The 123,614-nt window shown below is 43.7% G+C and overlaps 1 protein-coding gene across 1 annotated transcript; it reads right to left on the minus strand.

Moving 5' to 3' along the window:
• Positions 1-771: 771 nt before the first annotated feature.
• On the minus strand, positions 772-50,793 carry LOC144594396 (B-cadherin-like). Its single transcript, XM_078400830.1, has 16 exons — positions 50,586-50,793; positions 50,093-50,192; positions 30,790-30,986; positions 30,399-30,557; positions 28,830-28,976; positions 26,763-26,907; positions 24,889-25,061; positions 23,661-23,789; positions 21,269-21,451; positions 14,826-15,070; positions 12,939-13,081; positions 8,363-8,587; positions 5,949-6,170; positions 4,742-4,872; positions 3,457-3,597; positions 772-2,420 (listed from the first exon to the last, which is right to left on the minus strand). The coding sequence occupies exons 1-16, from the start codon at positions 50,634-50,636 to the stop codon at positions 2,211-2,213; spliced, it is 2,601 nt and encodes an 866-aa protein (XP_078256956.1). The 5' UTR covers positions 50,637-50,793; the 3' UTR covers positions 772-2,210.
• Between the last annotated feature and the right edge of the window lie 72,821 nt (positions 50,794-123,614).

Raw genomic sequence — 123,614 nt, forward strand, 5'->3', positions numbered from 1 at the left:
CCCCTCCTCTGCCAGGCATTTCTGCCCACAATTGCCTCAAATCACATGAGAACTGGAGTGGAAACATGTCGTCCTTATTACAAAGGGAATGCTAATAAGAATTGAATTATTAACCTGGCTACATGCTCAAGAAACAGTAATGGTTTTGATCCCACAATTGTTTGGTTGTTTTCTCCCACTGCACCAAGGATAAGCTCTGACTCACAACAGCCCATTTAGCGATCGGTTCCAATTTATTTGTGTTAAGTAGGCCGAGGCAGCTTTTTCCTCAAAGCCACTGACTGATGTTAAACGGTGGTTCCATTATTATTAAGTGCACTCAAGCATGGGCTTCTCACTGAAGATGGCAATTCTTTGGCATTCTCAGAGTGAGGTATTTAAAAGGAGGTAAGCATTTTAGAATTGCATGTTTTTGGAGCTGGTAGAGCAAGGAATGAGGACTGGGCAAATCACATTGTATTGAATGGCAGGGCAGGCTTGAGGCAGCTAATCCTGCTCCTACATTTTAGTATTGAGTCATGCTGCTGTTACTGTATGTCCTGTCCTGACATGTGCACAGAAGGGATAATGGATCACACGATCTACAATTAGGAAGATGTTGAAAGGGCAAATCATTCATTTTGTTCAAGACCAATGTGAAAATAGCTCAAAGTCTTCAAAGCACGTTATAACAACAATCCATGCAAGATCAGAGGCAGACATGATTTGCAACAAACATTTATTTAAAATACATACACTTAAAACATCAAAAACAGAAAAAATAAAATTGCAACAGCGAAATAAACTAATATTTTAAAAAACATTTAAGGAGACAAATTTTCATCAATTTTTAATGCATAAAAATAATAGACACTACCTTTGGTTTTTAAAATGACAGAAAAACTCAACCCTATCACCAGAGAAGTGCAACATTAGCCACCACATTATCTACATTGCAGTTTTATATCACAAATCATGCTCTACTTTAGTTAGCAAATATGAAATGGTGTTATAGTAGGAAAAACTATAAATCTGTGCTGGAAGGCACTTATAGCCTGCAGTGTCCACAAAATGCTTAACTGCAAGTGCAGGTGTGAGCGTATATCCAAGTTGCCCAGTCACTCAAGTTGAAGAGAAAAACATTTGCACTGCTGTTATGATGCAAATTAGGTGTCATCTTATTGACAAGTTGTTTCTTTTCAATGCGTGCAAGGAGTTTTGACTGGTTTCAGGTATAAATGAATGGGATTTTGGGAAGGGACAACAGGACAAGGAAAGGGTTGTGAAAGTTGATGCACATGATCTACGACGCCTGGAATTGATTTATAGTTTTACAGGGCCGTTTGCATTAAAAAATCTCCAGTGCAGAGGACTTTGTTAGAGAATCTAACATTGGATGAATAAATTCTGCTCCCTCTTTGTTCCACATATATAATGGCGGAGGCAAAGATGGTGGGGTAGGGGAAACTTTTAGATAATATCATTTAAAAAAATTAGGAGCATGGTGCAAATAAACCACATCCAATGCAAAGGTTTACAATCCATTTATTATGAATGTCTGACAGTAGATTCTTGCTTTGAAATTCTACCTACCAATCATAAAACCAGGTTTCAAACATTTAATTTTAAAAAATCATTTATTTTCAACTCAATCAGTAGTACATACAGGAAGGTAATCCTATTTTTGTTTTAAAAAGTAGACTTTCCTTAAAAGCTCCTAAATGAGCATTTCCTGAGAATGCATATGCTGTTTATGCAAAGCAACCTTTGGCTAGTAGCTTGTAATTTGATTCCACGGTGCTTTTAAACACATTAAACTCTGCATAAGGATTTGTAAATTATTCAAAGGCACTCCTATCTTTATATTACATTATTGCATACCTAAAACTATTACCATTCTCAATTGCATTCAAAAAGCTGCAGAGAGATTATTCGAGCAGTGGGTCACTGCTGCAAGAGCAGAGTAGGGTAATATAAAATAGAATAAACTTTGGCTCATTTATATTTTGGGAAAATTAAAGAGTCATGGACTAATGAAAATAAAGCTCCGAGCAATAACTCATTGCGATTAGCTCAGGAAAAGCTCGTTTTTCATCATAACAATTGAGTAATTCCTTGCCAAGTTTCAATGCAGGATCAAAACTGGAAAGTATTATCGATTCCACCTGCTACTAAATTGTGGCATGCACTCTGTACCCAAGTCTGTAAAATGTTTGCTCGTTGCCACCTCCTCATTCCTCCCCCTGGCCGTACATTTCAGCAAGCTTGCGGAAGCGCGGGCCCCACTCGTTCAGGTGGTCGTATTCCTGGTCTACATCAGAGTTGTTGGACGAGTTCACTGTACTTAAAGATTCCGCCTCTGAACCGCCGCCTTCATAATCAAACACCAGGAGGGAGTCGTACGGAGGGGCAGTCGGATCATTGTCGGCAGTCTTCAGGTTCTGCGGAGACAAAACCAAGCAATAGTTAGTACTACACCAAGTTGGGCCCAAACCTCTCCTGCATTGATTTAAAAAAAAAGATTTAGAGATACAGCATGGAAACAGGCCCTTCGGCCCACCGGGTCTGCGCTGCCCAGCGATCCCCACACATTAACTCTATCCTACACACTAGGGACAATTTTTTTTTTTAACATTTGCCCAGCCAATTAACCTACATACCTGTACGTCTTTGGAGTGTGGGAGGAAACCAAAGATCTCGGAGAAAACCCACGCAGGTCACGGGGAGAACGTACAAACTCCTTACAGACGACTCCCGTAGTCAGGATCGGACCCGAGTCTCCAGCGCTGCATTCGCTGTAAGGCAGCAACTCTACCGCTGCAGTACCGTGCCACAGATTGGTGCAGCACCCTCTCCTCCCTCCCCACTCCATCCCACTCAACCCCCCTTATCCTTCCTCCTCCCCCCCATCCCTCCCTAGGAGATAGATTTAAACTTTAAAATGTGAATAACTTTAAAAATATAACACCGATTTCAATGAAACTTCTTCCATTAGCATCAAAGGAAACGACGGTGAGTAAGGTGGGCCTAAAATTGTTGCGCTATCATGTACCATTTTGGCTGTAGTTCAGGAACAAACAAACAAGAGTTTTAGTGTATAGAATAAAGCAGGGAACTTCTGCTGATACATATGACCAGCAACAGCCCTGCTCAAATGATTTTCTGCCAAGATAACATGATATCTTGTAATATTAATGAAATAATCCAAATTTCTACTTCTTGCATGCGTTGGGCTATGACAGTAATACAAAATCAAACATGACATCATTCTAATTGCAGACTTTTACTCCCACACATTTCCCCCCCCAGTGCAAGGTTATTTTAATAATGTGCAGGAAGGAACTGCAGATGCTGGTTTACACTGAAGATAGACACTAAAATGCTGGAGTAACTCAGCGGGACAGGCAGCATCTCTGGAGAGAAGGAATGGGTGACATTTCGGGTCGAGACCCTTCTTCAGACTGGTTGCTAGCCTACCTCATCAATGAAGGTGCCGATCTCGTCTGGGTTAGCAGGGCGTGCCCGATACTGCGGTGCCATGAGGACTGGAGCCACATCATTACGAACAAATTCCGGTTTGGCATCCAGGCCCCGGTGTAGTTGGCTGAGATCATAATCCTGATAAACGACACAGTCATATCACAACATTGCATGGAGATATTTTGATACACAGTTAAATAATAAAGATATTATATGCCAACAAATGGCAACTGCCCAGACCACTCAGTGGGACTCGAGCAACCTACAATGAACATTTTAATAACAAGATGATATTTATTCACAAAATGCTGGAGTAACTCAGCAGGTCAGGCAGCATCTCAGGAGAGAAGGAATGGGCGACGTTTCGGGTCGAGACCCTTCTTCAGACTGATGGAGTCTGAGACAAGATGATATGCTTCCAGTTTGTTATAAAATGGACAGGGCACAGTTACTGACTGCGAGTGGAAGCAGGTAAAAAAAAAAACAAGTGGCCAGACAAGGTGGGAGTGAGTTGTGGGTGGCAAGGCTTTATATGCATGACCTGCTTGGAGCAGAGTATTTGCAGCTGAAACAGCAGCATTAAGCCACGTGTCCCTAGTGCAGACGACACAAGCTTTTGAATCCATTGCAGTGTCGAGTTAGCGGTCAGTTGTTTGATAATAATCAGAGACGGCACAGACTTTACCTGTTAGTTTATTAGAGATCTCGTAGACAGGTTTCTAAAAGCACACCAGCCCCTAGAATTAAGCCCCCTTTATTCCCCAAAACCGCAGAATTCACAGTTATTTACAAGTATCACAACCAATCAATATTGGAATTAAGTCAGCTTTCCCTTATACGGCCGAGTGTTGGAACAAAGTCAGTTTTCCCTTATAAGGTCCTAACATGCTATTGTTCAAGGTTTAGTCGCCGTCTGTTTACTGTTTGTGTTCTTTATACATTGTGTTTTTCTCCTCTGAAGACGAGCTGGAACATTCTGCGGTTTGGGCTACTGATTACTACTAGTTTTAGCAAGTTCAGCATTTTTGTGATTATGTAGCCTCAAGCAGGTGAGAGAGAGAGAGAGAGCCTCAAGCATGTGCTTTAACCTAGCACACAAGGTTGCAAAGCCCATGCAAAGTCCAGTGGCCCAAAGAAACAAATAAGATAGATCTGGCTCTGCGTTCCTCATCTCCACAGCAGGACCTGGACACAACTGTGGCCAAATCATCATAATGGAGTCTAACTATTTGTAATCATCTGCACCCCGACTCCCTTAAAAACAATCCCATTCATCACCAACCTGGTCTTCTTCGCCACCACCCTCTTCATCGTAATGGTAAACATTATCCCGAATGTCCTCTTCAGGCAATAAGGGCTCCTTTTTCACGCTTCGCCTCTTTTTTATAAAAAGCAGGAGCAGGAGCACCAAAACTAAAAGACACATTTTAAAAAAATTACTATAATTTACAGAACAAAAATAAATATATTTAATATCTTCAATTAGAAATATGATTTTTATAAAAGTTTATACATTAAACTTACAAACGACTACACATTGCATATGGGTGCAACTAATAGCAAAATGCCCAGCCTGGAATGGAGAGCTTTAAAGGAAAGGAATTGAGCTCTGAAGGCGCAGTGCTCAGGGGCTGCGACCAGATAATAAATATCCTAAATTTAAACAACTCATCCTGCACATATGAAAAGTAGGATGGGGAATAAATGGAACTAAAACCCATCTATGAAACCCACAATCGCTTTCCTTCAAAAGGGACATAATTAGCATTCAAAATCATAAACGTTAATAGAGCACACGAGGGCAAGGTATTGGCAAGAAGAGAATGTTGTAATTGGTTAAAGAGGATTGTCAAACAAAAAATACACAGCGTGACATTTTTACTTCTCCATGTTTGAATAAAAGAGGTTGAAATAGAATTAGCAACTGTAAAAAACAGTATTGATTATAAATAAACATGGGAAAAAATTGAGGGAAATGCAAAAACAAATCCAGTTAGAAACTAACTGCATCTTCAGAGTTCAATTCTTTTCTTTAAAACATTCCAGTTAGAAACTAACTGGATAATTCTTTGAAACAGCCATTGCAAAAATTGTGGGCCAAATATAGAAAATAGGTGCAGGAGGAGGCCATTTGGCCCTTCAAGCCAGCACCGCATTCATTGTGATCATGGCTGATCGTCCACAATCAATAACCCGTGCCTGCCTTCTCCCCATATCCCTTGATTCCACTAGCCCCTAGAGCTCTATCTAACTCGCTCTTAAATCCATCCAGTGAATTGACTTGCTTCAATCGTTTTCCAAATCACGTGGCATTACTAACCAGCAATTTACTTGCACTTCCTTTACAGACCGCCTCTAGATTGCAGGGGGAGAATATCCTCTTTGGCTCAGAATGGAACAGAAGACATATGCACAAAACTTCAGCTTTGTTGAAAATTTGGAAAGAAGATTAAGCCCAACTCACTTTGAAATATACACATGATACTTACTCAACAATGCCAAGATCGCGCCCAGAATAGCCAGAATGCCAGGGATACCAAAAGCAGCGGCAACGATCCTCTGTTTACATGCTCCGTGATCACAGTCACACACTTCCACTCGCAGTCCAGTGACCTGAGACATCTGTGGTGTCCCTCCGTCTGTTATTCTCAGAGAAACTTCATAGATGTTGGGATCAATTTCTCTTTTCAGCCGTAACAGCTTCACATCATCTGAACAAAAGATGACAGATTGTTATGCAACCTCTACACAATAACAGACTGCTTAACTCAAAACACGTTACGAGTGTCAGTTTGCAAGTAATGGAGCAATGGCCCCTTGCGTTTGTTCTCATCTGATGTTCTCATCAGATTATTAGCCTCGCCACTTTGATTTGGCACATGTCTTCATTCCCTCCATCCAATTCTACCTGCTTTTATGCACCCAGCTTAGTGATCTACTGACATTTGCTCAGGGGCTGTGACCAGATAAGTGTCCTAAATTTAAACAACTCCTGCTCAACATATGAGAAATAGGATGAAATATAAATGGAAGTAAAACCCATCTGTGGAATCAAAGATCATTTTCCTTCAAGAGACCATGATTGGCATTCAAAATCATAAAGGTTAATGCAGCACATAAGGGCAAGGGACTGGCAAGAATAGACTGTTGTATGTAATTAGTAAAAGAGGATTTTGACCAGTGTGGAATAGGATATCATTGCACCTAACAGTATTAGGAGAGCTGTAGGAGGAGACCTTTCAACCAATGCAGATGTTCTACCAATCTGTGGTAGCCAGTGCCATCTTCTTCGCTGTCATGTGCTGGGGCAGCAGGGCGAAGGCCGCGGACGCCAACAGGTTAACAGACGAAGGCTGGCTCCATCCTGGGGGCGGAGATGGATTCATGGGAGGTGGTCTTGGTGGGGAGGATGCTCCTCAAACTGCAGAGCATCTTGGACAATACAGCTTACCCCCTCCATGACACACTGGTCAACCTGAGGAGCACCTTCAGCAACAGACGGGTTCCACCAAGATGCAGCACAGAACGCCACAGGAGATCCTTCTTCCCTGTGGCTATCAAACTGCACAACTGCTCCCCTTCAGTCATAGGGTAGACTGACTCCCCCCCCCCCCCAAAAAAAATCTTTGCACATCCCCAATCCTTTCCACTAGTCACTTTAATTTGATGCATTTTGTGTTTTATGACTGTTGGCAGATCAATTTCCCTCCTGGGATAAATAAAGTTCTATCGTATCGTAACCAAATCATCACCCGAAATACATCCTCTGGAGTAATGACTCCACTGCATCCAAACCTTCACTATGAACACATCACCCTCATCATCACAATACCAAATTGTACCATCACTCCCTCTTGGTGCGGATATACAGCTCCATCTCTTATCGTTAGACTTTGTCTCCTAATCCTTCCCAGTTTCCTACATTGGTGTAGGTTCCTTCAAAATATTGCAATATTTCATAACAAAGGCATGTTGCAAGATAATTGGGGGCATAATGAGAATGTGCGAGGGGAGAGTGGTGTGGGGAAAAGAGGCAGAGTTAGAGTTCCCACATCTCAACACTCAGCTTTCTACTAATGCGTGTAAGTAGCAAGTAGCAAGGCAGCTGACAATGAGACTAGTAGTTGAGGAGAAAAACCAGTGGAGATTACGACCCACTCTACATCAATGGGGTCTGTGTGGAAAGGGTACCAGCTTTCAGGTTCCTGGGTACGCACATCGCAGAGGATCTTACCTGGTCTACCAACACCATCACCACAGTAAAGAAGGCACAGCAGAGACTCCACTTCCTGAGGATCCTCAGGAAAACCAACCTGCAGGAGAAGCTCATGTTGTCCTTCTATCGCTGCTCCATCGAGAGTGTGCTGGCATACTGTATAACCACATGGTATGCCAGCTGCTCAGAAAAGGACAGGAAGGCCCTTCAGAGGGTCATCACGACGGCCCAGAAGATCATCGGCTGCTCACTGCCCTCCCTGGAGCACCTGTTCAGACTACGCTGCCTCAGTAGAGCAGGCAAAATAATAAAAGATCCATCCCACCCCGGCCACCGTCTGTTTGTTCATCTGCCCTCTGGTCGACGTTTCAGGTCGATCAAATCCCGAACAAACAGACTTAAGACTTAAGAACAGTTTTTACCCCAGGGCCATACGAGAACTGAACACTACCTTTGCACTAGGCAACACCGTTAAAAAATCTTGTACTTAATATAATTGTATTTAATTGTATTTATGTATTTATTTGTTTTTGCATTTATTGCATATATGTTTGTACGCACCGTCAGGATTGGCTATTTTTTAATTTCGTTGTACTCGTTGCAATGACAATAAATGAATATTATTATTATTATTATTATTAAAATGCCTTTTAGTTAATAATTCTGTTTTAAATGTAATCAACCTACCCCTGTCTGTTGATTCGACAGTCCAGTTTTTCTCAGCTCCATGAACCAGCAATACTGCGTAAGGGGAAGTGTTGGGTGGAATGTCTTTGTCTAGAATGGTCACATTCACAGGGAGACCATCCTGGTTGCATACCCGGTTGAGAAGTGAAGTAGCGATGGGTGGATTATCATTGATATCTTCAAGATCCACAAGAATAGTCCCAGTGCCAGTGGCAGGTGGATTCCCTGCAGACAAAAAAAAATATTCTGAAACCAATTGCAAACTTCAGAAAAAGTTCATGAGTTATCTGGACGAGTAAATTGCCTTGTCACATAATGACCGAGGCTTCTTTTCATCTGTTATCAAGCTTTCGAATGATCCTTCCACAAGCCAGGGTACTATCCCATTCACCTCTATGTCATTGTAGAGATTGAACTTTTAGCTATAGAACTGATGCACCACAATGCCTACACCCCACTGGTCCTTGGTAACAATAATAAACCTAAACTTGAAGGATGAAGAATTGACCACTTTAATTAATTTCTCCAGAAGAACCTGTCTTGTCATTAAAGCATTTAACTTAATATCTATTTATGAAGGAAAAATTCTCTCGTTTTTTATTGACTTGAATCTCTATTCCTTGACCTATTCTCATAATGAAAATATTCCAGATTTACCTATTAAATTTGACATATTTTCACATCATTTATCAGACGGTTCAAAGCTGTGACTTTTTTCGGATTGGTGAACCTCAAAGTTTTTCCTATCCTGTAAAAATCTGTTGGATTTAAGTATGTTAGTGGTTTCTCCCATCACAAGTTTATAATTTAGAGAGACATTACATCAAGGACTAACCAATTTCAATTTGGCCATTACCCCATTATGTTAGTGATCTATAGCATCTAATTTGAGAAGAAACACTGATGTGGACTCGAGGTCTTATTATTGGCAGCATGTACAGTACAGGTACCTTGCATTTTATGAAGAGGTTACATGCTTGAAAAGCAACTGAATTCAAAAACGTACAAGTTAAACATAAATACAACTATGCAATCAGCAGTAAATTTGACCACGTTATTCGCAAACACCAGCCCGTAAATGGAACAAGTGCATTATATCTATAAATGTATATATAATAAATATATATAAATATAAATAAACATATATAAACAATATATATATATATAAACATATGGATAAACAAGGCCTGATTAGGAACAGTCAACATGGATTTGTGCCTGGAAGGTCATGTTTGACTAATCTTCTTGAATTTTTTGAAGAGGTTACCAGGGAAATTGATGAGGGCAAGGCTGTGGATGTTGTCTATATGGACTTCAGTAAGGCATTTGACAAAGTTCCACATGGAAGGTTGATTAAGAAGGTTAAATCGTTGGGTATTAAAAGTTGCAAGATGGATTCAACAATGGCTGAATGGGAGATACCAGAGGGTAATGGTTGACAACTGCATGTCAGGTTGGAGGCCAGTGTCTAGTGGAGTACCCCAAGGATCTGTGTTGGGTCCGCTGTTGTTTGTCATTTACATCAATGATCTGGATGATGGTGTGGCAAATTGGATTTGTAAGTATGCAGATGATACTAAGATAGGTGGTGTAGTTAATAATGAAGTAGATTTTCAAAGTCTACAGAGAGACTTGGGCCTTTTGGAAGGGTGGGCTGAAAGATGGCAGATGGAGTTTAATGCTGATAAGTGTGAGGTGCTGCATTTTGGTAGGACAAATCAAAATAGGACGTACAGGGTAAATGGTAGGGAATTGAGGAATGCAGTGGAACAGAGGGATCTGGGAATAACTGTGCATTGTTCCCTGAAGGTGGAATCTCATGTGGATAGGGTGGTGAAGAAGGCATTTGGTATGCTTGCCTTTATAAATCAGAGCATCGAATATAGAAGTTGGGACGTAATGTTAAAATTGTACAAGGCATTGGTGAGGCCGAATCTGGAATATGGTGTGCAGTTCTGGTCGCCAAATTATAGGAAGGATGTCAACAAAATAGAGAGAGTACAGAGGAGATTTACTAGAATGTTGCCTGGGTTTCAGCACTTAAGCTACAGAGAGAGATTGAACAGGTTGGGTCTTTATTCTTTGGAGCGCAGAAGGTTAAGGGGGGACTTGATAGGTTTTTAAAATTTTAAGAGGGACGGACAGAGTTGACGTGGGTAAGCTTTTCCCTTTGAGAGTGGGGAAGATTCAAACAAGGGGACATAACTTCAGAATTAAGGGACAAAAGTTTAGGGGTAACATGAGGGGTAACTTTTTTACTCAGAGGGTGGTGGCTGTATGGAATGAGCTTCCGGTGGAAGTGGTGGAGGCAGGATCGATTTTATTTATTTAAGAGTAAATTAGATAGGTATATGGATGGGAAGGGATTAGAGGGTTATGGTCTGAGAGCAGGTAGATGGGACTAGGTCGGAGAAAGTGTTCGGCATGGACTAGAAGGGCCGAACTGGCCTGTTTCCGTGCTGTAATTGTTATATGGTTATATGGTTATATCAAAAACACAAATCAAACATGTAAAATGTGAGGCTCTTGCATTAACATATTATTCCTGGTTACAAACCATGTTGTTCTTTACCAACTGCTACAAGCTACTTGGAAACGGGCCCTTCCGCCCACTGAATCCATGCCTGACCATCGATTACCCAGACACGGTAGTTCTATGTTATCCCATTTTCTCATCTACTCCTTACTCCCGAGGGCAACTTGGAGGTCAGTGAACCTACAAACCTGTGGTCTTTTGGATGTTGGAGGAGACCAGCAGTCACAGCGAGAATGAGCAAACTCCACAGTCAGAGGCCAGGATCAAATCTAGGGTTAGGGTGGCAACAGCTCTATCAGCTGTGCCACTCCATTGGTTTTACAGCTAAGTGATGTGGAAACACTTGAGATGTCTCCCCAAAGTATTCCTGGGGAGTGGGGAACATCCCCAAATACCAATAATAATAATAATAATGCATTACATTTGTATAGCGCTTTTCTAAACACTCAAAGACGCGTTACAGGGTTTACTAAAACGTAGAAAATAAATAAATAAATGAGCAGAAAGGGAAAAATAAGGCGAGGTGACGGTCAGTGGTTGAAGGCAGTGCTGAACAGGTGAGACTTCAGTGATGTTTTAAATGTGGTGAGGGAGGAGTCTCTGATGGTCTGAGGTAGTGAGTTCCAGAGGGTGGGAGCAGCGATGGAGAAAGCCCTGTCCCCCCCAGGATCTGAGTTTGGTCCGGATGGGGGGGGGACAGGAGGTTGGCAGCAGCAGAGCGGAGGGTGCAGGTGGGAGTGTGTCTGTGGAGGAGGTCAGTCAGGTAGGATGGGGCCAGGTTATGGAGGGCTTTGTAGGTCATGAGGAGGATTTTGTACTGGATTCTCTGGGGGATGGGGAGCCAGTGGAGCTTGTAAAGGACGGGGGTGATATGGTCACGGATCGGGGAGTGGGTGAGTAGACGGGCAGCGGAGTTCTGGATGTATTGGAGTTTATTGATGATTTTTGAGGGTGAACCATAGAGGTTCACCAATCCGAAAAAAGCCACAGATGTGAAACATGACCAAAGTTTCCAGGCCAATTATCCTGGAAGAAGTGGGTGTTTGAAAATTGAATTAAATAATGTATACTTTTTTTTAAGCGTTAGTATCAGCATCCGGTTCATCTTAGTTGGTATTTTGGACAATGGACAATGTTAACAACATGTTCACACCCCTCCCATAACTCTGAGGAAAGTATTGCTGGGCAAGGCCAGGGTGTCACTCTGCTGGTGGCTTCCTACAACTACCCCAGTATTAGTTTAATTTTTGACTGCTGCACTTGGAAAATTACACGGATGGACCTTTTTGCTAGAAATTATGGTGGCCAATTCACCACTGGAGCTTTGGTAGGATCAGCAGAAATGGAACAGGCAGTGTAAGTAAGGTGGCCTTTCAAAGCGAGGATGACTGATCTTAAAGGCAAAATAATCCTGCTCATAACAGCAAATGCTAATGCAGTCAATGGGAAAACACTGCTCAATGCAGCAGCTGCTGAGAAACTTCACTTAAAAACACAAGTTATCTTGTTTTAATATCGTTCCTTTATAGTTAAATTTTAAGGACCAAAACCTTCATTGCTTGCCATAAAACAGCTTCATTGGGAAATTTCCCATATTCCCATAGTGAATATGAAATCTTGTCATATATAAACAGTTCATTGCATAATTTTTCTGAGGCACTAAAGATGCCTTTTTGATTTGGTCCAAATGGACAATTTAAACAGTACTGATGAACTACATCACAGATCAAAAGAAAAACACAAACATTGTAAAACTGCAGAACCAAAAATAACTTGTGTCATTTTGAAATTGGCTCCAATTTCTTCCATTTGCACTTCAGTTCACCCTTAGATTCTGAAAACTTTTAAAAGCTTCAATGCCCAACTACATAAAGGGACAAAAAAAGCTCTCAAAATACATTGCTACTTTCATACGAAGCATTAAATTAACCTCATTGTGTCCTATTACTAGTGGATTTAAAAAAAAAATGGAAGCATCAATGATCTCTGAAGGCAGTTAAACTATTTCAGCACGTGCCAGGTAGGTCTAGGGACACTCACCATTATCATAAGCAAGGACTGTGGCAGTATAAATGTTATTTTTAACAAATTCTGACTCCCTATCCATAGAGTGGATGAGTTTAACGATGCCAGTGTCTGCCTCAATTTCAAACCATTGTCCTGGGTCACTTCCCATCTGGTACCTGCAATATATGCAAAATAAATTAAGGCACTATCACAAATCCCAAAGTCAAAAGAAAATGACAAATGTCCCCCTCCATTTATCACTGAGTTTAGTCACCTCCATACATGCGTGGAGTTTTTAGGAAAAGATAATATAAGCATTATACTTAGTCATAGAGTGATACAGCGTGGAAATTAGGCCCTTCAGCCCAACTGGCCCAGACCGGCCAACGTGTCCCAGCTACACTGGTCCAACCTGCCCACATTTATCCCACATTCTTCCAAACCTGTCCTATCCATATACCTATCAAACTGTTTCTTAAAAGTTGGGATAGTCCCTGCCTCAACTACCTCCCCTGGCAGCTTGATCCATGCACCCACCACCCTTTGTGTGAAAAAGTTACCCCTCAGATTCCTATTAAATCTTGTCCCCTTCACCTAACACCCATGTCCTCTGGTCCTCAATTCACCGACTCTGGGCAAGAGACTCCGTGCATCTACCTGATCTATTCCTCTCATGATTTTATACTTTATTTTAAAACACCTAGCATATGTAAATTATTAAACTCACTAGTTTTATGCATAGCTGAATTAGTACAAGGGGCGAGATAAACTGATCTCACTTTGTGTCGCTTGTTACCTTGCCCGATTACAGCTGGACAGGCCGTATGCACAGGTGGATGCCTGTACAGCATTAAATATTCTTTCAATTGCATCCTTTTTTAAAAAAAAAAACAGACAATGGCAAAACAGACAACAGATACAGGGTTCCAATAACATTGACGACGCAACTAAATCATCTTGTTTCCCTTATCCCGAACCAGTCTGAAGAAGGGCCTCGACCCAAAACGTCACCCATTCCTTCTCTGCAAGAGATGCCGCCTGTCCCACCGAGTTACCCCAGCTTTCTGTGTCTATCTTCACATCAATAATGATACCCAGTTTGCACTTTAAAAAATCTAATGGTTTACAGGAGTGGCAAAAAAACACCTATAGCCAGAAAGGAAATGTTTGATATTGAAATTATAAGAAAGGAAAAGTTATGGCAGTGGGAGATAGGGCTAAAGAAACTGTGCGCCAAATATATTGATAGGTACAAGAGACTGCAGATGCTGGCGTCTGGAGCAAAAAGAAAGCTGCCGGAGGAATTAAGCTGGCCAGGCAGCATCTGGGACGATGCAGGAAGCTCGACTGTGGAGAGGATATGGTTTCAGAAACAGAATTTAAGTTAACTCTATCTCTGGGGATCACAAATCTGTGGAATCCCTCATCACAAAAAGCCAACTCATTTGAGTCCGAGGACAGATGAGGCACAGATTATAGGGAACAGGTCGGAAGGTGGAGCAGAGGCCAAAGATCTGAACAGCCAACATCTATTTGAATAATGGTGCAGGCTGTAAGGCTGCATAGCCACCTCCCATTCCAATGTAACCATCTAGCATCTAACTCAAGGTCACAGCATTCATAATTACAATGAGCATTCAACAGATATCGTCCTGAACTAAGATGACACAAAATTGCTGGAGAAGCCCAGTGGGACAGGCAGCATCTCCGGATAGAAGGAATGGGTGATGTCTTGGGTCGAGACCCTCCTTAAGACTATCTTCTGTATAAACCAGCATCTGCAGTTCCCTCCTGCGCACAGTCTTGAACTACCCAAATCTGGCCCCTTGTAGCTCTTAATTAATAATCCTGCTTAAAATAGCAACTCAGCACAGGAACCTATTGCTAATTTGAAGGTGTTTCCACATTTCTATTTCATACCCAACAAGTTGCTGCTGAGCAATGTCTGGGTCCTTTGCCTTGCATGTGATTACAGTACTCCCAACTGGTAGATTCTCAGGCTGCACGTTAGTCTTTGTTTCTGGAGTAAATATTGGCGCTTCGTTCACATCACGCACGTTGATGGTGACTGTCGCTGAAGAGAGGGGTGGGGTATTAGTGAAATCTATCTGATTCTTTACTTCAATCGTCACCACATGCTGTTGGTTCTTCTCAAAATCCAAGGGCTGCATTAAAAAACAAAAAATAAAACCAGTGATTTATTGATTGATCATTCCCTTCATGAAAAACGATGTTAACTAAAATATGAGAGATAAATGAAAGAGTCACGTTGATAAATACAATTACAATAGAATAAGCAAAAAGTACAGGGGAAATCCCAGCAAAATGCTTTTAGAAAGTACCATTAGATCACAGAGCCAAACATGCCTTGTTGCTTCACAATGGCAAGCAGGAAGATTTAACTAGACCAAACGGAGACTGGGAAATCGTTTCACTGAACATCTTCGCTCAGTGCCTAGCCAATGTCCCGGTTGCCAAACACTTTAATTCCCCTTCCCACACTGACCTTGGCCTCCTCCATTGTGTAAGTGAGGCCAAAGCAAATTGAAAGAACAACATCTCATATTTTGCGTGAGCAGCTTGCAACCCAACAGTATGAATATTGATTTCTTTAACTTCAAGTAACCCTTGCATTCCCCCTCTCTCCATCCCTCCCCCACCCAAGTCACACCAGCTTCATACTATATTTAGTTTCACTCCAGCCTTGGCCAATGGCTTGTTTCCATCATCCTTACTTTGCACATCTTTCATTTGTTCTCTATCTCTCATTTCCCTTTCCCCTGACTCTCAGTCTGAAGGGTCTCGACCCGAAACGTCACCTACCCCTTTTTTCCAAAGATGCTGCCTGACCCGCTGAATTACTCTAGTATTTTGTTTATCGACTTATCTACTTGTTGCACTATGGCTTTCTGCAACTCTGCAAACTTTTCTTCAGTTTGCAGCTTTTATGCAAATAAAATGGAATTACTGCAGCTAAACAGATTATATATTCATTCTATCCACTGATTTTTTAAAAATCTATTTTTAAATGAATGCTATAAGTGCCATTTTAGGAAAGAAATCTAAAAAAATATTGGTGTAAGAAAATAACTGCATATGCTGGTACAAATTGAAGGTATTTATTCACAAAATGCTGGAGTAACTCAGCAGGTCAGTCTGAAGAAGGGTCTCGACCCAAAACATCGCCCATTCCTTCTCTCCTGAGATGCTGCCTGCCCTGCTGAGTTACTCCAGCATTTTGTGAATAAAAAATTATTGGAGCAGTTTTGAATCAGTGGTGCAAGCTGATTAGTTAACCAAATGCCCATATTATACCTCAGCTTTAATTTTCATTGAGGGGCAAGGATGTGGAATGACCTATTGAGTCAGGTTTACATTATTACATAAGTTTCATCATTTTCAACCAAATTGTGCAACTAAGGAACACAGAAAGTCCAGCACATGAACTGGCCCTTCCACCTCAAATACCAGGAAGCAGTAAAGTCTGCTAGAGCACAATACTTCTCCGACCTTATTTCGAAAAACTCTCATAACTCCAAGGTCCTATTTAGAACAATTACCTCTGTCATATGTCCCGCCCCCAGTACCAGCTTAGTTGGGTCCCCTGCTAAGTGCGAAGAATTCGCTAAATTTTTCACCAACAAAGTTGAGAATATTAGAATGAACATTTCCCCTCCCACCCGTGACCTAGCTGTCTCACTAGTCTGTTCATCTAAATTGGACTGCTTCCAACCCGTCACTCTATCCTCCCTTGCAAAGCTTGTCTCCACTATGAAACCTGCAACCTGCCCCCTTGATCCTGCCCCCACTGCCCTTCTGAAGGATGTCATTGCAATAGCTGGTCCCAGCATCCTCTCTATTATCAACAGTTCTCTGGCCACTGGCACTGTTCCAACCAGTTTCAAGCACGCGGTGGTCCAGCCCCTACTGAAAAAACCTAACCTAGACCCCACCTTGCCTAGCAACTACAGACCCATTTCCAAACTGCCATTCCTGTCAAAAGTCCTTGAAAAGGCAATCCTTAACCAATTAGTGCCCTACCTGCACCAAAACACCATCCTGGAAAGTTTCCAGTCAGGTTTCAGAGCCCACCACAGCACAGAGTCTGCCTTGTTGAAGGTACACAACGACCTGCTTCTCGCCATCGACACCGGCGACTGTGCAATCCTGCTCCTTCTCGACCTCAGCGCAGCATTCGATACAGTGGACCACACCATCCTTATTGACCGTCTCCAGTACGCGGTTGGCATTGATGGCACTGCCCTGAGCTGGTTCGCTTCGTACCTCAAAGATAGGAGTTTCGCCATCAACATAGGCAGTTATTCCTCTGCTCCAGCTAGCCTCTCCTGCGGAGTTCCACAAGGCTCCATCCTAGGCCCCATTCTCTTCTCTCTATACATGCTCCCCCTTGGCCAAATCATTCAAAGGCACGGCATTTCTTTCCACTGCTATGCCGATGACACTCAGCTTTACCTCCCCTGAAACCCAACAACCAGTCAAATTTAAACAGCCTCTCACACTGCCTTGAGGACATAAAATGTTGGATGGCACAGAACTTCCTCCAATTAAATGAGAGCAAGTCTGAGGTCATCCTATTCGGCCCCCCCGACTCCATCAAATTGATAACAGGCAGTCTTGGAAGCCTATCCTGCCTAGTCAAACCGCATGTCAAAAACCTCGGCATGATATTTGACTCTGCATTAAAATTTGATAAGCAAGTCAACGCTGTGGTAAAAGCCAGCTTCTTCCAACTTCGAACCATAGCTAAAATCAAACCTTTCCTCAAATTCGACGACACAGAAAAAATCATTCACGCTTTCATTTCCTCCCGCCTAGACTACTGCAACTCCCTATACACTGGGATCAGCCAATCTTCCCTGTCCCGCCTGCAACTGGTCCAAAACGCCGCAGCGAGACTCCTGACGGGTACCCGTAAAAGGGACCACATCACCCCGATTCTGGCCTCTCTCCACTGGCTCCCTGTACGGTACAGAATCAACTTCAAGCTCCTCCTATTCACGTATAAAGCTCTAAATGGACACTCCCCCCCCTACATCAAAAATCTTCTAACCCCCCTCTCTAACTCCAGGTCCCTCAGATCGGCCGACTTGGGGCTATTCACTATCCCGCGGTCTAGGCTTAAACTCAGGGGTGACCGCGCTTTTGCGGTTGCAGCTCCTAGACTGTGGAACAGCATCCCTCTCCCGATCAGAACTGCCCCCTCCATCGACTCCTTTAAGTCCAGGCTCAAAACATATTTCTACTCCCTAGCGTTTGAGGCTCATTGAGGAGGCGCTGTGAACTGTTTGCGTGCTACTGTATGTTTTCATTTTTTTTCTATTGGAACCTAATCAAATGTACAGCACTTTGGTCAACGTGGGTTGTTTTTAAATGTGCTATACAAATAAAATTGACTTGACTTGACTTGACTTCCACCTGTGCTGAACAGGATGCCAAGCTGATCTCATCTCATCTGCCTGCTCCTGAACCAAGCCCTTGTGCCTATCGAAAAGCCTCCAAGTGCTATCATATCCACTTCCACGACTCCCTGGGCGAACCCTCAGCACTGAGACTGACAGGGTCTGGGCACTGCCCAGTCCACGGCGTTTCTCCAGCAGGGGTTGTGGAGAGAGTGAACATGTGTGCTGGCAGCTTGCTATGTTAATAAAGCCATCGCGACTGGACTAACCTGGCGTCTAGCCTTATTTCGGGCTGAGCCGATCGCTCCCACTACAAAGGCATCAAAGGTTACGGGAAGAAGGGTTAAGTGGGGGGAAAAAAACTTACATCAGCCAAGATGGAATGGTGGATTAGACTCATGGTCTAATTCTGCTCTTATGGTCTCCAGTCTTTGACATTTTCACTTTGGGATAAAGGTGCTGATCTATGTGCCTCCATTTTATATACTTCCATTGGGTCTCCCCTCAGCCTCAAATGTTTCAGAGAAAACAATCCAAGTTGGTCTCACCGCACCTTGTAGCCAAGACCCTCTAATCCAAGCAGCATGCTGGCAAATCTCTTCTGCACCCCTCGCCAAAGCACCCACATCCTTCTTGTAATAGACTGACCAATACTGTACCAAATGCAGCTTAACCAAATGCGCATCATATGTCAACCTACTCATTCCTGGGATCATTCTTGTAAACCTCCTCTGGACCCTCTCCAGAGCCAGCACACCCTGATTCAGATATGGTGCCCAAAATTGCTCATAATATTCCAAATGCGGCCTGACCAGCACCTCTTAGAGCTTCTGCATTATATCCCTGTTTTGGTGCAAAGTGCTGGAAAAACAATCGGGCAGCTTCTTTGGTGAACATGGATAGGTGACATTTTGGGTCAGGACCCCTCCAACTATTTGCAGTGGTTGTATGAAAGAAAGCTGAAAGACATGAAAGGTCACCTATCCATGACGCCCAGAGACGTTGCCTGACCCATTGAGTTATTCCAGCATTTTGTCATGTTTTGTAAGCTAGCATCTGCAGCTCCTTCTGTTTCTGTGTTTTGGTACATTCCCAGAATAGGTACCTGGTAAGATTTCCATTCATGGGAGAATTATCATATCCTCAGAATAGATATCTGGCCATTGTATCAACTGTTTGCAAGGATGACAAACAAGAACCCAACTCTCACATCTCACCAGCTTTTATTTTAATTTATTTACACAATGTAGTTATCATTGACAATGTCTTCTCCATCCCTGACTGCCCTAGAGAAGATGTTGATGGGCTGCTGTAGCCTTCTCAGTGAAGATATTCTCAGTGTTACTGTGCCAATTATTTCAATATTAGATTCAGGGAGTAATATAGGTGATGCATGTCTCCAAATGAAGATCAGGTTAATTTAATGTTATATACACCAGGATGTAATGAAATTTCTTGTTTGCATGAAGCTTAGAGTAAACAGTATACATAAAGATGCATACAATAAATACCAGAACAAATGCAAACAGTAAAATGGTATGAAGATTGTAGCACAATAACCGATAGAGGTAGAGTTAAGAGTGAGAGTACGTGGCAGCATCTCAGTGAAGGTGAAGTGAAAGAGGCAATTGGTCTCGAGTCGGACAACAATTGGTCTCGAGTCGGGAAGGAGCTGTTCTCAAGTCTGGTTGTCCGGGTTTCATACTCCTGCATCTTTACACAGAAGTTGCAAAAGAGAAAAGGGAATGGATAGGGTGGCAGGTGGCTTGAAAATATTTCCAACATTAATGACTCAACATTCTGAGTAGATGGACTGAATAGTGACAAGAGTTTGCTGCAAACACCATTATCTGCAGGTTCAGATGGTTAAGGGCAGAACAGTTGCCATACCAGGTTGAGATGCATCTAGTCAGAATACTCCCTACTGGTAATAATTTACCAATCTGGAAGACTATTCTGTTCAGTATGACTTTTTCCTGTTTTTTCCAAATTGCACGCATAAAAGTAAATGGAGGATCAAGCTCTCAACCAGTACTGAAATGTCAGAATCACAAGATCCCAGTCATTGACCAGTTGATCACACCACAGTATTCAAGACTGGCCTAGTTAAGTTCCTGGTATGCCACTCCCCCCCTCCCAAAGGATTTTTTTCACGAACTCTGTAGTAGTGTCAAGAAAATGCTCCAAAAGTCTCATCGCAAGATTGTTATTGCCCTACACATGTGACATGAATGTTATATGCACGTTTGCAACTCATATTCAATGGTGTCTAAATCTTGCCACAGACATGAACTGATGCACTTTCATTATGTATTGCAAAAAAAATTTGGACATTGTTTGGTGTGGAACCGGAAACAAGTGGATGGCCCGATATGTTGACTTATTATGGAAGCAGTACATAATTACAGAACACCAAGGGTCATCTGCAGCATGGTGGGTGGAAAGTGAAAGTTCAATTACAAGCCACAAAGATCTTCCATTATGTGAATGAGGTGTGATTTGGGGCAATAAGTGACATCCCCCCCCCCCCCCCCCCCCCCCCTCCCCCCTTACATCTCTGGGATTTAGCTCTTTTCAGATCTGGTGTCAAGTGACAAGTGTCAAGAAGGGGCGAGATCTGAAACGCCACCAACTCTTTCTCTCCAGAGATGCTGCCTGTCCCACTGAGTTACTCCATCATTTTGTGTCTATCTGCTGACAATTAAACCAAACTTCAATGAGCACATGGTAAGTTACCATGTGATCAGGCCCATTCTCCACTCTTTCTTGAAAGCAAACATACCATATTGTTAGCCTGACTGGATTTGTCCAATATTTCTGTTTTCATGGAGAAGACATTAAGGCAATTTTCCACATTATCAGGAGATGCCAATATTGCAGCTGTTCCAAATCACATCTCAACATACAAAAATGCGTAGTTACCAGCAGACTGGTGTGCCTTACCGTTATCAATTTAAGGACTCCATTATTATCTGAGTCGGTCTCCACATTGAAATGCTTTCTCTCATTCCCAAAGATTATACTGAAGTTTGCTTTCCAGGCTGGTGTATAAGCCTTATCGGCATCAGTTACAATGTGTCTTGACACATCATAATGTACTTCATTTTCTGGAACTTCAACAGTAACCTGCAATTAGAAAAATAGTCATTACAAGTTGTAGGAGCAGAATTAGGTCACTCTGCCAATTATGTCTACTCCCCCATTCAATCATGGCTGATCTATCTTTCCCTCTCATCTCTATTGGCCTGCCTTCTCCCTATAACCCTTGAGACCTGTACTAATCAGGAACTTATCAATCTCCACCTTAAAAATATCCATTGTCTTGGCCTCCACAGGCAAAGAATTCCAGATTCACCACCCTCATCTCCTTCCTATAGGAAGGTCCTTTTATTCTGAGAGTATGGCCTCTTGCCTTAGACTCCCCCACCAGTGGAAATATCCTCTCCACATCCACTCAATCCAGGCCTTTCACTATTGAGTAGGTTTCAATTAAGTCCCCTTCATCCTTCTAAACTACAGCGAGTACAGGTCCAGTGCCTTCAAACGTTTATCACCTTAACCCAATAATCCCTGGGATTATTCCCATAAACCTCCTCGGGACACTCTCAATGCCAGCACATCTGCATGGCAGATGCAGTATAATGTGGATAAATGTGAGGTTATCCACTTTGGTGGCAAGAACAGGAAAGCAGACTATTATCTGAATGGTGGCCAATTAGGAGAAGGGGAGATGCAGCGAGACCTGGGTGTCGTGGTGCACCAGTCATTGAAAGTAGGCATGCAGGTGCAGCAGGCAGTGAAGAAAGCGAATGGTATGTTGGCATTCATAGCGAGGGGATTTGAGTATAGGAGCAGGGAGGTTCTGCTGCAGTTGTACAGGGATTTGGTGAGACCACACCTGGAGTATTGCGTACAGTTTTGGTCTCCTAATCTGAGGAAAGACATTCTTGCCATAGAGGGAGTACAGAGAAGGTTCACCAGATTGATTCCTGGGATGGCAGGACTTTCATATGAAGAAAGATTGGATAGACTCGGCTTGTACTCGCTGGAATTTAGAAGATTGAGGGGGGATCTTATAGAAACTTACAAAATTCTTAAGGGGTTGGACAGGCTAGATGCAGGAAGATTGTTCCCGATGTTGGGGAAGTCCAGAACAAGGGGTCACAGTTTAAGGATAAGGGGAAAGTCTTTTAGGACCGAGATGAGAACATTTTTTTTCATACAGAGAGTGGTGAATCTGTGGAATTCTCTACCACAGAAGGTAGTTGAGGCCAGTTCATTTGCTATATTTAAGAGGGAGTTAGATGTGGCCCTTGTGGCTAAAGGGATCAGGGTGTATGGAGGGAAGGCAGGTACGGGATACTGAGTTGGATGATCAGCCATGATCATATTGAATATGGCTCGAAGGGCCGAATGGCCTACTCCTGCACCTATTTTCTATGTTTCTATCCTTCCTCAGATGGAGCCCAAAACTGCTCACAATACTCCAAACATGGTCCAACCAATGCCTAATAATGCTTCAGCATTACATCCTTGTTTTTGTATTCTAGCCCTCTTAAAATAAATGTTAGCATTGCATTCTCCTTTCTTACTATCGGTTCGACTTGCAAGTTAGATTTTTTGGGAATGCTGAACCAGCAATCCCAAGTAATTTGGCACCATTTCTGAATTCTCTCCCAGTTTAGAAAATAGTCTCCACCTTTATTCCTGCTACCAAAATGCATGACCACACACTGTTACGCTGAATTTCTCAGCCCACTCTTCCAACCTGTCCAAGTCCTTCCCTTCTCTACACTATTGCCCCTCCTCTTAACTTTGTATCATCGGAAACGTGGCCACAAAGCCTTCAATCCCCTAATTCAATAGGCTTTATGATTTGCAGACTGTCCCAGCTCAACACCCAAGATGCAACTTTGTTCTCTTCTTCCAGCCATCCAATCTCAAGAAAAAAAATATCTCCATTCTCCTGAAGCTACTAACAATTTACCACAGAACGGTTCCCAAAATACTTTGAATATTGCCCAAATGAGTTTTCATTTCGCAAGGGTATAGAGAGCCTTGCTCCAAATCAGTGCATTAGAGATTATCTGAGACTTTGCAATTCTGTCACCAAGGGTGCAAGGTGCAAGCACTTTCTTCACAAAGCCAAAAGGTCCTTTGTCTGGCGAACACAAGTGAAAGTAGGCAGAACATTATGCAATGCTTCAACATTCAATCTAAAACAATTAGAAACTTTAATTACATGTCAAGTTTAAGGATCAGTTTTTGTACTCAGAAGGAAATGTTTAAAAATGCAAAAGGGAAATGTTTAAATATGCAAAAAAGAAATCTTTACCGAAGTGGTCACAAATTGTGGGGCATTGTCATTTATGTCCACGATAGTAATGATTGCCGTGGCACTGGTCATCATTCCTTCACCTTCCAAATCAGCTGCTTGGACTACAAGTGTGTATTTATCGAATTTCTGAAATAAGATTTTTTTTAAATTAAAGAACACGTTTGAAGTATATTCTTCATCGTCAGATAATTACAACACATTCCATAACTACGCTGGTTAAAAAAAAATGAATTTACAACCACTTCAGTTCTCAATCCATGGTCTGTGGCACCATCTTCAATGGCTTATCTAAATATCCTTTAAATGTAATAAAGGTTTCTTTTTTCACCATGCCCCCAGTTCTTGGAGGAGAAAATCTTTTCTCCCAATTGGCCTCTAATCCTTCTGCTAATTAAATTAAAACCACAGATAAAGTATCTATAGTTAAACTGGCAACAAGCGCAGTCACATAGGACACATGCAGGTAAGAAAGTGTATTTTACAACAGAGTATAGTCAATGAAACAGATTTCTCTTTGTATGACGAGTACAAGATTTTGATTTCAATTTTACCCAACATAAATTCCCATTAAATGTTCCTGGGGCACCTTTCGTGGTACAAATCTTTCTCAGTAACTTTAGCTGTAATTTGGCTACGTTCGTACAGTTTTAAATGTTTACATTTTCCACATTAATTCTTTCCCTTCCAACAGAAATACATCTCCCAAGGATTAATGACCAACAAGTTCCTAATGTAGAGAATATTGCCCCTTTCCAAACATGCCACATCCATCAAGGGCCTGCAAGCCCATTGGTCTCCAATACTTCAGCATAACTGCGAATGGAGTTTATTTATTTAGCTTAGTTTGGAAATGCAGCTTGGAAACAGGCCCTTTGGCCCACCGAGTCCGCATAGACCAGCGATAACCTATATACTTTTTCTATACTGCACACTAGGGAGAATTTACAGAAGCCTATTAACCTACACATCTTTAGAATGCGAGAGGAAACCAGAGCACCTAGAGAAAGCCCTTGCGGGACAGGGAGAACGTACAAATCCCATACAGACAGCAACCAAGGTCAGGATTGAACCCAGGTCACTAGTGCTGCAAGGCTCCAAATCTACTGCTACCCAATATTTTAAATAGGCACACTCTTTATTCATTAAACCAAGGAAAAACAAAGATGCTTCAAATAAGAGTCAATATTTTCACCTACAAACTCTGCAGCTACATGTACCGACTCACCTCCCGATCCAGACCTGCTTGCAGCACAGTGATCAGTCCACTTTTTGAACTAATTGTAAACATACGTGTCATAGGTGATTTTGGTTCTTGATTCAGAATGGAGTATCCGATCATAGAATTCGCATTACCTTTCTCATCTGCGTCTGTGGCCGTCACATTCATGAATGCAGTACCTACCAACAAATGTACATTAAATTACACCAATATAGACTCAAACATTTTTTCCCCAAGCCCATGGAAAATATTAGGTTCCTCCCGATTGCATCTCGACTAGATAACCTCATACCTTGTCGTTGTTTAGTTTAGAGATGCAGTGTGGAAACAGGGCCTTCACCCCACCAAGTCCATGACGACCAACAATCACCCATACACTAGGGACAATTTACAGAAGCCAATTAACCTACAAACCTGCTTGTCTTTGGAAAGTGGGTGGAAACCCGAGTACCGGAGAAAATCCACGCAGTACAGACAGCAACAAGTGGTCAGGATCGAACCCGGGTCTCTGGTGTTGTAAGGCAGCAACGTTACCGCTGTGCCACCCTGTTTGACAATAGACAATAGGTGCAGGAGTAGGCCATTCAGCCCTTCGAGCCAGCACCGCCATTCAATGCGATCATGGCTGATCACTCTCAATCAGTACCCCGTTCCTGCCTTCTCCCCATACCCCCTCACTCCGCTATCCTTAAGAGCTCTATCCAGCTCTCTCTTGAAAGCATCCAACGAACTGGCCTCCACTGCCTTCTGAGGCAGAGAATTCCACACCTTCACCACTCTCTGACTGAAAAAGTTCTTCCTCATCTCCGTTCTAAATGGCCTACCCCTTATTCTTAAACTGTGGCCCCTTGTTCTGGACTCCCCCAACATTGGGAACATGTTTCCTGCCTCTAATGTGTCCAATCCCCTAATTATCTTATATGTTTCAATAAGATCCCCCCTCATCCTTCTAAATTCCAGTGTATACAAGCCTAATTGCTCCAGCCTTTCAACATACGACAGTCCCGCCATTCCGGGAATCAACCTAGTGAACCTACGCTGCACGCCCTCAAGAGCAAGAATATCCTTCCTGTTTGCCCCATTAAGAGGAAAGGCATCCATCCTGTTGAAGCCCTTCAGAATATTTCCTAGGTAAATATGTTATCACATGACTGGAGCATTCAGAGCAAAGCTACAATTCCCATGCGAGAGAAAACAGATAGCTAATTCTGCCAAAGCAAACTTCGAAAGCCAGAGTATGTCTGTGGCAATCTTGTCAGATTCAGTCACGTGCTAATTCCTTTGGAGCCAAATGTTACTAACCATTTTAAGTTATCTTAATTTCTTTAATCAGTTTACTGGGCCAATGTGCACTTATTCCTCTGATTGGATTGTACTCTGTAACTGATGTACAATGTAGTGGGAACTACATCACTAGATGTGGAACTTTCAAGTCTGCTTACCCAACTAAAGCATTACAAAAGCAAAATACCATGGCATTTTCTTGACAGTGCTTCTTAGAAGACGACAAAACCCTTCATTCATTTTATAAATACAGATATGCAATAGGTTTAGAGAAAACAAGTTAAAATTTGGCAGCAAGACAATAGAATTGTTACGTTTGGCCCAACTAGCCACACTTGTCCAATCAGGATATATTAACAGTAGAAATAACCTATTGAGAAAAAAATTCTGCAAAGTCTTTTTCTATAATTTCTCTCTCTCCGTTACCCATGCAGGACAAATTTCAACAGGTAAAAGGAGTAATTGAAGAGTGCCCCTTTACGCTGTAGATTTGGGATAACAATTCCAAACACCACAGAATTCTCATCCGATAAAGAATTAGTCATTTGATTGTTGGCTCAATCTCAATTCAGAAATTAGATGAAAAAGTGCCTTACCTGGTGTAGCTCCTTCCATTACTGTACCATAGAAAGTTGGTACGATAAACTGTGGCCTATTATCATTCATATCAATAACCATAATGAGAACATCCACTACATCTTCAACCTCCCGACCATATTGATCGTAGGCATAAGCCCGTAGCTATTTCAGAGAGATTAAAAATTGTGGTCATTAGAGCAGTTATCATTATTGCAATTAATAAAAACATTCTTTCAAAAATAAAGGACAGAGTGCTGGAGTAACTCAGTGGGTTGGGACCCAGAAAGTCACCCATCTATGCTCCCCAGAGATGCTGAGTTATTTCAACAGTGTCCCTTTGTGTAAGTCACCTCGTTCCTCGTTCCCACATATTCTTTCAACATTGAAGCGGTAAATCCAACCAGAAATCCAAGACTCTTATAAAAGCATTAGGTTAGTTAGTTGGTTCATAACAGACTGGGGGACAAGATTTATCAATAATGCTAATTCCTCGCTAAGTCTAGATTTTGTAGCCAGCAGCATTTCATATTTATTTCATATTTCAGATACAGCGCGGAAACAGGCCTTTTCGGCCCACCAAGTCCGCACCGCCCAGCGATCCCCGCACATTAACACTATCCTACACGCACTAGGGACACATTTACATTTACGTTTAACCTACATACCTGTACGTCTTTGGAGTGTGGGAGGAAACCGAAGATCTCGGAGAAAACCCACGCAGGTCACGGGGAGAACGTACAAACTCCTTACAGTACAGCACCCGTAGTCAGGATCGAACCTGAGTCTCCGGCGCTGCATTCGCTGTAAGGCAGCAACTCTACCGCTGCGCCACCGTGCCACCATTGTCTCTGCATTTTCACTCATTGGCGAAACATCACCAGAAAAAAAACGGGGAAAAAAACCCCAACTTAATTCTGAAGCATTGATTTAGATTTTTCATGATCAGGAAAAACTAAATCCAGGCGTCAAGAGTTTAGTTGTTCCTTTGAAAAATTGCATTGTAGGCTTCAAACCTACAGCAACCAGGAAGTTAGCTAAGCAGCCAATCATACATATTATTCTCACATGTGGCAAACTAGAAGGAAAAACATTCAATTTTAGCTGATATTTATTATACAGTGGGGCACAGTAAAATCGTAACATGCTACAACTGAAGTAGAAACAGAAATACAACGTTGCGAACAATATTTTTTTCAATTTTAAAACCAATACATTTGTGGCATTTATCAGAGGTGTGGTTGGGCTCAGAGTTTCCCAAGCAATTATGGGTTAGTACACCAATAACGAAAACTCACTTGCATCTTGCTCAATAACAATTTATTTGGAAATTCTACAATTCACACTCGTCTGAACGTTTCATTAATTCAATTCGCAGCCCATTTAATTTCATGTTTCACATATTTTGTTTTACAACTGTTGGCAGGCCAATTTCCCCCCCTGGGATAAAAAAAAGTTCTATCGTATGGTAACTGCTTTCCCTTGATTGTACTGGAGAAGGCTTCAAATAGCTGTCTGTGCAGAACCCCACAGAATTACTGACAGCCAAGTGGGATAAACTGTGTGTATATATACATGGAAACACTAAATATAATTTTCGGTGTGCAGCACCATGTTGCATTTCATTTGTTGCTGTTATTAGACCCATGAAATCTAGGCCAGCGATTTAATATTAAGGCTACTAAAGCCAGAGATGTTTTTAGTCATTAAGATCCGACATTATGAAATGCTCCTTTTAGTAAAAATTGGAGCGGACGTTTAAAAAAAAAGTGTTGGGATTAAATTGTTAAAGAAAATGTGTACAAACTACACATTTGTATTTTACTCCACAATCAGTATCAATGAAGCAGTGCTACTAAAGCATACATTTTTACCCAACAAGTAGCAATAAGTACTGAATTAGCATGGATCAGCATGGATCAGGGCTATCACAGCTTGTGATGGCCAATTACTCCCACTACTAAATCATGTGTAAAAAAAGTGTTATTCCCCAGATATTAAAGAGTTATTGGCACTGTGTGAATCAAGAAACAGTTAACTTTTACAATAAACCACAATGGTGCAAGAAGAATTATAATTATACTCACGCTGTATCTGTCTTTCTTTTCTCTGTCTAAAGGTTTATGCAGATAAATCTGACCATCAGCTGAATTTATGGTAAAAATCCCAATAGGTGGCTGATCTGCCCCAGGGCCCTTGATAACGTAAATTATACCTGGCTGGTTAGACTTGATCTGTTAAGAGGGAAAAATAAATCTAATGAGAACAGTTTTGCAAGCACATTATGGCAAGTCAGAAAAGCTATACCACCGATCAACAAAATCCACAAATGTGAAATAACCTAAAGACACCACATTAACATTGAACAATAGGGTGCAATTCATTCCACATTTTTAAAATTCATTCCACTTTTCTAAGCTAGCTGATGTCGGTGGAACCAGCCAGGTTGGAAATAAACATTCCTGGAACCCTGGTTAGAAATTGGAAATACAGGAAATCCAAGGACAGTGTGGGCATGAATCATTATATTTTAATGATTTAAAACAAAACGATTTATTGTATTTTTAAAAAATCTTTTAAATCTATTGGAATGCTCAAATATTATCATGGGCAAAAAGTGACTGCGATCACAAGTCCACACAGAGTTCCAGGGCATAGACACGGCTCACAAACCCATTCACTGATGATCGCCTGCACCGACTCCCTAGTCAATAGACAAAAGGTGCAGGAGGAGGCCATTCGGCCCTTCGAGCCAGCACCGCCATTCAATGTGATCATGGCTGATCATTCTCAATCAGTACCCCGTTCCTGCCTTCTCCCCATACACCCTGCCTCCGCTATCCTTAAGAGCTCTATCTAGCTCTCTCTTGAATGCATTCAGAGAATTGGCCTCCACTGCCTTCTGAGGCAGAGAATTGATAGGTGCAGGGCATCAGCCCTTTGGGTGTAGAAAAAGTGGGTCTGGATAGGTAGGAGCTGCAAGGGGTGTGTCCAAACACTGAGCCAAGTGTGGACAGGTACCCAGGTTCAGAATGGTTAAGCAATGTTTATATTTTAGCACACCATTTAAAAACGACATTACATCTCATTCACTAAAAGGTACATTTGTTTTTCTTTTGAAATGACAAGTTGTAATCACGTGAAAGCGTCAAGTCATTGAAACCAAAGGAAAAGTCAGCTGTATGGCAGTCTGTGGAGAGCCAATCACTGACATCACTTCTGCACGTCTACTCATGGCCATTCATCTGCTTTCTACTGCTATATATCTGTGCCTCTGCAGGTGTGGATCAATGTCTGTTTGTATGAGCACACCTGTGCGAGTTTGAACTCGGTGTTTCCTCCATAACAGCACAAAAAGCATCATTGCTTTCCTCATTACAAATTCTGGTTCATGAAGATAGAATTCTTATTTTGAAATTATTTGGAAAAAGTATGCAAGAAAAGATTCCACTGGTTTCAGTCCTATGCTTCAGTGAAGATCAGATAGCCTTTTTTTGTAAGTCGGTAATAATTTAGTTAGTGCTTTCTTGCTTGTGTTGTTTATACTACTTACTTCCAAACAGTTACTTGAACCAAAACTGACTCAGTTTGAAGTCAATTCCCACCACAATTCCCCAAAACAGCACTTCACTACAATTTGAATTATAAATACAAACCTGTACAACTTGCTTTGGGAAATCTCCCTTATCATTTTCTGGATGTCTGGTAACAGGAATCACCCACTCTCGCTTCCACCGTCTCAATCCAGAACCGTAAAACCGTGAAGGCCACATAATCACTGGCGTGTCAGGCGTGCTCCCTGTAGAATCTTTCACCTGTAACTCAAAAGGCAGTGGTTCTTTTACAATGACTTCACCTGTTGCAGGAAATAGCGTTTCTTCTCAAAAACCAAGAATCGTGCATAAATCTAAAACAGCCATTAAAGTTGGAATGCTCCTATTCATCCATTCCCAAACCTCAATTGTTCAAAAATGCTAGAATATTGCAAATCTTTGGTATTTATTGTGGTCAAACATTCATCTCAATTTTTAAAAAAAAGATAAATACCTTTTTGCCATTTATTAGGATGCTAACGATAGTCTTCCATGTATCTTTAGTCCCGTCAAATGCAGTGATCATAAAACTTGTTTGGTTTCTTGGTGAGACATCTCTTCCAACAAGAACCTTTCCATCAGATTGAATATGGAAATGTGGATCATCCGTATGGAATTCCAGACCCTTTTGATCACTGCAGTTGAAGTGAACTACAAAAATAAAAAGGCAAGAACAATTAAGCATTTCATCAGCGTGTACCTCATCCCCGTACTACTTGAACCTTCAGAGGGAACACCTTCATGTAAACTGCATTTATTAAATTATAATTTGCTGGACACACAAGCGATGACAGCATTCAGATCCAAAAATAAGTCACTCACATTTCAGTGGTCACAGGTTAATCACGCTACAAACTTTCAACGGATGTTTCACACAATTAGTTATGTTGGTTCCTTACTGGGTTAATGCTCTCACAGCCCAGGAAAGCCTGCAAACCCCAAGAGACTAAGGAACTACAGATGTTGGTTTACAAAAAAAAAAGTGCTGGAATAACTGAACAGGCCAGGACACAGATAAGTAGACCAGTCTAAAGATGGTTTCGGACCCGAATCATCACGTATCCATGTCCTCCACATATGCTGCTGGCCCCACCGAGTTACTGCAGCGCTTTGTATTTGTTAAGCCTATAAACCCTAATTAATAATATTAAATAAAACCAAAGATGTCTGCCCAGATTTGAAATCCAGGTATGGATGAACAGTAATGGAAACCATATCAATTTTTTTATAATTTTATTAAAAACAGGTTTTCTTTATTTTAGGAGTTATGGCCATAACAAAAACAACAAAAAAACACAAATCTGTGCAACACATTTCAAGATAATAGGAAAAGACGCACATGCATACAATTCGAGTCAGAAGAGCAGTACTTTGGAGCAAATCACAAGTACGGGCAGTCTGGGGAGAGGACACAAAAAGCTGGAGTGAGTCAGCATGACGGGCAGCATCCCTGGAGACAACAAAACAGGGATGTCTCAGGTGGATGTTCTCCAACTCCAAAAAAAGGGAGAGCTGGGAAGGGGGAAGGGGACAGAGGAACTATCTAAAGTTGGAGAAGTCAATGTTCATACCGTTTACACCATTGGGTGTAACTTGGGATATTAAACATTTTTAACTCCACATTCAGGAACCAATGGGCATTTCAATAACACCCCCTGCAAATCAGCACCTCTGCTTCCACGCTGGAAAACAATCTATTCGCTTGAGCAGCTACGAGGAAAGGGTGGGGAGGCAAAACCAGCTAGATGGAATAGTACTTGTTGAACAATGGCATAGCCAGATCTGGATTTGTTCTTTCAACAACACAACCGTATGTTAAGTGTCAACAGAATCAAACCCCTTGGGCCTGGTGCACCATTCAATAAAATCTAGGATTACCCCATATCTCTCAACATCCAAAAACTATTGATGTTTGTCACTCAGTGATGGGGACTTCAGCCCTCCTGTGCAAGTGAATCCCTCTGGGTAAATACGTTTTTTTTTTTACAATGACGATTGGCTGACCTCTTATTTCGAGATCGACACAAAAGGCTGGAGTAACTCAGCAGGACAGGCAGCATCTCTGGAGAGAAGAATGGGTGACGTTTTGGGTCGACACCCTTCTTCAGACTGGTTAGGGCTAAGGGAAACGAGAGATAAAGACGGTGACGTAGAGAGATAAAGAACAATGCTTGAAAGATATGGAAAAAAGTAACGATGATAAAGGAAACAGGCCATTGTAAGCTGTTTGTAGGGTGAAAATGAGAAGCTGGTGTGACTTGGGTGGGGGAGGGATAGAGAGAGAGAGGAAATGCCGTGGCTACCTGAAGTGAGAGAAATCAATATTCATACCACCGGGCAGAGCCGAGGTTACAATTAGATCACCCTTAATCTTATTGACTGATAGAGCAAGCTCAAGAAGCCAATTAGCCTGCTCCTAATTGGAACATGTGTGTTGGTATCAAGGAAACTGTTGACATAGCTTCCAGCTCCCATATCTTTTCCAAGGACTCAGTTATTCAGAGTTTGAGGGAAATTTTGACAAAGACCACTTGCCTTAAGGTGACACCCTCAAGTTCCTTACTTACTGAACACAACCAATGGTGCACAAACCTCTTCTGTCTAACAGGCAAACCCATCATGTGACACAGACATCTTTGCTGTCGGACCCGCTGACTTACTCCAGCTTTTTGTGTCTGCCTATCTTTGGTTTAAACCAGCACCTGCAGTTCATTCCAACATATCTGACCAACCAATGTCCATAATTACAGGGAGTTGCCCTCAGATCGGACTCTCTTCAGTGCAATCTGCTAAGCACTGGAGCTGGAGAACCACAGTAGTACGAACAGCGGAGAACATCAATGGGGCGGGCGGGGGGAGAAACTCCTTCTCAAAACCAGACCACATCATGTTCCACAATGCAGCTGCTTGTGCCCCTCACGTTCGATCATTTTATAAAGTTGGCTTGTTTTCACTCAGTGCTATTTGACAATTGCCAATGGTGGAGCGAAAGAAATCCTGAATTTGCAGATATGGATGTAATATGGCTGGTGGAGGTTTCAGACACTGGGAAATGCAGAGTGCTGTGAAGAAACCTTGCAAGGGGCCTGCGCTAAATATTTTTTTAAAAATTAAGTGTAGTTACATTAATTTCTAGTCAATCTAATTTGCAGGCCAATTATAAACATGAACAAAATAACACTTGGAAAATAGCTGAGTGGATGAAAGAACCCTTTAAGGTTCATTTGCCCAAAGACAGGACTTCACATTTACAGAATCCATTTTAATTGCTGCCGTCCTTAATCAGCTTGTGGCATATTGTTTGTGATCATTCCACTGTGATGCGCACTGGAATCACACTGGAGCCACATTAAAGAATATGCTAGTGAAGAAATACAAAATTGACTTGCCCAATAGAAATTATCCTCAGTCAATTTAGGAATCATTGTATTTTAAGTAACCGTCACTCGAGAGTGGTGGCCATTTCTAGACTGGGCTTTAAAACTTAAAGAATTTAAGAATTTATTCTCAATGAATGAATAATTAAGGCTTTTGTTAATTGTCAAAATCTCCAGAGTCCAATGCCCAGGGCAACTCAAATTTGAATCTGAACTTCCTCGAAAATCTTCCGACGTCAAACGTGTATATGATTTTTTTTTTTTTTAATTGCCAACCTTGCTCATGAAAATTCTAATGAAAACAAATAAGTTTGAACAACTCACTAAGTGGTCTTAAAAAGTTTCTGTGATCAACCGTGTAATTTATTCAAGATTAAAAAAATGTTTAGATTTAGAGAAACAGGCCCTTCGGCCCACCGAGTCCACGCCGCCCAGCGATTGCCGCACATTAACACTATCCTACACCCACTAGGGACAGTTTTTACATCTACCCAGTCAATTGACCTACAAACCTGTACATCTTTGGAGTGTGGGAGGAAACCGAAGATCTCGGAGAAAACCCACGCAGGTCACAGGGAGAACGTACAAACTCCGTACAGACGGCGCCCGTAGTCAGGTTCGAACCCGAGTCTCCGGCGCTGCATTTGCTGTAACTCTACCGCTGCGCCACCGTGCTGCAAAGCAAATTAAACCTTCAAACCAAATTAAACTTCTGACCACTTATAGAATTATTCGCAGGCCATTTACCCACCTTGGAACCTGGAGATGCTTGCTTCCCATTTACAGATTAAATTTAGCACGTAGCCATCCACATAGCCCAGGTAAATCCCATTCTTGCACGTATATTGGTTGCAATTACATCAATACTCACTCCCAGCACCCGAATGCCTTCTCACCATTTATATGGCACTTCTCACAAGGCCTATAATGCAATTATTGTTCACATCCCAACAACATTCAAGAAACTCAATGCCAATAAGGCAAAAGCAGTCGCATCCATCTCGTTGAACATGATTTATACCCTCCTACTCTGGGGCACACTGACTGCAGTGCATGCCATCTACAAAGTGCAGCACTGCAAGGTGCCCAGGGCTCACCATAAACCTGCCACCTCAGCCAATAACGGCAGCAAGTCCATGGGAACACCTACCCACATTCTCCAAATCTTATACGTCTGGGACATTGATGCCAAGTCTAAATCCTGGAACCGCCTGCCTAACAGAATTATGGGATGATCTCTGCTCGGCCCACTCGATCTTCTAGGAAACTGGACCTTCAGGAGCTTTTATCTGCATTTTGTTTTCTTGCCGTGACAATCTTCAGAAGCCATAAGAATAATTTGCTTAAGGAAGCAATGGTAAAGATTTGGTTAACTATATATATTTTTAATAGTGATTTCTGATTCTTGGAACAGCCCAAAACTAGGAATCTGGTCTGTTCAACTCACACTAGCAATAACGTTAGGCCTCAAAAGTTTTGAACGAGGGTTTTCTTCCAACTACAAGAACAAAGAATTCACTATATGTGGGGTTTATATAAACAGAGACACAAACACACTAGACCAAGACACTATGTCCTCCATATATTAACAGACACACATACACACTAGACACTGGAAAATACTGAATACGCCAGCCTTCAATGCCAGTAATTACACCACAATTACAGATGAATGAGATATCCACTCCTGCAACATTACAGGGCTACCTCTCCCCAATTAATTCATCTCCATTAGCACACCTCCCACCTCCCCAAACCAACAAAAAAAACAATTAATATTACTGAAAGAACAAAAAACTATGATGAAAGTCCCAACAAATCATGGTATTTTACAGAAAACCTCACCACACCCAACAAATAGGAGGAGCCACAGTAGCTGGACTGCCCAGATTTAGACAAATTAAAAGATGCCTTGGGTTCTCTAACAAATCACTAGGACTGGTCTAATCAGGAGTTCAGGTTTGAGAATGATCAGGAGATCCAGGACTAATTAGCATTTCTGGATTGGAAACTCCTACTGTGCTGCACAAAAAAGAAACCAACTCCACAGGCACCCGAAGGCCAAGGTCTATGGCAAACGATGACCTAAAGAACAAATGGTGGGTAGAAAGAGCTTCTGATGCCCGGCAACTAACCAAACCTAATACTTTGTGCAACCTTCATGGTTGTCAGTCATGTATAGCACAAACATGCAAGTGCCACTCTACTGAGAATTGGGTTCCGCGCCAAATTTAAAGACAGAGACATTCAGAGCCTTTTGGAAAAAAACATTGAAGAATTCTTCAACCACAACTCTGTTTGGTACAGATCCTCAAATCTACCAGCTGCCACCCCAATAGCCAAGGTTGAAAGGGCTACATGCAACCTGAAGAATAGATGGCTTCCCTACTGAAGATCTAAAACGTAACGGAAATTGACTTTAGTCACAAACTCACAACTTCTCCTACATCTGGTAGAGCAAGACATGCTTGAGATTCTCAGAGACAGTGGTATCACAACAATCTTCAAAGAAAATAATCTGATTGCAGTAACTTCAGAGAGCTCCCCCTGCTGACTGCCTCTTTCTCAGGGTGTTCTTTGGCCATGTTCTTCTTGGCTGAACAGCAGCTTCCCAAATTACCACTAAGACCCACTACTGTCACCACACAGCAAACAACCGGAACCACTAAATATGGCCATTTTTGATGATGCAAGACTCTTTGATGCCATCAAGTAGGATGGTTGAGCATCCTTTTCAGATCATAGGAAGTACAAACTAGAGAGACCCTTCAGCTTCTCATCGCTTCAGTGCCATTAAATACCATAGCTTGTTTCTTAGATGCCATTTTCCATACTAACCCTATACCCTTCGATTCTATGATTCAAAAGTCTATCATTCTCTTTATTCACTGACTGCACTTCCATGGCACTCGTGGGAAGAGAATTCCAAAAACTCACTTCCATTTGGCTCAAGACATTTCTTCTCATTTCAGTTGTGAATGGCCGTCTTTTTTTTTTGTTGAGGCTTTTACATTGAGGGGGGACCTCATTGAAACTCACCGAATAGTGAAAGGCCTGGATAGAGTGGATGCTTCAGCTAGTGGGAGAGTCTAGGACCAGAGGTCATAGCCTCAGTACTAAAGGACATTCCTTTAGGAAGGAGATGAGGAAGAATTTCTTTAGTCAGAGGGTGGTGAATCTGTGAAATTCATTGCCACAGAAGGCTGTGGAGGTTGTCAATGGATATTTTTAAGGCAGAGATTTATAAACTCTTGATTAGTACAGAAGGCAGGATAATGGGGTTAGATGGGAATGAGAGAGAGATCAACCATGATTGGATGGCAGAGTAAACGTGATGGGCTGAATGGATTAATTCTGCTCCTATCACATGAATATCCCTCAATCTTCCTTGTTGCAATGCTGCACCTCATCTCTTTAACAGGCATAAATCTCTCAGACCAGATCAAATACGTCCGAGGGCACTCTGGGAAGCTGGGGAAGATATTCTAGGAGCCCTGGTGGAGATATATGGATCAAGCAGGTGAGGTGCTAGAAGACTGGAAGGTGGCTAATGTTTTGCATCCATTTAAGAAGGGCAGCAAAGAAAAACCTGGGAACTATTGACCAGCAAGCCTGACAGCTGTGGTAGGAAGATGACTGGAGGATTGAGATGCATGCATTTGGGAAAAGTCAGCATGGTGATCAGGTCTCAAATTTGATTGTGCTTTTTTGATGCAGTGAAATCAAGGAGGTTGCTGAGGGCAGGGCCATTAACATGGTCCATATGGACTTCAGCAAGGTATTTGATAAGGTTCTGCATGTTAGGCTACTCAGGAAGGTTAGATTGAATGGGACTCGGGGAGAGCTATGGATACAGAATTAGCTTAATGGTGGGAAGCAGACGGTGTTGATGAAGGGTTGTTTTTTTAGACTAGAAGCCCATGACGTATAGTGTGCCTCAGAGATCAGTGCTGGGCCCATTGCTGTTTGTCATTTACATCAATGATTTGGATGAGAACATGCAAGGCACGATTAGTAAGTTTGCAGATAACACTAGAATAGGTGGTATCGTCAGTGAAGATGGGCATCAAGGACGACAGCAGGTTCATAACCAGTTGAGCAGGTGTGCTGAGGAATGGCTAATGGATCTGAATTCAGATAAGTGAGAGATGTTGATTTTGGGAAGTCAAACCAGGACAGTATCTTCACAGTGAACAACAGGGCCCTGGGGAGTGTTGTAGAACAGTGGGATCTACAAGTACAGGTACATGGCTGAATAGTTCTTAGAGCTATACAGAATCATAAGGGGAAAAGATAAGGTTAATGAACAGAGGCTTTTCCCACTGGGGATGGGGAAATAAAGAACCAGGGTGTAAGTTAAGAGGGGGAAGAATTTAATATGAACCTTAGGGGCAACTTTTTTTATCCCCCTACACAAGGTCATGGGTATATGGAACAAACTGCCAAAGGTAGTAGTTGAGGCAGGTACAAAAACATTTTCATTGACAGGAACAATTTAAGATAACGGCCAAGCACAGGCAAATTAGCTCAGATGGGCAGCACGAATGAGTTGGCTTCCTAGCCTGCTTCTGTGCTGCAAGAGTTTATGAGTACCCAAGAAGAATGATGACCTTGGCAGGTCGCCATTTGTTATAGATCAAAAAGCACCTGGCATGCAATCAAAAAGACCATTAAAGGGGATTTCCTTTGTTGTTGCATTCTGATCCTTCTACTTTGGTGTTTCTTGATCTGGTATCTGGGGCTTGGTATGCTATTATTCTAACCTCACCAGAAATGAAGCAAAATTGCCAAACAATAACTCAAGACATCCACTCTTTCACCACATCAAGGTGAATAGAAAATGGTAAATACCATGTGAACTCAATAGACATAATGTCAAGCTGCTTGCACAGTACATCAGAAAAACAAGTACAGTAACTCATGTACTGTTGGAATTACACATTGCATGTCATGCCCAAATGCTGAATCATTAAAGCTGCCATGTTAATTCAAAACCTCATCTGCTTAGGCAACCAATTCAGGTTTTGCAGCATTTTGACTGGTTAAAGAAGGAATGAAGGAAAGATTCACCAGAGTCCTGGGATGGCAAATTTGAAAAGGCCAAGACTATAATTCAGAGTTTAATAGAATGAACAGTACGTGACACATACAAAATCCCTAGGAGGGCTTAACAGAGGTACTGGGAAGATGCTCCTCTTTAACGAGAAGTCTAAAATTGAGGACCACTGTCTCAAACGGATTTGAAGTTAGAGGAATTGTTTCAGAGTAGAGGAGAAACTGCTTCACTCAAAAAAGAGTGAATGTTTAGAATGTTTTACCCAAGGGAATTGTGAAGGTTCACTCATTGATTGCATGTAATAGTAGGTACCACAAAATGCTGGAGTAACTCAGCGGTTCAGGCAGCATCTCTGGAGAGAAGGAATGGGTGACGTTTCGAGTCGATACCCTTCTTCAGACTGCATTTAATAGTGGTCAATAGAGGAATTGGAGGGGGATAGTGTAAGAAAATAGCGTTGAGTTAAGAGTTCAGCCAATACACGATTCAACAGCAGAGAAGCCGAGTGGTCGACCTCAACTGGTATATTCTTATGTTATGTCTCTCTATCTCAATTCTGCCTACCTAAAGAGTTCCATGTCCACACAACATGTGGAACAATAAGAGCCCAAAAATAATTTAGAAGAATGATTTTCCCCAAAGAATTTGAAGTACCGATTTCAAAACCAGCAACATTTTGTAACACCATCAGGCCTCTCGTCACCATCTATTTGCATCAGGTTCTTCTCAATCCAGACCAGCACCACCTTCTACTCCAAGCAATGCTTATACAAATTACTGCAACAGGGTCAAAACACCAGTATTTCTGTGAACTAATTTGCATAGCTACCGACAAGTTACATGACGTTGTCACGCCACCAGGTGCATAGAGAATGCTCGGCACTTCCACATTTGACTCACACAAAGGAACAACTGACCCTAGATTCCAGGTTTATTGCTGCTCTGTACAAAACACAGATTAATCATTACAGTACTGTTTGGAGCAAGATCACACAAGTCACTAAATTGGTTAAGGGAATAAAAAGGACATTGTACCGATAAGAGGTTGGTCAAGATTTACTCCCTGGCACAAATATGTAGAAATATGAGCAGCCAGCCACCCGAGAGCAGTAACTGTTAAAATGGACTCGCCCGTTTACACTCACGGCCATTGCAGGAACCCACTGAAAGATCCCTGGCACCCAATAAATGAATTAGAGGAATCTGGAAGCACAAGAAGCCCATAGGTTCTCTTTAGGGTTTAGGAGCTTTCCTGCTCTTCCAGAATGCTGGAAAACAATTAGTAAAAAACTTGATTTGAAATGAAAATAAATTGAGAGAGTGCTTCACAGTTGCAGTAAATAACATTGATGTACCACCTGCTGTTTATTCTCCACACAAAAAATCACTACCTCAAATTGTCAGAAACTATACACAAAGCAAATGTCTTCCCAAATACTGCTCGGTGTCATAGTTAACTATCAATGAAATGAATAAAGCCTAGTAGTTGTTTCCAGAGTCTCCCTGCATATTGAAAGAGCAGTCACACCCCATTACAACTCTGTCATTGCTCCTTACTAAAGTTGCCTCCAACAGGTGCAAAAATGGACAAAACTGCAGTTCCTCGTATCTAACTGCTGGAGGAAATCAGCAGGTCAGGCAACATCTGTGAAGGGAACTGGTCACATGGAGCTTTGGGTCGGGGCCCTTCTTCAAACTGCAGTTTTTGCTCTAAGATTCCAGCACCTGCCGTCTCTAGTCTCTTCCTCTTTGGGGTGATGGGAGGGAGAGGAATAGCAAGACTGCTTCAATAGTGAACAGACAAAAAGAGACAGGAAGCAAGGAATGCATTCCATGGGACTATCCAAGAACACACTATGCTGGGGCATCTATTCTAGGGATATCCCTGTATAACACAGGCAAGGATGTAGAAGGAAAACACACACACACTAAAAGACGTTTATCCAGAGCAGCGATAACCTTAAAGGCATGTCACCTGATAAAAAGATTATTTTATTGCCAAGGAATCAATAGAATATATTCTCTACACATTCACCATTATAACAATGTTCTTAAATTTAAATCCTTGCTACAGCCACGAGTGTGTTATTGAACTCACAGGCACAAAAAAGGTAGACTGTAATTATTTTGCCGCGCCCTGTTTTTACAACTGCCGATACTGGTTTTGCAGCCTAGGGTGTTCTGTTACTACAGCACCACATTCCAGCCCAAACACGCCGAGGATCAGAGGAATCTGCATCAGCCTGGCAGTATAATCAAGGCGCTCATATACAACCCTCAAAATCCAAAAGTAATTGAATTGGGTTAGTTATCTGGTCAGGAACTACTAGTGACATTCACTGACTAATAGGGGCCGAGTGAGTTTGGTCTATTCCAGTAATAAGTCACTATTTTCGAGAATAGGGAAGAGCTGGGTTGTAGTTCATGAATTGCCATGAACTACAACCCAATGAACTTAAACTGCCAATGTTTAACCAACAGAGGAACACAGGAAAATCAATAGCAAAGCAGTATAGATACTGACATTGCTGGAACTATAACTTACTCTCTTCTTTGTTACGCCTATTCACAGGTGAAGACCCAAAAGTCAACAGCAAGAGACTCAAAACACAGGGTGCACTCCTATTTTTTTTCTTGTTTATTTTGACACAAGCAGCTTATGTTATCCAACTTAGCATTTCCCACATGTAATGTTCTCCCTCTTTGAATTTGTTCCTGCCAAGAGAAATCAAGTGCTCTGGGGACTATATCACAAGTCAGCTTTCAAAGCAGTGGTTGGTCCCTTTGCTTAGACTGATAAACAACCAGGAATGAGGAGTGATCCACATTGGTCCGGACTACAGGCAGACTTCAATGGAGCTTCCCGAAATATGAAATCAGCTTTGCCTTTTCACACAGAAATTGTCATCTCCTCTTCCTGCAGTTTCACCCACACCTAGCCAGACAGGTGTGGTTTACAAACCTGCGGTTTGAATATTGATCTCTTGAATTTCAAGTAACCCTTGCTTTGCCTCTCTCACCATCGCTCCCTCACCATAGTTGTCCAGTAAGTTTCACCGTCCTTGATTCATTTCACTGATTGTTAGCCGAGGAAAGGTGACAAGGAGGCATACAATGAACCATTCCACATTTCCCCATCATGGTAAACTTTGAACTGTCATTTTCGCACATTACCCTTCCATATCTGTAGACCACCTCTCCCATGACTCAGTCTGAAGGATCTCCATCTGAAACGTCACCCATTCCATCTCTCCAGGGATGCTGCCTTACCCGCTGAATTGCTCCAGCATTTTGTGCCTATCTTTAGTCAGACAGGCAGATGCATTAGTTTGATTGTTTACACACCAAGATATTAACGCTTCTAGAGAAGTAGGCACATCAATCATTTTTAAATAACAAGTTAAACAAAAAATGCCCAGACTAAAGGTTTTGTTCATTATTATTCTTCTCCACAAGTCGTCAACTACGAAATGTCCTAGTCCTACAGATCTTTTTGTATTGCCTTCAAAGCCATCACAACAAGCACAGGAACGGGGCGGGCCCTTTGGCCCAAAGTGTCCATACCAAACACGACAGCAAGTTAAATTAATCTCCTCTGCCTGCAAATCATCCATATCTCTATCTAAAGGCCTCCTAAATGCCACTGTCATATTTGCCTCCACCACCACCCTTGACAGCATATTCCAGACATTAACCACTCTCCATGTGGGGGAAAAAACAAACTTGCACATATGCATTGGACCGACATTACATACAATAACTATTCAAACTTTTATTAGGTATTAGTACTGCATTACCCCAATAGGAATAACATATAGTAGGAAACTTTTCACTTTCACTATAATACAATTTAAGAAATTGAAACTTGGCCTCAGTGCAATGACAGATGTAGATGAGGAAAAGGATGATGAAAGGAGCTGTTTCGAGGTTGCAAATGGGAATGTTGTGGATTGTATTGATGGATTAGTCAACGTCCATTTCATTTGTTAGGGATATAGTTTTCTAGTTTAACAAAAGTGGCCACACCATTGCTACAACCCAAGATGCTCTTGCTTCTACTTTGGCACAGGGAGCTGGAGAGGAAATGAACTAAAACACGAATGGTACTCTTTAAAACAAGAGCAGAAGTGTTCTTTGAACTATAAATACATATAACAAAATTGTACAGGGCAGCCCAGTAGTGCTGCAGATAGTGCAACCGCCTTAGAGCTCCAGGGGCTCCATTTGATTATGATCTGCAGTACTATCTTTGTGGAGTTTGTATGCTCTCCCCAGGTGCTGCGGTTTTCTCCCACATTGATGTGCAGTTGGTTACATCAATTGGGTACTGTAAATTGCCCCTAATGTGGACAAATGGCGACTCATTGAGAGGGGTAGCAACTGGTTGTTAAGTAGGCATGTGCGAGGGGATACTTTGCAGGGAAATAACAGGACTGATCTGAGGTATTTATTCACAAAATGCTGGAGTAACTCAACATGTCAGGCAGCATCTCAGGAGAGAAGGAATGGGTGACGTTTCGGGTCGAGGCCCTTCTTCAGACTGATCCGGGAATGAGCAAAGATCTCTACATCACAAGGAACACCACACTGAGAAAAAGACTATCATCAATAAAAGTATTTCTGTAATCCAAAATGGATGCAAATTTACTGCAAACAATTTATTAGGAGCGAAGGAATGGAAGCAAATTTCCTAGACATAATTCACAAGAATCATACAATATGGAATCTCACAGCTATTACAATAATATCTTCCAGTTTTATGGTTTAGATGTTATTATTTTAAAGAAAACCTTTCTGAAAATGATAACCTTATCAAGCCATATCAACTGACTATGTCCAAAAAGCATCTTCTGGTTTATCTTGATTTAGCAGATATCAGCTTAAGAATCTGCAGGGTTCTTCTGTGAGCATCATGTCCCAGAGTCATGGGAGTGGAGCCTAAATGGGGCTCCCCTTTTCTGATCTCTATGCAAGCTTCTCATGTTTGCAGATGACACAACCTTGATTGGATTGATCCAGGATGGGGTGGAATCTGCCCTACAGACAGGATGTGACACAGCTGGCGTCCTGGTGCTCAATGCTCTCAAGACGGTGGAATTGATTGTAGACTCTAGGAGAGTTCCTGCTCCCCCCTCCCCTCACTCACCATCAACATCACCACAGTCAGATCTGTGGAGTCATTTAAGTTCCTTGGAACCATCATCTCCAGGGACCTTAAATGGGAGGCCACTCTACAGTCAAAAAGGCCCAACAGAGGATGTACTTCCTGCGGCAGCTGAGAAAACACAATCTGCCACAGGCAATGATGGTCCAGTTTTATACTGCCATCACAGTCTGTCCTCACCTTCTCCATCATGGTCTGCTTTGGTTCAGCCACCAAGCATGACATCCGGAGCCTGCAGCACGTCGTTCGATCAGCCGAGAAGGTTGTTGGCTGCAACCTTCCCCCCATTGACAAACTACACACTGCAAGGGCCAGGAAGCCAGTGGGTAAGATCATCTCTGACCCCTCCCCTCTCAGCCTGGCCACAAACTCTTTGAAGCACTTCCCTCTGGACTGTCAAAGCCGCCACAGCCAGACATAAAAACAGCTTTCCCCCCCCCCCACGAGCATTAGCTCTACTCAACAACCAAGTCTGTAGCCTCCTTTTGCTCTGGTATTTTATTTCATTCTTCACTTGTTTAAATTACAATGATATATTTTTAATTGTCTACTGTATATTGTGCTGTTACTTGTGAGCAAAGCACCAAGGCAAATTCCTTGTATGTATACATACTTGGCTATTAAAATGCATTCAATTCAATAAGACCCATTGGAAAAGAATGACTGGACTTGGATCAAAGATGGGAACAAACTTGATATCCTACAATGGATAACGCTCAATGATTGGGTGTGAAGAACTATAGTATAGTCTGATGGGACCCAACCCAAAACATCATCCATCCATGTTCTCCAGAGATGCTGCCTGACCCACTGAGATATTCCAACATCTGTGTCTTTTAAAAAAAACCTCACCTGGGCAATAAGATGCTGCACAGAGCACAACTCGGATCAGAAAGAAAGAGAACAGACGGGAGGGTATAAAGTAGTAATGTGACTGGTTATCCTCAAAAACCAAACCTGCTAACTTATATATAATTAAAGGATGGATTTATTTTGCATTGGATTTCAAGCATTTCTGAGTATCAGCAGTTTTCAACATTCCCGGTTCCAGTGGCACTAACCACATTGCTGGAATAAGAGACCAGGCCAGGTAAATTTCCTTTTAAAAATGCAACTTAGTCACCAGCAACTTGCACGTTCAATTACCAGCAGCCATAAAAGGGGACATTTGGAACAGGCCAAGGCAATTGCTGCAATACACGGAGACACAAGAGAATCTCCACTCCTCAAAGATTCTCCAAAATGTATTCTAATAACAAGTACTGATCTTGGTGGATCATCATGTCATGGTGGCTACTTGACAAAGCTGGGCCATGTTCTCGGCTCTTCTTAAAATAGATGCAAATCAGCAGCATCCCAAATGGGTGGCCACTGTGAGCAAGGACAGAAAGGGGGCTTAGGATTTAAACAAATTACAGGTTCCTTTATTCCCTGCGTAGAGGGGGATCTTCTCATTTGGGTTAAATCACAGTATTTTGTTCTCAATAGCCTGGGAGCATATTTTGTGCATGCCAGGGTGGGGAAGAAGAAGCAAGTAAGGGGAAATGACAAATTAGAGAATAGAAAGGATATAAACTGTTACCACGAGCAACCAACAATATAAAAGTTATTTTCCATGCAGTATCTTCAAACAAACAAAAAAATCGTCAATTTGGGAAGGAAGTATGCTGTATTAAATTAAAATAGAATCAGCATGGTTTGGTGCTTAAAATCAAAGAAGAAATTTCCGAATATTTTTGTCTTGACAAAAGTCCTTCAAATAAAATAGATAAACAATCCAAATGAAACAAAACATTAATGACATTGGTTCCGCTCTTTCAAATTGTAAATGTTTACTTTGTGTTGCAAATTGTGGGATGCAATAAACAAAAATAACTTGAAACCAATAGGATTTGTTCTATTTTCAGAAGTTTGGAGTACTCCAAGTGGGAACAGCATACAGATGGGCATGTATGGTCAGTGAGGCACAGGGATTATCGTGTGCGGGAAAGGAACAACTGTGACTTCTTGGAGTCAATAGACCGGGCAGCGTTCAAGGACTCTGCGCCAGACCTGAATGAATACACCACAGCTGTTACCAACCTCATCATGCAATGTGTGGAATAGTGTATTCCCAACAAACCCATTCAAGTGTTTCCCAATTGGAAGCCTTGGAGGGCCACAATCTACAGAGGGCCAGATCAAGTCTGGTGAGGCAGATTCAGATGTGAAATCCAAGTATGATCTCAATAAAGCCATCAAAAAAGCAAAAAGGTCACATTGGTTCCAAACTGAAGGACAAGAAAGATGCTCAAAAGTGTCTGCACGCTATCATTTTCATTAAGGCAAAACCAAGTGGCAGCTCAAGTGACAGCAAGGCATCGCTTCTGGATGAGCTCAATGCATTCTATGCTCGCCTCAAGAGGGAGAACACAATGTGCTTTCTCAGGCCCCCTGAGCTCCCAATCGCATTGCAATCTCAGTCAGAGGCAATTGCACCCTTCATGAGAGCAAAGCCTTGGAAACCATTTGGCCCTGATGATGTAACTAACCTTCCTTATCAGATGGAGGTGATTCTGTATGTCCACAATTAAAAACACAAAGGGCACAGAGAGTATATTGTCTGGTTGACCCGAACTCCCAGGATGAACGAGATTACAGAGAGTGATAGACTCTGCCTGGGCCATCACAAGTACTGACCTCCCCACCATCGAAGGGATCGATAGGAGGCAATATTGCAGCAAGCATCATCTAGGACCCACACCACCCTGGCTGTACTCACACTTCATTTCTGCCATCAGGAAGGTTGAATAGGGGTCTGAAAATGGATCATTCAGTTCAGGAATAGCTTCTTCTCAATAACCATCAGGTCTTGAACACGACACAGCATCGATCTCAACTATGAACTGTCTTTGGTTGCACTGAGGACTAGTCTTTTTTTATTGGGGTTTCCAATTTAATGATTTTTGTGTTATATATTATCTATCGTTTTTATAGGCTTTTTATGCAGCTGAAATTAAGAATTTCATTGTTGGTACTTATGACAATTAAATACCCTTGCCTGGACTCTTGTATTAAATAATTTAAGCATGTTAAAGTTATTGGTCGGTAAGATTTGCATTAAATAATGTTCAGTCAATTGATACTGGGACAATTAAGGAATAGGGCAGAAAATAAACAAGCAGATTTGCCAGTAATACTGAAGGCATAATAATGAATGTCATGATAATTTTGACCTGTTAAACTAATGTCACAATTCTTTACACAAACCAATGCTATACACTGTGTTTCACTTTCCCAAAGTTTAAATTGTGACTGTTTGTGCAGTAGATTCAAAATGTAGGTATTGTATCGTGTTACATTCATAGCAGAGTCATACACAAAGTGAACTTTGTTCTTTTCCACTCCTCCCCAATGATGAACAAACAAATTCTTGAATTAGCAAATGCTGTAAACATTTAATTGTTCATGTAGTATCTATAGAAGATGAAGCAGAGTTAACATTTCAGATCAAAGATTAATCAGAAGTAGAAATAAAAAACTGCAGATGCTGGTTAATGCACCAAAGGACACAAAGAGTGCTGGAGTTATTCAGCACATTAGGCAGCATCTCTGGATAACATGGATAGGTAATGACCTGAAATATCACTTATTCATGTTCTTCAGAGATGCTGTCTGACCTGCTGAGTTACTCCAGCACTTTGTGTCCTTTTATCAACCAGAAACACACCAATTGAATTTCTGCTTCACCTTCAATAGATACTACCTGACCAATTAAATGTTTACAGCGTTTGCAAATTCAGTAATTTGTTTGTCAGGAAGGGGTGGAAAAGAACAGAGTTAATTTTGTGTATAGTTCTGCTATGAATGTAACATGATACACTACCTACATTTTGAATTCTCTGCACGAAAGGTCAATTTTTTAACTTGAGGAAAGGCAAACACGTGTAAAACATTAATGTACAGCTCTCCAATTGAAAGTTTAACATTTAAAAATACTTTCTGGAAGTCAAAACGTTAACTCTGCTTCTCATTCAGTGCTAGCTGACCTACGGGGCATTTCCAGCAGCCTCTGATCTGAAACCAGCTGAAGTTAAGAGCCCAGCCAACATGTACAAACATGATAAATGAAACACTATTCAACATAACAAATCCATGGTTCCATCTTAGACATGGCTTTATTTACATTTCCTCACAGTTCCTTATGTATCCCCTCGTCCCCCATTCAAATTTAACCTTGAACATTGATCATGGCCGAGGTACATTTAACCCTGGAAGCAAATTCAAGTTACATCTTTCTTTTCTTCACTGGTCTTTTTTCATTCCTGAACCAAAAACTAAACAATCGAGTTCTATCAGCCTCCCATGCCTTACACAAGCCTTTGAGTAAATACAATTTTCCAGCATTCCAAGTATCTGCATTTTTTTTCCATACAAGATGACAACCTGGTGACTCTTCATTACACACACTTCTCCAAAAATATTTTATGATTTCATTTCAGCCAAGTTGTTTTTTTGCTTCGCAGTATCTACCACTTTGCCGTACAATCCATTTTCATGTGAGGTGCAGCCTTATAAAAAAAAGTTCCCTACTCAAAGTTCATTTGTTTTAAATCAATGTCAAAGACTTCAAAACAGAGGAGTTGGGGACTCTTCTGATCTCTTACTCAATAGATTGCAAAATAAATACGGATAAAGTAGAGATGAAAAATAAAACAAGCCCTAAACCAAAAGGCTACAGTTGCTGTTGATAATATGTCATTGTAACTGACCAACTGCAAGGGTTACAGAAAAGAACACCACATCAATGTTGTCCTTATTAGATAGGCATGTGTCACAAGAGTCACGTGAAACTTAATTACTGCCCTGGCAATTACTCATTCAATTCATAGGGTGATGAAACGAAACCACGACAAGATGTTTGTGTTGAGGTAGTCAATTTCAATACATCAACACATTCCATATCTGAGATTTATAGAAAAGTCACAGTACAGGTAGTGGCCATGAAGCTTAATGGGTCTGAGGCAATTCTTTGAAAAAAGAATACATTGTTCTCATGCTACAAGGAATGATTTTTTTTATGCTGTGTAGGAAAATAACTGCAGATGCTGGTACAAATCGAAGCTATCACAAAATGGACATTTAACCAGCATCTGCAGTTCCTTCCTACAAATGGAATCTGTTTATGAAATTTGATGGCATCCATTTTGTGCCAAGTTGATCCAAAATCAAACACAGAAAATAGTTAAAAACATAGGTAACAAAACTTTTTTTAAAAAAAAGTTTTAAATATAGTTGTTTGATGTAGTTTGTAGTTGTAGTTTAGAAAACACTTGTAGTTTAGAAAACACAAATTGTCTGAAAGGTTGCTGTCTACCCAAGATGATAATGTTATGTCGGTAAACTGCTGCACACCTGAACACAACTTCACTGAGGAACAGGTCAATAAACCACTCAAATATTTACCAACAGAGCAAGTGGTTTGGCTTTTGAACAGACGATACACAGTTGTAATTCGCAGATGGGCTTGACTTCGTGCAAAGCGCACCTGAGAAATACATACACACCGTCGTAATCGAACGTGCTGTTTCCGCCCACACGGTGCAGGTGGCCATAAGCTTTAGGTTTTCACTGTACGTTGTGGGGAAACCCCCACCATCGTTATTCCCGTCACCACCTCCCACCCTCTCCTCCCTCCCCCCCTCTCCTCCCTCCCCCCTCATCAAAACCTCGCTTTTAGTCCAGTTCAGAGACACAACATGGGGGGAAACAGGCCCTTCGGCCCACCCGGTCCACACCGACCATCGATAACACGCACACACCATTTCAACATTATCCCACTTCCCTACACACCGCGAGCAATTTACAGAGCGCCGTTTACGCCTTCGGGGACGTGGGCGGAATCTGGAGCACCCGGAGGAAACCCGCGCGGTCACGGGGGGAGAACATACGACAACTCCACACAGCACAGGGAGGGGGAGCGGAGGCCGGGATCGAACCTGGGTCTCTGGCGGTGAGGCAGCAACTCTACCGGCGCCACCCCGCCGACAATGTCTACTCCGCTGGCAATCTCCGTCCTCTCCCGGCACGACCCCGGAATTGCCGCCCAGCTCCTTTCCCGCGTTAATCCCCCTCCCTCATTACCCCACCACCCCTCAGGGTGCTTCCCCCTCCGTCTCACCTCTGCCGACGACTTGACCCGGCGTCAGAGACTCCACCTGGAAAAGGTACTTGTCCTGAGCGAACCCTGTGCATCGCCCCTCGCCCTCGCCGCCCCGGACCTGTCCAACAGATGTAGTTTGGTGTTAGAAAGACAACTCGAAACAGCCGTCCGTCCAGTCCCATCTTCCCCACCACCCCTATAACCACCCCTACCCCCCCCCCCCCAAAAAAAACCGAACTCAACTCTTGTCCAACCCAACACCACTCGCCGCAACTGTGCCCCCCCCCCCCCTCCTCTCCTCCCTCTCCCCTCTCCAGTAACTCCAATTGCCACGAGATTAAGGTGACGGGGAAAAGCCAAGGTTCAAGGAGCCGTGGGGCGAAGTTTACACCTGGATCCCAGCGACCAAACTCTCCCGCCGGCCGGGTACACCTGGGGATGGGGGGCGGACGGACGGGTACAACTGGGGGGCGCCGGACGGGTACACCTGGGGGCGGCGGTCCGGGCTTACCTGGAACAGCAGCAACGCCAACACTCCCAAGGAGAAGGTAGAACTACTCATCGCAGCGCCGGTGATTGCCTGCTCTCAGTGCTGTGTCTCTCTCTCTCTGTGTGTCTCTCTCTGACTGTCTCTGTGCTGTGTGTGTGTGTGTGTGTGTGTCTCTCTCTCTCTGCTCTGGTTCTCCTGCGTTGGGGCTTATTGCCGACTTCCGCCTCTGAGTAACATTTAACGCCTCGCCAACTTCAGGAGGCGTCGCTCCCAGTCCAGGTGCGAGTCGCTACCTCGGCCATTGGCTGCCGTCCGGATGTTTGTTGCCAATTTTGGGCAGGGGCGTTGTACCTGTCGGCAGGTGAGAGCACTCTCCCATGAAACCCCCCACCTCTCCATGCACTGACGTAAACTACTGAGACAATTTTGCACCCAATTCTCGCCCGTTTCTGCCTCGCCACCGAGCGCTTGCAAATCTCACTGTAACATCTGGAATCAATATGTTAGATCCCAAGAGCCAACATGGGGATTGTACTGGGGTGGGGCCCGACCTAAATTGCTGAAATCATTGTTGTTAAACTGAAGAGATCAAATTTCCACCCACAACGACGATGCCGCCGGTAGTAAGGTTTATATATGTCCAGAACCAGTCTAGAGATTCAACCAAAAATTGATCACAAAATGCTGGAGTAACTCAGTGTTGCTTTAGGAAGGAGATGGGGATGAATTTCAGAGGGTGGTGAATCTGTGGAATTCATTGCCACAGAAGGTTGCAGCGCCGGAGACTCAGGTTCGATCCTGACTACGGGTGCTGCACTGTAAGGAGTTTGTACATTCTCCCCGTGACCTGCGTGGGTTTTCTCCGAGATCTTCGGTTTCCTCCCACACTCCAAAGACGTACAGGTATGTAGGTTAATTGGCTGGGTAAATGTAAAAATTGTCCCTAGTGGGTGTAGGATAGTGTTAATGTGCGGGGATCACTGGGCGGCACGGCCTGTTTCCGGCTGTATATATATGATATGATATGAAGGTTGTGGAGGCCGTCAACTGGAGATAGACACAAAATGCTGGAGTATCTCAGCGGGACAGGTAGCATCTCTTGGAGAGAAGTGGGTGGTCTGAAGAAGGGTTTCGACCCTGAAACGACAGCTATTCCTTTTCTCCAGAGATGCTGCCTGTCCCGCTGAGGTACTCTAGCATTTTGTGTCTATCTCCAGTGTAAACCAGCATCTGCAGTTCCTTCCCACACAGATTGAACCTTGCCCATGAAGATTGTTTAAAATTACAGGTGGAAACATGTGCTCACCATTCCTTTCGCAACAGCGTTCAAATAGCATGTTGTTTTATTATTGAATTACAATATTCTTTGTCGGGAGAATGCTTTTTAACCCAAAGAAAATGTATTCAGTTATTTAAAAACAATAGTATTTACAAAACCAGCTATACCACCAAATACACAAATCACCGAATATTCTAAATTCAACCCTCCACAGCGCCCAGCGGTCCCGGAAATCCCCCATGGTGCCTGTGGTCACCGCGTGTTCCTTTGGAGACTGCATCCTGTAGTTCATCGTGCTGTGTGTAGAATTTGTCCTTTTCCACCCAGATCAGGCTCTTATTGGTAGGGGAGTATTTAAAAAAAACTGCTGCCAAGAAGGTTGTTGGCTGCAACCTCCCCCCCACCCCTCCCATCGACGAACTGTACACTGCAAGGGCCAGGAAGCGAGCGGGTAAGATCATATCAGACCCATCTCTCCCTGGCCACAAACTCTGAAGCACTTCCCTCTGGAAGGCAACTCCGGACTGTCAAAGCCGCCACAGCCAGACATAAAAACAGCTTTTTTTCCCCACGAGCAGTTGCTCCGCTCAACAGCCAAAAGTCTGTAGCCTCCTTTTGCTCTTGTATTTTATTTCATTCTTCACGTTTAAATTATAATGTTTTATTATTAATTGTCTACTGTATATATCGTGTTGTTATTTGCAAGCAAAGCAGGCAGATTCCTTGTATGTATAAGAAAATAACTGCAGATGCTGGTACAAATTGATTTAGTCACAAAATGCTGGAGTAACTCAGCAGGTCAGGCAGCATCTCGGGAGAGAAGGAATGTGTGACGTTTCGAGGAGACCCGAAACGTCACCCATTCCTTCTCTCCCGAGATGCTGCCTGACCTGCTGAGTTACTCCAGCATTTTGTGAATAATTCCTTGTATGTATACATACTTGGCTAATACAATTTATTCAATTCAATTCATTTCTGACCACATATCTGTCACACTTCATATTTTATAAGTGTAAAGTGTCAGTAAGTTCCTGCTAGATATTTTGGCACTCGATAGACTTCGCTTCCCATAAAGACTAGAATTCAGGGATTTTGAAAATGCCAACTTGCAGGAAACACCTTGAACAAAATCATTTCAGCTGAGTTCAGAACAAGCTTATTTAAACCATTTCCTAAGTGTTTTAAAACAGAAAAGACCTGTTAAATATTTTTCTTCGGCAACCCTTCAGGATCAAGAGTGACTCGCATCCACTGAGTTCAAAGGGATTGGGGTGTGACTGATAAAGCCAATGTGGGTCAATAGACAATAGACAATAGACAATAGGTGCAGGAGTAGGCCATTTAGCCCACAATAACAGATGAGGCAGGTAGATGGATTGTTCAGAATATTGGGTGACCTTCTGCTCCTTGTGTGTGGCCTCTGGCAGAGAGGCAGAGGGACCAGGGCCGTCTTAACGCATGGGCCTGGTGGGCACTTGCCCGGGGGCCCACGAGCATAGGGGCCCCATGCTGATCTGTGTATGTTAAGTGACTTGCAATAAATAAATACTACTTTAAAAATGTAGGTTCAATAAGTGCTTCTCACAGCGATCTGTAAGTGCTTTTCGCAACAATGTAGCACCCCAAGTCCATCGCTAAGTGCTTTTCGGTAAGTGCTTTTCGCCGGCACAACGGGGGGGGGCTGGTAGAGAAAGGGGGGTGGGGGAGAGTAACGGTAGGGGCCCCAGTACACTGCTTTGCCCGGGGGCCCATAATGCTGTAAAAACGGCCCTGAGAGGGACATGCCTTGCTGGATGTTCCCCCACCTGGTTGTGTGATCTTGCATCAGGGATCTTGAGGGTGATATGTTCTTCCTCCCCTCAAGGGATTTTTGAGAACATGAGAGTGAGGATGGTGATGTTGTTTTGCTAGAGCAGGTAAAAAATGTTGCAGGGGCAACTTTGATGGTACTTCTCAAATGCTTGTGGTGTAAACTGTTCATATCTCTGTGGCAATGGGACAAGGATTAAAACTGTAGGAAGGAACTGCAGATGCTGGTTTACACCAAAGACAGACGCAGAATGATGGAGTAACTCAGCGGGACAGGCAGCATCTCTGGAGAGAGGGAATGGGTGATGTTTCGGGTCAAGACCCATCTTCAGGATTAAAACTGCTTGGTTGACCATAAGCTTGCAACTGTGTCTGAAGTCTTAATCTCTTTTCTCAGGCACCCAACAATAATGGTGAATTATTATCATCAATGCTCATCTTTACTGAAAAGATAGATCGCAAGATATGGCAAAAAGCTCCACATGCTCACATATCTCATTGTGAACTTTTGTTATCAGAAAGCCACATCATGTAGGGGGAGCAGGTTGGTAGAAGAACGTTGTCTTCTCTCCCTGTCTCTCGTATACTGCAGTGCCTGAGTCGATGGTGTCTTCAAATTTAGACTCTGTGTGACGTTTCAAGTGTTGGCTGTACACTACAAATCAGTCTCTGAGGTAGGATTATCCTTGGTTCCTGAGTAGAGATGAGGTGGGTTGAAATAACAACATTAGTTGCAGCACATACAGAAGCTTGTTGAAGGTGAGGTGCAGCATTATGTCGAGGAAGACTGAGCAAAAGATTACGACATGGTCTTCTAGATACCAGTCTAAACTGAGATTGGTCTGTTGTCAATCCATTGACTTAAAATATGTGGTATGCATCAGATGGAAACAAATTTTTGCTTGCAATTTGAGAAGAATGTTCCACCGTCCCTCTCAGCTGACTAAGCCAAAGGCTTTTGTGAGGTCAGAAAATGCTATGTACAATGGCTGCTGCTTTTCTGAATTTCTCTCATGGTGAAGACCACATCCACCGAGACCTCAACGGACAAAATCCACCCTGCAATTTGGGAACGGCTTCTTGGGTGCTGGGATTTAGTTTAGTTTAGAGATACAGCATGGAAACAGGCCCTTCGGCCCACCGAGTCCGCACCGACACATTAACACTACCCTGCACACACGAGGGACAATTTTACATTTACACCTAGCCAATTAACCAACAAACCTGTATGTCTTTGGACTGTGGGAGGAAACCGAAGATCTCAGAGAAAATACACGCAGATCACAAGGAGAACGTAGAAACTCCGTACAGACAAGCACCCGAAGTCAGGATCCAACCCGGGTCTCTGGCGCTGTAAGGTAGTAGCTCTGCAGCTACGCCACCTAATATGGTGGTTGAAGAGGAACCTGGTGCTGTAAAACTTTTGTAAATTAGGAAAAGTTGATAATGAGGAACCTGGTGCTGTAAAACTTTTGTAAATGAGGAAAAGTTGATAATCAGGACAATGTTTTCATTTAATTCCATGTGTTAACACTTTTATCTATTTGCTATTGACCATATGCATGTTTCTCCTTCATGATTCACTTGCACTTCTTCCAATCTAGTGTACTGCATTTGTTCACAATGTGGTCTCATCTACATTGGGACTGCTTTGCAGAAAACCTATGCCCAGTCCTCAGCGGCAAACCTAGGTTTCCTGTTGTAGAAACAATGAACTGCAGATGCTGTTTTACACAAAAGAACACAAAGCTCTGGAGTAACTCAGTGGGTCAGGCAGTATCTCTGGGGAACATTAATAGGTGATGTTTTGGGTCAGGACCCAACTACAGACTGAATTAGACCGAAACATCACCTATCCATGTTCTCCGGAGATGCTGCCTGACTCATTGGGTTACTCCAGCACTTTCTGTCCTCCTGAGTTTCTTCTTGTTGCCTGTCACTGTAATTCTCCATTCCACTCCTACCTGATCTAACGGCTTTTTTGCCCTCAATGTTGAATTCTACAACTTCAGGCAACTTTATTACTACCTATATCAGTCGTTCATCAGTGATATGGGCTCAGTTTGCTTGTTAGACTTTAGACTTTTCGACTTTAGAAATATAGTGCGGAAACAGGCCCTTCAATCCACTAACTAGAGCCAACCAGCGATCACCCCGTACACTAACAGTATCCTACACACTAGGGACAATTTTACCGAAGCCAATTAACCTACATATCTGTATGTTTCTGGAGTGTGGGAGGAAACCAGAACATCTGGAGAAAACTCATGAGAACATACAAACTCCATACAGACAGCACCTGTAGTCAGGATCGAACCAGGTCTCTGGTGCTGTAAGGCAGCAGCTCTAACACAACACCACTGTGCAGCCCCATTAGGAGTAGTTTATTTGTTCTTTTCTCTGGGAGTAGAGGACATTGTCAGCCTAACCTGTCAGGCATGTCTTCCTGCTCTGCATTTTGCACCGTCTACATTATTTTGACTGTGCTTTCACTTTTTTAACTGCTCCCATTCCCTCAATGACCAGATAACCTTGTTTACCCTGGTTTATTTTGTCAAAAACATCCTCCTCCCCTTTCCGAATCTCCCTGCAGTTTAACAAGCTTCTTTTCTCTCTTACCAAATTCCATGGGTCTTTGACCTGAACCCTTAACTGTATCTCTTCCCACAGATGTGGATTGAACTGCAGAGTATTTCCAACATTATCTGCTATTATTGTATCCAGCATCTGCAATTTCTGTTTATAAATTGTTCATTTCTGGATGCTCGTCTTTATCTGAACATTTCCATTACTGGCCAAGTCAAGAACAGACAATTTTATTCTGCTATCTTGTTATAAGTTCTTAAGTGATAGGAGCAGAATTAGGTCATTTGGCTGATCAAGTCTACCCCGCCATTCAATCAGGGCTGATCTATCCCTCTTAACCCCATTCTCCTGCCTTCTCCCCATAGCCCCAGACACCGGTACTAATCAATGACCTGGTACATACAATACAATACAATACAATATATCTTTATTGTCATTGTACAGGGGTACAACGAGATTGGGAATGCGCCTCCCATACGATGCAATAATTTAATTAGCTAGTCAGTATTAATTTAAACAACCCAATGAAACAAATTGTTTTAAAACCGAATAAAGTGCAAATAGATCTGTGCCGGATCACTGTGCGTTTTGACCATCCGGCTCAGCAGGACCGGTTCATAGCAGCTATGGCCCTGGGGATGAAGCTGTTCCTGAGTCTGGAGGTGCGGGCGTAGAAGGCCTTGTATCGTCTGCCCGATGGAAGGAGTTCGAACAGACTGTTGCAGGGGTGTGAAGAGTCTTTGTGGATGCTGGTGTCTTTTCTGAGGCATTTCAGTTAAGTTGATTCAGCATTGATTTTTGGCTATTTCACCATTTGGTTCCAAGCAAAAGAAACTGAAGCAAATGAACGGAGGCCGGTTTGTGGTGTTAATGTCTGATTGTTGCAGGCAAGCATTTACGGGTGATTATTAAATCGAGAAAAACCCAGCAATATGACATTGTATAAAGTAAAAATATCTTTCTGTTTGACAAAGTCGTGTGCCATGTAACTTTTTTAGATGAAGGATTTGCCGATTTCTCCGTATTTTCCTGTAAAGAAGAGATTCTATTGAACATAAGAAATAGCATGAGTAGCTCTGTCATTTAACAAAATCACAGCTGATTTTCTACCGCCTGCATCAATTTACTCCCCAATTCCTTTGATATTCAGAAATCCATTTCAAATGCAGTGACTGATCAGTCAGGGTGCTCAAGAAGAGAATTCCATGTGCTTGACACTTTTGGAGAAATTTCTCCCCATCTCAGTCCTAAATAGACTATTTTGTCTTTTATGGCTGTGATCCCCTTAGCTTCAGAAACATCCTTCATGCATCTACCAAGTCAAGTATCCAACAATTTCAGGGAACTTGCAAAGGATTGATGGCAGCCCACATACACTCCTCAAACCCCCTGGACCATGGCCCCAGCAACGAACATCAAGCCACTGTCTGCCCCATACCGTTACAAATTTCACCACTGGCTGCCTGTCCTGCTGAGTTACTCTAACATTTTGTGTCTATCTTCGGTGTAAGCTAGCATCTGCAGGGCCTTCCTACACATGTTTTTGTCTTTAAATCCTCTTCCAATAAAGACCTCATAACATTTGCCTTCCTCATTCCTTGCTACATCTTTATGTTAGCTTTCAGTTACTTACATATAAGGTCATCGGATGTTTTGGAAAATATAATAATTTCTAAACCTCACGTTCACTTAAAAAATACTTGGTGTTCTGTTTTAAAAAAAACTGAAATAGATAACCTCCACTTTGTACTCTCACTCACTCAACCTGCTTTTCACCTCTTGAAATCTTCATGCATCCTCATCGCGACTTACATTCCCATTTGTTGTTGTGTCGTTACCAATTTTGGGAATATTGCCTTTGGTCCCTGTATGGCCGCACAAAGGTCGTCAAATGATTCTCACGGATTTCGGAAGGAGACAGCTATTTTATTATGTAGCACATTCTCTTACACGATTACTTCAGACAAGCAAGTCAAATACTTAACTGACGCCCAGGAGATTGTGAATTCAACAAGGCAGGCAGTGTTGTCGGTTGTCATCTCCTTGGCGGCTGTCGTGACCCAGCCCAGAGGTGAAATCCCTACTTTGGGTGGGCTTGTGTTTCCCCCCCCCCCCTTTATATTTGGTTGCCAGACTTCGGTCCACAGTGAACATGACATGGGGCATGACCGCCTCGGAGCACCATCACCCTGATTTATTATTTTGGCTCGTCCCTCTTCAGATACCCATTCTCCTATGCCTCTAATTTCTGAAATTATTGCTTTATGCAATAGGAGATATTGTGACTGCAGACATTTAACCCTTTCCTTACATTCCCCTCTTCCAAAACATTTATGTAGAGTGTGAATAGTTGGGGCTCAAACAATGTTCCCCGTGGTGCATCACTGGTCACAACCCAAGAGGCACCTGTTTGTTCCTGCTCTTTATTTTCTATTAACCAGATCTCACTCCACAAATCTCATGCCTTGGTCCATGTATTTTAACCTTCTTCACCAACAAAGTCTTCTGAAAATCCAAATTCACCACATCTGCTAATTACCAATCTATTCTACGAGACACACTCAGACTCCAATACATTAGTCAAATATTATTTCCTTTTCAAAGTCAATGTTAAATCTAATCAATTATATATTTATTTTTAAGTGTCTTGACATGATATCCTTCATCATAGATTCCAGCATTTTCTGTACTGTACCAGTTTAACAGGTCAGTGTATTTTCTTTATCTTCTTCCTTTCTTCTCAACTAGTGGGTTCACATTTGCTACCCTCCAATCTATAGAGACCTTTCCTCAATCTGCATTAGTGTGGAAGGTGACAAACAGATTAGCAATCAATTCTATGGCCACCATTTTCAAAACTGAGATGTGGATTAGTAAATCCATGGTATTTTCAATATGCATATCATAGTAACCAGAGATATACACAAAATGCTGGAGTAACTCAGCGGGACAGGCAGCATCTCTGGATAGAAGGAATGGGTGACGTTTCAGGTCAAGACCGTTCTTCAGACTGAGAGTCAAGGGAGAGGGAGACCTGAAGAAGGGTCTCGACCCGAAACGTCACCCATTTCTTCTCTCCAGAGATGCTGCCTGACCAGCTGATTTACTCCAGCATTTTTTGTCTTTCTTTGGTGTAAACCAGCATCTGCAGTTCCTTTCTACACACTCATAGTAACCAGACCTCATCAATGCCCAGTCTCCAATCTGCCAGTGGACACTAGGAGAAACTACGACATTTGCTACATACTGTTTGCTCTAGAAAAATAATTTTACAGATGGTTCCTTGTGGCCTTGTGGGGAAATCACTTTAAGGGCATGGAAAATTTGAACTCAGCCAATCGGGATTAAAATCACAAAATGGATTTTCACACCAATATTCATAGTTCTTTCCCACAGAATGCAAAATATGCTAAATAAATGTAAGGTTTCACATTAGCGACAAACAGATAGTTTTATTAAGCTAAGGTGAAGAAAGGTCTCGAACCGAAACGTCACCCATTCCTTCTCTCCAGAGATGCTGCCTGTTACTCCAGCTTTTTGTGTCCATCAAAGGTCAATGAATGTTGATTGAGGATAGGTAAGCTGAGTTAAGGCGCATATCAATCATAACATATCAATCATAATCTAACAATGACAAAGCAGGAATTCATCATGTTTCATATTAACAAAACAGTATTTTTTACCAATATAAATGACATTTTTCTTTGATTCTCAAACATTTATGCAGAGGTATTTATTACTGTCAAGGTGTGTCCCTTGGCACTGATCCCGTCTGTGCTGGGTAATTGAAATTACTCAGAGCTACTTTCACAATGTCTACCTTGTTTTAATCTACAGACGCTGAGAATGGACTGTGTTGTCTTATATCCAGGATGTTTTGTTCAAGGCACTTGCGTTCATTAATCAGATAAGTTTTCATGCTGAGCAAAGGGAAATGATTCTGTGTTTAACTAATGATCATTATTATTTAGACAATAGACAATAGGTGCAGGAGGAGGCCATTCGGCCCTTCGAGCCAGCACCGCCATTCAATGTGATCATGGCTGATCATTCTCAATCAGTACCCCGTTCCTGCCTTCTCCCCATACCCCCTAACTCCGCTATCCTTAAGAGCTCTATCCAGCTCTCTCTTAGCAGATGATTTCTTTGCGGTCAATTTATCTATATATTTTGTTATTTCTGGCACAACATTTAAGGTTTCTGAACGAGTTTGTCGATCATTTAAACTTAAGCCGTTCGGAGAGGGTTTGATGACCTCACTTTCCATTGTCAATATTCAAATATCTGGTTCTGGCCATATTAACATTATTGAGATAAAAGTAATGTATGAAAATTATCAGTAAAATAATTTATGAATTTCTTGAAAATACATGGTAAATCTAGGTCCCTTCACGTTTCATTCTGTAATGATCTTGGGCTCATTTAGTGATCTGTACTAAATGTTGCCTGTTCTCCCTGGGATGAGGAAGAGGCTGGAATCGTAAGGTGGAGTGGGCATGAGGGAAGGAATCAGCTAAGTTCCTCATGCCTGATCATTATCATTTAGCCATGTTGAATCTTTGCACTGTACGTAAATCAAGCAAGAAAACTGCTGATGGATAAATAACAGCACGGTGTGGGCAAGTTGGGCCAAAGGGCCTGTTTCACACTGTATGACTCAATGACTCTATGACTTACAAGCTGCTGCTCAGTAAATTGCGGTAGAGCTGCTGGCTTACATCGCCAGAGACCTGGGTTCGATCCTGACTAAGGAGTTTGTACGTTCTCCCCGTGACCTGTGTGGGTTTCCTCTGGGTGCTCCGGTTTCCTCCCACACTCCAAAGACGTATAGGTTTGCAGTTTAATTGGCTTGGTATAATTGCAAATTATCCCTAATGTGTGTGTGTAAGATAGCGTTAGTGTGTGCGGGGATCGCTGGTCAGTGCCGACTCAGTGGGCCGAAGAGCCTGTTTCCACGCTGTATCTCTAAACTAAAATATTTCTCAGCACTGAGCTCATCACATATGGGGCCTGAACACTTCTGTCATTTCCAGGTTTATTTCAAATGTTTCCGATCCAAGTTAAAACTGGAAGGGCAACTTTTTTTTCACCTTTCATCACAATGAGGAATGTAGGGGAGTCACTGTGGTGGATGTTTATGTTAAAATGTATTTTGTGTGTTCTGTTGCTTTTTATTGGTATGACTGTATGGCAAATCAAATTCCTCGTATGTTGCAAAACATACTTGGCTAATAAAATATGATTATGATGATGATTATAGTAGCAACAAACATATATGTATTTGTATGAAATTCCTAAAGTCCATTTAACCAGTGAAAGAAGTTTAGCGTTAAATATGTGGGTGAATGACATAGAATTTGTGGGAAATTACATAAACAAAATCCCATGTCAATGTGAATCTGCTGAAAACCATCCAGTAGTTTCTAGGAAATGATTTTGGGGAATTTCTTTGGAATATTTTTACACCACATTTAACAGCAAAGTCAGTATCTCATTAGTAGATAGGCACTTTGGGACACTGTCTCGACAAATGCGTATCTTTTTTTTAAAGACAGGAGGAAAGATATGGAGTGAGAACTAAATGATGAGGGAGGTTAGATATTATGATTCATAGTTACATGATTTTCTTGTATGTTAGTGTGTCTTGGTAAACTCTTTAGTCAGAGGGTGGTGAACCTGTGGAATTCATTGCAACAGACAACTGTGGAGGCCAAGTCCAAGGGTACTAGGTGAGAAGGCAGGAGATTGGGGGAAGGTTTTTAAGGTGAGGGGGAAAAGATTTAATAGGAATCTGAGGGGTGACCTTTTCATACAAAGGGTTGTGGGGGTATGGAACAAGCTGCCAGAGGACGTAGTTGAGGCTGGGACTATCACAACATTTAAGAAAAAGTTAGACAGGTACAAGGATAGGACAGGTTTGGAGGGATCTGGGCCAAACAGTTGGGATTACTGTACCTGGGAAATGTTGACCGTTGTGGGCAAGTTGGGCCGAAGGGCCTGTTTCCACACTGTATCAGTCTATGACACCAATGGGGTTGAGAGGGAAATATAGGCCAGCCATGATTGAATGGTGGAGAAGACTCGATAGGCCCAATGGCCTAATTCTGCTCCTATGACTTATGAACGTATGAACTCAACAAAATAATTGGAACAAAAATGCTTCAATTTGTTAGGGCTTTTGTCTGGAATTAATTTGAAGAGATACCAAGCATGCTGTAAAGGACTGGACTGAACAGTAGACACACAGGCATCAAAACTAGTTCATAATCCCACTCGCTATTTTGGTACTATTAGCAATTCAAAGAAATGGATGCATCATTCTTCAAAACCACTCCATTCAGCTGCGTCATTTCAACCATGCCTCAGTACAAATTACCATCGGGCATATTCACTTCTCGGAGCATAGACCACGATCATTCATGTTTGGGGTAAAATATCCAAAGTTACAGGGAATAACAACCACAATTTTTGTGCAACTTTTTTATTTCCCAAGAGGGTTGCTATTTTGGAAACCCAACAATTTTACGATGTCATTATATCCGCTGTGGTAGTTTGTCGCAGGGACTCTGAGGACAACGCTTCCAGATGAATAGAATAGCACTGCTGTAGTTTGCCCATGAAGAATTACAGCGAGGGTACACAGAGAGCATCATCCTAAGAAACAGATTTCAGTTGTGTGTTTTCAAATGAATTCTGTACAACTGAGAGTACATCTAGCGGCGGCACGGTGGCGCAGCGGTAGAGTTGCTGCCTTACAGCGAATGCAGCGCCGGAGACTCAGGTTAAATCCTGACTACGGGCGCCGTCTGTACGGAGTTTGTACGTTCTCCCCGTGACCTGCATGGGTTTTCTCCGAGATCTTCGGTTTCTTCCCACAACTCCAAAGACGTACAGGTTTGTAGGTTAATTGGCTGGGCAAATGTGTGTAAATTTTTTTTGTCCCTAATGGGTGTAGGAGAGTGTTAGTGTGCGGAGATCGCTGAGCAGCGCGGACCCGGTGGGCCGAAGGGCCTGTTTCTGCGCTGTATCTCTAAATCTACATCTAAATCTAATCAGTGGTCAAGGTGTGGCCATCGGACACCATGTGTAATACAGTTATATTTTCAGGAGAAAGTAATGCAAAACATTTTATCTTGATATTTGTCCAACCTTCTTTCTTATTTTATTTTTGTGGAAAGGATACGTGTTTCTGTTTTCTCTTAGTCCTATTGGCGCTCGCAGGCCACAGGTGTGCTTTTGAAGAGGCGATGATTATTTCTTTGAACCCAACGCTGCGGGCAAGGTGCCTGAGGAAGGCATTTCTCCATTTTGCACTGTGCTTCGGCGCCTCTTTGCTGATCAGAAGTGTGTTGCTCTGGAAAATGAAGCTGTGGTTTTTGATGTATCAGCTCTCAAAACAATATATTGAACCGCATCTTCAAGATATTGTACAGTGTTGCTCTTTAAATGGGGTTGAGTATGTTTCATCTTATCTTCAAAAGTACCATTACTTTGTTTCATCTGCACTTTTAGGGTAATAATCATTCCAGTGGCGCAGCGATAGAGGTTGCTGCCTCACAGTGCCAGAGACCCGGGTTCGATCCTGACTACGGGTGCTGTCTGTATGGCGTTTGCAAGTGACTGCGTGGGTTTTCGCCGGGTCCTCTGGTTTCCTCCCACATTCCATTGACGTGCAGGTTTGTAGATTAATTGACTTCTGTAAATGTTTCCTAGTGTGTAGGATAGAACTAGTGTACAGGCAATAGCTGCCCAGCGTGGACTCAGCGGACTGAAGGGTTGTTTCCACTCTGTATCTCTAAACAAAACAAAAAGCAGAATTTTGAAGAAATGTAATACGTTATCTTAAGTATCCTGAAAAATGTGTAATCTCGCCATCATCACTACACAACTGTTTATCAAGACATTGTCCTCTGCAGTTTGTAGGAGCTTGCTTTGCACAATTAGTTTCAACTTTCGTTAAATTGCAACAATATTTAGTTTATACAGTCAGTATTTTCTTGGAGGTAAAACACTAAGCATTTTGTTATCACTGCGTATAAATGCATAGTTTTTCAAACACATTTTTTTTCTAAACTTCCTTAACTCTTAAGGAAAGAACATGAGTGTAAATACCAGCTCACCTTAGCAGTTTTATTTTTCTTATTTCACTCATATTTCAGTTTAGTTTATTGTCACATGTACCGAGGTACAGTGAAAAGCTTGCTAACTGTTGCGTGCTAACCAGTCAGTAGAAAGACAATACATGATTACAATTGATCCATTTATGGAGTATAGATACATGATAAGGGAATAACATTTAGTGCAAGGTAAAGCGATCAAGAATAGTCCGAGGGTCATCAAAGGTTATCAAAGGGTCATAAAATATGATATAGAAAGTAGACATTTGACTCATCCTGTGGTGAACTGTTATTTTCAATTATTTAATACATTTTCACCTTCAATCTAACAATTAGGCCGTAGAGGTCAAAATCCTAAAGTGAAATACTATAACTGTGAGAAACTGGAACTAATAACAGGAAATGATGGAAATACTCAGCACTTTGGGCAACACTTAAGAAGAGAGAAAGAGGGATAACATTTCAACGTTGGTCATGATTCTGCGATGTAAACGTAGTTTGCCTCTCCACTGACGGTACCTGATCTCCTCAGAAATTCGAGCATCTTCTGTTTTTAGTTCTAAGTCTTAATCCCCTGACCCTCAAATAGGAACATTCCTCTGTATTATTTTTTCAGGGTAACAATGAAAGGGCTGGATCAGATATGCCACCAATCTTTGCAACTTCCATTGGATAGTTAGACACTTGGTTATACTCAGTGTGTTCAACATGACACCTAATAGGAGAATATTTCTGTTGAGGCTGCAATGTAAGAGCATGGCAGCGTGGATAGGTTGACAATTAAGTCTGCAATGTACTCCATGCACAGGCCTTCCGGCAAGCCGTCAGGTCTCTCTCTGTCTGAGGCTGCCGAGCGAAGCAGCAACTGGCTGTGGCTGACGAGGAAAGACTCCAACTGGGCTGCAAAATGACCAGCAACAGGGGTAAAAACAGAGGGGAGCGCACCTAGGACGCCAGGTATCGCTGTTGAGCCCTCTGGAGGTGTCGTGGGCCTATCAACGAAACACCAAGGAAGGAGGGTGCCTACCTGATGATCCCAATGAAGTCTTTACCCCTACCTCCACTCAAGAGATTAAGAAGGTGCCGATTACAGTAGGGATTGTAATACCAAGTCCGATAAGCTCAACTGAACAAGTACAAACCAAATATTATGTTTTGGTGGCTGTGATGCTCATAATACTATAATTTCCACGTGTAAAAAATGATTTGTACTTAACCATAAACACTTTTACGATACTGCCTAGAAGATTAAAATAGAATGTAAGAGGCAAGAATATGTCCAATAACTGGATGTATTTTAATTTGAAATAGAAAAGAATAAGATAGATAATAGACTAGTAATATGAAACGGATTGTTAAAAACCAAATTAAGATTGGAGTTTAGTTTAGTTTAGAGATACAGTGTGGCAACTGGGCCTTCAGTCCACCGACCAGCGATCCCCGCACACTAACGCTATCCTACACACACTTGGAACAATTTGCAATTTTACCAAGTCATTGAGCCTACAAACTGTACGTCGTTGGAGTGTGGGAGGAAACCACAGCTCCCAGGGAAATTCAACGCAGGTCACTGGGAGAATGTACAAGACAGCTCCTGTAGTCAGCATTGAACCTGGGTCTCTGGTGCTGTAAGGCAGCAGCTCTACCGCTGTGCCGCCGAGCCGCCTGGTGATAAATGGTGGAGAATACATGGAGAATAAATATAAGCAGATAGACACAAAATGCTGGAGTAACTCAGCGGGACAGGCAGCATCACTGGAGAGAAGGAATGGGTGACGTTTTGGGTCGAGACACTTCTTCAGACTCGACCCAAAATGAGAGGGGATCTTATCGAAACGTATAAGATTATTAAGGGGTTGGACACGTTAGAGGCAGGAAACATGTTCCCAATGTTGGGGGAGTCCAGAACAAGGGGCCACAGTTTAAGAATAAGGGGTAGGCCATTTAGAACTGAGATGAGGAAAAACCTTTTCAGTCAGAGAGTTGTGAATCTGTGGAATTCTCTGCCTCAGAAGGCAGTGGAGGCCAATTCTCTGAATGCATTCAAGAGAGAGCTGGATAGAACTCTTAAGGATAGCGGAGTCAGGGGGTATGGGGAGAAGGCAGGAATGGGGTACTGATTGAGAATGGTTAGCCATGATCACATTGAATGGCGGTGCTGGCTCGAAGGGCCAAATGGCCTCCTCCTGCACCTATTGTCTATAAAATGGCTTCAGCAGAATGTTACAGAAAGGATTTAAAACAGACAGAAATAATGAAAGAACGACTATGTTAATGTTTAGCAGAGGAACAGACTAATAGAAAGATGCAAAATTACATATAAACAGCTTGAAGAAAAAGGGAAAGATAGCAAAACAAAGACAAGTTTCATCTCAGTAAAATGTGATATCCGTGCACAGGATGTGTGGGAAATAATGAAATATTCAGTCAGAGACAAATGCATGTACAGACAAGCCTGTGCAGCACACCACAAGGCGCTTCCCAAGATTGCATATCATTGATGAATATATTTCTAAGAACATCTGTGCGTCTAAGAAATCAATATTCAAAGTCAACCCCAAGTAAATATCTAAAGTAGTTAGACACAAATTGCTGGAGTAACTCAGCGGGTCAGGCAGCACCTCTGGAGAGAAGGAATGGATGATGTTTCGGGACGAGAACCTTCATCAGACTGAAAGTCAGGGGAGACCGAGAGATATAAAGATAGGGAAGGATAAGGTGTGAAAACGACAGATCAAATGGGACGATGCTCAAAGAAAATGTAGAATAGTTCATTGTTCGCCATGGGGAAGGCATACAATCAGTAAAATTTAATCAGGAGGACAGTGAGTTAGTATTTGTCTGCATAAAAGTAGTTAGTATTTGTGTGCATAAATGATAATATTGTGCATGAATGATAACATATGATAATATGCCCAGGCAAACTTTATTCTCTTGCCTCCTGCTCTTTCCCTCTCCCCCCCACCCACCCCCTAATTTCAGTTCAGACCCAAAATGTCACCTGTCCTTTTTCTCCAGTGATGCTGCCTGACCCGCTGAGTTACTGCAACACTTAGTGTGCTACCTATGACACTATTGAATATGGCCTTAAAATTTCAAAAGATCCTGTTATAGGTCTTGAATTGCAGAGATTAATGAGGGTCTTATGGCGAGTCCGAAAACTTGTTGGTTGTAGAAGAAGTTTATTGCAGCCGCAATATTCGAATACAGAGTTAAACAACAAGGTAAAGGACAACCATCAAAAACTTACTGTCTTCTTCGAAGACTTCGCCGAACTGGAACTTTCGGGCGCCAAAAGCGCACATGACCACGCTGGCCAATCAGCGATGTCGCTCTCTGGACCAATCCCCATGGTCGCGTTCACACGTGACCTCGCTGGCCAATCTGAGGGTTCGACGACCCGGACCATTCTCTATGGTCGCTACATGACCCCCCCCCCCAGAACCCGAGGTACGGAACCTAGCAGGGAGCCGGATTTCGCGACCATAACGAGTACGGAGAGGGGCAGCCTGAACCACAGGAGCCGGGGGTTCCGGACTTGGAGGAACTGCCGGAACGGGGGGTCCTGGAGGAACTGCCGGAACGGGGGGTCCTGGAGGAACTGCCGGAACGGGGGGTCCTGGACTGAGCGGAATTAACGGAGGTCGGCCTCTCCTAGGTGTTTGGCCGACCAGGACTGGTTGATCCGGATCCAAATGTGCAGGTTTGAGCCGGGACACCGAGACGAGCTCACTCTTGCCGCACATGTCTAAGGTGAAGGTAGCCGTTCCCTTACGCAAAACCCGGAACGGCCCTTGATAGACCCTCTGCAACGGGGCGCGATGGGAATCTTTTCGCAGAAAAACAAACTCACAGTCCTTCAGGGAAGGCGGTTCATGTACCATGGGACACCCATGACGTGAAGTCGGAACTGGAGCCAGGGAACCCACCCGTGCCCGGAGAGATGCTAACACTGATGGGACTGTAGGCAGCTGGTCTGAAGGGTCCGGAAACAAATCTCCGGGTACTCGAAGTGTCGAGCCATATACTAGCTCCGCGGACGACGCACCGAGATCTAGCTTAGGAGCAGTCCGGATGCCCAGAAGAACCCAGGGGAGCTGGTCTACCCAGTCCGGGCCTTCAAGCCTTGCACTGAGGGACGCCTTAAGTTGACGGTGGAACCTTTCTACAAGTCCATTTGCCTGGGGGTGATATGCAGTAGTGGGTTGTAACTTGGAACCGTACAGTTCTGCGAGCGCGGCCCAGAGGGACGAAGTGAACTGCGGCCCCCTGTCAGTGGTAATAACGGCCGGGACCCCGAAACGAGCTACCCAATGGAGGGCCAAAGTCCTGGCACAAGACGCTGACGAAATATCAGACAATGGGAAAGCCTCTGGCCACCGGGTGAACCGATCCACCACCGTGAGGAGGTGGGTGTAGCCCCGGGAGGAAGGCAAAGGCCCGACTAAATCCACGTGGATGTGGAAAAAACGAACTGCTGGGACCTCGAACTCCTGTACGGGGGGCTGGACATGGCGCTGGACTTTAGCGGTCTGACAGGGAACACAGGAACGCGCCCAACCCGCTACCTGTTTCCGTAGGCCATGCCAGACAAACCGAGCTGCTACCAAAGCAGAGTTGGAGCGGATGGACGGGTGTGCCAGCCCATGAATGGCATCAAAAACCCGGCGCTGAAGGGAGGGCGGTACTACCGGCCTGGGACGGGGAAGAGAAACATCACACCAGACTTTCGTGCCTTCCGACTCGCAGGCTACCTGAGCCAACTTCAATCCCGAAGTGGTGGACTGATATGCCGAAGCGGTATCCGCTAGAAGCTGTGCCTCCGCAAGCTCCTGGGGATCCACCTCGCAGTCCACCGCCGAAATAGGGGAAAAAGCAGGTCTAGACAGGGCGTCAGCAACGGCATTAAGCTTACCCGCGACATGACGGACATCGGTGGTAAATTCGGAGATAGCAGTCAGGTGCCGCTGCTGGCGGGCCGACCATGGGTCAGACAATTTGAAAAATGCAAATGTTAATGGTTTGTGGTCCGTAAAGGCCACAAATGGGCGGCCCTCAAGGAAATACCTGAAATGACGAACAGCTAAATAGAGGGCCAGAAGCTCTCGGTCAAATGCGCTATACTTCAGCTCAGCCCGGCTGAAAAACGCCAAGGGCTGCCAACGGCCACCGACCTGCTGCTCCAAGACCCCGCCCACCGCCACGTCAGAGGTGTCAACCGTCAGGGCCGTGGGGGCGGAGGGGCTTGGGTGGACCAACATGGTGGTGTCTGCTAATGCTGCCTTAGCTGCTGTAAAAGCCGACTCTGCGGCCGGGGACAATATCAACTCTACCGGTTTTCCCGCAAGGCACTGGAAAAGCGGGCGCATGACCCGCGCAGCTGCCGGAACGAACCTATGGTAGAAGTTAACCATGCCTACGAACTCCTGTAGTCCTTTTACTGTGGTGGGCCTGGGAAATGCCCGGATAGCCTCCACCTTCTCGGGCAAAGGGGAGGCGCCGGCAGGGGTAATTCTGTGCCCTAGAAAATCAAGAGAAGGGAGGCCGAATTGACACTTGGAGGGTTGGATAATGAGCCCGTGGTCTTGGAGCCGCTGGAACACAGTCCGCAAGTGGACCTGGTGTTCCTGCACTGAGGGGCTGGCGACCAGGATGTCGTCTAAATAAATGAACAAAAAGGGTAAACCCCGACCCACACGGTCCATCAGTCGTTGGAAAGCCTGTGCCGCGTTTTTTAAACCGAAAGGCATACGCAACCATTCAAACAACCCGAACGGAGTAATCGTTGCAGTTTTCTGTACGCACCGGAATCTGGTGGTATCCTCGCACCAAATCGATTTTGGAGAACACCACCGCTCCTTCCAGCCCAGACGAAAAGTCCTGTAGGTGCGGTATGGGGTAGCGATCAGCCGTGGTGACAGCATTGAGACGCCGATAATCGCCACATGGTCTCCACCCCCCAGATGCCTTGGAGACCATATGCAACGGCGAGGCCCACGGGCTGTCGGACTGACGGACAATGCCCATTTCCTCCATCTTCCTAAATTCCGCCCGTGCCACCACCAGTTTGTCTGGCGGTAGTCTCCTGGCCCGAGCGAAAACGGGAGGGCCCTCGGTGCGGATGTGATGGACCACGCCATGCTTGGCCGAAGGCGTGTCAAAACGTTGGATGAGCAGCTCTGGAAACTCCGCCAGGATCTCAGCATACGAGTCAGGGGCCGCGACGACGGCCTGGACAGTAGGGCTGGGCGGGGAGGCGATTGTCGGAGCGACGGGCTGCTCGCCGGCGGAGGGTCGGAGGTCGTTACCACGGACATCAGGGACCAGTGAAAAAGCCCAGAGAAAATCTGCGCCCAGGATCGCTTGTCTGACGTCTGCTATGATGAATGGCCATTCGTACGTGCGGAGGCCTAACACAAGGGACATCTTCCGTATACCGAAAGTGCGAATGGGGCTGCCATTAACCGCGATGAGGGTGGGACCTGTCTTACCCGTTCTGGTTTCGAGGTCGGTCGGCGGCACTATACTGACGATGGCTCCCGTGTCCACCAAAAATTCTGTGTCCGTGAATCGATCGTGGACGTAGAGGCGTCGGTTCTGGCCAATCGTAACTGCCCCTATGTACGATCGGCCGAGGCATTTCCCGCGAAGGTACAAGGTGAGCGGCAGTTGCGGGATTCGTTACCCCATCGTAGGTGATAATAGCACCAGCCGCGCTTGTGCGGATCTTTTTGGCGGGCTTTCGGAGAACTGGCGGGAGACGCGGCGCCATCTTGATGTCGCTGTGGCGTGGTCACTGATGTCGAGACCTTGTTGATCGAACCGCTTGCCTTGTTTTTAGCCGCTATGAGCGCGTCCGCTTTCGCTGCATATGCTTCGGGGTCCTTAAAAGAACAATCCGTGAGCAGCAGTCGGACATCCTCAGGAAGATTCTCTCGGAATGCCTGTTCGAACATAAGGCAATCCGTATGCTCACCGGCTAGCATCATCATTTCGGCCATGAGAACGGAAGGCCGTCGATCTCCGAGGTCCGGTAGGTGCAGAAGTCTTGCAGCGCAATCATGCCTATTAAACCCGAAAGTTCGCAGTAACACTTTCTTCATGGCCTCGTACTTGCTTTCCGCAGGCGGATTAACGATGAACCGCATCACGCGTGTGGTCGTCTCCGGTGATAGAGCGCTGACGAGGTAGTAATACATCGTCGAGTCGTCCGATATCTTCTTTATATGAAATTGAGCTTCGGTGTGGACAAACCAAGATTGCAGTGAATGTGTCCAAAACAACGGAAGGTGAACGCTTACCGCGCTTAACTCCGGTGTGCCAGGCGCGGCAATCAACAACGAGGCGTCGTGTCCCTGCATAGTCGGTGATCGTCCAGATCACGTCGGGGTCACCAATATGGCGAGTCCGAAAACTTGTTGGTTGTAGAAGAAGTTTATTGCAGCCGCAATATTCGAATACAGAGTTAAACAACAAGGTAAAGGACAACCATCAAAAACTTACTGTCTTCTTCGAAGACTTCGCCGAACTGGAACTTTCGGGCGCCAAAAGCGCACATGACCACGCTGGCCAATCAGCGATGTCGCTCTCTGGACCAATCCCCATGGTCGCGTTCACACGTGACCTCGCTGGCCAATCTGAGGTTTCGACGACCCGGACCATTCTCTATGGTCGCTACAGTCTGCTTGATCTGAATGTGTGTCTGACATGGTTAGTAGAAGATTTAGGTTTAAATTGACAGGGCAGCCAGAACAAACAATTAGTTCACAATTTCAACTTCAGCTTTTAGCTTCTAGTAAATTAGATCAAATTCTCTTGTAAAAAGAAATAGCATATGTTATACAGTGAATTCAACACTTTCGTTCTGAAGCAATGCTAAAAGAGAGGAAGTTGGGGCAGGCGTACAGTAATATTGCAGTTATATTCTCATCTGTGCTCTCTCTTCAAATGCAAGACTCTGATCGAGCTGAAGTTGCTGAGTTTAACCTCACTGATTGAATGGATTTCTACATGGATTACATTGAACTTACTCGGATACACACAGATTTCAAAGAAATATCACTTGGCATATTTGTATGCTGACTTCATGTTGTACTTTTATTGCACAGACGCACACAAGTTAGTAAGAGAATGAAACAAAAGCTAAGGGCCAGCATTGTTAGCTGGGCGTGGAGGTGTGAATGGTTGCAACTGGTGCCGCACTCTTGCAGGACAGGTCACAGGATATTTTATTGAAACCTAGCAGAGCCGCTTTGTAATTTATTTGGCCAACCAAACAGCCTGACCAGCAACTGGGAGGAAAACAAAACCAATGACTGGAAAAACTAGGGATCTTTGTGAATGGCTTCTGCAACAAGGAAGATGCAGGAGATAGGCACAAAATGCTGGAGTAACTCAGTGGTGTAAGATTTGAGAAGTTTTCCCTCATTCTGAAAGCAACACCAAACCAAAGAGCTGCAGTTTGGACATTTTAAACGGGAGACTGGGGCTGATAGCGGAGAAAGGCTGCGGTCTGTTTACCAAGGGATGTCACAATCTGTGGGTCCTAAAATGGCCACAGGACCTCGTGACCAGCCATAAGAGCAAAAACCTTACAGCCCAGTCTCTAGGTTTCTGCAAAGCCACGGCCAGAACAATGGATGGATATTGGCCATGCAGAAACCTGCGAAACCAGGTCGAAGTCCAGACACTGGGGCGCTGACATCAGCATACTCACAATGCCCCAAGCCGACCTACACAGTTAATCTCGTTAAGGGGGCACAATAGCCCATAGAAAACTACCTGGTAGGTGATGGGAAACCAGTTAAACCCATCACCTCGCAACGAAATACCAATTAACACCGTCTGGCCATCCCCGGTACCCCCGGACATAAGCGCAGATCAGAGAGAGAACTCATACATATCTTTTAAACAAAGAGATCCCAAGATCTGGCGGGAGATAGGAAGGGTCAGAATAGTATAACTGGCCACGACTTTTGGGTTTTCAACTCAAGTCAAACGGATGCAGGAGGAAGAAAAGACAGGCAAGAAGTCAAACGGATGCAGGAGGAAGAAAAGACAGGCAGGAAGAAGCGAAGTACAAGAGAGAGGAACCGGCACGCAACTCGAGAAGAAATACTGCAAGAAAACCTGCAAGGAACGCAAGAAACGGAAGGAAGAAACTCAGGGGACAAGCACGACCCTCACGGAAAGCAGCGGAGAAGCAGCACGAACAGCCAGTAACCCCAGTAATAGCCCCATGGTGAGCATGTACCCCGATCCTGCAAATCCTGGACATAGTTTAGTGTAGAGGGGAGGGTGGTTTGAATAAACGTGGGTGTGTAAAGGAATATGTGTTGGTCAATTTTGCGATGTGTCGTACGTTCCCCATCTTACAGTCGTGTATATGTCTTGTAGAACTGTGCGTTTTAGAATTCAGAGTAAAAGGTATTCATGTATATGTCTTGTAGAACTGTGCGTTTTATGATTCATAGTCAAAAGTATTCATGTAATTCGGTATGTGTCTTATAGATATGTCTTATAGAACTGTATAAGTATTCATGGACAATAGTCCCAAGCGCTCAATAAAAGCCTTTTCCATTTAAACCCTGGTCTTCAAATATGGTCTGGTTGAATTTTTCTTCACTATAAACGCTCCTGCATCTAAGTCCAGTGTCTAGAACCGTAAGGGGTGAGTGGGTCGAACCACTCACGGGGAACCAGTGTGCGCGGCCTGGTCAAGGGATCAGAGCAAGGCATGGGGACCTTAGGTCGGGCGAAAGCTCGGCGCAGAAACCCCTTACAGATAATGGCGACCACGAAGGGACACTGGCAGCAGGACGATAGTGTACCAGAAAAGGATTTTAAAACTAGGGATGTAATGGACGAGCGCATTGCGGACTATGTTTTTAGCAAGGTGAACATCACCAAACAATGGATGTGTGGTTTGTTAGAGGACAATAACCCACTGGATGCAGCGATCCGGTGGACGGCCAGTAAAGCCCACAAGAAATCTGTAGAAAAGGCGGTCTGGCTGACCTGCTATAAAAAGCAGGTCCAGCTTTTGGACCGCGAGGTTGCGGCACAGGCAGCCCAGATCAGGGACCTTCAGGAGGAGGTAGAGGAGAAGGCTGCGGGTGGGCACCAGTTGATTGAGGCTCTGGACTCTTTAAACAAGGAGCGCCAGGTCGTGACCAACCGCCACAAGGCCAGGGTAGAGCTGATGGAGTGCCAGATCACTGAGGCCATGCGCAGTAAGGGCAAGCTCAGGGAGCAGTGCGCTTCCCTGAGCCACCAGCTGGAGACCCAGGAAGAGAACCTCAAGGGAGTTAGGGCAGCCTACAAAATGGTTTTGGAGGACAGGTCGGAAGGGGCCGACCACGGGGCCTGCCTGCAGGAGATAGAGGGTCTGCGGAGTGCTTTAAATAAAGTAAAAGGGCTGGTCTATCTAATGAACCCCCCAGCGAGCCAGTCGCTGGCGGTTGCGAAGGTCCCGGTTCCGGTCCCCAGAAAGACCGTGGTGGCTTCGGCCCCCAGACTCCACAATTCCCCTAGCTACGAGGCATCCTGGGAAAGGGGTAGTGTAGGGGGGAGAGAGAGAGAGAGAGAGAGGAGAATCGGGAAAACATTGCTCAACCACATTATTTAATTGATTCGATAAGCTGGGGTTATGCAAATCAACAGGAGGGACTGTAAGATTTGAGAAGTTTTCCCTCATTCTGAAAGCAACACCAAACCAAAGAGCTGCAGTTTGGACATTTTAAACGGGAGACTGGGTCTGATAGCGGAGAAAGGCTGCGGTCAGTTTACCAAGGGATGTCACAATCTGTGGGTCCTAAAATGGCCGCAGGACCTCGTGACCAGCCACAAGAGCTGCATTCACTATAAGGCAACAACTCTACCGCTGCACCACCGTGACCGTTCTGCACAGGAAGAGGTTGAGAGGTGAGCTGAGATAAAGTATCATGCGTGGTGCTACACTTGGAGAATCCTGTACAGTTTTAGTTATCCGGCTCTTGGAAAGACATTAAAGCTGGAAAGAGTGCAAAGAAAATCTACTGGAATGCGACCAGGATTCGAGGTCCTGAGTTATAGGGAGAAGATGGGCAGGCAAGGTCTTTATTCCTGAGAATGTAGGAGACTGAGGGGTGACCTTATGGAGGTATATAAAATCATGAGGAAAAAGATAGGGTGAATGCATACAGGTCATTTTCCCAGGGAGGGGGATCAGAAAACCTGAGGGCATAGGGTTTAAGGTGAGAAGGGAAAGATTAAGAGGGTCCAGAGAGACAAAGTCTGCAACAAAGGGTGATATGTATATGGAATGAGTTGTCAGAGAAAGTGGTTAATACAACAACATTTAAAATTCCTTCTCTCCTGAGATGCTGCATGACCCGCTGAGTTACTCCAGCATTGTGTGTCTATCTTCGATTTAAACGAGCATCTGCAGTTCCTTCCTACAAAATAAGGACAGCATTTGCATGGGAATATCACTACCTGGCTTTTGCCTTCCGGGTCACATTCTATCCCGATTCTATCCCGATTCACAATATATCACCATTCCTTCATTTAGGCAGAGATAGATAGATTCTTGATCAGTACATGTGTCAGGGGTTATGGGGTTATGAGGAGAAGGCAGGAGAATGGAGTTGGGAGGGAGAGATAGATCAGCCATGATTGATTGGCGAAGTAGACTTGATGGGCTGAATGGCCTAATTCTACTCCTATACTCCTATTCCTTACGACCTTATGAATGCTACGTCTAAGTGCTGAAAGTTGCTCCCTAACTTCACCGTGGGAGAACCATCATTAGCAATACAGTGGTTCAAGAACCTGCTTCACCATGACCTTCTCGAGGGCAACTAGCAATGGGTGACAAAGACAGGCTTTCTCAACTCTATCCCAGAAAGTGAATATACAAAGAGAATTCCAAGAAATCATGTGATCTAAAGTCGAAAGTTAAACGTAATACATGTTCCAGTTTGTTTGAGGTGAAGCCTCGGGGACGGCAGCTGCCAGCCTACAAGTCTGGACTAAGCTAATACCACACCCGTACACACACAAGTGTTGTTAGTAAATGGAGGAGTCTGCTTATGAATTATTAGGAATACTTGCACTAGCCACTAGAGAGCTGCTGGATAAATATCACAGACCATCTTAGTGAAACAAGTGCACGTTTCCCAGAAATATCCAGGCAAAGTACTTTTAAAATAACCTTCAAACCGGGAAAAGGCAAAGTTTTAATGCTTGCAGTAGTTCAAACCTCACAAAGAGTGCCTTTACCTCCGATTATAATAGGTAATAAATGTAGTCTTTGTGTAGGAAAGAACTGCAGATGCTGTTTTACACCGAAGATAGACACCAAATGCTGGAGTAACTCAGCGGGTCAGGCAGCATCTCTGGAGAGAAGGAACGGTCAGTCTGAAGAAGGGTCTCGACCCGAAACGTCACCCATTCCTTCTCTCCCGAGATGCTGCCTGACCTGCTGAGTTACTCCAGCATTTTGTGAATAAATCGATTTGTACCAGCATCTGCAGTTATTTTCTTATACTGTCCTTGAATTAACTGGATCGCAAAACATTCTTCTTATTTCGCAAGATAACTCAGTCAACAACCTTTATCCCCAGCTCCAATACTCTCCTCGTTTATTTACTGAAGTGCTCAAAAACAATGAAAAGACATAAACTTTATTATCTTGAAATTATGGTTTTCGACCAAGCACTGCAGAATCTTGCTTGCAGAGACATCACAACCACATGAAACTCAGGTGACGAGAGAGAAAAGAAAAAAGACTGCAAAACAAACAAGTTGGCACAGCGGTAGAGTTGCTGCCTGACAGCGCTTGCAGCGCCAAAGACCCGGGTTCGATCCCGACTAAGGGTGCTGTCTGTACGGAGTTTGTACATTCTCCCCATGACCTGCGTGGGTTTTCTCCGACGCCTTCGGTTTCTTCCCACACTCCAAAGACGTGCAGGTTTGTAGGTAAATTGGCTTGGTATAAATGTTAGTGTGCGGGGATCGCTGGTCGACACGGACCCGGAGGGCCGAAGGGCCTGTTTCCGCGCTGTATCTCTAAACTAAACTAAACTAAATTTGAAAAACAAATCCATGGTAGTTCAAGAGGTGGTCTGCAGTGTCCTGTTGCCGAGGTAGGATTAGGGTTAGAAAAGAAGGCATGGCCTAGATTGTGGGGATCCTTAATGCCTTTTTGAGGCCGCGCCTCATGTGTATGCTTTTGATCTTGCACAGGGCTGTGCCCATGATGGACAAATGATTACAGGTTTTGATAAAGAGGTAGGTTTTAAGTAGCATCTTAAAGGAGGAAAGTTTAAGAGAAGGAATGCAGAACTGACGGCCGAGCCAGTACAAGCTGTGATCATTGCAGGTAGCTTGATTAAAATTAGGAATTTGCAGGAGGCCAGAATTAGAGAAGTGCCAACATTGTGAGAGATGTAATTAAAGGACATTACTGGGATAGGAGGATCACATAAAAACGAGAGTCCACGCAGACTAACCAGTCCCCAGAGTCTGTAGACTTCTCTTGTAACTTGCGTAAGAATGAAATTTGGAAAACATTGCAGGAACCATTTCAGTAAATGTTCAGCAATATTCAGATGTTGAGAACCTTAACCTAGATATCTTGTGGTTTCAGTGTAGTTATTCAATGGCCCGGAAATGCCATCTCATGGATGCAGCCTGATCTCATGAATGTTTATAGCATTTTCCGCTTTTGTATTTTACTTTGATTTTCAACACCCCCCTCTTTAAAAGGACAAATACCTTTCATGATTTAATTGGCCACAACTGGTCTTCCACCCACACTGAGCGAACACAAAGGAAACGATCTACACTGATGGACCATGATGTTTCCCAATTAAATGGCCATTTCAGCTATTTGAGCTGAGTGCTCTGTGCCATTTGATTCAAAACAACAAAAAACACACCAAGAATTGATGTACTTAAGGATTCCTATTTCAGTCTGAGTGGTTTATCAAGAGCTCAAATTATTTTAGTTCATCTCGACTGACTATGTTGACAGAAAGGAATTGCAACAGAGTTTCTAATGCATCCAAATAAATACGGGAGGTGGGCTTTCAAATGCAGATTGACGTATGTTTCACTCATTGTCCTCACAGCAAACTCCAATTTGATGTTTTAAAAATAAGAAATGTGTTCTGTGTTGCAGAGTTCAAGGGGTTTGGTTGGCCAGAGGTCTATTGGGGATGGAAATCTGGCTGGGGGAATGGGGATGATGGCAGTAATTGATGGTCAGTCGGGCCTGGTAAAGAGGAAGGCAACAGAGTCTTTAACCGTGATGGAGATACTAGTGACTGCAGATGCTGGAATATGGAGCAAAAAAGAAACTGTTGGAGGAACTCAGCGGGTGGCAACTACTGCCTTACAGCTCCAGAGACCCGGGTTTGATCCTGACCACAGGTGCTTATCTGTACGGAGTTTGTACGTTCTCCCGTGCTGCATGGGGTTTCTCTGAGATCTTCGGTTTCCTCCTACACTCCAGCAAAGACGTACAGGTTTGTAGGTTAATTGACTTGGTGTAAATGTAAAATTGTCCCTAGTGTGTGTAGCATAGTGTTAATGTGCGGGGATTGCTGGCCTGTGTGGACTCGGTGAGCCGAAGGGCCTGTTTCCGCGCTGTACCTTATAAACTAAACAAAGGGATAGTCAATGTTTCAGGATGAAGCCCTGCATTGGGACTTATCATATCATATCATATCATATATATACAGCCGGAAACAGGCCTTTTCGGCCCTCCATGTCCGTGCCGCCCAGTGATCCCCGTACATTAACACTATCCTACACCCACTAGGGACAATTTTTACATTTACCCAGCCAATTAACCTACATACCTGTACGTCTTTGGAGTGTGGGAGGAAACCGAAGATCTCGGAGAAAACCCACGCAGGTCACGGGGAGAACGTACAAACTCCTTACAGTGCAGCACCCGTAGTCAGGATCAAACCTGAGTCTCCGGCGCTGCATTCGCTGTAAAGCAGCAACTCTACCGCTGCGCTACCGTGACTTCTTGTGTAGAAGGAAGATGGCCAGTGTGAAGAGGTGAGGAGGAGAGAGGAAGAGGCTAGCAGGAATAGGTGGGGCCAGGCGAAGTAGGAGATGTGACTGCTGAACTGTGATGGTTGGGCTGGGCTGGGGGATGCGGGAAAAATGCATGAAGGCCATTAAAATGAAACGTTAAATCTATTTCTCTCTCTGCTGATGCTATTTTGTTCCCCAAAAGAGGCATCGTGTGATGGTGGTTAAGGTAGGTGGAGAAATGGGAACAGCACATTAAAATGATGGTGGGAGTGGGAAGAGGGATCTGGGCTTATTACTCATTAACCATTACAAATAAATAAAATTCTGCTTGGGTAATTCTTAGAAAAAAACCTTTGTTTTATTATAGTCATGTTATGGAATGTAATATTATTGGCAAGGCCTCCATTTACGGTTAATCGCTATTCCGTTTATGTGCTTGTTGTGAAGTAGCCCACAGCAAGCACTCCCACAGCACTCTGGGGTAGGCACATCCAAGATCTAAATCCAGTAACAATGAAGGAATACGTCCAGGTCAGGAGAATGTGCAAATTGAAGGGAATTACACTATTTTCACGGGGGTCACATGTAAATATATCGATAATTTTGTTTTACTCTCTTAATTATACAATTAATAATATTTGTGCACAATGGCCAAAGTGTTGTACAAGCACTTAAACAGAATAGAAATTAACCGTAAATGGAGGCCTTGCCAACCTGTACACCTCCAGCTTTTTTTAAGGCACCAGTTTGTTTGAGAGTGGAGACTTCTTGCACAAATTGGTGGTAATTTGTGACAGTGCTATTGCCAAGACCTGGTCCCAGAAGGTAAAAGGCTCCAATGTCCAGTCAACTCTTTAATGGAACTCAAAACCAAACTCATGAGAATATTGTTAAATGTACTCATCTCAAGATCTCATTTACACTCTGCTCTATCCTAGTGAATTCTGAGAGAATGGTTGATGAATCACTGAAAATACAGAATGTAAAAACTGTAACGATATTGCAGTAAATTGGTCACTGTTCATTTGCTTAGTTTAGTTTTTGGTTTAGAGATACAGTGTGGATATTGCAATTTACTGCGATATTTTTACAGTTTTTACATTTTGTATTGTCCAAAGCCAGAGTATGATATTACTTAAAATGAATGGTGAAGATTTTTCATGTTTATATGAGATATTGGGCAGGCAACAAAAGACAACCATGGAAATGAGGTTTGAGGAAACTGGACAAAAGGATAGAGGATTATAAAATGATGAGGGGCATAGATAAGGTGAGTAAACCACAGTCTTTATCCCAGGATAAGGAAATCTAAAACTAGCGGGCATAGATTTAAAATGAGAGGTGAAAGATTGAAGAGGACCTGAGGGGTAACATTTTCACATAAGGATGGGCGTACATGGAATGAGCTGACAGAGGAAGTGGTTGAGGCAAATACATTTACGATATTTAAAAGGCACTTGGACAGGTACTGTACATGGACTGGAAAGTTTTGGAGGAATATAGACTTGGTGCAGGCAAGTGGGACGAACTTGTTTTGGCAGCTTGGTTAGCATGGATGAGTTGGGCCAAAGGGCTTGTTTCCTTGCTGTATAGCTCTTTGATTCTATGTTTAGTTTAGCCTCATTTAGGGATACAGCGTGGAAACTGGCCCTTCGGCCCACCGAGTACGCGCCGACCAGAGTACGCTAGTACTATCCTACATACCAGGGTCAATTTACAATTTTAACCAAAGCCAATTAACCTACAAACCTGTACGTCTTTGGAGTGTGGGAAGAAACCGGAGTACCTGGAGAAAACCCACGCGGTCATGGGGAGAACGTACAACCTTACACTTCCTTATCTCTGTGCCTCCCTCTCCCCTGACTCTCAGTCTGAAGAAGGGTCTCAACCTGAATCGTCACCCATTCCTTCTCTCCAGAGATGCTGCCTGTCCCGCTGAGTTACTCCAGCTTGTGTCTATCTCGGGCAATACAGATCAAACAAGCAGCGAGCAACATGTGCTTGCTCTTGTTTTGGCATTGAAGTCAATTTCCTTTCCATTAGTGGTGCTACAAAATAAGTAACATTGCTCTGCCAGGTCTCTGCAATTCTATTTGAAAGGGAAGGGTGGGCAGGGGTAGTGAGGAACAGTGTTGGTGGATGTGCCAGACAATTAGCACTAGGGGTCCTTGTAGGTTATGGGGCTTGGAACTGCTTTCTGGCATGAATCTCATCCATTGTCCACACAGGAAATGGCACCTCCCTATTTTAACCGTTCCTTGTCTCCTATCTTTTTGATGTCATATTGTCACCACGGGTCACCTAGTGGTAGAGTTGCTGTCTCACAGCGCCAGACACCCGGATTCGATCCTGACTACAGGTGCTGCCTGTATGGAGTTTGTACGTTCCCCTCGTGACACAAAGGTGGGTTTGTAGGTTAATTTGGCTGCGGTAAAAATTGGACATTGTCCCTAGTGTGTAGGATAGCGCTAGTGTGCAGGGATGGCTTGATGGGCCGAACGGCCTGTTTCTGTGCTGTGTCTCTGAACTAAACTAATGTCAGTGGAGTAGCACCAGACTACAAAAGGAGCAGATGTCAATGGTCTGGTATAGTACGGTATGGTACTGTATTTGGCACATGCGCCAAGATACGGTGAAATGAATTTCTGTACACTGTTCAGTACAAGTATCACTATACATAAGCACTGAGATACATATTAGGTCATTCACAAAGTGAAACTGCTTTTAAGTGGAATTAGAAACCACTTGTGTGGATTAGGAGGTTGGATATTTTGGTAAACAGCACGGCGTTATTCGATGGCCTGTGTAAAGTTTCGTCCCTCAGTGTTTTGTGTGGTTTTCTCACTATGGAGGAAATAGATTTAGCAATCGCTCAATTTGCTTTCACAAAGGGATAAGAGCTACTCCTTGCATGTCCAATCCCAGATACACGCCCAGGCCTGGAATTCCTGGGAGATGCAAAGCAGTGGGAAGGAATATTCACGGAATCGGGGAATCAGAACACTCGTCAAAGTGCTAACAATGCCAAGTTCAAACTGTAGTTTAAGACTCCTACACCGTTCTATTTGGCTACTTAGCAACAAGGATAGATTTCCCTATTGTAAATTAATCTTTAACAATAGACCTTTGCAAAGTAATAAGTAACTAATAATAAAGTAAGGTAGCCTTTGGACCATTGTATGCATTTCTGGTCAGCACAATATAGGAACGACACAATGAAGCTGGGGAGTGCACAGAAATGATTCACAAGGAGTTGCCTGGGTGAGTGGGCGGGCATGACAAAGAGAGATTGGTTAGGCTGAATTCGTTTTTTCTGTCGTGAGGGAGGCCAGGAGCTAAGACCTAATATAGACATATACCCGGGAGAGGCACCGATAGTGTACATAAGAAGGGTCTCGACCTGAACATCACCTATTCCTTTTCTCCAGAGATGCTGCCTCACCCACTGAGTTACTCCAGCGTTTTGTGAATATCTTAGTCAGTTTCTGCTTCCCATAGTAGGGATGTCTAAAAATAGAGAGGATGGGTTTAAGGTGAGAAGGAAGGAGGTTTACAGGGGATCTGAGGGGTACATTTTCCACACAAAGGAATAGTTGGTATCTGGAATGAGATGCCAGTGGAGGTGGTGGAGGCAGGAACAGCAAAAACAAGTATGAGGCATTTTGACGGGGCAGAGCACAGAGGGATATAGGATTGATGCAGCCGTGGGATCATTATAGATAGGCACGATGCTTGGCATAAGCGCAGTAGGTCAAAGGACCTGTTTCAATGCTGTACAACTATGACTTTATGCCAAACATCAGTAGTTGTTTGGTTTGGGAACAGTCTGGTTTGGGAACAGCTCTGCCCAGGACAGGAAGGCCCTGCAGAGAGTAGTGCGTTCGGCAGAACGCACCATGGGAACTACACTCGCCCCCCTGCAGGACCTATACATCAGGAGGTGTAGATTGAGAGCAAGCAAGATTATGAAGGACCCCTGCCACCCCAGCAACGGACTGTTCCAGCTGCTACGGTCAGGCAAGCGCCTCCGCTGTCACGCTGTGAAAACGGAGAAGATGAGACGGAGTTTCTTCCCACAGGCCATTAGGACTGTTAACTTTTACAACTCCAGGGACTAAATTTTGTCTTCTCTGTATTAACTTTAATTTAACTTGTAACTGTAATTTTTTTTTTTTTTAATTTGCACAATCTGCAGGCATTGCCACTTTCATTTCACTGCGCATCGTGTATGTGTATGTGACAAATAAACTTGACTTGACTTGACTTGTATTTGAACCAGAGATAGACAGTTTTGACTGTCTTCATGTTAAAAGCATATAACGTCATTACACTTATGACCAGCACTATTGAATATGACAGGTTCTAACACTATAATGATGAATGGATGACAGGGTTCAATGCATCTTATGGCCATGTGGCATGCAGTGACCCCATGCTTTGTGTCTGTTGAAGGGATAAGGGCTACTCCACCTCTGTTGTGCTTTGTGTCTCATCAAGGTGAAGTGTGGTATCTTCTTCACTGGTTCCGTTTATAGTCAACTATTCCTAGTTCAGGCAAAGGGGATTAAACCTCCTGCGCTATTTTATTCATCTACTTTGCCATAAGTATAGATTTCCTTATTGTAAGTAACTCTTGAACAATAAGTCTTTGCAAAGTAACAAGTAGTGTATTATCAAAGTACATTAATTTGCACAATTAAATAAGTGAATGCAACAAGTTGTATTGTACTCAGAAACAAACAGTACCATATCTCAACCAGGATGGTTGTATGTCTATTATAATGGTCACTTGGGTTCCTTATAAGTACTCTGTAGGAAGGAACTGCAGATGCTGCTTATACACCAAAGATAGAGACAAAATGTTGGAGTAACTCAGCGGGACAGGCAGCATCTCTGAAGAGGTGACGTTTTGGGTCGAGACCCTTCTTCAGACTGAGAGTCAGGGGAGAGGGAGTGTAGAGCTACGGAAGGGTAAGGTGTAAAAACTGATCAAGGCAGACAATGCTAAAGAAATGGAGAATGGTTCATTGTCAGTGGAGGGGAAGGTGACAAGGAGGCATACAATCAGTAAAATGAATCAGAAGGGCAGTGAAACTAGTCGGAGTGCTGGGGGGGTGGGGGGACGGATGAAGAGAGAGGAAAAACAAGGGTTACTTGAAGTTAGAGAAATCAATATTTATTCTGAAGGTAGGCACAAAATGCTGGAGTAACTCAGCGAGACAGACAGCATCTCTGGATCGAAGGAATGGGTGATGTTTCGGGTTGAGACCCCAATATTGATACCGTTGGGTTGGTAAGCTGCCCAGCATTTTGTATCCATCTTCCCTATTAGTGCTGTGGCTTGGGTGGTAGCTGTGAAGACGAAGCATGGTAAAATTGAGAAATCTAACTTTGGATTGCTACTCAACCATCCTGATGGAAATATGCTTGTTTTTAAGGGTGTTGCCAAAGTTATTATCCATCTGCAGTGATTAGGCCAATGTGAACAACCGGCCAGTGCTGCCCGAGTGGGCGCAAATGTGAAGAATATGACCAGAGAGAAAAGATGGAGAGGAGACCCTGCCAATAGAATCATAGCCCAGGACGAGCAAACACTCAGAGAAATGTTGAGAATTCGTTCCACTAGCTCTTTGGCAAACACCCTTGATGTTACTGCACACATCAACACACCTGTCATTATCTCTAGCTACGGTCCCCAAGTGCCTGAAGTCGGCTATCATAGTTCCGGTGCCGAAAAAAGCAAAGATCTCCAACCTGAACGACTACCGCCCGGTTGCCCTAACGCCGATAGTCATGAAGTGCTTTGAGAGGCTGGTCCTCTCACACATCAAATCCAGCATCCCTGACTCACTGGACCCACATCAATTTGCGTACAGGGCAAATAGATCCACAGAGGACGCCATCTCTCTGGCTCTTCACACTGTCCTGACTCACCTAGAGAGACAGGGCACGTACGTGAGGATGCTATTCATAGACTATAGCTCCGCCTTCAACACGGTCACCCCCACCAAGCTCATCACCAAACTCCACCAGCTAGGCCTCAGCTCGTCATTATGTGACTGGATCCTGGACTTCCTGCTGGAACGACCGCAGGCAGTGAGAATGGGCCCGCACCTGTCCTCCACTATCACCCTGAGTACCGGCACACCACAGGGCTGTGTTCTGAGCCCCATGCTCTACTCCCTCTTCACACACGACTGTGTTCCTGCATTCGACACCAACACCATTGTCAAGTTTGCAGATGACACAACGGTGATCGGGCTGATCACCAACGGGGATGAAACAAACTATAGAGCGGAGGTGCAGAACCTGGCGGACTGGTGCTCGGATAACAACCTGTCCCTAAATACCACCAAGACCAAGGAGCTGATCATCAACTTCCGTAGGTCACATAACGGGGAATATGCCCCGATCTCTATCAATGGGGACAGTGTGGAGAGAGTGTCCAGCTTCAAGTTTCTGGGCACTCACATTTCGGAGGACCTAACATGGTCCAATAACACTGCTGCGCTGGTCAAGAAGGCACAACAAAGATTGTTCTACTTAAGAACACTGAAAATGTCTGGTCTACCCCAACAGCTGCTGACGACCTTCTACCGCTGCACCATAGAGAGCATCCTAACGCATGGAATCCCTGTGTGGTACCTCAGCTGCACGGAGGCAGAAAGGAAAGCTCTACAGCGGGTAGTCCATAGAGCTCAGAGGGCCATCGGAACACAGCTACCAGACTTGGAGGGCATCTACAAGACACGATGCCTCAGAAAAGCCACCAGCATCCACAAAGACTCTTCACACCCCTGCAACAGTCTGTTCGAACTCCTTCCATCGGGCAGACGATACAAGGCCTTCTACGCCCGCACCTCCAGACTCAGGAACAGCTTCATCCCCAGGGCCATAGCTGCTATGAACCGGTCCTGCTGAGCCGGATGGCCACAACGCATAGATCAACTTGCACTTTACCCTGTCTAAAAACTGTTACAATTGTTTCGTTTCGTTGGGTTGCTGTTAATTACTTAAATTATTGCATCGTATGGGAGGCGCATTCCCAATCTCGTTTTACCCCTGGGTACAATGACAATAAAGATATATTGTATTGTATTGTATTGTACATGGCATTGATGATCTGGTGGCTTGTCAGCTTCCAGTTGCTGTTTTCCTGCCAGACCAGTTTCAGTGACGTCGTCATGACAATGCACTCCCCCTCCCCTTTAGTTTCACTTTCAAGTTGATCCTTTTCCATTCGGAGTAGCCCCACTCACTCACCGATCTGCGACCGGGGCTTAGACCGAGCGTAGTCTTCAAGCAGAGCTAGACGCTGCTGAGCCGCTGTGTTTCCATGGTCAAGCACAAGACTGAGGCTTCCAGGGATTCAGGGATACATGACAGATCATTCCCCTTGGCCCAGCAACAGACCAGTGGCTCACTGAAGAGATGCGCTTATTTTATCCTGTCAGGAAAAGTAAATGCTTCAACATATTGTTTTATTGGAATTTAACATGTCTAATGTATTATCTTGAGATTACTTATATTTATTTTAAAGGCTTTAAATCTCCCCAACTATTTGGAGAATGATACAATGGAGAATTTCACAACCTCCGCCAACAATGCGTTTTCAGAGGCTGTCAGGTTGTGAGCAGTCAGGCCTTGAGGTACACTCACTACCTTAAACCTAGTCACAGAATGAAACTCTAACCACCTCCCAGAGCACCAGCCAGGTCCAGGTCCAGGTTCAGCTCAGCTCAGCTCACTCAGTGAGGAGTCAGCATGGACAAGCAGAAGCCAGGCCAAGGGCAATGACGTTTTGGTTGTTTGGAAGGAACTGCAGATGCTGTTCTGCGTCCAAGATGGACACATAATGCTGGACTAACTCAGTGGGACAGGCACCATCTCTGGAGAGAAGCAATGGGTGACGTTTCGGGTTGATACCCTTCTTCAGACCTGTCTCGATCCAAAACATCACCCATTCCTTCTCTCCAGAAATGCTGCCTGCCCCGCTGAGTTATTCCAGCATTTTGTGTCTATCTTTGGTTATTTAGATATCTCCTGAAAATCTGGACGTGTTTCGATGGATGTAATAAGTGGAAAACCAGAAAAAAAAGACAAAACATTAGTAAACAAATCAGAATGGGAGAACATGGCAATGTTTTTACATAACTAGTTACTATGAAGTTGAATGAACTGCTTGAAATGTTGATAGAACTGGAATCAATCATCGCTTTCAAAAGGGAATTGCATTAATAATTTATAGAAAAACATTTGCAAAACATTTGCAAATCCAGGGGGAATGCAAATGGTCAGGAATGCAATTAATTATAAGGCTCTTTCAACAAAGGCTGCGAAAGTACAAAAGACCTCCTGTGAACAACAAAACGCTGGATTAACTCAGCAGGTCAGGCAGCATCTATGGAGGGAATGGACTGGTGGCATTTCAGGTCTTCAAACTGTTGGAGTAGGGGGGGAGAAAGCTGGAGAAGAGAGATAGGGTGGAGCAAATCTCAGCAAGTGATCAGTGATTACAGGTAAGGGGGGGAGGGGGGGTGATTTGCTAAATGCCAAAGGCTAGAGATGTAAAGAAGATTTTTTTTAAAGTATGTCAGACTTGGAAAGAAAAGGAAGTGTGAAATGTAAAGCCAGAGGGGGGGGGGGGATGAATGTAGTGAGACAGGCAGGGGAGAAGAGGAAACTGTGGGGATCGAAGGGAAATAGGGGACTCGGGGATGGGAGTTGAATGTACAGAGGGGATGGCACAGGGAGACCAGGGTGGTGGGAAATGTTGGGAGACATGTGTGTGCATGTTGTATGAGGGTGTGGTGGGGGAAACATGATGAAGTAACACTCCATCCTCTTTCACCCCACCTCTGTCACTCCTGCAGCACCTGGACCCTGGAACGTTGAGCTGCCGGCCTGTCCCTCTCTCAGCCAGGTTCCCATAATAGCCACAACATCCAGTCACACGTACCTACCCACACCCTGAGTTCATTCGCCTCACCCGTCAGGCACCGCACATTGAAATAAATGCAATTTAATCCAACAATCCTTCCTCGTTCTCTACCGTGCTCCCGCCTATTCTCTTCCCTGAGCTTTCTTTCATCACGATCCATACCAACCTCCAGCCTTCCCTCAGTCCTGCATTGTTTAGTTTAGTTTAGTTTATTTATCACGTGTACCGAGGTGTATCACAGTGAAAAGCCTTTTATGGTGCATGCTAACCAGTCAGCAGAAAGACAATACATGATTACAATCGATCCATTTACAGCGTATAGATACATGATAAGGGAATAACGTTTAGTGCAAGATTACACCAGCAAAGCCCGAGCAAGGGTAGTCCGAGGGTCTCCAAAGAAGTACATAGTCCCATTGGATCCTGGCCCCCTGCTCGCCTCTGCCTATTATCTGTCATATTCAATCTATTTTAGACATTTAGTCCTGTGTTGTAGCTTAACCAGTTTGGCACCATTGCTTTGGGCTGCTGCTGGCAAGCTCTGCTCTGCTTTTGAAGTATGGAAATATGATTGTGGTGGAACAGAGTATTGCTGCTGCTGGACTATGAATGAATGATACTTTGTCTTAAATTATCTATCTATCTATCTATCTATCTATCTATCTATCTATCTATCTATCTATCTATCTATCTATCTATCTATCTATCTATCTATCTATCTATCTATCTATCTATCTATCTATCTATCTATCTATCTATCTATCTATCTATCTGTCTATCTGTCTGTCTGTCTGTCTGTCTGTCTGTCTGTCTGTCTGTCTGTCTGTCTGTCTGTCTGTCTGTCTGTCTGTCTGTCTGTCTGTCGATCTATCCGTCTGTCCGTCTGGTATAGTTTAGAGATCTAGCGCGGAAACAGGTCCTTCGGCCCACCGGGTCCGCGCCGACCAGCGATCCCCGCACATTAACACTTTCCTACACCCACTAGGGACAATTTTTACATTTACCAAGCCAATTAACCTACAAACCTGCACGTCTTTGGAGTGTGGGAGGAAACCGAAGATCTCGGAGAAAACCCACGCAGGTCACGGGGAGAACGTACAAACTCCGTACAAACAGCATCCTTAGTCGGGATCGAACCCGGGTCTCCGGCGCTGCAAGCGCTGTCAGGCAGCAACTCTACCGCTGCGCCACCGTGACCGTCTGCCTGTCTGTCTATCTGAGTCTGTCTGTCCATCTATCTGTGGCTGTCTGTCTGTCCTCTAGATGCACACTACTGTGTTGATAGAACAATCAATAAAAGCTTCTTCACTTCCAAATGTCTCCAAAAGGCTCCAGTTTTATTTCCTGCTGTTTAAGGATGCTGAACTGTACGCAAATGCTCAGAAAATGCCGCATTGCCAGGAAGCTCCCTCAGAAGGGATCACATCTGTGCAAATCCCTCAAATGCCCTTGTCTCAATTAATTATCTATTATTAGCCTACAGTTACTTTTGCAATAACCAACTCACACTTTGTAAAATAAAGTTCCACCACTTTACCAATCTAAGTGTCATCACATCTTCATGCCACTGACCCTTGAAGAACCCCTGTTAAGATTGGTTAAAGTGGGGAGGAAGCGCACGGTGTAAGGAAGGGAAGGGGCACTTTGATTCCGTGCATTGGGAGCCCTTTTCAAATGGGAGAAGAAGCACAGAACTCTGCCTCCAGTCTGCCCTGAACGTGGCTCCTGCCCCATCGGTGGGAGAATCTGCAGTTCCCACGTTCCCCTCACCAATCACAGGGTCAAGTTAGGAGGAGGGGGAGTTCAACGAGATCTGGGTGTCCTAGTGCATCAGTCAATGAAAGGAAGCATGCAGGTACAGCAGGCAGTGAAGAAAGCCAATGGAATGTTGGCCTTCGTAACAAGAGGAGTTGAGTATAGGAGCAAAGAGGTCCTTCTACAGTTGTACCGGGCCCTGGTGAGACCGCACCTGGAGTACTGTGTGCAGTTTTGGTCTCCAAATTTGAGGAAGGATATTCTTGCTATGGAGGGCGTGTAGCGTAGGTTCACTAGGTTAATTCCCGGAATGTCGGGATTGTCGTATGTTGAAAGGCTGGAGCGATTGGGCTTGTATACACTGGAATTTAGAAGGATGAGGGGGGATCTTATTGAAACATATAAGATAATTAGGGGATTGGACACATTAGAGGCAGATAACATGTTCCCAATGTTGGGGGAGTCCAGAACAAGGGGCCACAGTTTAAGAATAAGGGGTAGGCCATTTAGAACGGAGATGAGGAAGAACTTTTTCAGTCAGAGAGTGGTGAAGGTGTGGAATTCTCTGCCTCAGAAGGCAGTGGAGGCCAGTTCGTTGGATGCTTTCAAGAGAGAGCTGGATAGAGCTCTTAAGGATAGCGGAGTGAGGGGGTATGGGGAGAAGGCAGGAACGGGGTACTGATTGAGAGTGATCAGCCATGATCGCATTGAATGGCGGTGCTGGCTCGAAGGGCTGAATGGCCTACTCCTGCACCTATTGTCTATTGTCTATTGTCTATTGTCTATTGAAGCAAGTCACCCTCGATCCTGGAAAATACTTGACCCACACACACACCAATAACCAAGGGGCAATATTTCCTCAGGAGAATTCATCTGCTCTCAGCAGAAAGACAGACTCAAAACGTCATCCTCTACTTCAAGGGCATCAGACTCCCAGACATCTTAAAGTGGCACAAGGAGTCAGATCAGGCATCTGTGGTCCATATGTGACAACACCTTCTTGTATCTCACTGTTAAACTGATCCAATTGTTCAAAACAGCTTCCCAGACGGCACTAATTTCTTTATGAATAATCTTTTGAGCACGACGTGTCAATTTCTTTACTATTTTGAAGCAGGCATTGTATGTGACAGAACCGGAGGTTTTAAAACACATAGAAAGTCCATTTGGCTGATCGAGCCAAACTGCCTCGCTGCCATCCGATGCCATCCAGTCAGTACCAATCCCCACATCCTTTCCTAAGGATCATCAGTTCTTTCTGCAAGTACTTTCCTGGTTCCCTTTAAAATCAATGACTCCAGGGCCCTTTCAGTCAGTTAGTTCCAGATCACAACCACCTCCTGAGTGACAAAGGTTTTTATCAAGATAACCCGGAAAACAAATTAGCCTCCACAGCTCAAAATGAACAAAACAAAAATAACTGCATTGCCCCCAAGTTTTTGGAGAGAAGATTTGTCTTATGAAAATCAATCTTATCTTTTTCGGAATATCTAAACCCCTATAGTTGGCTTGTAGGTTTAAAAATTGAAAACATAACCATCAAACTGCTGGTTTACAATAATTTTGTCTTACTCTTTTTTTTACAGTATATGCCGTCCCCTTTAACAAAGTGCTTCTGTTAACTGCTCCTGTATTTCTGCCTATGGCCCATGGCAATACTTTGAAATGTTCCCATTCATTCAGCATAGTAATACCATGCCTGGTATAAAAGTAGTCACTTTTCGATGCGCCTTCAACAATGTCAGATTGTGCACAAGCCCTCCTTTGTTTAACCTATTAAAAAGCCCTTGTCAAGCACACAACAACTTTTTCACAGTTTGGTAATTTGCTTTTGGTGTGTTATACCCAGTAGTGTTGAAGTGCTAAACGTTTATGTGTAGGAAGGAACTGCAGATGCTGGCTTACACCGAAGATAGACACAAAAAAGCTGGAGTAACTCAACGGGTCAGGCAACATCTCTGGAGGAAAGGAATAGGTTTCGGGTTGAGACCTTCCTTCAGACTGAAGAAGCCGAACCCGCTGAGTTGCTCCAGCGTTTTGTGCCTATAAATGTTAATGTTTCCTCCCCAACTTTGGCCACTCTTATCAAACATCCACAGCACCACTTGGTTCTGCTTAATTCCATTCCAGCTGACTAAATTTATTTTCATTGACATTTCCCCACACAAGTGTTATACATTAAGAGATTCAGGCAAAATTACAATTAAAATGCAATGCAAAAGCAATCAGTTTTATTAACAGCACCTGGATCTTTCAAAAACACTTCAATTGTTTGCTGTCCAATATCAACTTAAAGAGGAACACTATTTATTTATGAAATTCCATTATTTATGCCACAGTGTTAGTAATGGCAGAAAAGGCCAACTAAGTGTCAAATCACAGGAGTCTAAAGAAGGGTCTCGACCCAAAACGTCACCTATTCCTTTTCTCCAGAGATACTGTCTAACCCGCTGAGTTACTCCAGCTTTTTGTGTCTATCTTCGGAGCTGTGATGAAAACTTTAAAATGTGAAATAACTTGTTGCTATTGAGGGAGTGCAGCGTAGGTTCACTAGGTTAATTCCCGGAATGGCGGGACTGTCGTATGTTGAAAGACTGGAGCGACTGGGCTTGTATACACTGGAATTAGAAGGATGAGAGGGGATCTTATTGAAACATATAAGATTATTAAGGGATTGGACTCGCTGGAGGCAGGAAATATGCTCCCAATGTTGGGGGACTCCAGAATCAGGGGCCACAGTTTAAGAATAAGGGGTAGGCCATTTAGAACGGAGATGAGGAAAAACCTTTTCACTCAGAGAGTTGTGAATCTGTGGAGCCAATTCTCTGGATGCTTTCAAGAGAGAGTTAGATTAAGGATAGCGGAGTCAGGGGGTATGGGGAGAGGGCAGGAACGAGGTACTGATTGTGGATGATCAGTCATGATCACATTGAATGGCGGAGTTGGCTCGAAGGGCCGAGTGGCCTACTCCTGCACCTATTGTCTATTGTCTATTGAAATCAGCCATTATTTCACATGCTTTTAGAATGCTGTTTGTTGCCAGGTTTTCTCTCAAAGCAAAAATTGTGCGTACTTTATTTTGCTTCTGACACTCATTTGAGCGTTTATAGATTAGCATAAAACAGCAACATAAGAATGGCAAATGTTTGTCAACATAATCGAATCTTAAATGCTTCCTCGGTTCAGGGCTATTAGAAATGGACAATAAATGTTGACATTGTCAGCGATGTCCACATCCTGAAAATAAATAACTTAAACTTTTTTTTTTAACTTAGCAGTTGTAGAACTCTAGCGAAACAGACACGAGCTTACAAAAACAAGCAACCTTGAATTATAGTCTAGAAGCCTACAGGAGGAAGAGAAAATAAATCTGAATCACTCAAAATCCTTTTTTTTTTTTAAGTGATTGTTTTCTCCTGAAACTAAAATTTCTACTGTCCAAAATAATGAAAATACGTACTTCATAAAAGCATTTTTAATCTTGTTCCATGGCCTTAGGGAAACCGGGACTCCAATTTTATACTTTTGCTCAGCCATAATTATGAGCTGAAAACAGGTTATACAGTTTATATTACAAGACTGTCAGTTACATGTTGTGCCAACGAGAAGGCTTCTCACCAATAGATGATGTGATATCTATTCGGTTGATTTTCCGTAGATTGCGTGGGAAAATACAGCTTTAATTTTTAAAATGTTTAGTTCTTTTTCGAGTTTGTAAAGCCACTATAATTTCTCAAAGATTCCAACAGTCCTGCCCGACTCCACAGCAAAACTTCATAGAGAAGATTAGAACAGGAGGAAGTTGACCAGAAGCAGCTACTTATGTCTGCTCCACCATTCAATAAGTTCACGGCTGACCTGTTACCTTGGTGACACTCACCTGCACTAAATCATATCTCTCAACCGCCTTCATATCAGAAAATCTACTGATTTCTGTACGTTTTATAAAACACAGTTTCGTTCAGCACGATCTGACAACCAGTTAATTTGTACATTTGCTTTCAATTAATATTTTTCAGAAAAATGATTTAATCAGAATCACAAATCAATTTCTTCTTTCTTTAAAAAAAATAACAACACTTGGCGAGACCAAGCACAGGCTCGGCGATCGTTTCGCTCAACACCTCCGCTCAGTCCGCCTTAATGTTCCTGATCTCCCGGCTGCTCAGCACTTTAACACCCCCTCCCACTCCAATCTGACCTTTCTGTCCTGGACCTCCTCCATTGTCAGAGTGAGGCCCAGCACAAATTGGAGGAACAGCACCTCATATTTTGCTTGGGTAGCTTACACCCCAGTGGTATGAACAGTGACTTCTCTCACTTCAAATAGCCCTTGCTTTCCCTCTCTCTCTCCATCCCCTCCCCCTTCCCTGTTCTCCCACCAGTCTTACTGTCTCCAACTACATTCTATCTCTGTCCCGAGCACTCCCCTGAAGAAGGGTCTAGACCCGAAACGTCACCCATTCCTTCTCCAGTGATGCAGCCTACCCTGCTGAGTTACTCCAGCACTTTGTGTCTATCCATAACACTTTAGAAGTTTGGTGAATTGACAAACAATGGATTTGATTCTTTCAGTCACTATTTAGCGAAGGAAATTGGTGCCAAGATAAAAGATCAGCTGTGAACGGCAGGCACAAGGAGCCAAGTGCTTGTCTCATGCCTCTATGTCCTAATGTTGGGAGTTTATTAGGTCACCATTCACCCCATTAAAAGTTGCTCACAAAAGACTTGCAAATTCCAGAAAATTTACTTCAGTTTTCTGATGCAGTCTGAACTCCTCCCCTTTTAAAAGGTATATGCGTCATCCAGAAACAGGATAGTTAGGAGGAGGCTAATCAACTAATCCATTTTTTAAGATAGGCACAAAATGCTGGAGTAACTCAGGCAGCATCTATGGATAGAAGGAATGGGTGACGTTTCGGGTCGAGACCCTTCTTCAGACTGAAGAAGGGTCTCGAACTGAAACGTCACCTGTTCCTTTTCTTTAGAGATGCTGCCTGTCCTGCTGAGTTACTCCAGCATTTTATCTTCGGTGTAAACCAGCATCTGCAGTTCCTACGTAATCCCTTTTTTAAAATCTGCACAGAAGAAAAAGCAGTGAAAAGTAGACAATATAAATTCAATTTAAAACATTGCAAAGGAAACAAAATAAAAAGTGTAATAAATAGATGAACCAGCATTATGAAAAAAATGTTAAAAATGCAACGTATTAATTTTGTACTGAGGAAGTGTGACATCCCATTTGCAAAGTTTGTGTTTTAGGGACAGAGAAATTATCATAGTGGGCAATATCTTACACTTCTTTAAAAATTCAGTCACTCTTCACTGAACAAGCCTCAAGCTTTTCGTCACTGGTTGTGCAATGAGAGTGGATAGTTATTTTTTAAATTTAATTTAATTAGTAATTAGTTTGCATCCATGCAATGATTGTATTGCTTTCTTAAGGGGAGTGTGCAAAGTCACAGTTTTTGCTACCTAGTTACACCAACACAAGATGATAGTCCAAGTAATAATCACATTGCTTCTTTCTGCCATACCCTCCATATTTCAGAAATCCAATATCTTGTATTTTCCTGACCCACCGAGGCACTCAAGCATTTTGTGTCTATCTTCAGTGTATACACAATAGACAATAGACAATAGGTGCAGGAGTAGGCTATTTGGCCCTTCGAGCCAGCACCGCCATTCAATGTGATCATGGCTGATCATTCACAATCAGTACCCCGTTCCTGCCTTCTCCCCATGCCCCCTGACTCCGCTATCTTTAAGAGCTCTATCTAGCTCCCTCTTGAAAGCATCCAGAAAATTGGCCTCCACTGCCTTCTGAGGCAGAGAATTCCACAGATTTACAACTCTCTGACTGAAAAGGTTTTTCTTCATCTCTGTTCTAAATGGCCTAGTCCTTATTCTTAAACTGTGGCCCCTGGTTCTGGACTCCCCCAACATTTGGATCATGTTTCCTGCGTCCATTCCTGCCTCTAACATGTAAACCAGCATCTGCAGTTCCTTCCTACACATTTTGCCTGCTTCACTGCAAAATCTCCTTAAGGAATGCCTACTTTGAAGAAGTTCTCCTCCTCTGTCCAACAAGAGTTCTGCAACATCCTCTCTTGCTGCTCTGTGATTCCTCCTGCACCCCAGCTCCACAACCGTGTTTTAACCAAGACTCAGGACTGCTTTATTGTCGTATGGCCCAAAACAGAACAACAGCACAACAGATGTGTAAACATAGTATAATCCTCTTTGGTGACCCTCGACTCTATCCTTGATCGGACTTGCACTAAACGTTATTCTATTATCAGATTCAAAACTTCTCCCAAATTCCAATTTTTAGCCATGGAAGGGAGGATGCTAAATATTGTCCAACCAATAATAACATTAAGAGCCAACATTAAGTCCTGCCATTGTTAACGAGAAAATATTAGGGCATTTTGATACAAACTTGGTACGACTCTGCAATTTAAAAAAAAACCCTATATTTGCAATTGGGAAGTTCAACGATATGTTCGTGAAATAATAGGAACTTGACATAATCTAATCAAGGAAATGACAGAAATAAAATGTATGACATGCAAAAATAATTCTCCAGATGGTGTTTTGCAAATCTAATAAGTGACCTAGATGTCATACACATGATAAAACATCAGACTTTAAATGTCTCCATAGAAAACTTCTGGTTGGTCTACACTGATGAAAAGCTAATTAGAAATTTATTCTCAATTCAAATCAGATCGATAATTAGGACAGTATGGTTCAAATGTCATACGGTCATAAGGAACAGTAGAATTAGGCTTTTCGGCCCATCAAGTCTATGCCATTCAATCATGGCCGATCTATCTCTCCCTCCTAACCCCATTCTCCTGCCTCTCCCCATAACTGACACCAGTACTAATCAAGAATCTATCTATCTCTGCCTTAAAAATATCCACTGACTTGGCCTCCACAGCCTTCTGTGGCAAAGAATTCCACAAATTCACCACCCTCTGACTAAAATGTCTTTTAGTAGTTAGCACATACATGGCCCGTCATAATTCACCAAAGGATAAACTCATAGATTGGAACATGGAAGATATAAAGTTTACTTTGATAATTCTGGTAATGAAAGAATGATTATGAAATGATTAGTAAGCAAATTTTCATCTGTTATTGACCTAACATATTATATATTGTAACATTATATATTATAACATATTATAGCTGACCTAGGGATGTGCTCTAGATATTCGAGTGCTGGAAAGATTTGGGAACCACATTTTCCACCAAGTTTGCAATACATGTTTAATATGATTCAAATACTTTAAACCAATATACTATTTTCTGAGCGAAATGATCCGATGTGTAGATACTTCCACCATTGTCACTGAGACCCTACAACCTAGATTTACCAGACATTCTCCAAGGTAATAGCCATCATTTCTGTCCACCCAAGGTATGAATTGAAAAGGGGACACAGCAAGATGGGTCAGTGGCTTGACCCAACTCTTTACAGACACTCCCCGAATTGTGAAAGGCAGCAATTTGTGGCTGAATCTCATTGAATGCTCATTCACAACCCCATTGGAACTGTCATATTACTGCTCTCTGACCAAGGGGTACAATGCAGTCGGGGCTCACTGGAGCACCGCTCCAGCACCTCTGTAAAGAAAAAGGCAAAATAAACAGCGGGGAATTTATCAGTGGCCGCTCCGGCACCTAAAGAATTAGCACTGCAACACTGTATGACGTGACCTTCCATGCACATTTCTGCACCAAATCCACAATGGCATCTAGGAGCAGTAATTTGGTGTCAGGAGACTACAGTTACATACCTGGGCATTAGGGCCTGGCACATTCAGGGAGCTCACAGGAGAGAACAATGGTTCCCTGATCAGCTCAAGATGTCATCCTCATAAAAGGACATCAACTGAATTTCATTTGTAGAAAGGAACTGCAGATGCTGGTTTAAACCGAAGATAGCCACAAAAAGCTGGAGCAACTCAGCAGGTGAGGCAGCCTCTCAGTCTGAAGAAGGGGTCTCGACCCGAAACGTCACCTATTCCTTCTCTCCAGAGATGCTGCCTGACCTACTGGGTTACTCCAGCATTTTGTGTCTATCTTCAACTAAATGTAATTATTTACTTGCAGGGATTCCTCTGGTCTATGATCCACCTCCTTGATCTGGCCCAGTGTGGAATTATTCCCCTATTTTCCCCAAACAGGCTTCCAAAATACCAAGTGAAAGATGGATTTGGCTGCGTTTCTGCAGGAGACACATCAGCATTCTCAAACTCAACTCTCAATTCAAGTGTGGTAAATGATTGCCCTCATTTTAACTAAAACACCTCTCCTATCCTGGCTTCTGATGCTGGCTGGCAGTTAATATTGTATTTCCACACATTCTGTTTGCATTTGTTTCTTTAGGCAAAGACAGGTTCTCTGTTCTAAATAAGACGAAACAGCTTATCATGATTATATTATCTATTCAATTTAGAACCCTAAAGGTAGCAATTGTATCACGTCTCAACTTACTCTTTTCCAGTGAGTTGTTTAGTTGGCAATATTATTTCTCATAATCCAATCTTTAAATCATCATGGTTATTCTCTTTTGCATTTTCAGCAAAACTCCCTGCGCTAAGTGCATGCAGTATTCTGAAAATGACTACGCTAATGAGTTATATAGTGCAACAATTACCTCACAATTTCACCTCAATGTCTTAATGTGTAGAGAACAGGGGAAGTCTGTTTTTATCACCATCACATACATCACTCTTTCCTAACCACAGAGCCAAATAAAGGAAAGCAGAAGTGTAATTTTTCCCGTAGTTTATATTGATGAAGGTATGGCGAGTCCGAAACTTGTTGGTTGTAGAAGAAGTTTATTGCAGCCGCAATCTTCGAATACAGAGTTAAACAACAAGGTACAGGACAACCAATACAAACTTACTGTCTTCCTTGAAGACTTTGCCGAACTGGCTAAATCGGGCGCCAAACGCGCACATGACATCGCTGGCCAATCAGCGATGTCGCTCTCTGGACCAATCCCTATGGTCGCGTTCCCACGTGACCTCGCTGGCCAATCCGAGGGTTCGACGACCTGGACCATTCTCTATGGTCGCTACATGACCCCCCCCAGAACCCGAGGTGCGGAACCTAGCAGGGAGCCGGATTTCGCGACCATAACGAGTACGGAGAGGGACAGCCTGAACCACAGGAGCCGGAGGTTCCGGACTTGGCGGAACAGCCGGAACGAGAGGTTCTGGAGGAACTACCGGAACGGGGGGTCCTGGAGGGACTGCCGGAACGGGGGGTCCTGGAGGAACTGTCGGAACGGGGGGTCCCGTACTGAGCGGAACTAACGGAGGTCGGCCTCTCCTAGGGGTTTGACCGACCAGGACTGGTTGATCCGGGTCCAAATGGGCAGGTTTGAGCCGGGACACCGAGACGAGCTCACTCTTGCCGCACATGTCTAAGGTGAAGGTAGCCGTTCCCTTACGTAAAACCCGGAACGGCCCTTGATAGACCCTCTGCAACGGGGCGCGATGGGCATCTTTACGCAGAAAAACAAACTCACAGTCCTTCAGGGAAGACGGTTCATGTACCATGGGACACCCATGACGTGAAGTCGGAACTGGAGCCAGGGAGCCCACCCGTTCCCGGAGAGATGCTAACACTGATGGGACAGTAGGCAGCAGGTCTGAAGGGTCCGGAAACAGATCTCCGGGTACTCGAAGTGTCGAGCCATATACTAGCTCTGCGGACGACGCACCGAGATCTGGCTTAGGAGCAGTCCGGATGCCCAAAAGAACCCAAGGGAGTTGGTCTACCCAGTCCAGGCCTTCAAGCCTTGCACTGAGGGACGCCTTAAGTTGGTGGTGGAACCTTTCTACGAGTCCATTTGCCTGGGGGTGATATGCAGTCGTGGGTTGTAACTTGGACCCGTACAGTTCTGCCAGCGCGGCCCAGAGGGACGAAGTGAACTGTGGCCCTCTGTCAGTGGTAATAACTGCCGGGACCCCGAAACGAGCTACCCAATGAAGGGCCAAAGCCCTAGCACAAGACGCTGACGAAATATCAGACAATGGGAAAGCCTCAGGCCACCGGGTGAACCGATCCACCACCGTGAGGAGGTGGGTGTAGCCCCGGGAGGAAGGCAAAGGCCCGACCAAATCCACGTGGATGTGAAAAAAACGAACAGCCGGGACCTCGAAATCCTGTACGGGGGGCTGGACGTGGCGCTGGACTTTAGCGGTCTGGCAGGGCACGCAGGAACGTGCCCACCCCGCTACCTGTTTCCGCAGGCCATGCCAGACAAACCTTGCTGCTACCAAGGCAGAGGTGGAGCGGATGGACGGGTGCGCCAGCCCATGAATGGCATCGAAAACCCGGCGCTGAAGGGAGGGCGGTACTACCGGCCTGGGACGGGGAAGAGAAACATCGCACCAGACTTTCGTGCCCTCCGACCCACAAGCTACCTGGGCCAACTTCAATCCCGAAGTGGTGGACCGGTAAGCCGAAACGGTATCCGCTAGGAGCTGTGCCTCCGCAAGCTCCTGGTGATCCACTTCGCAGTCCACCGCCGAAATAGGGGGAGAAGCAGGTCTAGACAGGGCGTCAGCAACGCCATTAAGCTTACCCGCGACATGATGGACATCGGTGGTAAATTCGGAGATAGCAGTCAGGTGCCGCTGCTGGCGGGCCGACCATGGGTCAGACAATTTCAAAAAAGCAAATGTTAATGGCTTGTGGTCCGTAAATGCCACAAATGGGCGGCCCTCGAGGAAGTACCTGAAGTGACGAACAGCTAAATAGAGAGCCAGAAGCTCTCGGTCAAATGCGCTATATTTCAGCTCGGCCGAATTTAGTTGCCGGCTGAAAAACGCTAAAGGCTGCCAACGGCCACCGACCTGCTGCTCCAGAACCCCGCCCACCGCCACGTCAGAGGCGTCAACCGTCAGGGCCGTGGGGGCGGAGGGGCTCGGATGGACCAACATGGTGGCGTCTGCCAAGGCTGCCTTAGCTGCCGTAAAAGCCGACTCTGCGGTCGGGGACCACAACAACTCTACCGGATTCCCTGCAAGGCATTGGAAAAGCGGGCGCATGACTCGCGCCGCTGCCGGAACGAACCTATGGTAGAAATTAACCATGCCTACGAACTCCTGCAGCCCTTTTACTGTGGTGGGCCTGGGAAATGCCCGGATAGCCTCCACCTTCTCGGGCAAAGGGGAGGCGCCGGCAGGGGTAATTCTGTGCCCTAGAAAATCAAGAGCAGGAAGGCCCGAATTGACATTTGGAGGGTTGGATAATGAGCCCGTGGTCTTGGAGCCGCTGGAACACGGTCCGCAAATGGGCCTGGTGTTCCTGCACTGAGGGGCTGGCGACCAGGATGTCGTCTAAATAAATAAACAAAAAGGGTAAACCCCGGCCCACGCGGTCCATCAGTCGCTGGAAAGCCTGTGCCGCGTTCTTTAAACCGAAAGGCATACGCAACCATTCAAACAACCCGAACGGAGTAATAGTTGCAGTTTTCTGTATGTCCTCCGGTCGCACCGGAATCTGATGGTATCCTCGCACCAAATCGATTTTGGAAAACACCACCGCTCCTTCCAGCCCAGATGAAAAATCCTGTAGGTGCGGTATGGGGTAGCGATCAGCCGTGGTGACAGCATTGAGACGCCGATAATCGCCACATGGTCTCCACCCCCCAGATGCCTTGGAGACCATGTGTAACGGCGAGGCCCACGGGCTGTCAGACTGACGGACAATTCCCATTTCCTCCATCTTCCTGAACTCCGCCCTTGCCACCACCAGTTTGTCTGGCGGTAGTCTCCTGGCCCGAGCGAAAACGGGAGGGCCTTCGGTGCGGATGTGATGGACCACACCGTGCTTAGCCGAAGGTGTGTCAAAACGTTGGACGAGCAGCTCTGGAAACTCTGCCAGAATCGCAGCATACGAGTCGGGGGCCGCGACGACGGCCTGGACAGTAGGGCTGGGCGAGGAGGCGATTGTCGGAGCGACGTGCTCATCTTCGGCAGAGGGTCGGAGGTCGTTACCGCGGACATCAGGAACCAGTGAAAAAGCCCAGAGAAAATCTGCGCCCAGGATCACTTGTTTGACGTCGGCTATGATAAATGGCCATTCGTACGTGCGGAGGCCTAACACAAGGGACATCTTCCGTGTACCGAAAGTGCGAATTGGGCTGCCATTAACCGCGATGAGGGTGGGACCTGTCTTACCCGATCTGGTTTCGAGGTCGGTCGGCGGCACTATGCTGACGATGGCTCCCGTGTCTACCAAAAATTCTGTGTCCGGGAATCGATCATGGACATAGAGGCGCCGGTTCTGGCCAATCGTAACTGCCCCTATGTACGATCGGCCGAGGCATTTCCCGCGAAGGTACAAGGCAAACGACAGTTGCGGGATTCGTTACCCCATCGTAGGTGATAATAGCACCAGCCGCGCTTGTGCGGATCTTTTTGGCGGGCTTTCGGAGAATTGGCGGGAGACGTGGCGCCATCTTGCCGTCGCTGTGGCGTGGTCACTGATGTCGAGACTTTGTTGATTGAACCACTTGCCTTGTTTTTTGCCGCTATGAGCGCGTCCGCTTTCGCTGCATATGCTTCGGGGTCCTTAAAAGAACAATCCGTGAGCAGCAGTCGGACATCCTCGGGAAGTTTCTCGCGGAATGCCTGTTCGAACATAGGGCAATCCATATGCTCACCGGCTAGCATCATCATTTCGGCCATTAGGACGGAAGGCAGTTGGTCTCCAAGATCCGGTAGGTGCAGAAGTTTTGCCGCACCACCATGCTTATTAAACCCGAAGGTTCGCAGTAATACTTTCTTCATGGCCTCGTACTTGTTTTCCGCAGGTGGATTCACGATGAACCGCATCACGCGCTTGGTTGTGTCCGGCGATAGAGCGCTGACGAGGTAGAAGTACTTCGTGGATTCGTCCGACACCTTCTTTATATGAAATTGAGCCTCGGCGTGGATAAACCAAGCTTGCGGTGCGTGCGTCCAAAACAACGGAAGATGAACGCCTGCCGCGCTTGACTCCGGTGTGCCCTGCTCGGTCATCGTCAACGAGGCGTCGGGTTCCTGCTCAGTCGGTGATCGTCCAGATCACGTCGGGGTCACCAATATGGCGAGTCCGAAACTTGTTGGTTGTAGAAGAAGTTTATTGCAGCCGCAATCTTCGAATACAGAGTTAAACAACAAGGTACAGGACAACCAATACAAACTTACTGTCTTCCTTGAAGACTTCGCCGAACTGGCTAAATCGGGCGCCAAACGCGCACATGACATCGCTGGCCAATCAGCGATGTCGCTCTCTGGACCAATCCCTATGGTCGCGTTCCCACGTGACCTCGCTGGCCAATCCGAGGGTTCGACGACCTGGACCATTCTCTATGGTCGCTACAAAGGCATTAAATAAAATGTGCCGTAGTTATTGTTGGAAAGAAGAACACCATTTCTTGCCAGTGTTGAAGACATTAATTTGGAAAATCACCAAGGGAACTGAGAAAGAAACAGCAGGTCTAAGTGGCGAAATATGGGAAGAACAAATAAGCACCTCCATTATGCATCTGCATCTTAAAGTAACATTGCAAATCCCCGTGGGAGCTTGATAAAATGTTCATATTGCAAAATCGAAAAACAAAGGTATTTGTGGAAAAAGGAAATACTGTGAGGAGCCATCTTTTTCAAAATTAAAACGTTAATATTCTCACTTTATTCTTATCACTTGATTGCCCTAGCAATTTTTTTTAATGTTACACTAATAGAATATCATGTTTAACTGTCCAGAATGCAAGATATATTAGAATATAATTTACAGTGCAAAATGGACGGTAAATAGTTTTAAAACATCTTTTCCATTGCTCTTTTACCTTATTAAATTTTAATGGGTTATGGTTTATTTATTGAAATACATCAGTTATTCCTCTTTGAGAAAATCAATTTATATTAAAATTATATCTAATGGCAAGACTGTCCAGCCTCGGGTAATGAATGAGTTATGTTTTTAAATATCAGGTATCACAAAAAGCTGGAGTAACTCAACGGGTCAGGCAGCATCTCAGGAGAAGTATGTCTCCAAGTTCATTTTATTTGTAAATTGGAAAATACACACAAAAAAGCAATGTAATATTGTAATGGCATCTCCACAGTATTGCAATGAATGGTATCAAAAGCACTGTGGACTATATATATATATATATATATATATATATATATAGAGAGAGAGAGAGAGAGAGAGAGAGAGAGAGAGAGAGAGAGAGAGAGAGAGAGAGAGAGAGAGAGAGAGAGAGAGAGAGAAGGGGCGAGGAGGAGGGGGAAAGAGTGGGAGGGGAGAGGGAGAGGGATGGGGAGGGGGAAGGAGAGGGAGAGGGAGAAGGGGAGCAGGAGGGGGAGGGGAAGGGGAGATAGAGAAGAAACAAGTTCTGCCATTTCTAGGAATTAATGTGTGTGCATACATCACATCACAGAGTTTAATAATATTATATTATGGGAACTCATTCATATGCAAGGATGACCATAAGTCAGATGCTTGTAATGCGGAGATTGTCGGTATTCTGGGGATGTATTCCTCATTCATATAATGCACCAATATTAACTGCCAAATATGTAAAATACCATGTTCGCCAGTGTGCGTTATTAAAGATGAAGCAATCTACCAAAATACGCAGTCCTAGACTGTAACCCATAAAATTCAACAATGCAGTGATCTGTATCTGAACCCTGGTGACTGGAGATCATGTGTAGCACAAAATGCTCGGTGGTTGTGTTGGGGAGGAAGCTCGTGTGCTAGTTTGCCCATCAGAGCTCATTTGGGAAAATATATCACGTCATCTCTCAATGTGCTGATTTAGTTCCAATGAATACATAAAGCAGAGCACAGCATCGCAGTCATTGCCATTGGCCTAAGGGCAAGATGGATCCAATGGTTCCAACTCCCATTAAACCCATGCTGTTTACTTGCAGGATTTTCAATTAGACGTTAATGTAGTCCAAGTTGGAGTCGAGCACAGCTCTATGTCTTTTCTGACCTGACGGCAATGTCTGGAATCCACAGGCAGTGATGTTGCAGAAGATCATGTTTCTTGACTGCAAAGCGTCAGTAGATCGCCATTGCTCACAGACATTGACGTGACAACCATCATCTCCCCATGGAGAATGAGAGCAATTAAATCGTCCTTTACACCAACACAAGATGATAGTCCAAGTAATAATCACATTGTTTCTTTCTGCCATACCTTCCATATTTCAGATATCCACTATCTCGTATCTTCCTGTCCCGCAGAGTTATTCCAGCATTTTGTGTCTCTCCAGTGTAAACCATCATCTGCAGTCCTTTTCAAGAGAGAGTTAGATTTAGCTCTTAGGGCTAAGGGAATCAAGGGATATGGGGAAAAGGCAGGAACGGGGTACTGATTTTGGATGATCAGCCATGATCATATTGAATGGCGGTTCTGGCTCGAAAGGCCGAATGGCCTATTCCTGCACCTATATTCTATGTTTTTTCTGTTTCCAACACATTTTGTCTGCTCCGCTGCGAAATCTCCTCAAGGTGTGCATACTTCAAAGAAGTTCTCCTCCTCTCTCCGATGTGCGTTCTGCACCATCCTCTCTCACTGCTCCCCCTCTGTGATTCCTCCTGCGCTCCAGCTCTACGACCATGTTTTAACCAAGAGTCTAGGGTGTTTTATTGTCAAATAACCCAAAACAGAACAATGAAATCCTTACTTGCAGCAGCACAACAGATGTGTAAACTTAGTACTCTGTAAACACCATAGTAAACAACAACAACAAAGTTCAGTATGTATATATATATATATATACTGAACTGTGATGTTTTGAGAGGTCGGGAGCTTTTCTCTTGAAGGTTGGGAGGTGTGGGTGCCGGAAATGAAGACAGAAAAGTTCTTGTTTTCAAACTTAAATTCCATATATTTAGTCTTTTCCAAAAACAGGTAAACTTCATTGTTTGCAGACAGGTACACAAAACCAAAACAGGTAGTTAAATCAAAACTGTAGCTTGCTGCCTTCTTACAAAATATAACTCAAACACTGCTTCTCTCCCTGTCCTGCTCCAGTCGTTGTCTCTCTTTTTAAATACACTGCTTCCCTTCCCTTTTAGCTCTCTCACTGAGGCAATCAGCTCATCTGGTTCAGCTGGGCAGCAATCAGTGTCAGCAGCAATCAGTGTCAGCAGCAATCAGTGTCAGCAGCAATCAGTGTCAGCAGCAATCAGTGTCAGCAGGGCAGGCAGCCTATGGGTTTTGTAGTCTATTGCTGGCAGCCATGATGGTTTGTAGTCCTTGTTGCATTCACCAGGAGGAAATGTATCTCCCCTCTATCATATCATATCATATCATATATATATACAGCCGGAAACAGGCCTTTTCGGCTCACCAAGTCCGTGCCGCCCAGTGATCCCCGTACATTAACACTATCCTACACCCACTAGGGACAATTTTTACATTTACCCAGCCAATTAACCTACATACCTGTACGTCTTTGGAGTGTGGGAGGAAACCGAAGATCTCGGAGAAAACCCACGCAGGTCACGGGGAGAACGTACAAACTCCTTACAGTGCAGCACCCGTAGTCAGGATCGAACCTGAGTCTCCGGCGCTGCATTCGCTGTAAAGCAGCAACTCTACCGCTGCGCTACCATGCCGCCCTATGACTCTACCTCTCATGATATCACAGTACGTATATATGTAAAACAAACAATAATAGTACAAAAAGGTAATGTCCCCAAGTCTATGTAGTTTGGTGCTTATTTGGAAGGTGTAGTGTTGAATAGCCTGATGTTTGTTGGGAAGAAGCTGTTCCTGAACATGGACTTTACAATTTTAGCTCCTGTACCTTCCTCCTGAAGGCAGGAGTGAAATGAGAGTGTGACCAGGGTGGTGTGGGTCTCTGATGATGCTGGCTGCCTTTATGAGCCAGAGACTCTTGTAGATCCCTTTGATGGTGGGGATGTCAGTACAGATTGAACACTGATTTTCCAGCAACTGATGGTGTGCCCACCGCTATAGTCCAAACAAACCTACGGGAAGCTCAGATCTTTAGAGTTATCAGTCTTCATGTTGGAGGATGCTGCAAATATCCAAAAGATATTCAATGGGCTAATTTCAACCAACATTGAAGAACAGGATGAAAGTATTGAAAAATTAAATGGAAGGCTCGTCGCCTGATCCTTGTGGCCTGCACCTGAAGGTTTTTAAGGATCTGGCTGCAGATAGTGAAACTGTTGTTTGAAGATTTGAAAACTCACTAACATTCCAGGAGGAAGGAAGCAGAGCGTGATGATGGAAGGTTTTTCTTTTCGGACTGTAGGTCTGTGACTGTGGTTGTGCCTCAGGATTCAGTGCTGGGCCCATTGCTGTTTGTCATCTACTGTATCTCAATGATTTGGATGAGAACGTACAAGGCACGATGACACCAAATGCTGCATGACACTATGATTCTTTGAAAGTATCGACAAATCAGAAAACCATAAATGTGACTTCACTGTATAAGAAGGGAAGAAAGCAAAAAGCAGATGTTTTAGCTTCACACCTTTCCATTTACATCTGTCGTGGCAAGACAATAGACAAATTGTCCAAGCCCATTGCACAATGTGTGGAAAGTTAAAATTACCTCCTATTGCCAAGTCTAAAATTAAGTAGGTAGTTCATTATTTAGAATTAATGTAAGGTGATCAAACCAAGTCAATAAGGTATCACGAAAGATCAATCCTGTTTGATTAATTTGCTAAAGTCGATAGAGGGGAATCTGTAAATGTTGTCTAATTTGGTTTACCCTCGTAAAAGCAGATTTCATCTCTGCCAGGTATTTCGGCGAGAGCAAGTGACCCCTGTCAAGAACATGAATATTAGAAACATAGAAACATAGAAAATCGGTGCAGCAGTAGGCCATTCGGCCCTTCGAGCCTGCACCGCCATTCAATATGATCATGGCTGATCATCCAGCTCAGTAACCTGTACCTGCCTTCTCTCCATACCCCCTGATCCCTTTAGTCACAAGGGCCACATCTAACTCCCTCTTAAATATAGCCAATGAACTGGCCTCAACTACCTTCTGTGGCAGAGAATTCCACAGACTCACCACTCTCTGTGTGAAGAAATGGTTTCTCATCTCGGTCCTAAAAGACTTCCCCCTTATCCTTAAGCTGTGACCCCTAGTTCTGGACTTCCCCAACATCGGGAACAATCTTCCCGCATCTAGCCTCTCCAACCCCTTATGAATTTATATGTTTCTATAAGATCCCCCCTCAGTCTTCTAAATTCCAGCGAGTACAAGCCTAGTCTATCCAGTCTTTCTTCATATGAAAGTCCTGCCATCCCAGTGATCAATCTGGTGAACCTTCTCTGTACTCCCTCTAAGGCTAGAATGTCTTTCCTCAGATTAGGAGACCAAAACTGTACACAATACTCCAGGTGCGGTCTCACCAAGGCCCTGTACAACTGCAGCAGAACCTCCCTGCTCCTATACTCAAATCCTCTTGCTATGAATGCTAACATACCATTCGCTTTCTTCACTGCCTGCTGCACCTGCACGCTTGCTTTCAATGACTGGTGCACTCAATATTGAGGAGTGCCTGGTACTGTAACAAGGAAAGATTGTGGTAGCCTGGAGGAAAGGAATTTGGAAAAAGGGAGGGGTTAGATTCTATTATCATGATTCACCCTAGAACAAACAACTAAGACAGGTGCAGGAGAAAGTCTTGCTGAAAGAGTATTAGTGTGATGCTCCAAATGAACAACAAAAACAGGACCGCAAGGATAATAATGTATAACCTTCACATGCAAATTGTCATGCAGTAGATGTTTTCATAGGAGCAGACAGGCCTGGAGGATTAACATTGCTGGAGAGTTGATGTGGGAAATAAGAAAACAACTGCAGATGCTGGTACAAATCGAAGGTATTTATTCACAAAATGCTGGAGTAACTCAGCAGGTCAGGCAGCATCTCAGGAGAGAAGGAATGGGTGACGTTTCGGGTCGAGTCCCTTCTTCAGACTGATGTCAGGGGGCGGGACAAAGGAAGAATATAGGTGGAGACAGGAAGGTAGAGGGAGATCTGGGAAGGGGGAGGGGGAAGAGAGGGATAGAGGAACTATCTAAAGTTGGAGAAGTCGATGTTCATACTGCTGGGCTGCAAGCTGCCCAGGCGAAATATGAGGTGCTGTTCCTCCAATTTCCGGTGGGCTTCACTATGGCACTGGAGGAGGCCCATGACAGAAAGGTCAGACTGGGAATGGGAGGGGGAGTTGAAGTGCTCAGCCACCGGGAGATTAGATTGGTTAACGCGGACCGAGCGCAGGTGTTGAGCGAAGCGATCGCCGAGCCTGCGTTTGGTTTCGCCCATGTAAATAAGTTGACATCTGGAGCAGCGGATGCAATAGATGAGGTTGGAAATAGTAAATAGTTGGAAATAGTTCAAAATAGTACATCACGGTATAGCACTACAGCGACTGTGTATGGTGAATGAGTTATGCATTGGGAGGAGCCAGGCACAGTGGGGATTTCTAAGACGTGGCAACAGAAAAGTTAAGAGGAGAAATTAAAAATTGCAGGGTAGAACACAGTATGAAGAAAGAGGAGGAAAGAAGGGAAGGTAATTGTGGTACTAAATTGGGAATAGGTAAATGACAATAGAAAAGAGACACAATAGAAAAGGAAGACTTCTGTGAGATCTCGACCCGAAACGTCACCTATTCCTTGCCTCCAGAGATGCTGCCTGACCCGCTGAGCATTTTGTGTCTATCGTCTTGTTCATCTGCCTTACCCATCAGACTTCTTATCTTGAAATACATCCACTCACAGCCTATTGTCTACAGAGGTGGAAGAAGAAATATTTAAACAAATTAGTGAAATGGGTAAAAACATAAAATAATACTGATGGTGGATTTCAAAAATCCCAATGTTAATTGGATGGAAGTGTTAGTCAAAGAGGGTGATGGAATGGACACCATGTACAATATATACATAACATCATAGAAAATAGAAACATAGAAAATAGGTGCAGGAGGAGGCCATTTGGCCCTTCGAGCCAGCACCGCCATTCATTGTGACAATAGACAATAGACAATAGGTGCAGGAGTAGGCCATTCGGCCCTTCGAGCCAGCAACGCCATTCAATGTGATCATGGCTGATCATCCACAATCAGTAACCCGTGCCTGCCTTCTCCCCATATCCCTTGATTCCACTAGCCCCTGGAGCTCTGTCTAACTCTCTCTTAAATCCATCCAGTGATTTGGCCTCCACTGCCCTCTGTGGCAGAGAATTCCACAATAGTTATGCAAACAACTCAAAAGAGTTGTTTAAAGTGTTTTTAAATCTTGTAATGAATGACAAACCAGAACAGATAAGAGAAGTAAAAGTGGAGGACCATCCGGGCAAAAGAATTTACTACATGATACAGTGTAATTTGATGTTAGAGAATATAAGGATGGTAAAAAAAAACGTTAATAGATTGAAGAAAGATGTGAGCCTAAAATAGGCAAAATATTGGTAAACAACATTATAAGACAACAATGGGAACTATTTAAACTGGTTCAAAGTGAAAAATATCGAGGAAAGAACAAAGTTAAGGTATACATTAAGGACATTGACAGCAAAGGAGTGCAGAATAAGAGGTGGTGCGAAGGGATTAAGGGACACGTCAAAATAACAATTAGGAAGGAAAGGGAAACAAAGAGATTAATAATCAAGAAACACATGATAGTAATTAGCTGGATTACAAAAATATTAATCAAAAAAGGAATGGAACTACCATCAGTAAGTAGTGAGAGACATCTGGCAGAAATGCTAAATTATTATTTCACTTTACTACACATCAGGGAGATAGAACAGAGGGACATGATATCGGATGATAGGTGAGTAATTAAACAAATACATTAAAGATAGGAAAGGGGGGTGTATTATTTAAATGGAGTCCGGCCATACTAGTTACCAGAAGAAGTCTGAAGAAGGGTCTAAAGAAGGGTCTCGACCTGAAACGTCACCCATTCCTTCTCTCCAGAGATGCTGCCTGTCCCTCTGTTACTACAGCATTTTGTGTCCACCTTTGATTTAAACCAGCATCTGCAGTTCTTTCCTACACAGTTACCAGACCTAGTTGCTAGACAATGGCAGGTACCGATTGAACCAAGACAAGGGATTAACCTACTTGACCTTACCTTCACCAACCTGTCTGTGGACAATGCATCTGTCCATGATAGTGTTGATAGACTACCACAAAATCCTCGTGAAGCCAAAACTCCTGCCTCCATACCGATGACACTTTCCATGATGTGATGTTAAATGGAATAGATTTTGAAAAGATCCAGCAGCTCATAACTGAGCATCCCTGAGACTGGTAGGAAAAGAACTGCAGATGCTGGTTCAAATCGAAGGTAGACACAAAATGGTGGAGTAACTCAACGGGTCAGGCAGCATCTCAGGAGAGAAGGAATGGGTGACGTTTCAGGTTGAGGTCCATCTGCAGTTATTTTCCTACACATCTTGCCGCTCCACTGCGAATTCTCCTCAAGGTATGTCTACTTTGAAGAAGTTATCCTCCTCTCTTCGACGAGAGTTTATCAGTCTGAAGAAGGGTCTCCACCCGAAACATCACCCATTCCTTCTCTCCTGTCCCACTGAGTTACTCCAGCATTTTGTGTCTATCCCTGAGATTAGCACCAGCAGAAAATACTTCTTCACAACCAGTAAACTCATGGCCTGCCATGCCCAATAGCGCAGAGAATAATCCATGTCAGTCGTGTTCATGAAAGAACAAGCAAATCCGATCCAGCTAGTTAATGACTACAATTGTCTTAGAGTTACAGAAATGTACTGCTCAGCAACAGGCCCACATTTCTGGCTGCTCATTATGCTGCTGTAAACCTTGGATACTGTAACTTCCCTTGCTTTCCACAGTACCAGCATGTTTTGTGTCACCTCCTATATTCACAATGAAGTAATTGTATCATCACAAACAACAATTTGTGGCACGGTGGCGCAGCGGTAGAGTTGCTGCCTTACAGCGAATGTAGCGCCGGAGACCCGGGTTCGATCCTGACTACCCGTGCTGTCTGTACGGAATTTGTACGTTCTCCCCGTGACCTGCGTGGGTTTTCTCCAAGATCCTCAGTTTCCTCCCACATTCCAAGGGCATACAGGTTTGTAGGTTAATTGGCTTGGTAAACGTAAACATTGTCCCTAGTGGGTATAGGATAGTGTTAGTGTGCGGGGGTCGCTGGTTGGCGCAGACCCGGTGGGCCGAAAGGGCCTGTTTCCGCGCTGTATCTCTAAACTAAACTAACACTAACAATGAATCCTGAAAGTTCATGAAATCCCTAGGCCCTGTAGAAGGAGACGCCAGGAGCATTATGGACTTCTCTCCCCTTGGTGGCTGGTGCAGCCCCAATAAATATCCATAAGCCTGGTGCTTGCTTGACTGATACCCTATTCACAACCTGAAGCATCATTCCTGTCATCACCCACAGTACAGACTGGCAGCAATGTGTTCAATCTAAAAAACACACCGGTCATAAGGCCATTAGGTCATGATAGGAGCAGTCTACTCCACCATTCAATCATGGCTGATCTATCTCTCCCTCCTAACCCCATTCTCCTGCCTTCTCACCATTACCCCTGACACCCGTACTAATCAAGAATCTAACATATCAGCCTTAAAAATATCCATTGACAGCCTCCACGGCCTTATGTGGCAAAGAATTCCACAGATTCACCACCCTCTGACTAAAGAAATTCCTCCACATCTCCTTCCTAAAGGAACGTCCTTTAATTCTGAGGCTATGACTGGTTCTAGACTCTCCCACTAGTGGAAACATCCTCTCCATATACAGAGCTTTATACAGAGCTTTATTGTCATTCGATACCGAGATACCGAACAAAATTACATTTCCAGCAGTCAAAGAACACAAAAAAAAAAGAACACAAGACACACGACCCCAACACAAACATCCATCACAGTGACTCCAAACACCCCCTCACTGTGATGGAAGGCAACAAAACTTCCTCTCTCTTCCCCCACGCCCACGGACAGACAGCTCGACCCCTACCGAGGCGACCGACCCGCACAGCCCCCGCAAGGGGATGGAAGTCCACGCGGCCGAGCAGCACCGAGCGCTGAAACGTCCCACGGCCGAGCTGCGCCGGCGATGTTAAGTCCAGCGGCCGAGCCGCGCCGAGCGATGGAAGGCCCCGCGGCCGGGCCGCACCCCGAGGAAGAGACCTAAAAAAAGAAAGGTTTCCACCACCCCACCCCACCCCACCCCACCCCACCCCCCCCCCCACACCCCCCACACATACACAGCCAAAAACAAAAACAAAATCCTGAAAAATGAATGGTCAATGAAAAGATACCATATCATGTATCAATACTAACTGCTCAATTCTTCCATTATTTTTAACTGCCGTGCTAAGACTTCCTTAATAATAGAATCTCATATTTTCTCTAAATAGACACAATATGTTCAGGTAACTCAATGGGACAGGCAGCATCTCTGGAGAGAAGGAATGGGTGAGGTTTCTGGTCGAGACCCTTCTTCAGACTGAGAGTCAGGAGAGGAGGAGGTGGGGATACAGAGATAAGGAAGTGTAAGGTGTGAGAACGAGACATCAAAGGGGGGTGCATCAAGGAAAATGTAGAATAGATCATTGTTAGCTAGGAGAAGGTGACAACAAAGCAAAGAGATAAAATGTAATCAGGGACAGTAAGACTGGTCAGAGAACTTGGAAGGAGGAGGGATGGAGAGAGAGGGGAAGCAAGGGTTATTTGAAGTTAGAGAAGTCAATGTTCACACCTCTGGGGTGTAAGCTGCCTAAACGAAGTATGAAGTGCTGTTCCTCCAATTTACGCTGGGCCTCATAGAAACATAGACAATAGAAACATAGAACATAGAAAATAGGTGCAAAAGTAGGCCATTCGGCCCTTTGAGCCAGCACCACCATTCAACATGATCATGGCTGATCATCCAAAATCAGTACCGCGTTCCTGCTTTCTCCCCATATACCTTGATTCCGCTAACCCTAAGAGCTTAATGTAAGAAAATAACTGCAGATGCTGGTACAAATCGAAAGTATTTATTCACAGAATGCTGGAGTAACTCAGCAGGTCAGGAGAGAAGGAATGGGTGACGTTTCAGGTCGAGACCCTTCTTCAGACTGAGGACTAAGAGCTTAATCTCTCTCTAGAAAAGGAGGAGGCCCAGGACAGAGAGGTCAGTGTGGGAATGGAAGGGGGAGTTAAAGTGTTTAACAACTGGGAGATCTTCTTGTGATGCCTTATATTTCCCGTGTTATATACGTGGTAGGCTAATTGCAGTGTAGCCAGTTTTCTCTCTCCCTTATGTTCCTTACAAGTAGGGTTACATTTGATAACTGACGCCAAACTGTTCACCAGAAGCATAATAGGAGAAGCAGCTCGTCATCTGTACAGGAAGTGGCATGTGGTCACTTGCCAAGCTGATGCAGCTGATGTGATCATGCAAGAGGAATGCACCTCAGGCTGGTTGATGTAGAACAATAAGCACAGAAACTTGAATGGTGTCACAGTGAAACTTGAGTCATTTATTAGCACTATTCCAGTAACATACACTTACTATTGGCTCAGAGGTATAAAAAGAACGCATTGAAAGGGAAGGCATGCATTTAAGTTGCCACCTTTGCAACATCACAATAAGTCCGTACAACACTTTTGAAATGCAGTCTCTATTGCAACAGAAACAAAAAAATATACATTGACTCCCTGTGATGTGATAAATACCACTGGGTCTCGGCCCGAAGCATCGCCCATTCCTTCTCTCCAGAGATGCTGCCTGTCCTGCTGAGTTTTTGTGTCTATCTACTGGATTATTGGGTTGGAAGCTGGAAAGATGCCATTAACTGGAAAAGGTGTAGAGAAGATTTACGAGAATGTTGCCAGGACTCGAGGGCTTGAGCTAAGGGGAGAGACTGGGCAGGCTGGAACTTTATTCCTCAGCGTGCAAGAGGCTGAGGATCTTATACAGGTGTACAAAATTGTGAAGGGAATAGATGGGGTGAATGCAGAGAGTCTTTTGGTCATGACAGCAGAATGAAGACGTAGAGGGCATAGGTTTAAGGTGAGAAGGGGAAGATGATATGAACCCAAGGGGCAACTTTTTCACACAGTGGATGATAGACAAATGGAACGAGTGGCCAGAGGAAATAGTTGCAACAGGTTACACTAACAACATTTAAAAGGCATTTTGACAGGTTCATGGATAGGAAAGGTTTAGAGGGCAAACAAGGACATTTGGGACCAGATTAGATGAGACATCTTGGTTGGTATGGACAAGGTGGATCGAAGGGCCTATTTCTGTACTGTATGAATCTATGATATATAATGCAATGATGCCAACTTACCTTGTAGTGTTTTAATCACATTGGCAAAACAATTTGATTAGATTATTCCCATCTGACTAAACCCTTGCAATGCACACTTTCCGATATGGATCATTGGGACCAAACAATATTTCCATCAGGATCTCTCCCAATTATATGTATTAACTTTGTCTAGTCATTAAAGGGGTGTTTTTTATATGCATTGCAATATTGTACAATATTTGTACATAATGCACATATTTATTTTACATGAAATAAGATTGATCTCGTCTCACTCCAAGGTCCCATGCATTTTCCAATAGGATTGATTGAACAGTAGTCAAATATAACGTTTCAATGTTTGCCTCACTGTGCCATAACTATTGGACGGTTTTGATTTCACAGCATCCAGATGCAACCAAGACAGCACAGAGCAGAAATCAATGGATGATTGCCATGTTTGCAACTTCCCCCTCTACCTATCCTGTTGGTTTAATCTAGTGTTAGGATACAATTTCATATGTGTCTGCAGCCCTGTAGCACCTTGTCAACACGGCCATTTTTCACCTGTAATTCTAAACCAAGAGTAGTAGAAATTATGATTGATGCAATCTTCAGATTGTTAAACTCAATATTAAACATTTTAATATCATACAGTTATTGTCTCCTACGGTTAGCACCTGCCTGATTATTCTGGGGAGGAGGGGTGGGTTGAGAAGAATTGTTTTTCTACTCTTTTCAACTTACACATGGGACCAGTTTCATTTCTGCATCTTTACATGTTTAAGTAAATGTAAATAACTAAATTCATTCTTTGTTCTCTTTAACAAGTAGATTAACATGTTGCATTTGGAATCACTCTCAGGACAGTTTAGAAACTGTTAGATTCAGATGCTTTAAGTGGCAAATGGATATTTTTCTTCAATATTTTGCCATGAAGGTGCCCCAGTTCCCATCTAATCTGCACTAAATGTTTTGTCAGTGGGAAGGTTCGTGTTCTGCAACTGGAATTGGAATCAGACGGTAAATATTAGTTGGGGTTTCTGCTCTCCCTCCATGACCCCTGCTAAAAATATGAATGATCATCAGATAACAAAAATAAAGTCTCTGCTAAGATTATATACATCACAAAATAATATTGATTTATTAATGTTATTTTATTTAATTAATTAATTTATCCACATGTTAATTGTGAACAATGTTTCACTGTCAAACTAGGCTTTGGCTTTGCAATTAAGCCGCATCTTCCCCATTATTGAAAACTGAATTTGCTTCAAGCTAATTTGCTTACAGCTGAAAACCCTGACTCTTGTCTGCCCCAACCCTTCCTAATTGCTTCCAAGATGGCGCCCAACCCAGGCAACTATTTACGTGCCAGCCATAGAAGCGGCTCTACAAACTCATATTACAATGGCTCCGCACTCTTAAATCTCTATTCCTGCAGCTAAACATTGTAAATGGCTCAATTTTGATCATGTATTGTCTTTCTGCTCATGGTACCTCGAGGGCCTGAACTAATCCTATGGAATCACCCACAAAATATTACCTGTTGTACCTGCTCCTATTTTGCAAGATCATCTTTAGAATCTTTTTTCAGGCATTTATGATGATGTTTGACTGAAATTCTCAACTTTTAAACTCAGTGGCCAATAAAGGTTGCATTTAAAATACCCCTTAAACCTTGGTTGTCATTCTATGGCAGCTGGAATATCTGTTGTTGTTGGTAGCCTTTTGTCAGCTGGAAGTTTAGAAGTCTGTAGCACTCAGCTTACCCATAAATCCAGCCATTGCGAAACATAGTTGTGATAACATCTCTGATCCAAAATGTGATCCTGGATCAGTCACTGCTCTTTCTGATTGCTTGTCCTTATGGCTCATCTGTGCCCTTGCCCCATGCTGCTATGCTCAAAATTACAAAAATATGCAAAAAAAAGCAAGAATAAATCACTCCAGCCAAACTTATAGCTGACCAGATAGACACAAATTGCTGGAGTAACTCAGCGGGCCAGGCAGCATCTCTGGAGAGAAGGAACGGGTGACATTTCTGGGCGAGACCCTTCTTCAGACTGAGAGTCAGGGGAAAGGGAAATGAGAGATATAGACGGTGATATATCTCTCTATTATGTATTTATATCTCTTGTTTCCAGAGATGCTGCCTGTCCCGCTGAGTTACTCCAGCATTTTGTGTCTATCTACTGGATGATTGGGTTGGAAGCGGGGAAGATGCCATTAACTGGGAAAGGTGCAGAGAAGATTTACGAGGATGTTGCCAGGACTCGAGGGCCTGAGCTAAGGGGAGAGACTGGGCAGGCTGGAACTTTATTCCTCAGCGTGCAGGCTGAGGATCTTATACAGGTGTACAAAATTGTGAAGGGAATAGAGAGGGTGAATGCAGAGAGTTTTTTGGTCATGGTAGCAGAATGAAGACGTAGAGGGCATAGGTTTACGGTGAGAGGGGCAAGATTTAATATGAACCCAAGGGGCAACTTTTTCACAAAGTGGATGATGGGCAAATGGAACGAGTGGAACCAGCATCTGCCATTCTTTCCTACACATTACAGCTGACCAGTGCTGACTCGAGAGAGAGAGATCTGAGAATATGGCCAAATGCAATTGTGAAACACTATCACAGTATTAAAGCAAAGTAGCTCACACAGGGGATGAAATTCCGGGAAGTGGTCTGTGTGGGCAACAACTCATTTCCTTGATTTATATATCAATTTGCAAACATTTGCAGAGGAAAGCTTTCCATGGCACGGAATCAAGTGGTGAATGCTTACTTTTGAAATAAATAAGGAACATTATACTTTAAATTTTTTTTCTCATATAGTTCATGAGAAAAGAAAGATTGGATTTTGCTCTAAATGTCAAACAGCGTTAGACAGTTCAGTGTAGTTTATTGTCAAGTGTGCCGAGGTACAGTGAAATGCTTTTGTTGCATGCTATCCAGCCAGCAGAAAGACAATACATGACAATACAAGACATTAATCGCACTTACACTTGCTCACAGAGTTTCTGTGCGATTTTGCAGTCATTAGAGATTATTTCATTGCAGAACTTTCTTAAGGCAAACGGATCCTGTGTAAAACAGTCCAAGTAATAGTTTATTTCCTGAAACAATCCCATTGAAAAAGGGGTTGTAAAGAGATCAAGAGTCTGAACAGCAAGGACCACTTCAATAAGTTCAATATCAAATCTAATGCACAAAATAAAGAGAGGGAACAATAGAAGAGAGAAGGAAAAGTAAAACAAAATTCATTTAATTCGTCAACAATAATTAAAATCTGAAAGAAAAAGGCTCTACATTTATAAGCAGCACAAACAAATTATTTGTCTGTGATCAAAACTGAAATCCCCAAATTTTCTGCTGTGTGTATTGGGTAACAAAAAAAATGCAGATCCCTGCCATTCCTGTGTGAAGTGTATGAGCAAGACCCTGCCATTCCAGTGTGAAGTGTATGAGCAAGACCCTGCCATTCCAGTGTTATTTTTGGGGGGGGGGGGGGGGTGGGTTTGGTAACCAGCTTTTTTTTAAAATCAAAAAATGTGTTCAATTATTAAAAATAATATTTGCAATACAATAAAACAAAACAGGACCCACCACCATAATACAAGACAAACAAATATACTAAATAAACTACTATACAACTATGTTACAATCCTTGTCAAGGATGCATTCAACCCCCCCCCCCCCCCCCCCCCGCAGTGCCCAGCGGTCCCGGAAATCCCCCAGGATGCCCGTGGGCAGTACATAGTCCCTCTCCAAAACCACCCGGGTAAGGACATAACCCCGGAATGGTAACCAGCTTTTTTTAATCAAAAAATTGATTCAATTATTTAAAAACAATATTTACAATGCAATGAAACAAAACAGAACCCACCACCAGAATACAATACAAACAAATATACCAAATGAAACTATTATACAATTATATTACAATCCCTATCCAGGATGCATCCAATCCCCCACAGTGCCCACCGGTCCCGGAAATCCCCCAGGGTACCCGTGGACAGCGCGTAGTCCCTCTCCATCACCACCCGGGCACAGATGTAACCCCAGAATGGTTCCAGTGTGAAGTGTATGAGCAAGACACTGCCATTCCAGTGTGAAGTGTAAGAGCAAGACACTGTTGCCGGGCAATTTCTAATGCTAAGGGGAAGGTACGGCAGGAACTACAGCATTTCTGTTGTTAACAGCCCACGGGCAGTCACTGGAGGCTGCTACCACATTTACACTTGAAAAGTATCGTTATTATCAGAGTAAAATATGGTTCTGAATTATTATTCTTGGTACTGAACCAAGATTTCTGCGTTTGGTGTCATCACCGAACATTAAAAAAACCTCACAATGAAATGTGAAATCCATTATTTGAATAGATCTACCCAACATTGAAGACTTGCCGCCAAGTACATGGGAAGACAAAACAATTAAAATCTGATTTTATCTCCACGTAATTTATGTCTGATGGTACAACCTACAGTGGGAGAATTCTTGTCGTGTTGAGCAATAGAATGATGAGAAGGAAAGAAATGCAGAAATTCAACAACAGATTCAGAAAAAAACTGCAAATGTTAAACTATTAACAGAGCGATCCAGTTTCCAAAAAATAATGTGCACACATTTTCTATTGTGCAAAATGATGCAGAATTTCAGTCCCATAATTTCCACAGTTGAATAATATATATTGCACAAATGTAAAAGTATAAATAATGAGATTGAATTTAACTTGAGCTGAGTATTGTGAAGAACCACCTGCAATCAATTTGGCTCCCACCTCATTCATTGAGCGAAGATAGGCACTGAAAGCTGGAGTAACTCAGTGGAACAGGCAGCATCTCTGGAGAGAGGAAATGGGTGACGTTTCGGGTCGAGACCCTTCTTCAGCGTGTGGCTTTAAGATTTAAAATCCCCAAATTCCTATCTTAATCAATAATCACATCGTCACATGGCATCCTTTGACTGTTGCTGTCTTGGTCAGGAACAATTTGTCTTTCAAAAAGGTAATGACAAATATTTCATGACATTTCACAATGTTCAACATAATGAAAGATGAACCAGGAGATCGACGCAGAGATCATCACAAGTCCATTGTAATCATGTCAAAGAAGGCCAGAGCAACTGCATGTTAAAAAATGAAAATAAAATGTAGTTACATACAAAGGAGCCTGTTAAAGTCTCCATTGGATGATACTAAAATACACAGAAAGCTTTGATAGACAAAGTAATTATTTAACAAAAGGTCATTCATGGCTATGACCATAAAATATTTCATGCCTCTTTCTGAAGTGAACTCGAGATCACGTGAAGAATGCATGATTCTGCAGATGACTTTTCAAATATTCAACCAATGGATTTCGGTAAAAATAAAATGTTGATTTAAAATGTGGGAAGAAAGTGAAGAGGCAATAAACAACCGTTTTTAAATTTTATAATGCAATGAATTTCATTTTTGCTGAAGGCAGAATTATCCTTGGCTGAACCCTGCATCGACATTGTTGTGGAACCGCCATTCGTTGACTCTGCGAGAGGCATAGACTGGGGCCTGGTAATTGTTCCACAGCTGCAAGGCTGTATCACAAGCTATGGGGAGAGGTTGAGTAGGCAGGGACTCTATTCCCTGGAGCGCAGAAGGATGAGGGGTGTTCTTATAGAGGTGTACAAAATCATGAGAGGAATAGATCGGTTAGACGCACAGAGTCTCTTGCCCAGAGTAGGGGAATCGCGAACCAGAGGACATAGGTTTAAGGTGAGGGGCGAAAAATGTAATAAGAATCTGATGGGTAACTTTTTCACGCAAAAGGTGGTAGGTGTATGGAACGAGCTGCCAGAGAAGGTAGTTGAGGCAGGTACTATTGCAACGTTTAAGAAACATTTAGACAGGTTTAGAGGGATATGGGCCAAAGTGGGATTAGTGTAGATGGGTCATGTTGGCCCGTGTGGCCAATAGACAATAGACAATAGGTGCAGGAGTAGGCCATTCGGCCCTTGAGCCAGCACCGCCATTCAATGTGATCATGGCTGATCATTCTCAATCAGTACCCCATTCCTGCCTTCTCCCCATACCCCCTGACTCCGCTATCCTTAAGAGCTCTATCTAGCTCTCTCTTGAATGCATTCAGAGAATTGGCCTCCACTGCCTTCTGAGGCAGAGAATTCCACAGATTCACAACTCTCTGACTGAAAAAGTTTTTCCTCATCTCCGTTCTAAATGGCCTACCCCTTATTCTTAAACTGTGGCCCCTGGTTCTGGACTCCCCCAACACTGGGAACATTGGGCAAATTGGGATGAAGGGCCTGTTTTCACGCTGTAAGACTCTCTGACTGAGACCCAGCAAGTCAAGAGGAATGGGACGACACTTGACATTTGGGTGCCTTTCCTCCATTAATCTTAGTCCGTCACTGGGAAGGGTGACAGGAAGGATCAGGGGATAAAATTGAGGCTGTGAAAAAAGTTGGTAGAGAAAAATTGTCAGTGCAAACTGAGCAGGGTGTAACACACATGCAACCAGGAACTCCGAAGATATTTCAGTGTAGAGGGATGGTGATGAACTCCAAAGAATGTACTTAAAAGATAATTTTAGCCCCTTTAATTGATATTAATGCAGGCTGCAACGCTTTAGTTATGATACGGTTCAGTTTGATAACTGAGATTGATTACTGAGATCAAAACACAGACCAAGACGTTTACATGACTGCACATGGCCATATAACCACAGTACTCATGGCCGACTATGTTTACATATTCTCTTGTGCTGCTGCAAGTAAGAATTTCATTGTTCTATCTGGGACATACGACAATCAAACACTCTTGACTCTTAAAATATGCTGGGAACTTGGATTGCATTTATAGAAACAAAATACACTTAAAGGATTAAAGGGTTTGACAAAAAGGTTTTTTGATGAATTTAAGTCATCTGTTGCATAAAACAAACAATGAACGTGTAATCTGATGTCTTTTCTCCCTTTAAATCTTCCGTAGTCCCCTTATTGTGGATTTCATTCAACAATCCAGTCAAAATTAGCAAACCACAAATCTAGTAGAGGAAATGCAGTCAGAATTCTGACAATATTGGCATTTTGACAATATGTCTGTTGCAAGCTAGACCCTGCTGAATATAACTGTTTAAATAGAGGCTAAATTGACATTAGTTCAAGGTGCAAAAAACTTCCAAAGGAGGTTCTTTGCTTCGTTAAAGAAAAGTGATATCCCTCACAACAAGTCAAATGTGGAAAAATGTTAAGTCCGCAGTTTTCAAACTACATCAGACATATTGGGATAAATTTTTCAAGAGAGAGCTAGATAGAGCTCTCAAAGATAGCGGAGTCAGGGGGTATGGGGAGAAGGCAGGAACGGGGTACTGATTGTGAATGATCAGCCATGGTCACATTCAATGGCGGTGCTGGCTCAAAGAGCCAAAAGGCCTACTCCTGCACCTATTGTCTATTGTCTATCTTCTATCAAGCTCTGTTGTGGTACCACTTTGAGTGGTCCCAAAGCTCTAGCAACCCCAATGGACACAAAATGCTGGAGGAACTCAGCGGGACAGGCAGCATCTCTGGAGAAACTACCATCTAGCAATCCAGGTTGATTCCTGACTCCCTGTGCCATTGTGTGGAGTATGCACGTTCTTCCTCATACTGTGAGTGGTTCTTCCAGGTGCTCTGATTTCCTCCAACATCCCAAGGCCATGTGGAACAGTAGAATTTCATTGAGCACAGTAAAATTGCCTATTTTTTTTACAGCGCAGAAACAGGCCCTTCGGCCCACCGGGTCCGCGCCGCCCATTAACACTATCTAGGGACCCACTAGGGACAATTTTTACATTTGCCCAGCCAATTAACCTACAAACCTGTACGTCTTTGGAGTGTGGGAGGAAACCGAAGATCTCGGAGAAAACCCACGCGGGTCACGGGGAGAACGTACAAACTCCGTACAGACGGCGCCCGTAGTCAGGATCGAACCTGAGTCTCCGGCGCTGCATTCGCTGTAAGGCAGCAACTCTACCGCTGCGCCACCGTGCTCTTGCATGTAAATGACTGGTGGAATCTGGAAGGAGTTGATGGCGATGTGGGGAGAATAACATGTATCGGTATAGGGTTGGTGTAGGCATGTTCCTGTGCGCTAGGACTCGATGCCTGTAACTGGCACTGTATCGCACTCCGCTGATCATCAGCACCAGATATCC

Source organism: Rhinoraja longicauda, chromosome 6 (genome assembly GCF_053455715.1).
Source record: "Rhinoraja longicauda isolate Sanriku21f chromosome 6, sRhiLon1.1, whole genome shotgun sequence".
NCBI classification, from domain to species: domain Eukaryota; kingdom Metazoa; phylum Chordata; class Chondrichthyes; order Rajiformes; family Arhynchobatidae; genus Rhinoraja; species Rhinoraja longicauda.

Coding starts and splice junctions, on each gene's coding strand:
- LOC144594396 (XM_078400830.1), bottom strand. CDS start 50,636: ATGAGTAGTTCTACCTTCTCCTTGGGAGTGTTGGCGTTGCTGCTGTTC. Junction 28,977..30,398: donor TCCCAAAGCAAGTTGTACAG/GTTTGTATTTAT, acceptor CCCTCTTAACAG/ATCAAGTCTAACCAGCCAGG. Junction 26,908..28,829: donor AAAAGAAAGACAGATACAGC/GTGAGTATAATT, acceptor TCTCTGAAATAG/CTACGGGCTTATGCCTACGA.